The 116,315-nt window shown below is 36.2% G+C and overlaps 6 protein-coding genes across 10 annotated transcripts; 5 read left to right on the top strand and 1 right to left on the bottom strand.

The window, feature by feature from the left end:
• Positions 1-8,019: 8,019 nt before the first annotated feature.
• On the top strand, positions 8,020-14,278 carry LOC130048749 (deleted in malignant brain tumors 1 protein-like). The gene is made up of 4 exons (XM_056145792.1): positions 8,020-8,092; positions 8,196-8,442; positions 11,826-11,992; positions 14,112-14,278. Exons 1-4 carry the CDS (start codon positions 8,020-8,022, stop codon positions 14,114-14,116), a joined length of 492 nt encoding a protein of 163 aa, XP_056001767.1. The 3' UTR covers positions 14,117-14,278.
• Positions 14,279-24,765: 10,487 nt separating this feature from the next.
• LOC125654995 (mediator of DNA damage checkpoint protein 1-like) lies at positions 24,766-44,679 on the top strand. Its single transcript, XM_056145151.1, has 6 exons — positions 24,766-24,837; positions 29,546-29,669; positions 33,439-33,650; positions 35,712-35,850; positions 36,997-38,169; positions 39,809-44,679. Exons 2-6 carry the CDS (start codon positions 29,591-29,593, stop codon positions 41,152-41,154), a joined length of 2,949 nt encoding a protein of 982 aa, XP_056001126.1. The 5' UTR covers positions 24,766-24,837; positions 29,546-29,590; the 3' UTR covers positions 41,155-44,679.
• A 1,420-nt stretch (positions 44,680-46,099) lies between these two features.
• LOC125654828 (ankyrin repeat and BTB/POZ domain-containing protein 1-like) lies at positions 46,100-70,108 on the bottom strand. The gene is made up of 12 exons (XM_056145150.1): positions 69,980-70,108; positions 69,315-69,377; positions 68,787-68,842; positions 68,043-68,187; positions 65,538-65,697; positions 64,894-64,939; positions 64,260-64,376; positions 62,798-62,922; positions 61,319-61,411; positions 59,065-59,226; positions 58,132-58,332; positions 46,100-49,627 (listed from the first exon to the last, which is right to left on the bottom strand). Exons 1-12 carry the CDS (start codon positions 70,033-70,035, stop codon positions 49,421-49,423), a joined length of 1,431 nt encoding a protein of 476 aa, XP_056001125.1. The 5' UTR covers positions 70,036-70,108; the 3' UTR covers positions 46,100-49,420.
• Positions 51,875-58,063, top strand: LOC125654829 (uncharacterized). The gene is made up of 2 exons (XM_048884919.2): positions 51,875-52,175; positions 52,977-58,063. Exon 2 carries the CDS (start codon positions 52,996-52,998, stop codon positions 54,658-54,660), a length of 1,665 nt encoding a protein of 554 aa, XP_048740876.2. The 5' UTR covers positions 51,875-52,175; positions 52,977-52,995; the 3' UTR covers positions 54,661-58,063.
• A 158-nt stretch (positions 70,109-70,266) lies between the features above and the next one.
• On the top strand, positions 70,267-95,288 carry LOC125655392 (uncharacterized). Of its 5 annotated transcripts, XM_048885661.2 has the most exons (11): positions 70,267-70,546; positions 73,345-73,579; positions 74,058-74,201; positions 74,537-74,652; positions 83,972-84,112; positions 86,493-86,625; positions 87,355-87,523; positions 89,611-89,684; positions 90,541-90,638; positions 92,767-92,862; positions 94,416-95,288. In XM_048885661.2, the coding sequence occupies exons 1-11, from the start codon at positions 70,343-70,345 to the stop codon at positions 94,539-94,541; spliced, it is 1,536 nt and encodes a 511-aa protein (XP_048741618.1). In that variant the 5' UTR covers positions 70,267-70,342; the 3' UTR covers positions 94,542-95,288. The 5 variants fall into 5 exon arrangements, 4 of the variants coding, with proteins under 4 accessions (XP_048741618.1, XP_056001123.1, XP_056001124.1 ...); XR_007362728.2 differs by lacking the exons at positions 92,767-92,862; positions 94,416-95,288 and adding an exon at positions 87,668-87,783 and having other exon boundaries at positions 70,281-70,546; positions 90,541-90,600; XM_056145148.1 differs by lacking the exon at positions 94,416-95,288 and having other exon boundaries at positions 70,281-70,546; positions 92,336-92,859.
• Positions 95,289-101,731: 6,443 nt separating this feature from the next.
• Positions 101,732-114,838, top strand: LOC125655895 (3-hydroxyacyl-CoA dehydrogenase type-2-like). Its single transcript, XM_048886426.2, has 5 exons — positions 101,732-101,821; positions 106,024-106,185; positions 111,757-111,921; positions 112,596-112,833; positions 114,425-114,838. The coding sequence occupies exons 1-5, from the start codon at positions 101,798-101,800 to the stop codon at positions 114,610-114,612; spliced, it is 777 nt and encodes a 258-aa protein (XP_048742383.1). The 5' UTR covers positions 101,732-101,797; the 3' UTR covers positions 114,613-114,838.
• The last annotated feature ends 1,477 nt before the right edge of the window (positions 114,839-116,315 follow it).

The raw sequence follows: 116,315 nt of genomic DNA, 5'->3' as shown, positions 1-116,315 counted from the left end.
AGTAGACAATGTTACAGTTCTTAATAAACTTCTGAACTGCTTAGAAAGTTTGTTCACAGTCGTAGTCCGCCATAATATGTTTATTTTCAGACAAATAAGTGTCCCTGAGTCAGGTCAATTCAATTACTATCCCAATGATCTAGTTGATCTTTCTCAAAATAAGTCATAACTAAAAAGTAGTTGTTTGGCGGGCTTGTCATGGTCATTTATTCACAATCTATTATCAAGACAACATAAGATCGATATGGCAAACGACTCCAAGCATTAGAAATACCGCCTTGACCCAAGGGTTCTGGAAATAACAGTGCCCCATGAAGATGGCATTCTATGCACAATTCTGCCAAATGAACCGCAATACATATTTTGTGGGTCATCCGCCAACAAAACTAGGCGGTCAATTTTGCATACCCAACTTCAATATCCATTTTACATTCCACATATAATCATACACAAATCATTTGCAAACATGCGACTTAAGCGTTGGCTGTGACAAAACTTAACTAGCTAATAAGAGAGGGATACAACCTGTCAGTAGAGGACAAAACACCATAGAGCATTTCTTAACAAGTATGTCATTACCAAAGTCTGACAACTGTACACCATCTTTGCTGAAAAGGGATATATGCCTATTTGAAATATCCGGCGGATATTTAATGGAGGCCCCACATGCATACTTTACAACAAATGTAGCAAGAGCTGAATTAATTCTAGTTCTCCAATTTTCTCCATTTTCATTGGAGAGACACAAGGTCCAATTGCGTCATGGTAAAATATGAGACCAAACAACTGTTACCGTCTTTGGCATTAATTGTGAAATATTAACCACAGTAAACTTCATGTACATTTGTAAGCCTTTCAAAGTATCATGTGGGTTGCCAATATTATTGCCACCCAATGAATTACGAGAATTTTTTAAATTTCATTTTTATCCATACCGTTTGAATAGAGGTGTGTGGCCCCACCAATTCCAAAAGAATGAGATTTAAAAATAGATGTGTTTATATCAAGAATTGATAAACATTTATTGAGCATTGCTGAAACTGATATTGAGTCAATGGTTTGGAGTTGAAATGAACAAAGAATTTATTGGGCAAAATTGTCTGTTGTATTGCGAGAAATTTGTGCAGTAATCATGACTAATGTAAACAAAATTAATGACTGGGCATGCTTTGGTACTTTTACTAATGAACCCTTATGCATACTTGGAACTTTTGATAAGGAGGCTAACATGGCTTTCTAACAATAATTATTGAACACAATCCCATTGAAGGTCAACCACTTCACCGACTCTTAGCAAGGCAAAACAAAATGCTAACAAATAGGCAGATTGAAATAATGTTGCCTCATATAATGAATGTGCTACATGTGGCAAGGTATTTATAATATGAAACAATAGCTGCAAGGTTATAATTGCTGCGGCACGGTCCTAGACTGGGGTGGGTGGGGGTGATTGACATTGTTATTCTTGACAGACATACAATTCAAAGAAGGATGTGATCCATTACATTTCACACAAATATGCAAAAATCTACAATTATATTTTTCACATACACCCTGAAAGTTGTAAGAGTAACATTTAAAATGTTTAGGGAAATTCTGATTATTGTTTTGTACCGTGGGTTACATATAAAACAGCCACAGTTCAGCGTCAACAGAGCCCCAACTGAGATTTGAATCAATTGATTTTTTCAACCTAAATTGGATGTCATAATCCCTCCAACCAAAGGAATTGGGTGAACACTCTGCACCTTTTCTAATTGTCGTCATGTAACGAAACAAATTTATAACTTGTGTAGAAAGCTTGGAACAATAAATACAGGTAAAAATTAAATAGGCATGCATCAGTCCACTGTGAAATGGACCTAATTTTTTCATCTTTGTACTTTTGTTTAACCTGAATTAAGCCGTCATGATAAACAATATGATGCTGAATTATCTGAAACTGGCTCTCTGATTAACAATTTGTTTAGAGCAACATACTCATTATTCCAAATTTTGTAATGTCTGAGAGACATGAGACCCAAGCGTTGATACTACACTCTGGGAAGGTGTAGGCATATCCATATCAACCTGATGATTTATACCTGATGTAGTGCTAGCTGCTGGTATATGTAACTGTGGCTCCACTGCCTGCTGGGTGGGTACAGATTGTACAGCAGGGGTTGGGGCATCTGCCATCTCATAAACAGGCTGTAGGGGTACTGAATGTGCTAGCAATTCATGGCTGACCATGTAACTTCTTTCTGAAGCTGAGGTAGCTGGCGAATGACGTGGGAATGATAGAGTCAAAGGACGATGCGGAAGCCTGGGTGGTCACCGTGGTAACTACTGCACTATGATCAAGGGAAGTCCTTGCCAGTGGTCGGGTATATGGGCGCTTCGCCTTAGATGCTCTCGTTTTATTGGCTCTCAACATGGTTCATGAAACAAAAGAAACTGCATCATTTTTTTTAATCATTATTGTCATTTCTTTCACTTTTCCAGTTAAGCACAATATATAATTCATTGCGAATATGATTTACTTCTGTTAACTTCAGTGAATTATTTTTGAAAACTAAAATTTCATCTTTCGTTTTTGACAACATGGCTGACCTACCAGGCTGAGCTGATTTTATTCAAAATAAAATAAAATTCACTAAACTTGAATAAAAAGACTAAATTCTATATTAAACAATTCAATTCAGTTATCCTATGTAACATCCGATTAATTTCACAAGCTCATTTTACCTTTATCCTCGTGATGCTTCAGATCAGTTTTCTTAGTTAAATTTCTGGCACCTTGCAGCTTTCTTGTTCACCAGGAAAAGGAAGTTGCACTTGACCATGCCCAATCGCATAAGTATAAAATAATATAGGGTTATTGAACTTATATTGGTGAATATTGGCACGAGTTGGCTGTCAAAATGCACGAGCTTGCGAGTGCAGTTCAATAACCCTTGTCGACTGCCCTATTTCGGTGACTGACCAGAATCGGTGACCTTTTGTTTACTTGTGTGCGTCGTCATTTCCGGGTGTAGATTGCGTCATCAATATTGCCGTAGTGTTTGCAAACATATATAGAGTAAATGTTCATTTTTTCCCGAAAATGAACTACTAGAAAGAGATTACGCAAAAAATCAACACGAGCACCATAATTTACTTATTACTTTTTCAAGCAAACTTTCAAATCAATATAAAATATACCAAAAGTCGAGAATTCTACACTACGTTATTTGGGTAGAATTTACTTTGCCGGTCCCCGGAAGTTTACGCAATGCGCATGTCACGCGACCCACACCCGGGTTGCTATGCAAAAGTAAACATTTCGACGCCATTTTTTCCCGGTGACTTGCAATAAAAACAGGTTCAGATAATGATATTAAATAGCTTACCTTATAACTAAAAATCATCCACACTGTTATTAAGGGTGTTAGTTACATCTGTGAAAGGTAGACTTTTCTTGATTTTTGGAGGTTTGGGGGCTGCATTTGAAAGTTGTGTTTTTGTGTCCGTTATAAAGTCTGATTTTGCTGATTCTGGATTGTAAGCTTCTTTAACAATTTGGCAGAAAGTGATAAATGGATCGATGGATTCTTTTAGAAATATTTTCCTGACACAATATTGTGCAAAGTAACTGCCATACAGTACTTTCTGAGTTCTGTGAGTTGGCAGAGATTTTTTAAGTGCCCGCCAAGTTGATTCGATCGTGTTTGTGTGGGCACCGGAATTCGGATCCACAAAATTAACGCTGTGGTTCACAGTCAAATAATTGAATCCTTCTTCACTGAGGGAACTATATGCTCTCCAACAATCGCTTATGATAGTTGTGCTCGGCCTTAGATGCTTCTTGATTATTGTCACCAGAGTATCTGCAGTTCTGTCTGCCACGCTGACAAAAAAAACAACCAATTTTTGGTATCCCTCTCAATTCCTCCGAACACCCACACCCCGTTCACGTCTTCCTTTGTGATATTCTCTTTTCCCAAATTTTGATTCACCAATTTCAACAATTTTTCCAGGCTCCCCGATGATGTTACTGCAGTATTTTTCCAAATTATACCAATCTGTTATAGTTTTTTGATAAATTTCCAGTTCATGGATTACGAAATCTTGAGCACATTTATAAACCCCCAAAAATGTGATAAAAATTATTTTTTCCAATGTTAAATTGTGATTTTCAAACCAAGATGACTTTCTAATCGATACTTTCCTGTTGCATTTTTTGTTGCTACATCTCCAAACTTTCGCAGTCCGAATACTCCAAAACCACACGGTTGACAAATCAGTCACGAAGATTCAGAATAAGACCTACTTGTATCAGCCAATTAATTATGCTCTCAAAATTATCGCCTATTTTCACAAGATACTTTAAAGTTTCATTCGCATATTTGTTTACATTGAACACATGTTGAACTGTCAAAGTCGTAAATATTCGCTTTGCGCAGAATCGGCGCGTGCGAAATTAACAACGGGGTGCCATTTTGAAGAATCATGTACATGTAAGGTGAAGATAACGAACAGTGATGAATCTCATAACTCCTATAAGCAAATCAAAATAGATAGTTTGGCAAACACGGACCCCTGGACACACCAGAGGTGGGATCAGGTGCCTAGGAGGAGTAAGCATCCCCTGTTGACCGGTCACACCCGCCGTGAGCCCCATATCCTGATCGGGTAAACGGAGTTATCCGCAGTCAAAATCAGTGTGCCAAGAACGGCTTAACAATCGGTATGAAACACGTCAGACAGCATTTGACCAAATGCGAGGTTGTATTGATGAACTAGATCGTTATAACGACTATAGAATTTGCGAAATGCTGACTTCAATCGAGATTGTTGAAACCCCTGTACCATCCACTTGTTTGTCAGTAGCTTACCTCGATTTAAAAAATGACTATACGCAGAACAAGCTCTTGCATATCGAATCAGTTGAGATATATAAACACCACATGCAGGTGATAATGGAATATTGCTACATAAACATGGGAAGTTGACGATGGAGAAGCTGAAATCATCCCGTTTGTCATACAGTTGAGTTGTCAGTTTGCCGTTAATGTCTACTTTCAATAAAATATCTAAGTATGAAGCAGAAGTGGACGACTCTGTGGTGTCCTTTATTTCGAGCTCGCAGGGATATATCAAATCGACATATGAATGAAAGCTATTAATAATAATAATAATAATGTTCGGCATTTATATAGCGCATTATATAATTTGTAATTACTGTAAGCGCTTTAACAATGTAAAATGTAAAACATGATAAGATTAATCAGAGCATAAAATATAACATCCAATAAAATAAAACAATTTAAACATTACGAGTTTATGCAACAAACCAGCCTTTACTTTAAAAAAGAATATATTACAAAATATGGTTATAAGATTTCATAAAAAGATATGTTTTGAGGTTTGTCTTAAAACTTTTGACAGTGCCACACGAACGGATGTCTATCGGTAAAATGTTCCATAGTGTGGTAGCTGTTACATCAAACCTTCGATCTCCATAGGTCTTTGTACGAACGCGAGGTTTTTCTAGCAATCGTGAATTGCATGAACGCAGAGATCGTTTTGGTTCGTACACAGTGATGAGGTCGCTGATATAGGCCGGTGCCAATCCGTTTGGTGCCTTGTATGTGTGTAGTAAAATCTTGTATTCAACACGGGAATCAACCGGAAGCCAGTGCAAGGACACAAGCACCGGTGATATATGGTCATGCTTCCTGACCCGGGCAACAAGTCGAGCTGCTGAGTTTTGGATTGTCTGTAGCCTGCTCAGATCTGTTTGTGGTAGCCCTTTAAATAGTGCATTTCCATAGTCTAAGCGTGATAACACAAGAGAACATACAAGTGTCTTGCAGGCGTCATCATTGATGAAAGAACGAATCCGTGCAATATTCCGTAGATGATAATAACAAGAACGAGAGATGGAACTAATATGATTTTTCAAAGAAAGTACACTGTTTAAGAAAACACCAAGGTTTCGAACACAGTCCGAGTTGGAAATAATGGTATTTCCAAAAGACAGTTGAAAAGATGGTGAAACGTTCGAATGTTTCGAAGTAAACACTATAAATTCAGTTTTTTCTTCGTTTAATTTCAGCAGGTTGATGTTCATCCAAGATTTTATATCTGCTAAGCATTCCTGTAGCCGCGATGAGATAGCATTCCATGTATCTGTAGGTCTAAACACTAAGTATGCCTGGGTATCGTCAGCATAGCAATGATACATGATATGATGTCTGCGGCAGATTACACCAATCGGTTTTGCAAACATTGCATAAAGTCTTGGTCCCAGAACTGACCCTTGGGGCACTCCATATGGAAGCAGAAAGTCCTTAGACTTTACAATTTCTACAACCACTTTCTGACTACGACCAGTTAAGTAAGATTTGATCCATGTAAGTGCTGCACCAGTAATACCAAATGATACCTCCAGTCGCTTAATGAGAATTTGATGGTCTATAACATCAAAAGCTGCTGAAAGATCTAGCATCACCAAGGCAACACAAGAACCTTTATCCAATGCTGTCACAATATCGTGGTGTACCCTTAGAAGAGCTGTTTCTGTTGAGTGACAAGGACGATATGCAGACTGGGCCACGTCATTTAGGTTGTTTGAATCTATATCGTGCCCTATGAGAGCTGATACCACTCTTTCCAAAATTTTGGAAAGAAATGAAAGGTTTGAGAGAAGTCTGTAGTTCCGTAACGAGTTTGGCTCCAATCCTGCTTTCTTTAATAACGGACGTACAATGGCTTCTTTGAAGGAAGATGGAAATATACATTCATTCAAAGATTTGTTCACTATTTCTGCAAAAATAGGTAGCACAAATTCTAATTGTTAATAGACAAAACGTCATCGGTATATTTAAATGTCGAATTGAAGGCCACAGCGAGAGATTTTTTCTTCTCGCATAGAAGTTTTTGAATAAATTCTGCTTCATGTGAATATAGAAACAGGTCAGCTAACAAAGGAGCACAATTCGTGCCCATGAGAATTCTAACAGACTGTTGGAAGACCTGATCACCAAAGACCACGAAGATATTGTCAATGAGGAACTCTAGCATATTTTTTATTTCAACTTCAGAGTACTTGTGCGTGGAATCAGTGTGGTGTTTAACAAAGTAATTTTTTGAATAACTGATCACTAGATATGAATATTTCAGTTTTCCGTTTTTGTTGAAGAAGCAACTGTCTAAGATGTCAAAAAGTCTAGTCTTTAATTCATCGTGAGGAATGGTCGTGTATAGTGTTGAAAAGTCATAGGTTTTAATGTTATTGATTTGGGGAAAATTCTGCGATTTCAAGTTTACTAAAAGTTCTTTAGAATTTTTTAAAATCCACATTTGATTAACACCACTTCTGGCATATGTAGTCGCACAGTAAGTTTGAAGTTTCTCCTTCACAGCTGTTAATATTTTCGTGAGGAGCAAAGATAGGAACTCGGTAGAGCACTTACCGGATCCAGCGATGTATGTTTGTAAGAGTTTTTATGTAGTTTAGGAATCCAGTATAGGTACGGTAACTCGTATTCATTCGACCCATTGACTGAGATATTGAATGTGTCTAAAACTGAAGCATGGTTTTGAAAAATTTCATCCTTTGAAAGGGCAGTTGGAGTATAAGTATGATTACCAAAAGTGGAATTAATGCCAAGTTCGTTTACATATTATAGGGTTATTGATCGTATTTAAAATTCCAGTTAAAAACTATCGTTTAAAACGAAGTTTTTAACATGAAAACATGTCAAGGAATTCAAATTTTGGGTCAAAACCCTGAAAAAACCCACTTATTTTTCAAATTTGGTTATTTTGATTTTAGTATTTAGTTATTTAATTATATCCCTTTTCACTCAAAATACTCCAAAATAGACGAGAATTAATCAATATTGGCAATCTAAGGTGAAAGTGTGCAATATCAGCATGCATTTCTTAACTGTTCAATATTAAACCCGTCATTAATGCATGAAGCAAACTGATTTTGTGAATGGGGACATAATAATGTATGTACAGTACAAGATTTTGTTTAAGTAAATGAATATGATATCAAATACCGTCTCTGTCAGATTTGGAGGACAGTCGTCTGCCATTTTGGCTTGTTTACGTTGTTACGGTAAGGTCAATTTTGAACGCTTATACTCTAATTGTTTCGGACGCACAATGTTCAATAAATTCTCAGGATTATTGAACGCTAACATTCTCTAGATTTTACGCAGATTTTATATTAGACGAGATATCTATTTATTGGCTCTACAATAATACAAGTTATCGTTCTTGCTATAGTGAAATAACATGTGCTAGTTTAATTTTATTATCTATCCGTTCAGGCATCAGATTAGCAGGTGGTGATTCCAATTCTGGCAGGGTGGAGGTGCGTTTTCTCGGGACCTGGGGAACAGTGTGTGATGATCTTTTCGGAACCGATGAGGCTAAAGTGGTTTGCCGCATGCTTGGCAACAGCTGGTGAGTATCAGAGAAGTGAATCTTGTGAACTACAGTGGCGGATTTATAGGGAGTTGGGGGATTCCGCCCCCTCCCCCCTCTTCGTTTTTGGTTTTTTACGACACCCAAACCTATAAATGATGTGGTGACTATAAATGAAAGGGAAAAGAAACAAGAATTTCAGTCAAAAATACATTAAAATTTACCATTTTAGATCTTTCTTTTTAAAATTTGCCCAAGGGAAGGAACAAGAATTTGAGTCAAAAATGCATTAAAGTGCACCATTTTAAATCAATCTTTTAAAAAAAATTCCCGGGGAAAGAACAAAAATTTCAGTCGAAAATGCATTAAAATGCCCCATATTAAATCAATCTTTTTACAATTTTCCGGACCCGTGGGAGGGGGTTAACTCCCTTCCATGCCCTCCCCCTTCGGCCCTTTGGGCCTCAACGCATCCACCCCCTTCCAAGGTATAGATCCGCCACTGAACTTGTTAATATTAAATATATAGTATGACGCTTCCAATCTGAAAACTCTCTATATAAAATGCATGAACTCAGCATTACAACCGAAACAGCGCAATTCAAATTGCTACAACTCTATATTATTTTGTAAAACTCCGAATGCAATGTACGCTTTAGGTTTCAAAACTATGGAGAGGTATCAATCCACAACATGGGATATCTAAAAACGTAGTTTTCGCATCAAAGTTAACGTGTATAAAATGTTGTAGAATGTGGATGAAATCCCATTCCTCACAATACGAGCCATTGGTTGATTGTTTTACGTCCCGTCGAGATTTTTTCACTCATATTGAGACGTCACTGTAGGTGAAGTACCACAAGTTTATACCTAGACCTATGCTTAGCGCTCAGCATTGAGGGTTTTTTTTAGCGTGCCAACGCCAGCCGCGACACGAATCCCCCGTTTTGAAGGTCATATCACAAAGACCCGTGAATTTCATCTCTAAATGCAAAGAGTTTGGAGAAGGAGTAATCACACGGTGGCGAATATTCAATCCTTCCGCCACAAAATATAGTCCCTATCAAACCCTTTCAAAATTTGAAACAAATTGACACAAACATTTTCATTTGGATAGAGTTCAGTAATAGATGTGTAATATGTTTGTACCAATGAGATCAGTATTGAACCAGTAAATACTTAGTTGTAACATCCTGCGCAGTTGTCAGGGACGGATCCAGGAATTGCTGTTACCGGGGGGGGGGGGGGGGGGGGGGGCGCCACGTTATGAGACAGGGGGTATGGGGGCCGCCTTGAGGCCCACAGTGGGTCATGGTGGGAGCTCAGGGGGCGAAGCCCCCAGAAGTTCATGGATTTTACAGATTTTATAGGGCTTGACCAGGGGTCGAAATTAGCGAGAAATACTCGCAAAATGCGAGTACATGTGAAACATAGCGAGTAAAAATAATGGACACTCGAAAATCTTAGCGAGTGGTGATTTACCAACTATGATCGTATCGTATCCGTTTTATACGGTGATGCGCTATTCGCTTTTCTCAAACTTGCACTCTGAATCATACAAACGCTTACATGAACGACCGATTTCAATAACCGTTTTTATCCGGATTTTTCTTTTATGATTTTTTAAGAAACTCGGAGTCAAACAAATGCTTTAGAGATTGGACATCGCATATCGACATGTGCCACGAGTCCTGTTCACCTATAGGGGTGATTAAATTGAATAATTCCAAGTATGACGTTTTTGTTATTCATTTATCTACAAAAAAATATCGGAATCTATGTTTTACCAAGTCTTCCGGTAGTTATTTTTATCAGAATCATGAGAATGTCATTGTCATATTGAGGTCGGGTTGTAGTGACGACACGGGTGTATTTCTCACCGCGTAGACGATTATCAAAAAAGTCATAGGACTCGTGATCGTGCTGCTTATAAAGCCATGAGTCCTGTATTCGCTTTAAAAAATCACTAGTGACAACCCTGATGTGGCATGAAATTGGAAGACTGGATCTAGACCTGCGGTAAACAAGTCGTGGATTAGACTGTTAGAGGTGCGATAATCAAGAGACCTAGACATTGCACCATATGACTTACGTAACTTAGTGTCTTGTCCAAACGCTGCCTCTTGACCCACTAGGCTCAGTAATGATGGGGAAAATCACTGATTGAAAATATATATATATATAAAAAGAGCACTGCTTCATTATTTTCATTTTAGCTTGTAGGTTTTCATTTTAGCCTGTGGATTTTTTACCCACAGGCTAAAATTAGCCTGTGGTAGAAAAAGTTGATTTCGACCCCTGTTGACATATGTCTCCTATTTAGTCATTTGTACTATTTCCTATAATTTTTTAAAAGGTAAAATCAATAAAATGAAGCAACTTTTAAGGGGTTTTCCAAAAACTTAAGTTCTCCCAATAAAGTAATTCAAGGAAGTAAAAGATTTTGTCAATTATTTCTCCGGGAGTGGAAGAAATTATTCCTTCTTTTTTTTCTAAACAAGATACCACGATTTACCTTAAATTTGAAAATTTTAGGGGGGAGGGGGACGGCTGCACCCCGCCCCGCCCCCTTAAATCTGCCACTGGTTGTGCTCTTGAAAAAGCTTAGAGGCTAACTTCCTTTTAAAAAACCCAAAACGTTTGGTAGGTAATTTTTCATAGAAATCCGAAAAAAAAACTACAATCCACATTTCAACTATACATCAAATGGTGTGACTCTTTATAAATAAAATATTTCATCAAGCCCCTTCCAAATGTTCAGATCTAAATCAAATAGTATTATTTGTTTGAGTAATTGATAAAAAAAAAATTAAACTTTGTTTTAAGATTAAACAAATATGATGTCAACAAGTTGCACCTGTGCATACATCGCACACATACCTTGTGTACAGTGCGCATAATAATCATTACTAGTAATGATACTAATAAAAAAAAATACCTACCCTCTTTCAAAACCCTACCCCATATCATTTTAGAATATGATTAAAAATTGTTCTGTTTTGATCTAACCTTTAAGTATACATTTTGTCAACACCATTATGCTATAAATCATAATTAATACAAGGATAAGATATTTGGATATGTTTCTAACATTGGAAAATTTTTAATTTTTCTTTTATATCCACTAAATCTAAATGACTATTTTCAATTTCACTGACACCCAGGACATCAAAGAGAAATGTCCATTATCTTAACATACTACAAGCCTAAACTTACCCGTACACAAGTACTTTGTACACAATAAACTAGCGTCTTTTTACTGCATTATCAGTATTCTCTTACCTTTTCGTGCAGCTAATGGTATTCGGAAGACCTCGTCTGGGAGGTTTTCGTTCTAAAAATAGTTGGCTGCGACAGAAATAGCTCTGCATCGCACCTTCCGTTAGTACTTCGATGATTTTACTTCTAATTCATTATGACAGGGGAAATGCTGTAGCATACGGTAATGCCCATTTTGGACAAGGATCAGGGCCTATTTTCTATGATGATTTAGGCTGCACTGGAACTGAATCAGACCTCTTCAACTGCCAACACAGTCTACTAGGACATCACGATTGTGGTCATGATGAAGATGCTGGAGTGCACTGTGGTAAGTAGTGGAAGATTAAATTGTTTGTTTTCTCGAGAATCATTCATTCATGCCGGGGCATCACTAGCTGTAGTTGAGGTACCACGAATTTGACCTCTTTGTGGCCAGTAGAGCCTTAACAAAGATGGGGCTGTCTTTATCGTGACAAACTGAAAGTGATTTGTTATTACTCTTTTTTCAATTGACAAAATTTTCAAAATGACATCCTTTTTGGTGAAGATTACTTGAAAACAACAGGGCTCATTTGCTATGTTTCATTAAAAAGCTTATAAAGAATACCACACTTTGAACTTTTCCAGAACAACTGGAGCAATTTCAAACAAACCTGACACATAATTCCTTTGATGAAAAAGATTTTTAAAAACGTTATGCTCCTTTCGAAGAAGAGGGCATGTATTGCTATGAAAAAGAGCCCTTCGCTTGACCATCATCAAACTTCATACATAGAATGACCATGATAATTACATGTATATGCCCCACCCCTATTTATTACTATGATTATATGCCCCCACCCCTATTTATCTTTTATAATTATATGTCCCCACACCTAATATGATTGATTGGAAATTGTTTAACGTCCCTCTCGAGAATATTTCACTCATATTGAGACGTCACCATTGCCGGTGAAGGGCTGCCAAATTTAGGCCTATGTTCGGCGCTTATGGCCATTGAGCAGGGAGGGATCTTTATCGTGCTACTCCTGCTGTGACACGGGCCCTCGGTTTCTGTGGTCTCATCCGAAGGATCGCCCCATTTACCCGGACCGAGGTGGACATAATTCTTCAGGTGAACAATGTGGCCCATGGCTCTCCTTTTATTTTGATATCAAGTGTTGGTGTTTTCTATCGACAACTGAAGGAAGTATATAATTTATTTCTTTTCCTTGTTTTGAATTTGTTGTGTTTTATCGATATGCAAAGGATCCTTTAAAAAGTATAATTAAGTGCACTTTTGTGATCCGCCAGCGAGAATAGTGTTCGAGCACGTTACTTTAAATACAGCCGACAGATTTGATCTTTAGTACTTAGTTTCGTTCTATGCACATTCGGGATCACCACGCAATATTAGTAAATAACAAGTCTTCTTTTTGGTTTTCACGTGTTTTATTGTCGGTGTATAAACTTCAACCTTCCTTTTGTGACGGTTTATTTACTTACCTGTATCGCCGATGAAAATACTCACCGCCGTAAATGCAGATTTTAAAGTATACGAAATCCAAACTGGTGCAAGTGATAGCGGGTTTATCAGTTGACGTACTTGAAGACAGACCCCGCGCGTAAAGGTTTTATTTTTTCGTCATATTAAAAACTGTTATAAAAAAATTATTTATTATCTTCTTCGAAGACAGCAATTACAACTGGAAGAGAAAAAAAATCAACATTTTTTAATTGTATATACAATGTAACATAATACATTTTTCGAGCTTGTCAGAATAACACGAGATGTATATTTAGCGATTGTACGAATATATTACGTTAATCTTTTTAGTTTGGATACCTGATTTCTTATTGGTTCCATGAGTGATTTCGTGATTCAAGGAAATTTATTCTCCTATTCAAGACATTATTTACGTTATGATGCTTTATTGAGTTATTACGTCACTATTTCGCGTTGTTTCGCCATTCTGTTGCGTTACTACGACGCGGTCACACCCGCCGTGAGCGCTATGTCTTGATCAGGTAAACGGAGTAATCCGTAGTCAAAATCGATGAGTAAAGAATGGCCTGATAAATGATACAAACGTACCTATTCCGATGCAATTATTACTTCCCTATGACTGGTAAATAATGGAAATTCAACTGAATATAACGAAGTTTGGTTGTAACGAACTGTTTTTCGCTGGGCTTGGAGGTTCGTTATAACCGTGCTTTACTGTATATAAAGGTTCGCTATTACCGTGTTTTATTGTAAATGAAGGTTCGTTATAATCTGTTTTTATTGTATATGGGCGTTTATTATAACAGTGTTTTATTGTATATAGGTGGGTTTTTCTTTTTATAATCGTATTAAATACTGTAAATGGATGTAATGAACTATTGAAGCGATACTGTATATTTCTTATTGGATCAAATTAATCAGTAGTGATATAGTACTGAATTTATGTAATTTGTTTTAAAAGCATAAGTCCGCCTGAAGAAGACTTCCTTCACGCATCCTACAATACGTCCTGTACATACCTGTACCTGTCTACCTGTATCTGCTCATACAACTTCCTGTACACACCTGTACCGGTCTACCTGTATCTGCATGCTCGTGTTCATTGTCTAATAAATGTGTATCCATGTGTGTGTTGTGTTTTCTTCTTGTCTCAGAATTGTTTTTGTTAAAGACACGTCCAGCAATACAACGTACATAAATGCAAATCACCTAGTTCTTCTCGAAATAAAGACAAGACGATATTAAAATGTAGAATGACACAACCAGCCACCATGCTTTATAGTGCTTACATTTGAAATAAGGTATTTCATCATCACCCCCATGCAAGGAAGAGTATAGCTACCTGTCCATGACATAAGTGAATATCTCCCGGACTCCTCTTTTTCAAGTACGTGAGTGCCTATCAAGTGAAAGGTGAAGATAACGAACAGTGATCAATCTCATAACTCCTATAAAGGTGAAGATAACAAACAGTGATCAATCTCATAATTCCTATAAAGGTGAAGATAACAGTGATCAATCTCATAACTCCTATAAAGGTGAAGATAACGAACAGTGATCAATCTCATAACTCTCATAAAGGTGAAGATAACGAACAGTGATCAATCTCATAACTCCTATAAAGGTGAAGATAACAAACAGTGATCAATCTCATAACTCCTATAAAGGTGAAGATAACAAACAGTGATCAATCTCATAACTCCTACAAGCAATAAAAAAAATAGATAGTTGGGCAAACACGGACCCCTGAGCACACCAGAGGTGGGATCAGGTGCCTAGGAGCAGTAAGCATCCCCTGTTGACCGGTCACACCCGCCGTGAGCCCTATATCCTGATCAGGTAAAAGGGGTTATCCGCATTCAAAATCAATGATCACACAGCTCACATCAATTTTATTGGCAAGATTCGTTGTTCATTACGGAATACATTTAGCCTTTTTCATGAATATGATTCAACCAAGCAGTTGTACCATATCACAATGTATATTTTTAAAATTCTTAAATACACTCACCATTAAATAAGTATTCACATAAGCTTTTTACACATTTTGGCATGAAGTACATTCAATATAACGAAAATAGTTGAATTCGCTGTCTATAACTTTCAGTTTATCTCAGTAAATAAATCATTTAGGGATATAACTTCATTATAAGTGAAATAATAATGGACATTCAATATTTTTAGCATAGTCTGTTAAATAATGATATTGATTCATTTAAAATCACAGGGTCTTGCAAAATGCGCATCAAATACACTAATATGCATTAGTAATTAATTTGGAACAGTTTCAAATTAAGGTTAGCATAATATCTCTTTAGAGAATTCCAAAATTCAGAAAATCAAGTATTTTGATAAAAAGAATAACGATATAAAAAGTTAAAAGCTTAACGTCATCTATTCATATGTAAGAGTTATTTATTTTGCATCGAAAGATCTGTGTCTGTGATGTAATCCATTTCTTATGCGCAAGTAACTTATTTTGGCGAGTGTGTACTTATATATGGTGGGCAGTGTATATACAAATCATTTTTTTTAATTCTTAAAAATATGCAAACTCCTATAAGAATATACAAATCACATTTTAAAATTCTTAAAATTATATAAATCATATTTTAAAATTCTTTTAAAAAATACACATCACATTCTAAAATACAGCTTCGGGCAAAAAGATATGTTCTTGGGTCAAAGAAAACAGCAATCGTTTTCGGACTCAGTCAATAATTGTATACTATTGTCATCTTCAACTCTCAAACACACTTATTAAGAAGTAGGTCTACTGCTTACACAATTCGCAAGTACACTTATTAAACAATACTGATAACACAGTTCTGATAAACGGAAAGGCCTTGGTCAAGAAACATATTACCCTCCTCTCTGCAAATGGATCAAACAACCAAACTATATGAAGGTGAAGACAATAAATAATGTTTATTGTTTTCACTAGGGAAGATGAATTACATCGCTACGGTATGTCCATAGAGGATTTTGTAAACACATTTCCAGTGGAAATGTTAAAATTAAAAGAAAAATGTAATAACAGGATTAAATGTATTAACAATGTAAAAAATGGTTCACAGAATACAACCTTTGTAAAGCAATTAGTGGAGGACATAAAGATTCTCTGGGCAACTAATAAATGTACAGTCTAATAGTTTAACAATATTGAAGTATTGTATACTTTATATGACAAAGAAGAAATACATGTACGAGTTTTCAAGACAATATTCATTTTTCCCTTAGAACGGTGATCGTGATCATAGAACGGTCATCGTGATCATAGAACGGTCATCGTGATCATTTCCATTGTAGTATCAGGTTGCAATATTCATTCTGTTCGTTGAGGAGTTTACCTCTGTATATGTTGATAGTGATTTTAAGTAGATACACAAGATGTCACTTTTTTGTTCACATCGTTTATTTCTAATGCAAGGTAAAGATAATAATAATAATAAAAGTACACTTATATAGCGCCTTATCTAAAAATACTCTAAAGCGCTGTACAACATACTAAAATTTACAATTGATAATTAAAAGAAAAACCATAGAATACACAACGAATAATCCTTACACATATAAGCATGAATGCAACATTATGTCATAATGGATAAAAAGTACAAATCAAGACAATTTAAAGTATAAAATATGATGCAAGCATACAACGTCCTAAATATATGAAAAACAAACAAGTAAAACCACTCAAAGGAATCCAAAACACAAATGTGCCCAAAATTCATTAAATCCAACAGTACATAGCTATTTAAAGGTTATAGGATTGACAGAAAAGATGAGTTTTTAACAGACATTTAAAACATTCAAGATTTTTGGCGTTTCTGAGCTGGCTAGGCAGATTGTTCCAGAGTGTGGATGCAGCCTTGTCGAATCTTCGTTCATCGTAGGTCTTAGTTCTGACTGATGGTACAGTTAATAGATTTGCGGTTTCTGAACGCAGGGCTCTTGTCGGATTGTATGGAATAATGAGTTCCGTTAGATATCCCGGAGCCAGGTTGTGGAGACTTTTAAACACATAAAGGAGAATTTTGTACTGGATACGATAATCAACGGGAAGCCAATGAAGATTGATCAGAACAGGTGTGATATGATCGTGTTTTCTAGTCCGTGTAATTATCCTTGCAGCGGTGTTTTGAATTCGCTGGAGTTTGTTTGTGAATTGTTTGTTGATTCCATACAATAAAGCGTTACCATAGTCCAGCCTCGATGTAACGAGAGAATTCACTAGAATTTTACAAGCATCATCAGTTATAAACGGTCGAATGCTGCCTATCCGACGTAGATGCATGTAACATGATCTTGCAACGGAACTGCATTGTTTTTCCATTGTAAGGGATTTGTCGAGATACATTCCGAGATTTTTCACACTTTCAGTATCACAAATGATGTTTCCATCGAAAGTTATGTTGAAATTATTGTTATCGTATTTGCTTCGTTTTGGGACAAACACCATTAATTCTGTTTTGTCTTGATAACGAACAGTGATCAATCTCATAACTCCTACAAGCAATACAAAATAGATAGTTGGGCATATAAAAATATGATCTAAATGGATGCACATCTACATGGGTCCTTATCTGTCCTACTCTCAATTTCGACAAAAGATGCTAACTCCTGGTAGTATGATCATGGCAGAACTTGATATGAATCTTACAGAGGACCAGTACCAACTCTTCTACAGCGCTCCAGAATAGTACTCAATGTTTTGTTCATCTATATCATTATTCTTTGCCGAAACAGTCGTGATTAGTATTGTGGAATTTTGTGTAGGAATAGGAATTTATAGGATTTTTTATAGGAATTATGAGATTGGTCTTCTCCTTTTTATCTAGTAAATATGAAGTCTATTCAGAAAATTTATCATTATGGAAATTGAAAATGAGTACATTTAAGAAAATGTTGACGTATGTTTATCTTTCTAAAAATGACTGGAAAGAAGAGAAGGGTGGGACAGTAACTAAAATATACTATAAAAAGAGAAAAGAAATCTAAAAAAAAAAAAAAAAAAAAAAAAAAAAATGCATTTTGTATACTTTTCATAAAACATATACAACGAATTAATAATTCGTTACAAATGTCTTTTCACTCAGTGAGTCTATCATATAGGTCGTCTGTTATTATTGTATCCATAGAGCTAAAAAGGTGAAAATAACGAACAGTGATCAATCTCATAACTCCTATATGCAATACAAAATAGAGAGTTGGGCAAACACGGACCCCTAGATACACCAGAGGGCGGGGGAAGGGGGGGATCCAGGTGCCTAGGAGAAGTAAGCATTCCTTCTCGACCGGTCACACTCGCCGTGAGCCCTATATCTTGATCAGGTAAACGGAGTAATTCGTAGTCAAAATCAGTGGAAAGACATAAACACCATATACAGGTGATAATGGAATGTTGCTACTTTAATATGAGAAGCTGACGATGGAGAAGTTGAAGTCACCCCGTTTGTCAAAAAGTTGAGTTGTTAGTTCGCCATTAACATCTATGTTCAATAAAATATCTAAGTTGGAAGCAGATGTGGAAATATATGTTTGATATTGTTTATTCACCAATTTAATAAATTTTCGATGTGAATAAATTTCCTGTCAATCGAAATGTAAATAATAAGCACAGGTTCGACTCAATATACAGGATTCAATACCATGTATTGTCAGGCCGTTCTTTATACACTGATTTTGACTACGGATTACTCTGTTTACCTGATCTCACCTGTATGGACTTTGGCCGTAGCGTTTTTTATAGAATTTATTACGTTGATCCTTGCTTGTCATCTTCACCATTATCGTTACCATAATCATTTTATGTACAAGTTATATATGTTACTGCTGTGTGTCAAATCGACTCTGAAAAATAAATGCAACAATTATAGCGTTTTGTTTTCTAAACGTCATCGAAAAGAGTGAAGATAGCGAATAGTTATAAATCTCAATTCTTATCAAGAGTTGGGCAAACACGGACTCCTCGACAAACCAGAGATGAAATCGGCAGTTAAGGAGGAGTAATCATCCCCTGTCGACCGGTCACATCCGCCTTATATAGGATAGGGCAAACTCTATGAGGTGGAATCATATATCGAAGATCTAAATGTCGAGTTGATGGTGATGGCAAGAATTTTTTTTCTTCTCGTGGGAATTCTGCCTCACAAGCACAAAAAATATTTCAACTATTAAAGGAGCACAATTTGTGTTCATGGGGATTCTGACAGAAATGGGAAGACGCGATCACTAAAGACGGCGAAATTATTGTCAATGAGGAACTCCAGCATCTTTAATTTGATATCGACTTCAGAGTAATGTTTAACAAAGTAAAATTGAACCTATATTAAACCAGAGGTTAAAGAAGTTGTATCTGAGCATTGACCATGCAACATTTACAAACTGTAAATTGAGCAATAATCTGTCTTATTTATATTGGCTACGCAAGGTCACGTGATTCTCGGTCTGCTGTTTTGTCAATCTAATTAAAATCAGACTTCTTAGATCCGCGCCGTATACTCTGCGATTGTGAGCGTATCCTAGGATCTGATTTTAATTAGATTGGCTGTTTTGTTTACGTAATGACGAATATAATGAATTGGTTGGTTGTATATTATTTAAAGTTCCGCTCGAGAATCTTTCACTCATATGGAGACGTCACAATTGCCGGTGAAGGGTTGTAAAATTTAGGCCTATAGATGCTTGGCGCTTACGGCCTTTGAGCAGGGTTACTGAGGACCTTTTCTATCCCGGATCCTCTTGGGACTTCACTGATTTGACTGATAATGAAATACAGAATGAATTACATTATAGATGAAACGCAGGGCAGAAACACGAAAAATGTAATATTGATTATTTATTAGATATTATGTAAAACTATGTTTTCTTTTGAACTAGTAGATACCTTTAAACATGTACGCAATCACACTGCCTTGTTGAAGGTTCAGTCTGTGACTCCGGGCAGCAGATCCGTTCTCGGGTCAAAGGAAACGGCTGTAGTTCTCGGACTCCGACAATAACTGTATAATGTTACAGTAAAAAAAACAACATAACGTCACGATTCAGCACGAACGACCGTGAAATAATTGGGTTGAAATTGTAGTGTTTTAAAGTCCATGCCAATCCACTTTGCAATTACATGTACATGTATCATAACCAATACATTAGGTATCAGGTGCAAACATGCGATATTTTCCGAAAGGCACCGATACTTGTATTATAAATCTTCAGACAGATAATTGAATAGCATAACCCTCACAAACAATTATTGTATGTCACTTCACAAAAAAAAATAAATAAATAAATAAAAAAAAAAAAAAAAGCTACAACAGATTTTTGAAGAGATCATTATTAAATTATTTCTGTGCATTAACTTTTCATAGATAATTTGCAATAAACAGGAGGAAGTCCGTTTACCTCGTAATACAGCATACAATACACCGATGCATATTTTGACAGTATTTACCTTTCTTCATTTGTTTTTTTTTTTCTATGTACAGTGATAAGGTGATGCGGGGTACCACTATTATGTCACGTAGTTCCTTTCTAAATGAAATCAATCAACAACAAAAATTATCTCCATCTATATTAGATTCGCATGGCTGAATTCGTTACAATGTCAGTTTTTGATCTCTGGGTGGCAATTTCGAAGTAACTGTTTGAAGAAATTCATAATCTTAAATGCATTCTTGAGGGGTAAAACCTGGCAAATTTTGAAACTTTGGTTATAGTTTGCTACATTTCCATTTGTATAAAATTCCCAGCGTCTCATTCCTCCTTAAGATCGATGCACTACTTTATATTGACGAAATTATTGTTGAAAAAGATGTTGTCCTTAGTACTGTAAACTGACAAGGACCACGCTGAACACTAAACAGGATTACAATTCAGTTATTTTAATCTAAAGATTCCAGTGACGTAAATTGAAGGTAAAATCATGACGACCTTTCAAAACATTTTTAACATTAATATTCATTACAATTGTTATGATACATGTAATAGCAAAGCGGACTAAGATTCACTTCAAATACTACAGTTTTCACGGTCGTCCGCGCTGAATCGTACCTGTCCTTTTCCTTTGTGACGTCAAATGTTTTTAGACTTCATCAAATCTTATCTTTTCGTGTACATGAATTTCTGAGTGTCACTGCTACAATGGGAAAGGTCAGCAGACTGTGTTCATTACACGATGACAGACGTGTACGTCCAACAAAAAAGTTATTCAACTCCATTTTGTTTGGACAACATAAATTACAGTAAATTAAACGGCCGCGGTGGTCTAGAGATTAGAGCGTTCGCCCCGCATACGGAAGGCCGGGGTTTGAATCCAGGCCGCGACAAACCAAATTCGTTAAAACAGGTGTGACAGTCTCAGCATTGATCATGAATAAATGTCACGAGTCCTCCTTAAGCCCGGATGTTCCATGTCATAATACATGCGGTCACTGCGGCACGCTAAACAACTCTCACTGCTCAATGGCCGTAAGCGCCAAACATAGGCCTGAAGTTGAAGCTCTTCACCGGTGTTGGTGATGTGTCTATTTGAGAGAGACGTTAAACAAGATAAAATCAAGCAAATACAGTAAATCACATTTCCAAAATAGCAAAAGTGCGAATTTGCTAAAAGTGCTGCTTAAAGTGCTAAAGCTGTACTTTCGGAATTGGACAGACTCCCGGTGCATTCTAGCGTGTAAGGAATACCTCCCTGAGGAAAAGTTTGTTTTCTAACATTGCCCCCCCCCCCCCCCCCCCCCCCTTGTAAGTCCATCTGTAAACAAACTAATTACATTAATTAGTTAACAGAATTTTGTGCAATCTCTCTCGCGCTCGGTTATATCTGCATCATGTCCAGACTGTACACACCTACTAAGTGGATGGAGCATTGTCCAGTAAAATGACCGAATCTATAAATTTGCTTTCTGGGTATAGTACACAAATGCATGAATTCAACAAGAGCGAGCGTGCAGAACTATATAGTGGTGTATTTCTGCCACGATCATTCATGTCAACATGCAATATGATTACGATGACAGGCCGGGCGCGTAGCTGGCTATACGCAAATACGCAACTGCGTACACATCATGAGAGGAATGTCGGTCAATCCGGCCCTAAGGTCAATCCGACCCTAGTCGATCCGGCCCCAAGTCATTTCGGCCAAAATGACCGTAGTCAGTCCGTCACCATATACGTTTTATAGATATTTTCTGTTTATGATTTATGTAATGGGGTGGCAAGTACATTTATGTTTTATAAATGATGAAACATTGTTTAATATGATAAATAAAAAATGTATTAATTCATCAAATTTCAGTTAAAGCAATACAAGTTAAATTAATTCAAAATAAAAGATCAAATAGAACAACATAGACAATTTTATTGACAATTAATTCATTATCAAAATTTCATTTGAGTGGCACGTTTGCTATTTATTATTTTCTCATACTTTTGATACTCAAAATTTACATGATGTTATATTTTAAAACAAATGAAATGTGTAGGTATGAGGATTATATTAGTCATACCGATAGGTGTTAGTATTGGTGCAGACTACTGTGATAGTTGAAAGTACCACCAGTTAATTACAGCTTGCATTGCTTTAACATATAACAATTATCACTTACAAATTGAAAAAAGAAGAAGATATAATGAAATACAAATTCTAGAACTCTTAAGTGTCTGCATCCGTAGTGTTCCAAACAGATAACGTACACGTCACGCACAAGTACATGTTACAAACAAATCTTTAATCTAAATCATGGTTATAATCACTACAAACAATATAATTATATTGATGTTTGGATGAAAATTATAGCATTAACTGTAAATAAGAGGACAGTAATAGCTTTATAAACCTTGGGGCCGGATCAACTGGGGACGGAACGACTTGAGGACGAAGAAACGACTAGGGGACGGATTAGTTTTGGGGCCGGATCTCGAACGACCTGTTACCTCATGAGAGAGAGAGAGAGAGAGAGAGAGAGAGAGATTTGCCGTTTATTTGTGCCTCTAAGAACTGCATCATATACATACATACATGCATGCATGCAACATAAATACATACATACATACATACATACATACATATATATATATATATATATACATACATATATATATATATATATATATATATATATATATATATATATATATATATATATATAGTCCCCGTTTGTAATCGAATCAGCATCATAATGTCCATTCAATCAAATTTAGACTTCTACCCTTTTTTTAACATTTCAAATCATTAACATCATATCGAATATCACTTTGATGTACACATCATACATGTACAGTGTACATGTAGTTGACGGGTTATGAAATTGTTTGTTATACCAGTAACACCATGAACATTTACCAGTCAAAACAACGCCAACAAAAATTCGTAAAACGAATCCTCAGTCAGTACACACGGAGAGTTGGCATCATAAAATATTTTAGAAAATAATTTCGTGAATTCTTTGGGGTTTGACATCATGATTGCATCTTGAAATGATGATGTCAGATACTTGTGTTAGTAAGTATACATTTATAAATCTTTAAAAAGGTTAGTAATTTGCAAGTCAACGTAATTATCTTGTTTGTCAAGGCCATACTTTCCCCGCATGTTAATACATACTAAATGATACTTCATCTCACGCATGTAGGGGCAGAAATATGTCACCATACTCAGCAATTAGATTTTCTTCAATGCTATATATATGTTTAATTAACATCAAGATTAATATCATGTAGTTCCGAATGCTTAAAATTGATTAATTCAGATTACGCTCGCCATTGCTTAACTTGCGAGATCAACATAGTAAAAACTTATCAATTAAGTCCAAAATCTCTATCGATTTGAAATTTGTCGGGTTTCTATCAAAGGGACTGACTGACGATTTTACCCAAAATTTTGTTTTTCACTTTTAATGATCAAAATCTACTGTCTAATGTGTTTCAAAGATTTCACAAGAAAATTAAGGTGATACATCATCACAGAATCTCATTTTAGAGAGTTTATTATTTGTTTTGTAAACATTTAGATTGCGGTATGCTATTGTTTACGAAATTTTCAAAAGAAATGGATATCGATCTAAGTATTATTATATTTTTCACATTTCAAGCATTTTTGGGGTGAAATGTGTCATCTAAAAGTTAAAATTTGTTATTATGCAAAATTAAGATGTATTATATTGCAAAATCAATATTTCACTTGTTTGTTTGTTTCCATAAAAAGACTCGAGTCTTTGTTTACATAACACATATTTAAGGCTAAAATATTACTTTTATTCTTGCATTCAGAAGGTCAAAATTTTGACTGTCAACATTAAATGAGCTATATTTCTAATGCTTAACATCAAAAATGAAAAATATTTTTATCAAAAATCGTGAACCAGTCCCTTAAATTGACTGCCCCTGTCGAAGGCCTCTCACGATGACTGGAACAGTTTACCAGCTCTGTCTAATGAGAGAAAACCTTGATTTCTTTGTTGAAAATTATTCAAAATTAAAACACAAAACAGCCCACAAACGCACCGAAAAATAAGAAGAGATAACTACAAGTGAAATAAAACATAATGAAAATTTCACATAAAATCCTGAACCATGAAATAAATTGTGAAAAGAGAAGTTTTAAGTTTATCGCTTACATTCGACTCTCCAGGTGAGATAAAGCGTTTCAAGATGGCGTCGTGTGTTCAAACAAAATCGTTTGTTTTCAGGTAATGTTGTATTTTGTTAGGACTACTCTAACCGTTTTACTTATTTATTAGACATTTCATTTAGAACATAATCATTTTCAGAGAATGTGTTAAATTTGAATTATAATACATGCTTTCAAATCTCTTCAGTTAAGTGATTTGTTTTTATTATCCTGTTTTCTGTTTATGTCTGACATATCGGGAATTTCCGCAGTCCCCTTTTTGTTCTCGATTACAGCATACATATATTTCAGTGATTGATTAAACCTTTTCTAAAAAATATATTTCAGTTTACAAATTTTTATGCCGTTATCCTTTAAAATGGAATTATCCTATCCTTCTGTAGTTTATAAGATCTGTTTGACCACGTCTAGTGTGTGGCAGGATTTATGGCCCACATGTGTGTAGGAAGTAATTGGATAACACAAGGTTTTATTATGTTGTTAATTTGCCTTGTAGTTGTGAACTAGTAATTAAATTATATCTCGTACATGAATCTGTACCTGTGTTTTTTATGAATAACCTAAGAATTAAGTTAATATTCTCAGTGTGTACTATAAGGGTGCGGCTTGTGATTGATTATTGACATTTTCAGCGACCAGATAAGCCAGTAATGCACCTGACTGGAAATTACAGGGTTTGAGATCAGATCCCTGTCTGGTAGAGATTTCAGGGTCCGCGGTCAGATCCCAGTCTGGTAGATTTCAGGGTCCGCGGCTGGATCCCGGTCTGGTAGAAATATCTTGAGTGGGGGTAGTTACCTGTCAAACACTGAGTGATTTTAATGATTTCTCGTGTGGGGCTCATTAAAAGTCGAGCAATGAGTGATTTTAATGATATCTCGAGTGGGGGCTAATTAACAGTCGAGCAATGAGTGATTTTAATGATATCTCGAGTGGGGCTACTTAACAGTCGAGCAATGAGTGATTTTAATGATATCTCGAGTGGGGCTAGTTAACAGTCGAGCAATGAGTGATTTTAATGATATCTCGAGTGGGGCTACTTAAAGTAGACCTATACACGGCCTACGTCACAATCAAATGTAAATGCGGAACCACGCGTCCGTTTTCCGAAATGTGGTATTTTAAAAGATATCAGTTTGATTTTTACATGGCAATATGATTGTCCGATATTGATTCCTTCCAAGGCGTTCTTTTCAGCTGCGGTCAAATTTTGTATTTAAAAAGGGGGGAGCTAAATATGATTCAAGCTTTAGATAAAAATCAGTTGGAGAACAGACAACATTTTGGCGGATGAGGGCGTCCGTGAGATATATTGACTATTCATGTATGTAAAAGTTTTACATTGATCCATGTTCAACATATGGAATTACGCGTGCATCAGAAAGTTGAAGAGACGAATGGGAAAGGGGGGCCAATTCATATTTCCACCAGCATCATGATAATATTATTTCTTTTGTGAGGATCCGTGTTAAAATAGGTCCTCAGTACCCCATGCTTGTCGCAAGAGGAGACTAAATGGGACGGTCCTTCGGATGAGACAACAAAAACAGAGGCCCCGTGTCACAGCAGGTGTGGCATGCTAAAAATCCCTACTCAAAGACCGTCGGCGTCGAGCATAGGCTTAAGTTTTGCAGCCATTCACCGGCAATGGTGACGTCTCCATATGAGTAAAAAATTCTTGAGTGTAATAATTGCTAATTCAAAACTACGCAGCTGTTGACTCCAAATTATCATGAACAAATACATGGTAAGCTTGTGTAAAAATAAAAGTCCACACTTCGCTGCTCCAGTGACCACAGATATCGTAGTTGACTTGTGTTCGCTGCTCCAATGTTGCAGATATTGACGCAAGCTTCAAAGAACGGCTGCACATAATTTGTTTTATTTCAACGAACGTCTGTCATTTTTTCCTCATCCCCTCTCTTTTTTTTCTCAAAATTATTGGGGCGGCATTTGTATAACGCGATTACAGTGTAGTTCCTTATTGAGATTGTATCTGCATAGTTTGGCGTAAGTGGTGTACATGCACGTATATCCAATTTACGTACATGCAAATGATTCCATGATAAAAGATATAACACACATTACACCACATGCATTATCATAATAGCAAACCTATCAAAATTCAGTTTGTTACTTTCGTTTTATATTCACATACCCTCTTCTAGAATGATTTATTTTCAGATAAAATGTAAAAATCTAATTGCAAACCACATGTATCTATAATACTTATAGTTTAACATAGTTCAAATTATTATCCAAGGTTGTAAATATACTCAAATTTCACATGTCGTATGAAAATATGATAATGTATAATTCAAGATTTTGTGGGGGGGGGGGGGGGGGGGGGTTACTTGTTATAGAGCTTATAGCTTTTAAAATGATACGTCAACATATGTTTTTCTTACGCAAATCCTTTTTCTGAGATAATAATCTGTAAATTAGAAACAATTTATTCAAGGTTTAGTCCATAAAAATTGGAGGAAAAGATTAATATTGACATCAAATGGCATTTTCAACAGTATTTCTTTTAACATGTGTGGGCTCACAAAGAGTACATTATGAAAATAGTTATTCAAACTTATTAAAATAAATGATTACATATAATTAAATAATGGGTATATAGTCTATGTTGCTTATTACAGCCCATTTGTTTGGGGAAAATAATGATTATTAAGAAAAATAAGGAGGAGAATACATTTTCATTAATGCTGATTATATGTGGATGGGGTTCTTACTTTTGAGAAGCAATAACAATGAAATTAGCATGTTGACATATATATTTTTCAATGTTTATCTATTACTGGAATATATATCTATCTTATAAAGGCAATTTTTTCATGATTGAGTCCATTTAAGGCAGAGTTAATAGGTCTACCTTAACAGTCGAACAATGAGTGATTTTAATGATATCTCGAGTGGGGCTAGTTAACAGTCGAGCCATGAGTGATTTTAATGATATCTTGAGTAGGGCTTCTTAAAAGTCGAGCAATGAGTGATTTTAGTGATATCTCGAGTGGGCCCGGGCTATAGTTAACAGTTCAGCAATGAGTGATTTAAATGATATCTCGAGTGGGGCTAGTTAACAGTCGAGCCATGAGTGATTTTAATGATATCTCAAGTGGGGCTAGCTTTGGGCAAATTTAATTGCAATAGTGACTGTGTAGTACAGCTGTATTGTATGCATTAGGGCTGTCACAGTTCCAAAAAATTTCGGGTCGGGTCGGTTCTAAAATTTTACTTCGGATTCAGGTATTTTGGTTTGGGTCTATATAACTTATTCTAAAATCAAAAACCTTCTTTGTATTTTGTCACAATAATTACTCGGGGACATGGACTGAGGTTTAGACTCGACATCCATGGTACTAGACACAGCATTGTCATTTCTACTCGTTTCCATTCCATGTTTTCAATGTTTTGTCATTGACGATGTTGCTCCTGTGGTGTATTTTCAATGCGTTTGACATATCTTACATGTACTGTCATTGTTTATAGTTTTGTCCAAAATAACATAATTTGACAATTGATCAAAATACAGCCACCTTTGAGGATTTTGATGACATTTCGTTTCAACGGATTTGTAATAATGATTCTATTTTAAAAACCAAACCCGAACTGAAATACGGTAAAATGGAACCGAACCCGACCCGAACAACACAACCCCCGGTTTTCAATTATTTCGGGTACCTGTTGCAGCCCTAGTATGCATGGAACCTTGAAACAAATGTTTGAGAACATGCGATAGTATAAGCATGTTTGAAATCATGCGGTAGTAAGCATGTTTAATGAAATCATGCGATATAGTAAGCTTGTTTAATGAAATCATGCGATATAGTAAGCTTGTTTAATGAAATCATGCGATATAGTAAGCTTGTTATAATGAAATCATGTGATATAGTAAGCTTGTTATAATGAAATCATGTGATATAGTAAGCTTGTTATAATGAAATCATGTGATATAGTAAGCTTGTTTAATGAAATCATGTGATATAGTAAGCTTGTTTAATGAAATCATGCGATATAGTAAGCTTGTTTAATGAAATCATGCGATATAGTAAGCTTGTTTAATGAAATCATGCGATATAGTAAGCTTGTTTAATGAAATCATGCGATATAGTAAGCTTGTTTAATGAAATCATGCGATATAGTAAGCTTGTTATAATGAAATCATGTGATATAGTAAGCTTGTTATAATGAAATCATGTGAATATAGTAAGCTTGTTATAATGAAATCATGTGATATAGTAAGCTTGTTTAATGAAATCATGCGATATAGTAAGCTTGTTATAATGAAATCATGTGATATAGTAAGCTTGTTATAATGAAATCATGTGATATAGTAAGCTTGTTATAATGAAATCATGTGATATAGTAAGCTTGTTTAATGAAATCATGTGATATAGTAAGCTTGTTTAATGAAATCATGCGATATAGTAAGCTTGTTTAATGAAATCATGCGATATAGTAAGCTTGTTTAATGAAATCATGCGATATAGTAAGCTTGTTTAATGAAATCATGCGATATAGTAAGCTTGTTTAATGAAATCATGCGATATAGTAAGCTTGTTTAATGAAATCATTCGATAGTAAGCTTGTTTAATGAAATCATGTGATATAGTAAGCTTGTTTAATGAAATCATGTGATATAGTAAGCTTGTTTAATGAAATCATGTGATATAGTAAGCTTGTTTAATGAAATCATGCGATATAGTAAGCTTGTTTGAGATGAGTGTAATCAGACATGATATGGTAATGATTCATTTCAGAGATTGAAAGACGACTTAGATACAATGCCGTAATTGAAGAGCAACATGACGACCTTTCTGCTGTTGACCTGTCTTCTGTTGCTATGGCAACCACAGTTTTCTTTACAACAGCGAACACGGAATTGTAAGTATACAAGTTCACTGAATGTCAATTAAATCAGCGTTAATTCAGAATTAAATTCACAGTTCAATTAAATCAGCGTTAATTCTGAATTAAATTCACAGTTCAATTAAATCAGCGTTCAAAATTCTGAATTAAATTTATCATTATATAGTTCAATTAAACCAGCGTTAATTCTGAATTGCATTTATCATATTTCAATTAAATTAGTGTTAATTCTGAATTAAATTTATCATAGTTCAATTAAGTCAGTGTTAATTCTGAATTAAATTTATCATAGTTTAATTAAATCAGCGTTACTGTGAATTTACAGTAAGTGTGAACGACTCAGCTTCTCAAGTTCATTCGAGGTCTCGGATAGTTGGTTTCAAAACAAATCTGTCAATGTTGACGCATCAAGGAAAGAACAATCACTGCGATTGGACCAATATTTAAAGGGGCGGGAATAAAAATAATTTTAGATGGTCACACGTGTCTTTACACTAGCGTGTCATTACATGATCTTTTAGCACGATGGAAGAGACTGCGAAAAGGGAAAACCAATACCAACTAAAACAATGACATTGATTTTAAAATTACATGCCGAGGGTTTATTTTATGGTAAAATCAGTAAGAAATTAGGCGTCGCAAAGGCCACATTATAAAATTGTCAATCATGGGAACTCTTGCACCGAAAATGTCGCCAACGAAGCTCACACCGGATGTACTTTTGTTAATCGAGTATGAAATTAAAAAGAAATCAAGTGTATATTAATAGAGAAATCAGACAAAATTGATTAAGAAGAAATATTTGTACCCCTGACAATGTAACAAAGGTGTCTTTAATTTGTAGAACTGCGAGAAATTTATAGGGAAATTACTTTCAAGAAACTGCAAAGAAAATCCAAGAGAAGCATATTTCGTCTGAACACGGGGACTCGTCACGAAATATGTGTCTTTTTAAAATTTGACATCGTCTATTCTATATTTACAAATAAATGTAAATATAGAATAGAGAGGGTCAATTCGTGACGAGCCCCTGTGGTCTGAACACAAACGAAGTGTTGAAAATTTCTTTGCTACTGATTTTATTGCAATTTAGGCCGAGTCAGTTATATATATATATATATATATATATAGAGAGAGAGAGAGAGAGAGAGAGAGAGAGAGAGAGAGAAACTCTAAACGCTTTGTTGAAATATTTCGACCGGGTTACCGGTCTTCTTCAGTCGTGTTTTTGTGAAGAAGACCGGTAACACGGTTGAAATATTTGAACAAAGTGTTTAGAGTTTTTTCTGTATTTTACTTCCAAAAAAGAGACTTTATATATATATATATATATATCATGTATATATATATATATATATATATATATATTGACGAAGCGAGTGTCGCGTTCGTACAACGGGTAATCGCAATCATGGACATATCATAGGAACTTGAAATTTTATCAATAAAGTTAATAAAATGTACTTGATTGACCATAGCTCAAGGCTTGGTCAATCAAGTACATTTTATTAACTTTATTGATAAAATTTCAAACTCCTATGGACATACAGTTAGGGGTGGACCAGTGATATAGGTTCAAAGGTACGCCAGTATCGCAACATTAACAATCGACCTTTGCTGTGGTTTATTATGACGTTATAGAATGCTAACGAAATGCTGAATTTCTTTAATAATGTGTTACATGTACAGGAGAGGGGTGGTTTGGGGAATTTAGTTTTTGCTAGAATTCACAGAACTTGCCGTTGTTCATTCAATTAACAGTATCTAGTGATGGTTACTTCCGAATTTCTTACGAAAATGTGGGTATATATAACAGTAAAAGACATCAAAGCATGCCATGTGTTGAAAATAAATGTTTTCTCGAAGTAGAATATCTATTGATCTATTACTTAATCTGACAAATTATTTTAGGGGCGAGATCAAATGTTCAATATGTTAGAGAAAACTGAGTTCGCATAGTTCTCACCAAGACACCCCCCCCCCCCCCAACTAAATATGAAGTATGTTGAAACTAATCGATTAACAAGTAAAACAAATGAAAGTGTACATTGAAACTATTAAACGTTTATTAAAATGTATTATTATGTGGTTTTAAAGTCAGTTGTCTTTTTTTCCCACTAACGTGTAATCGATGTCGGATGACAGAAACTTACGAGTTTTTACCCCCTCTTCCCCCTAACTATTTGAATTTAGAAATTTTTCCGACATCGTTCTTTTCCAATGCTTTGCAAGATTTCGAAAATATCCTCTGAGAGATTTATTTTAAAATAACGATTTGGAAACTGCGAATGTGAAAGAGACAACAAAACAAAAGCATTGTTCTTAAACGGACAAAATCGCCTATAGAAACGTACTGAAATTTCTGATCACTTAAAACTGACAAGTATCTACAGGAATTTAAGGGAGTAACCTTTCAATTTTTATTGGGATATAGAGGCAACTGCGGATCCTGCCTTTTCCTGCAGCATTTTCGATCCCGTCCTTTTCTTTTCAATATTCAGCACTATTTGAATTCTAGGATATTGCTATCCTGCCTTTTCTTTACATGTCGGAGCTCACCTTTTTCACCCTGTATTCCCCCTCCCATACCTGCGATAGATTATAAGTGTAACACGGTTATTCCTGTTTAAAAGATAAAATTTATAAGGTATCTGATAAAAGTTATATCTTCTAAAGTTTACGAGATATCTTAATTGTATCTTTTATAAGACATCTTATATTTTGTTCTTTATAAGATATCCCATCACTTTTATACATGCAGATATCTAGTATATATAAGATAAACTTTACAAGACATTTTATTAACGTAATCTCAAATCTCCGTTGTCTCAAACCGATATTGAATCTCACGCTGCGTACGGTGCAATTTACACTGAAATCAAATATTGAAACTTACACTTGTTAGGCACGAGATAATATAATGCCAAATACTTGGGACCGCCTACCTATGATTTAACCGACCTATCAAAAGCGCTCTTTAAAATCACTCGGGGACTTTCCAATGAACTATCTGAAGCACGTCATGTACTTGCCGATATGTCTCGTTCACACTTACTGTAAATCCACAGTAATTCTGAATTAAATCTATCATAGTTTAATTAAATCAGCGTTAATTCTGAATTAAATTTATCACAGTTCAATTAAATCAGTGTTAATTCTGAAAGAAAATCAGTGTTAAATTTGAACTGCATTTATCATAGTTCAAAATATGACTATTTGATGGTGAATGCCACACTACTGGACATCCGCTCAATATCTCGAGAACCCTTTGCTGGACATCCCTCTGTAAACGTAACCTAATACTGAGTTAATTAATTTTATCTTGAGTGGGGCTAGTTACATCAAACTTGGTACACTGGTACATCTTCAGGAGAAGATGACCTCTATTGATTTTGAGGTCACATGGTCAAAGGTCAATGGTTAAACTGGACATAGTGATATATTGTTTCCTATATTTTGAGAATTATTTGCTTGATTGACACCAAACTTAGTACTCTGCTACAGCATAAGGAGTAGATGACCACTATAGTATTGATTTTTAGGTCACATGGTCAATCCACTCCTAACATAGGAAGATATTGTCTGCTCAATATTTCAAATTGGTGATATGTATTACTATCAATTAAATTATGCATGTGTATAACCCTTTTCAATTTTGCACCATGGGGGCCATATTTGTTTTACAAGCATCTCTCTTGTTAAACTATAGGTGTAGATATTTGTGGTGTTAGTCCTAAGTACAAGTGTTTCATTTTTATATTCGTCCAATGCTTCTGTGCTGCAGACCAGCTGGAAGACAATTGTTCCCTTAACCCAGTGTCCATCAGTCTGGATGAGACGGTCATCATTAAGGCCGGAGGAATGGTCAGTCCAAAGCCAATTGGTGTTCAGTGCAAGATAACCGTGATGACCGAGGGCAACGACCTCCAGGTTAATGTCCGATTCATCAATTTCCGGGACTGTTCTGTCACACTGTCTCTCTACGCTTTATCTAATGTAAGTAATATGTCTCTCAATCACATAGTCACTTTATGCTTTATCTAATGTAGGTATAATGTCTCAATCACATACTAGTCACTCTACGCTTTAGTTTAGATCACGGTTATGGAAAACTCAGGTGATCTTTTCTGACTGAAGTTTGTCTGTCATCCGTATATAATCGTCCTTTGTTATACCTTGAGTGCAAACCTCTTCCGGGTTCCCATTGGCATCCAGGTTAGAATAGGTCCTCAGTACCCCTTGCTTGTCATAAGAGGCGATTAAATGGGGCGATCCTTTGGATGAGACACCAAAAACTGATGCCCCGTGTCACAGCAGGTTTATGTGGTATGATTAAGATCCCTCCCTGTTCAAAGGCCGTATGCACCAAGTGTAGGCCTAAATTTTGCAGCCCTTCACTGGCAATGGTGATGTCTCCAGTGAACAATTACTTGAACAGGAAATAAAACATGCTATATACAACCAAACAACATAGGGATTAGTAATAATGTTTGTCATGTGATCGCCTGGGCAAGTCAAAGTTTGGATTCATTTTTATTTTAAGTATATCTAATAATTCTATGCTTCAGTATTTTTGAATATTCACATCCACTTAAGTTTTGACCATAAAAATATCATAGAAATTTGATATAGTGGCGTTGGTGGCCTAGTGGTAAGAAATTCTATATAGTGGCGTCGGTGGCCTAGTGGTAAGAAATTCTATATAGTGGCGTCGGTGGCCTAGTGGTAAGAAATTCTATATAGTGGCGTCAGTGGCCTAGTGGTTAGAAATTCTATATAGTGGCGTCGATGGCCTAGTGGTTAGAAATTCTATATAGTGGCGTCGGTGGCCTATAGTGGTTAGAAATTCGATATTTATACATCCTCATGTGAAAACTCGTGCTTACTTCACAAAGATAGTTTATTTTGATGAGAAAGTTAAATGTTCAATTATTATTTATTATTTTTCGAAAAACTGTCTATTCCACTTAATTGAACTACCTGTATATTTCTGTAGATGTACACATGTGTACAATGTTTATTTCTGTAGATGTACAATATATATTTCTGTAGATGTACAATGTTTATTTCTGTAGATGTACACATATGTACAATGTTTATTTCTGTAATGTACACACATGTACAATGTATATTTCTGTAGATGTACAATGTTTATTTCTGTAGATGTACACATATGCACAATGTATATTTCTGTAGATGTACAATGTATATTTCTGTAGATGTACAATGTATATTTCTGTAGATGTACACATATGTACAATGTATATTTCTGTAGATGTACAATGTATATTTCTGTAGATATACACATATATACAATGTTTATTTCTGTAGATGTACAATGTTTATTTCTGTAAATGTACAATGTATATTTCTGTAGATGTACAATGTATATTTCTGTAGATGTACACGTGTACAATGTATGTTTCTGTAGATGTACACATATGCACAATGTTTATTTCTGTAGATGTACAATGTATATTTCTGTAGATGTACACATATGTACAATGTATATTTCTGTAGATGTACACATATGCACAATGTATATTTTTGTAGATGTACAATGTATATTTCTGTAGATGTACACATATGTACAATGTATATTTCTGTAAATGTACACATATATGTACAATGTATATTTCTGTAAATGTACACATATATGTACAATGTATATTTCTTTAGATGTACATATATGTACAATGTTTATTTCTGTAGATGTACACTTATATGTACAATGTATATTTCTGTAAATGTACACATATATGTACAATGTATATTTCTGTAGATGTACACATATGCACAATGTTTATTTTTGTAGATGTACAATGTATATTTCTGTAGATGTACAATGTTTATTTCTGTAGATGTACATATATGTACAATGTTTATTTCTGTAGATGTACATATATGTACAATGTTTATTTCTGTAGATTAGACATATGTACAATGTTTATTTCTGTAGATGTACAATGTATATTTCTGTAGATGTACACATATGTACAATGTATATTTCTGTAGATGTACACATATGTACAATGTTTATTTCTTTGTATATTTCAGCATATTTACACATGTGACAACTATCCATCATCGTCAGTAACACTACCGATTTACGGGACCCAGGTGATCGTTGATCTGAAGAAAACTAATCCCACAGCCTTACAGTACTCCTTTGAGATCTCCATCACCCCGAAACAAAGTAAGTCCTAATGTCAAAGACCTCCATCACCCAAAACAAAGTAAGTCAGAGATCTCCATCACCCGAAACAAAGTAAGTCAGAGATCTCCATCAACCAAAACAAAATAAGTCAGAGATCTCCATCACCGGAAACAAAGTAAGTCAGAGATCTCCATCACCCAAAACAAAATAAGTCAGAGATCTCCATCACCCGAAACAAAGTAAGTCAGAGATCTCCATCACTCAAAACATAGTAAGTCAGAGATCTCCATCACCCAAAACAAAGTAAGTCAAAGATCTCCATCACCCAACACAAAGTAAGTCCTAATGTCAAAGATCTCCATCACCCAACACAAAGTAAGTCCTAATGTCAGAGATCTCCATCACCCGAAAGAAAGTAAGTCAGAGATCTCCATCACTCAAAACAAAGTAAGTCAGAGATTTCCATCAACCAAAACAAAGTAAGTCAGAGATCTCCATCACTCAAAACAAAGTAAGTCGGAGATCTCCATCACTCAAAACAAAGTAAGTCGGAGATCTCCATCACTCAAAACAAAGTAAGTCCTAATGTCAGAGATCTCCATCACCCGAAACAAAGTAAGTCAGAGATCTTCATCACTCAAAACAAAGTAAGTCGGAGATCTCCATCACTCAAAACAAAGTAAGTCGGAGATCTCCATCACTCAAAACAAAGTAAGTCCTACTGTCAGAGATCCCCATTACCCGAAACAAAGTAAGTCCTACTGTCAGAGATCTCCATCACTCAAAACAAAGTAAGTCCTAATGTCAGAGATCTCCATCACCCAAAACAAAATAAGTCCTAATGTCAAAAGATTATTAGTTAATGAGGTTTGCAACAAAGTTTAGGTTTGCATTGTCATTCAGAACTCCAAAGTGAAAGGATTAATCTTTATAATGAGGATCAATGTTTATAATGATGACAAAATAAAAAAGGAATGAGTGTGCGAGTTGCTCTCCTCTACGTACAGTGCACATGAATGATCAAGTTTTTCACAGTTTGACTTTCATTGCCAGAGTTTTGTATGTTATTAATCAATGTCTTTATTTTTAATCGTCCCCAAACTGCACTAATTACTAAATTCTATATATAGTCACTGTGCCTGTTAGCTTTGTTCTAGATCATTTTCGATATCTTTCTATTTCCAGAGCCTATTTCACCAGATTCCACTGAGTCTCAGCCGGTAGCAGCCGGACTTGTGGCGGGCGTTGTAGGCGGTATTTTTTTCTTTCTGGTTGTCGGGGCAATCGTCATTGCCTGCTGTTACAGACGTGCACAGAAACTCCAACGTTTGGCCATGTACAGCAGCTCCAACAACAAGGTACCGTTAGAAACCTTGGAAGGTCAGATTGGGATTTCAAATAATTATGAGTCGTCACCCAGAGCGAAGACGAAGCTTCTGTCCCCGGAAAGGGAGATGTCGGTGGACGGGAGCGTTGAGAGTGGAGGTGGGAGGCGGCCGCAGACGCTCGACGTTAGATCCCGGGGACAGGTGGCCAGAAGTGACCACACCGAGTCGAGTAACTCCAGCCGGTCACAAAAGAATGTCGCGTACGAACACGAGGAGGAAGATCCCTACGATGTGATGGATGGAGACCCCAAGCCACCGAAATCTCCGTTCCTTAGTGCACTACAGGGGAATGTGAAATTTCAGAAGTCGAGACAAGAGAACGAGAGAGATGCCGAAGACCGGAGAAATCGTTTATCCGGTTCTTCATTTGGAAACCAGACACCAGGAGAATCAAATTCTTCCTTAGACAGTCGGGGAAAAGCGCCATCTGCTGACAATCGGGGGAAACCACTTCCAATGGTGCCCAGTAATAAAGAGTTGACTCTTGCTGAAAAACGCAAGAAAATGGAGAGTTTCCGGAGAGCAACCAGGCCCGAGTCTTTCACGTCGGATGAGTTGGATCGAAGTGGGGACGACACAGATAATTTGAACCAAAGTCGTGGGGCCAGCGGAAGCGACAGTCAGTCATCAAAGGAGGGAGCACCAGCCAAAGGCAGAGAAGCACCAGTTAACAGTAAACCAAACACGCAGCACACACTGTGTCCGAACAGAGGGCAGGAGAAAATGAAAAATAAAAACAACAAGGGCAAGGCTGTGCGGGAGTTACAGAAGGCCCCAGACAGCCCTCGGTCAATACGCAGTGAAGGTCGGTTCCAAAAGACGGAAGACGGTCTGAGAGGAAGTAAGCGGTCAAATAGATCACCGAAACCGACAACAAAAGGATTCGGACATCGCAGAAACAGGAGCACGGATTCTCGACCAACCACTCCAACCAGCATGATGAGAGATGACGATGAGGAGTCTATCAGGCGTGAGTGATGAAGATTATTACAAATCTGTTAATGTTTCTCTATCAGGCATGAGTGATGAAGATTCTAAAAACAAAATCTGTTAATGTTTCTCTATCAGGCGTGAGTGAGGAAGATTCTAAAAACAAAATCTGTTAATGTTTCTCTATCAGGCGTGAGTGAGGAAGATTCTAAAAACAAAATCTGTTAATGTTTCTCTGTCAGGCATGAGTGATGAAGATTATTACAAAATCTGTTAATGTTTCTCTATCAGGCATGAGTGATGAAGATTCTAAAAACAGAATCTGTTAATGTTTCTGAATCAGGCGTGAGTGTTGAGGATTAATACATTAATCAGAGTGTTAATGTTTCTCTGTTAAAGTCGTGCTATAAGAATACTTGATCAGAAATTGGAGACACTATTGTGTATACAGTACGTCTTACCATTCTGTCTGCCCACCCCTGTTGTTATATCTGGATAGACAGACAGATGGGACGGATTTGTTCATCCATCTGTCAATCCTTCCATTCAACAGTTTTTGTGACATGACATTTGTTAACCTGCTGATAATCAGTTTAAAAGTGGGTGACTGTCAATGATTGACATCACGTCAAGGTCAAGGTCATACTATGGGGCCCCTGAGGTTTCTTGTTTTAAAGTACTTTCCCCATCAATAGTAGTGTAGTATTAATACTTTATGGAGATGAGGAGGTTATAAAGACCCAATTTTAAGTTAACACCCCCAAAGTTTACCTGTATGGGGATCAATGGTAAGCCGCCTGTCAATCAAACATTTAACAATGGATCTTGGGTGGAGTGACACCTGCAGAGACTGTGGTCTGTAAGTACTCAAGAGATGTGTTTAGATAACAATAATGGCCAAAAATTACCAGCATTCTTTAGATCTTGAGAAAGCCCAATATACCAGAGTTTTGATAGCATTGGCCTGTCCACAATTAAAGGGGGGGGGGGGTCTAGACTGTGTGTCAGCTCATTATACACACTCCACAGATGGTTATTGCCAGTGTATATCAAATATACATAGCACCCTGATCTTTAGGCCAGGTAGATTCCAGGTAGATAAGAATGACCATAGATTAGCTCCACCCACATCCAATGATCCATGAAGAAACTTTAAGGTATTATTTTTGGGCTCTTTAATTTCTGTAGAATTTATGTTCATACCAATATTGCACGAATTCAAAATCTCAAGAAAATACGTCAAAATATGACTATTCTATGTACAGAAATTATATCCACAAAATTACTTCCAAACAAAACTGTAAAATCCCAACAATCCACAAAATTGTAAAATCTCAACAATCTACGAAATTGTAAAATCTCAACAATTCACGAAATTACCTAACAAAACTGTAAAATCTCAACAATCCACGAAATTACTTCCTAACAAAACTGTAAAATTCCAATAATCCACGAAATTATTTCCTAACAAAACTGTAAAATCCCAACAATCCACGAAATTACTTCCTAACAAAATTGTAAAATTTTAGCTATTTACAAATGCTTTGAACTTATTCTTCATGATTTAGAAATGGTTTACAGATATAATGAGAAATGTAAAAAGGAAAATTATTTCTGATCATTTGTAGGGTAGACTCGCTGTTTAAATAAAATGGTTTCACGTACTCCTTATCTTGCAGCCCTCCAGAGGACCACCTCCCGTCAGTCATTATATGCCTCCCGCTCATCTCTGTACAGTCGACGACGGAGAAGGGGATCGTTTACCGAGTCCGTAGTCTCGGGGTCCACCTTTGCTCATGACGACATTGACTATTACCGAAGATCGAGAGGACATTCCCAAGTAGATTACGACGACGATTACGACGACGGTTACGTGGAGCCGATATCGCGTCGTGATAACAGTAGGATGTTTAAATCGCTGGGAGACTTAAATTCTAGTGGTAGGCGGGGCGAAAAAGCAACTCGAGCAACACAGACATTAAGAGAGACAGCAACACAGACCGGAGAGGACCAGTCCGTGGTGGTGCACTCCAAGAGGGTGGTGCAGAGAAAGCGCCGCTCAAAAAGCCTGTCTGCAACAGGAACACAAACGACCAACAGAAAACATAGAAGTCGCAGTAAATCTCGTGCCGATGACTCGGACACTGGTGATGAACTGAAAAATAACAAGCGTGAAAAGTCAAAGAGTCGGGAATCACTTAAGGAGACCTCGGACAAACCAAAGCCCAAACCCAAACCAAAGCCGCGGAAATCCCATTCCACAGCCCAGTCTGAAACGGAGGCACCTGTCAAATCTCAGAGGAAAAAATCAAAATCACAGGGGAAATCTGAAAAAGAGGAGGAGGCAGCGCAAGAAATGCCTGCCCCACCCCCAGGGATGGTGATGTATCCCATGGGACCACAGGGACAGCCTTATGTGGTTCCGTACGGTCTTCCACCAGGGTACACAACCTTGCCCCACCAACCTCCACCTCCTGGTGTGGTGTCTGCCCAGGGTCCCTATGTTGTGAATGGTCAGAGTGCTTACACCGTGGCACCACCTCAGCATGGAATGCCATCTGTAGGTCAACTACCACCACAGACGGCGCCTCAGGCTGGTCCTAGAAAATCAAACTGGGACATGTTATGTGAGTTGACAGACAAACAGAATAGTGGGGAGGCCCTGGAGACTGGGTCTGTAGCGAGCTCTGTGTTTACAAACAATGTCCCCACACATCAGGTGGTGTACCCGGGGGGCACGGTAACCCAGAATGGGCACCACCTGGGAGCTCACATAGTCATGTTACCACCTCAGCAGGGTCATCCTGTGCATCCGTTTGTGTCACCCCCTGGGCCACAGACTGCCTCGGGGGTACCCCTTGTTGTCAACCCTCCTTCCTCAGGCCCAATCGCTCAGCCTAGTCCGTCGGTTGGCAGTGAGCTATCCCATAATTCCTCCTGGGACGTACTGATGCGGCTATCGGAACAGCAAAACCAGCTTCAGCAGGCGCAGCACAACGCTGCAGGGAATGAGAGTGTCGTATAACTGTCATAGCAACTGTAGTGGTATCCATAGCAACAGAGGTGTTCCCACATCTAATCATTTGATATAAAAATGGGTCAGATATTTGTGCTTTAGGCAGGTTCATGTTGTAAACCTGATCTTCGTTTGTGCTAACACAAATTAATTAATGAACAAATTGAAGATTGACACAGTACACTGGCAAATGTGACTCGCATGAATTTCATGCGAATCGCTGTCCATGTGAAATTCACGTGAGACACATTTGCCTGTGCATATGTATATATATTTTGTGTGGGAAGATGTTGTCCATGTAGTAAATGATGTCGGAGAAGGCGTTGTAGGGTAGATTGTATATAATTCCTTTAGTTGTTACCTTACTTATTAATTTTGTGCATTTTATTTCTTATGCTTCATTTTACATTCACGACTTATCTAGAGCAGCACATTTACATCCTACTTCTGAAATAACCGCTTTCCTACACATTTTTTATGGACATCAGTCTGCTATCATTGTACATATATCATTCTACGTCCATGCATCATGTAGCAGTAATTCGTACCTGCATCGTGTAGCGGTAATTCGTACCTATATCATATATATATATAAACTTTGACTTGGAAATTGTGAATTTCATTTTCTGAAGACACAGAAACCGGACAGGGATTTCTTGTACAGTTTCAAAATTTTATAATGTAACTGAGCAATTATAATGTATCATTATAATCTATCATATTTAATTTATCACTTTTTATATACATATATTGTTTATCATATGCAAAATGACATGCATACAGTGTTGAAATTTGATTTCTGAATGGGCAATGAAAGATACGTCATCATTCACATGTAAAGAAATTCTGTTTACTCTCTGCTGCTCGGATTCAGAGGAATGGTATTTTTTCTTGCACTATGTAAAATTACATTATATGAATCCCTAGTACACGTGTAAAGAAGTGTGGCTGTTACTATATACCGTAAATCTGGTTAATTTTGCGAGCCGATCAAATTTGCAATTTTAAAAATAGTGTTCGTAAAAATGAGATCTTCTGTATGTTGTCCTTTTAATTAGTGACAAATATAAATTGCCGTTAAAAGCTTAATTATTGATATATTTAAGAATTAGACCCAATTCTGAAAAAGAAATCTATCGAAAAAAAATTCCCGAGTTTTGGGTATGGCCATCACTCTCTCACCATGTGTTCAGCAATCTGTTGATCAGATATCGGGTGCATCTAAATATTTTAAGATTTTTATAAAGTTTGAGGTGAGATATAGTACACAGTATAGGGACATTCTAATTCCAAGTCTAGTGAAATATCCATCATTGACGTTCTAATTCCGAGTCTAGTGAAATATCCATCATTGACGTTCTAATTCCGAGTCGAGTGAAATATCCATCATTGACGTTCTAATTCCGTCAGTCTAGTGAAATATCCATCATTGACGTTCTAATTCCGTCAGTCTAGTGAAATATCCATCATTGACGTTCTAATTCCGAGTCTAGTGAAATATCCATCATTGACGTTCTAATTCCGAGTCTAGTGAAATATCCATCATTGACGTTCTAATTCCGAGTCTAGTGAAATATCCATCATCGACATCCTAATTCCGAGTCTAGTGAAATATCCATCATCGACCTTCTAATTCCGAGTCTAGTGAAATGGATAATTTGCTCTAAGGACAATTAAGTTAACATCAATTAATTGTTTACTTCCAGTATTTTTCTGTTTTAGGAGATAAAATAAGTGCCACTTTAAATCTTGTGCTTCATTATTAATGTGCTGTAGGTGAGTTTTTAGAGTAAATTCGGCCACTTTCCCTGTGAATTTTAACTTATTGTGAATTTCTCTATAAACATTATTACAGAATGATTTAGATTTACATGAAATATACATAGTTCACTAAAGTGCTACAAGAATGCCATACATCTTATTCACACTTTTTGGTGTGGTGTTTTGTTAGCTATAATCTAGAAACTTCCAAGCTTTAATGCACATGCAATGTTGTACTTGAGATATTCTCGTTCAGATGTGATGTTCAAGTGTTTTATAAATTGAATTCATGGTGTATCAATTATTTTCAAATAAATTAATGGTTAGATTTGTAATAAGTAGAATTAATAGGATTGTTAGATCTGGTGCATTTAAAGTATGGGTTTTAGAAAACAATATGTACATGTATTACTTACAAGTAGCTGTATTTTGAGAGGCAAATTCTTAGGGGAGGCCATTAAAAAATATGAGATATTGGTGGACTCTACAAGTGAACTCTAATTATATAATTACTTTTTGAAATTATTGTGAGTTTGAGGTTTGTTTGATTGCCCTTATTAGCTTACTTGAGTTCTAAGCTTGTAGCTCACTTGAACTGTAAGCCTAGCTTACCTGAGTTCTAAGCTTGTAGCTCACTTGAACTGTAAGTTTAGCTTACCTGAGTTCTAAGCTTTCTTATAGCTAACTTGAACTGTAAGCTTAGCTTACCGGAGCTCTTAAGCTTATATCTCATTTGAACTGTAGGTTTAGCTCACCTTAGCTGTAAGCTTTAGTAAGCTTTCATGGTCACCCATTGTGTTTTTCTGTTTCATTCACTCACCATTGTGTTGAATGCTAAAAGGTGTGTTTGAAAGCAAAACATCAAATTTTTGTTTTATGCTTATTGGATTTCCTGATGGAAGTATGATTTTTGTTGCACAAAACCATGGATTCCATTTTTTTTGTTTTTTTGTTGTTTTGTTTTTTGATCACTACAAAACTTGCGTCTGTAAGGGAAGACAACTTTTCAATAAATACAAACTTCATTAGGTCATGTTGCAGTTGCAGTATTCCAATATTCTATTTATAGTACAGAGCTACATGTATGTATCAAGATGCGGGATCGTCTTGTAGAATCTATTTCATATATTATTTTTCTTTTTTATTTATGTTTAAGATTTTTTAAAATTACTTGCATTCCAATTTGTGTAAAAGATAAACTCTCTCGGGGGACCCATGCATTCCTTGGAAGTGAAAATATTTTTGAACAAAGGTTGTTTAACAGATAAAATACATGCCTCTTTACTTTATTTTTTTAGATCATTAGTTATTACAAGCTTTATTATATCACTTTATTTTATGATCGTATAATTCCCAGCTCTCTGATTGGCTGAAGTCCAACAAACTAGAAACGTATGACTTTACATTCACCCTGGCGCCCTCGAGGTAAATGTAATTAATATTTGATTTTTCCAACATGAGGCCAGAAGTCATTGGGAATTTTAAAATTTATACAAAGGGTTATTATTTTAGTGGTTGTCCAATGAAAACTTGTGTCTATCTCTTTCGACTACATGTATGTCTTTGATTGGCAACATAGCTCAGTCTTTTCCATCAAGTCGAGATAAAACGGAAAAGGCCGAGTGACGTTCTGATACTAGGTCTTGCAGACAAACCAGGTCAGGCAAAATTTAAAGAGGAAAATCAACACTGATTGTGTTGTCTTTGTCACTTTCGTTGAATGTTTTGAATAAAATGAAGATGAGTTTTGAATCATTCGATCATATTATAAAACAATTATTGTCAATTAATAATGTTTAATATTGACATTATAATGTTTAATATTGAATGTATACATTATAATGTTTAATATTGAATGTATACATTATAATGTTTAATATTGAATGTATACATTATAATGTTTAATATTGAATGTATACATTATAATGTTTAATATTGAATGTATACATTATAATGTGACTGATGGTGCCATATAAACTTGTGAGAGATTTTTTGTATCGGGGGGGGGGGGGGGGGGGGGGGGGGGGGGGGGGGGGGGATTTCTGAACCGGGGAAACTGTAAGTGACTCTAATGTTCCTCCTATTTATATACTGTAAAGCAACTTTTATTTGCAACTACGTTATTTCGCGGTTCATCTGTGGGAAACTTGTTCGTGGGGAGTAATTTTCACGATAGAGCGTTTTTCATTACAGATGACAAAACATTCAAGATCTGGTTCGTGACGAGAAATATTTGCGACGATGGGGTTCTTGCTAATCTCGCAAAACTTTCTCGCAGGCGAATAAAAGTTGGTTTACAGGATGAAAGAAAAAAATGCTGAGCTAAAATTTCCTGGTTTCACACTATGTCAGTATAGATGCTGGTGGTATTTTCTATACATATATTGACTGAAATTTGATTCCTTGTGTACTAAATGTGCAATTGAATACGTTTTAGTATTGTTTGATGAAATCAGTGACATTTAATGTACCTAGTTGTGCAATTCAATTGTGGTGATCATATGTTAATTTTTCCATCATATTGAAATTCTGTTTGATTTTATGAATCAAATGTTTTAGTATTAACATTTTTATTTTGTACATGTATTTTCAGTAAATGAATAATTTGCCTTTTTACACAATAAAATGATAATATGGATGTAACATGTGTTGATTTGTATTGTATGAAGAGCATTGAGAATGTTTGTGTGGACTCGGTGAATTACACATATTTCATGATGGAAAACTCGAGAGTTTCGGTCTAGAAAATCTGCCTTTATTATACCCCACGCAACAGTTGCTTAAGGTATAATGTTTTTGACCCGTCTGTCAGTCCGTCAGTCCCTTTCTTGTCAGCGCAACTCCTCTGAGACCTTTCAACAGAATTTCGTGAAACTTTGTAGTTAATAAGGACACACTGTGTATAGATGTGCATATTCCCAAGAAATTCTGATTCAATAATTTTTCTTTTGAGTTATGCCCTTCTTGAACTTGGAATTTCGAGCCCGTCTGTCCTGTTCTTGTCAGCGTGATAATCTTCATTTTGAAATAACAGAAAATAAGCCGTATAAAAAAAAGTGGTGGAGAGGACAGGTTACATTTGGGATGTTTGACTTAAACTGGACTCCATACATTGACACCCCCCCCCCTCTCTCTCTCTCTTTGGTTTTAGATAACTGATAAATGTTCTAGATGAATTAATAAATAATAATTATATCATCAATAGAAGTTTTATTGACATACAATATCCATAACAAAAGACATTCATGTTATTCTTATGAATGGTAGAAGTGCCATATGAATTTCATGGGAGGTACATTTTATATATATCCCAAACATAGATATGGCAAGGTTAATAACATCAGAAAATTGCTGATTTACAGGATCACACAAGAAAACAAACAGTTACGTAACCAATAGCTCACCATGTGATGAAAAAAAACACAAGAAAACAAACATTTCAATAACTGGCTATGCAAAACCAGATCAATAGCACTTTGTTAACAGTTCTACGTGGAGATTGATAAATAGCACTTTGTTAACAGTACATTCCCTAGGAATATCTCGGGAGAGTTTTAAATAACACTTTGTTAACTGTATACATTCCCTTAGCTGCAGAACTGTAGCTCTCTGAAAAAATATTTTGACTCTGTTATGTCAAAATATTTTTTCAGAGAGCTACAGTTCTGCAGCTAACATTCCCTAGGAATATCTCTGGAGAGTGTCACTAAAATTAGATACCCGCTCCTCAACAAAATCCTATAAACCCTATGTAATAACATGAAAAAAAATATATATTTTCACAAAGAAATTAATTACTAAATCATTCCAGTCAAACATTTTCTGGTTTGTGGATTGCAACACAGGGTTATAGTTATTAAGATTACCACCCCCCACCCCCACACACAAACACGTTTTAGATAGAATGTGTACCCGAAATAATGCATCATGTATTTGTTTCACATTGCAAATTTTATTAATCTTTATCAATTCATTTGACAAATTAGACAGACCCATTATTTCAAATTACATGGGGGAAATGGGGTATTGGGTTACAATGATGAAATCCTCTAAGTATTCTATGATTTTTATTTTTTTTGATTTTGAAATTTCTTTTTGCAAGACAATCTGAGAAGAGAAAAGTGGGGATCCCCCTACCTATAGGCCTATATGAGCTAGTAAGGAGATTTCATCTAAGAAGTGAAGAACAGGGCCGCCCCCACCTATAGGCCTATGAGCTATAGTTAGGAAATTTCATAACACTTGATAATTCAATCACATCAATAAATCTTTACAAAAATCAGTATATGCACCCAGGGGTGCATGAGCCGAGTTGCATGGGATACATTGTAAAGTCAGGAATGATGTGGCATATTTATAATTGTGAATATTCGGATTTAAACTTTTAGAGTTATCATGCAGATCCAGATATTTCTAAAATTTTCAATCTTTTTTCAGGACTGTAACCTTGACCTTTTTTCTCAAAAATCAATAGGGGGTCTTCCTAACCTGCTATTCAACAATATAACCAAGTTTCATTTGATTCAGTTTTAAACTTTTCGAGTTACTGTCCAGAAACCATATTTGTCTGAAGTTTTCATCTATTTTCGGTCACTGTGACCTTGACCTTTGACCTTTTTTCTCCAAATTCTATAAGGGCCTTACTTTGCTGGTATCCAACAATATATACAAGTTTCATTTGATTCAAACAAAATTTTTTCGAGTTAACCAAATTTTTCTGAAATTTTCATTCTATTTTCGGTCACTGTGACCTTGACCTTTGACCATTTTTCTCCAAAAATTATAGGGATCTTCCTTACCTGGTACCCAACAATATAACAAAGTTTCATTTGATTAGATTCTAAACTTTTCGAGTTATCATCCGGAAACCAATTGTTGACGCCCGCCCGCCTGCATCACCAAACCAATAGCCGAGTTCAACTTCGTTGCAACTCGGCTAAAAATCACTGTATATATATATAAACCTCCCATATCAAAAATTAATAACAACACATCAGAAATCTATCCCTAAAACAAGCATATAGCTCAGCTGACCCAAATATCTGAACAAAAATTAATAACGTACAACACACCAGAAATCTACCCCCAAAACAAGCATAGCTCAGCTGATCCGAATATCAAAACAATATTAACAAACAAGTAACAATTCCTATAACATGACATCATACAATTTCTCATAGATATTACACTGTACGTAATGTTCTTAATACACACAAGGAAATAAGAACAGGATTAAAGTCACCATAAATAAATACAATATTTCTTATCGATATTACACTGTACGTAATGTTCTTAATACACACAAGGAAATAAGAACAGGATTAAAGTAACCATGAATAAATACAATATTTCTTATTGATTACATGAAAATATCGTTAATACGCACAAAAGGAAATCAGAACAGGATTGAAGTAACCAATATAACACAATTTCTTATCGATTATATGAAAATATTGTTAATACGCACACAAGGAAATCAGAACAGGATTAAAGTCGCCATAACACAATTTCTTATCGATATTACATAATATTCTTTTAAATACACACACAAGGAAATGATAAGGAGTTATAGTGTGTTAGTAAGATCATGAACGCGTTACACATCGTGGGTACAGTAGTAGTTGTTCACCGGTACAACAGGGGTCTGAAAAAATACAGGTTCTATTTTGTGTCAGACCATCAAAAATCACGCTGTAGAGAGGTATGAAAGTCTAAAAACAGTTAAATATTCGCTGTAGAGAGGTATGAAAGTCTACAAGCTATTAAATATTCGCTGTAGAGAGGTACATGTATGAAAGTCTTCAAACAGTTAACTATTCGCTGTAGAGAGGTATGATAGTCTTCAAACAGTTAACTATATTCGCTGTAGAGAGGTATGAAAGTCTACAAACAGTTAACTATTCGCTGTAGAGAGGTATAAAAGTCTACAAGCTGTTAAATATTCGCTGTAGAGAGGTAAACTCCTAATAAGACAAACGTGAAAGTCTACAAGCACTTAAAAGAATTCATCACACGAGTCCAGGAAAAGAAGAGAAAAATAAAACAGCTGTTTAAAAATTCTTCAACATTTGTTTCTTCATTAGAAATTATTATAAAAGAGTTTTCCCAATATGACAAAAATTGTCGACATTTTTTCCCAGTTCAAAAGGAGGGAAAATAGTTTAAAACAAAAAAAATATATCATGTAACGTGAAATTGAAAACGGTAACCCCACTCCCCCAAAATCACGAATGTATTAACAAACCAAAAGTTCATAAAGCTATGCAAAACTAACCATCCGTTTTAAAACTATTATATTTTGTTTTCCCCATGTTGAGTGATGAGACGCACTGCATGTTCAGACTTATACAGTTAGTTTATAACACATCAAATCATTCATGCTTGAGAGTTAGTTTTATAACACATCACATCATTCATGCTTGACATTTTTATATGTAGTTTTATATTACACATGATATCATTCATGCTTCACATTTAGTTTCCTATTACACACCAAATCATTCATGACTGACATTTATCCATCCAGATTTAAATTCTCCAGCATTCTGTCCACCAGGCGAAGTCGTTCGTTGGCCTCCTCCATTTCGCTATACGTCTGGACAAAGTTAGTAATGTGAAAGCGGATGTCGTCGATGATTCCGATGGAGTCTGTTTCCTGCCGGCCCTTTATATCTGATGCGTCTTCCATCACCAGCTGACAAAAATCTTCTCTGTCAACCATCTACATATGAAATAAAACAATATCTAAATATAACCTCTATGTCAACCATCTAAATAAAATAATTTAAAACAAGAATATATAAATATAGCCTCTCTGTCAACTATCTACAGAAAATAAAACAAGAATATCTAAATATAACTTCTCTGTCAACCATCTACAGAAAATAAAACAACATCTAAATACAGTATAACCTATGTCAATCATCTACAGAAAATAATAAAAAAAAGAAGACCTAAATATACATTTTATGCACTCTAGGAAGAAAACTGAATGATGTATATATAGTTCTTTGCTGACGCATTAAAAAAAACATCAAACCACAAAGTCCTTTTCACAGTATTGGTAGATGTGTCCTTGCTTATCTAATGGCAATTGTTCAGGAATTCAAGAATATCTACTGCATACTTAGTAATGAATACTGCATGTTTTAAAGCTTGAAGAAGAGCTGCCATTTTTAACCAAATTGACTAAACATCTTTGCATTAAAAAAAAAATGTCACATCACAAATTTGCACATCTTAAAATCTTTTCTATGATTTGTTATTTTGCTGATGATATGGAGATGATTGCAGAAGCATCACTGTCAATATAATTTACTTGTTTACATTTTATTTACAATATTTTTCCAGATGCTAGGATTCCTCATTGACAATGCCTACTCAGTATGTAGTCTTTAGAGTCTGCCGGAATTCCCATAGGCACAAATTGTGCTCCTTAAATAGTTGATCTATTTTTGTATTCTATAAAGCAGCAATTATTATCTTTCAGCTTTTCCACTGTCAAAGTCTTGCATTTATGTAGCAATTAATATTCCATCAACACCTGCATATGGTGTTTATGTCTATCAATTAACTGATTCAAGAGAATCTTCTGCATATGATCAATTTTTTAACCAAAGCAGAATACTGATAAATAACTTGAGGCTAAAAGCATTTCACCAATTTTTTTTAATTCAGACAGCATTTTGCAAAGTCTATGGTGATATGATTATAAAACAATCAAATTCACAAATGCAACCTGGTGTCATCAGGTCAAATGCTGTCCGATGTGTTTCATACCAATTGCTAGGCTGTTCATTGAATACTGATTTTAACTGTGGATTATCTGATCAAGATATAGGGCATTCGGTGGGTGTGATTAGTCAACAGGGTATGCTTACCATATAACATTTTTTGCGTATCACAAAATTTGCGAAAATACCCCAAAACACTGTTATCTTCCATTTGTTTGCGATTCTCCTAATATGTAGTTTTGAATTAATTGACACTTGAAAGGTTTCAGTTTTGTACAGAACAGCTAGACGTTACTGTTAGGTGTGTTACAACTCAACAAGTTCACAGGTGTGTGTACACAGTGACACACCTGGCCACCTGTTTAAGATAGTTAGCACTACCCCCGCGGTGGCGAGTTTCTACTCACTGACTTATTCTTATCTTGTAAATTTAATTGTTTGCGATTCAAAAATACTCCAAAAGAAAGCGAAAATTGGATCATCGCGGAAAAAACCCCCATTATATTTACTTCCCCTAGAAGTACCTGATCTCACTTCTGATGTTTTTAGGGGTCTGCAGGGTTATATCCAGCATTTAGATGTTACTACCCATTTTATATTTAAGGGAAATTTTTGAGAATGCAGTCATGGTCTTCCAGGGGATGGGGGACATCCATGGAATATAATATCCACAGATTATTACAGCCATATGATTAAAGTGATTGATTACTCATTTTATCTATATTGTAAGATTATGACAATTACAGAAAATTACTTATAAGATATAAAAATGATTTTTGTTGAAAATTCTCATACAATTTTGTGAAGTTTCTACTAATGAAGGGGATTTTTTATCTGTGGAAGGAAAAATACCCATTTGTTGCCAAAGGGGAAGAGGTTACCCTTTTACCGTTAGTAAAAACAACCTAGATAAAACTCTGGTCTGCGTTTACCCACTTGTCTATTTTGTTTTCTTTGTAGAAGTTATATAATGACTGTTCTTTATCTTCACATTATCAATTTTGTATTCTTTGTAGGAGTTTTCTTCATACATACCTTTAAATGACACAATATCTAGATATGATAAAATGTCCTTAAATTTCATGCATTTACCAATGTATATTTCTTGCCATTAGACCTCGTGTAAATAGTTTTCCTCATAAGTCTTTTTTTTTAAAAAATGGTTTCATAAAACACTTTTTGAATAAAAAAACTTTACATAAACCTTCATTTTCATTCTAAACAACTAACTTTTCCTGATATTCTCATGCACTTGTCAGCACACATAATGAATAATTCTGAACTTGTGCAGGGACTTTACACATTGAAATTTTTCTTATCTGAGTTTAAGGTTAAACATTTATCAGAGTACTGCAGACACCAAGGCTTTGTTGCTATGGCATGGTTACAATGTATTAATCAAAACACCATATCAGCAGTGCTCATGCAGCTAGCTGGTTCCACCACGGAAAGACAACAGTTCCAGCCTAATCAATGGATTTCTTGTTCAGATCAGCTGGTTCCACCACGGAAAGACAACACTCCCACACATAAAAGGTAAATCAATCAGACTATTATTTCATTCACCATTAACATTGATCAGATGTAATTAAAAAAAACAGTACTAAGGGTTTTTGATTTATGATCACAATAAGTGTATATCCTTAAATTTCTCCAAGAGTTAGGTCGTGGGTTCGAATCTGGCCTAGCTAAAACAGAGCTGAATTATAGATTCTTCTACGAGAGTTAGGTCTTGGGTTCAAATCCTAGCTAAAACAGAGCTGAATTATAGATTACTCCATGAGAGGTAGGCCATCACCTGGATTCGAATCGTTAGCTTCAACAAAACTGGATCATTTAAAGATCTTTAATTAGAAGATAATGACTGTTTTCATACAATGCATAAGTTGTTAAAGTTTTTCTCTACAACTTATTAATGACCAAGGTTTCAGGGGTTGGCATGACAACTATTCACTTCATTGACCCGAGCCCATAGAATTAGGTCAAAATTCAAGACACTTCATTTAAGGCTAGATACGTCTCAATATAATTGAAATGTTCCTGCTGGGATGTTAACCCATAACCATTCAATTTATCAGCATGCCCTTATATATAAAGAATGCAGGATCTTGGGTAATTTTGGCATGCTGGGAATGTTCACTTCTTTGACGGATGAGGAAAATTTCGCCTAATATAAATTAAAAGCACCAACACTTCTATTGATATAAATGATGCACTTGTTAGAAATGATTGCACCAAAAAACATAAAGCGTTATGATTTCAAACTTTTTAAAGAAATTTTTGCTCAATATTCCTGATGCCGATTTTATGGTATAATTTGATTTGAACTATTTACAGTTCCATCCTCTGAGAAGACATGCCCATGGCCACGCCCACATCCTGGGCACAGGAGGTCATCACCTGTGACCTTTGTGTCAATCCTACCCAGCAGTTCTGTAACAGTTGTCAAGTCAGCTTGTGTGTGGAATGTGTTAGTAAACATGTGGAAAATTTCAAGTTCCAAACGCATGACATTGTTCCTTTCACAAAGAGGAAAATAAAGCTTGTGTTTTCTGATTGTAAAATTCATATCAACGAAAGATGTGAGGCCCACTGCCAAAAGTGTAATGTTCCAGTTTGCCTGAAATGCATACTTGGTCCCCATAATGGACACAAATATGGAGATATGTCTGATATTTTAAACAAAAAGAAAAGATGCATTAGAAGAGACACCCAGGAGATAGAATCCAGCATTATTCCACGGTACAAGAAGAAAAATGAAGAAGCAGGAAAAAAAATATCCATCGCAGTAACCAAATTTGATGAACTGGACAAAGAAAAAGAAAAGCACAGAAAATCCTGGCACCAAGAAGTAGACACCATTTTCAATAATCTCGGTTCTTTGATGAATTCCATGAAAGAGAATCTCCTGGCTGCTCTAAACTCTCAACAATCCAAAATAAAAAATCAAATTCCAGACATGACCCAAACAGTTCAACAAAACAAAGAAATTCTGAAGTCAAACAATGTGTCTGCAGTCACTAACTACAAATCTAAACTCAAGGAATACAGAAACATGCCTACTGATATTGATGTCAAACTGCCATCACTCAAAACCAACACAGTCCAAGGGAGAGAACTCAGCCTGGAATTAGGAGAATACAAGGCTAGCCTGACACAGACAACACAGTCCAGTCTGACAGAGGAAGTCTCCTATTTATCTTTAGAAAAGCTGTTAAAGCAAGCAAAATCAATTACAACCATTCCTACTGGACTTGATCCTCTATACAATGTTGCCTGTGTGGGAGTGGATGAAGCCTGGGTTAGTGGTAAAGATAAAACCATAAGATGTGTTGACATACACGGGTCTGTAATATGGGATTTTGCCACAAGTCAAGACTGGCCAAATGACATCACTGTAACCAAACAGGAAGAACTGGTATACAGTGATTATAACAATAGAACTGTGAACATTATCAGACACAGGAGAACAGAGACACTGATAACCACACCACGGGGCTGGCATCCAGACAAACTATGCTGTACTAAGTCAGGCAACATCCTGATCAGTATGGTTACTACTGATTTTAGCCAACATAAAATTGTCCGTTATCAGGAACACACAGTGAAGCAGGAAATAGATAGAGATGAAGATGGAGAACCAATCTATAAAGGAGGAAAATATGCACTGTGTGTGGTGGAGAACAACAATGGAGACATCTGTGCCTCTGATGCCAATGCTGACACCGTAGTCGTGGTGAACAAGTCAGGAAGAGTCCGATCCCGATACGATGGTACACCAGCCAGGAGGAAGAAGTCATTTAATCCTAGACACATAGCAACAGACTCCATGAGTCAGATCATTGTGGCAGATAAAAAAAATGCCTGTCTACACATCCTGGATCAGAACGGACAGTTCCTGAGATGTGTTGACAATTGTGGACTAAATACACCTGTGGGACTGAGTGTGGACAGTGAGGGGAGGTTGTGGGTAGGGTTAGCTCTATCAGGAGAAGTGAAAGTGATTCAGTACATAAAATAAACACATGATATCACATACAGACATCAGATAATGACAGAGTTCACACAGTGCTCTTGATATAACAAAAAATATTTACAGCTTACTCCGGATATATTGAAATTCAGGGGAACAATCTTTTTCTTTCAATATTAATAACAGAAGTTCAAAAATAAGCGAAATTGGAAATGTCCACCATATAGAAGCTACATTTAATTTGCATCTCAATCCTGATTACGAAAGGAGAAATATTAATTTAATACATTACACAGGAAGTAGAAACACTTTCTATAGTCATCTGGTCCACAAAATAGATGCTTTCAGAAGGAGTCCCAAAATCTGGCATTCAACTAAGGAATATATAAGCAAATCCAAACTACATTTAATTTGATCAAAAATTGCTTTGTGTTGTATGGCAGGAGCGTGAAGTTGGCATAAAATTGCCAAAAAATGCAAAAATCAATGAAATTTTCATAAATTCAGGGGGTTTTCCTTTCAGAAAACATACAGCCCATGCGTCGAGCAAATTTATATTCAAACACATTTTTCATCTTCTCTTAATACACAATACATGTATATATTAATTTCATTTTGCTCAACGGATGGGCATACCTTTTCCTAAGCAATAATCTGGATGAAATTACAAAAACTCTTATTCATGACGTAATAATGCTATAAAATAAGAAATAACTTTGATTTAAGTTCAGATAGTATACTTGGCATGTATTTAACTTACTCAAAACACAGATCAAGCTTGATTTAAGACACATTTAAATCGGAGAATTTTTTTGGGCCTTTATAGATATGTACACAATCGTTCCTTGTTCTTTAAAACATTTGAATAATCGGTCCACTTAAGATTTTTAAAATATGTTAAGTTTCATTATAACTTTTGTTTCATATTTAGCTGATCAGCAATTAATGTTCCAATTTCAGTGTCTACAAAAATTATGTACATGTTTTGTTTTTTAATTTACAAATATAATTTTGAGGTTGATTGTACGTCACTGGAATGTCTAAATTTTTGTTCTCGCTCTCGTTGCCAATATTTCCCTTTCGGTATAAGTTTCTACTGTAATATCGGTGAGTGACATGTTGTCTATAAAGTCAATGTCGTCCACGTCAAACTTTATTTTGAGAATTTATTGTGAAGCCAGCCCTGAAAAAACTATTTTCAACGCCTTGTGATAGCGGTAAGCTGTTTGAATTTTTAAATACGGTTAATCCTACTGCAGTTACTAATTTGCATCTTGTATCGAATTTGAGTTTTCCTTTCATGTGGGGAGGTCATTTTACTAATGATCCTGTCCATAAGCTTTCAAAGAGTGATTATACTCTACTATATTTATCCGTGTGAAACAAATTATCTGACACCTTAATATCTACCTACCTGTGTAATGATGAGGCCACCGGCCTTGACAAGACTACCACCAAAAATGACTTCAATATAGCCGTTATAAAAACAATACCTTCTCAATTCGGTGGACTAATAATTGGTTTCAAACTAGGCAATATTTCAATATAAGCTATTTCAATTTAACCGTCATTTTAATCCAAAGAAAATAAGGGACTGAGATTGGGGACTTTGTTTTGCTTCAAAATAAGTGATATTTCTAAATAAGCGGCTTCCAATATAAGTGGAGTAAGCTGTAGGTTACAGTGCAATTATTGAAAATTGGCATCAGATAACAATATACAACAGGTGTGATCAGTCAACAAGGGATGCTTACTCCTCCTAGACACCTGATCCCACCTCTGTCTGTCTGTGTTTGACCTGTTCTTAATTTATAGGATTTATGAGAATGGCCACTGGCCACAGTCCTATAACAACTTTTTTGTTGGATGGCAACATTTTAGATCACCTTGATGTCTGTCCATTTGTCTCTAAACCTTAAACATTTTTTACTTCTACTCCAAAACCACTGAGCCAATTTCAACCAAACTTGCTGTTGAGCATCATTGGGTAAAGAGGATTCAAAATTGTTCAAATGAAGGGTCACACCTGTCTCAAAGAGGAGAAAATATGGTGGTGTCATTCAAAAATCATCTCAAAAACCACTGGACTAGAAAAGACAAAATTTATGTGATTGAAAGCTCTCTTCAAGATTGTTCAAATCATTAATAATGGTCCCAAGGGTGTAGGAGAAGAAAGTTTTAAATGGGAATATTTCAGAACAGAGGGGCCTCAATCAGTCTTACATGTATTGATATGCAAGCATCCTGAGGTGTTGCTTGGGTTTGTTCAAATCATGGCCATGTGGGGTTGGGGGTGGGGTGGAAGGGGGCACAATAGGGGAACACAGTTTTATATAGTATAGGGAAAAAACTTTAATTCTAAAAAAAAAATCTTGTTCTCATGATTGGCAAGGTTGAGCTATAAGCTCAAGTGAACTTTTATGATCACCTGTTGTTGGGGTTTATAATTTTATTCCCCTGGGGGTAGGTTTGGGCCACAATACTGATTCAAATCAATGCCCTGGGGGTAGGTTTGGGCCACAATACTGATTCAAATCAATGCCCTGGGGGTAGGTTTGGGCCACAATACTGATTCAAATCAATGCCCTGGGGGTAGGTTTGGGCCACAATACTGATTCAAATCAATGCCCTGGGGGTAGGTTTGGGCCACAATACTGATTCAAATCAATGCCCTGGGGGTAGGTTTGGGCCACAATACTGATTCAAATCAATGCCCTGGGGGTAGGTTTGGGCCACAATACTGATTCAAATCAATGCCCTGGGGGTAGGTTTGGGCCACAATACTGATTCAAATCAATGCCCTGGGGGTAGGTTTGGGCCACAATACTGATTCAAATCAATGCCCTGGGGGTAGGTTTGGGCCACAATACTGATTCAAATCAATGTCCTGGGCCACAATACTGATTCAAAGTTTTACTTTTAGTGGGGGGGAGGGGGGGAGGGGGAATTGAGAACTGTTTTTGTTTTTTTAAGAATTATAGACCATTGACATAAGGTGTGGCTAAAATTGGGGAGTCCGACATAATTTTATATGATGCAGGAGTATAGGGGAATATAAGGCATCTCTATGTTATGTGAACTTGGTTAAGTCATGACCTCATTTGGCTTAGGTGGGGTCATATGGGTTAGAATTTTTTTGTTGGAATAAATCTTTTTTAAAATAATTTTCTTTTAAAGAACTGAACGACGAAGTTGACTAAGGTGAGCATTGTGGCCCATGGGCCTCTTATCTATAACAGCAATAAACTTTCTTGTATTCAAATGTGAAAAGTAGAGAGGAACTTTCCCCAATTTATCTGAGATTCTAAGAGTTTACAATGACATGCAGTGTCTACCGATGAAAAGTGAAGTTCTTTTTTTTATCTTGTAGATACAATGTACATGTATCCAGCATTATGAGAAATATTCAAGATGAAATAAAGATCAGAATATCATTTGTTTGATCAGACAAGTCGAGTTACACCTTCATTTGTCCTGTCACAATAAAAAGTAAGAAAGTACACCATGCGTCTTACTCACATTTTCCAGATTATTAGCGATGAACTCCGCACACTGGTCCTCAAGTCGCGCTTGATTGAACAGGCGGGCGGATCTTAGGATCTGGAGGACATTGTTAGAGTTGATGAATTTACTGATACAGGTTGCACACTGTCTCTTTAAGCCTTGCAACATGTAAAGATCTGCGTACCACAGCACTTCGTAGACAGTGTCCTCAGAAAGCTGAAAATAGCACGAAACAAAGTTATTGTACATATAGACAGTGTCCCCAGAAAGCTGAAAATAGCACAGAACAAAGTTATTGTACATATAGATAGTGTCCCCAGAAAGCTGAAAATAGCACGTAACAAAGTTATTGTACATAGACGGCGTCCCCAGAAAGCTGAAAATAGCACGGAAAAAAGTTATTGTACATAGACAGTGACCTCTGACAGCTGAAAATAGCACAGAACAAAGTTATTGTACATAGACAGTGTCCCCAGAAAGCTGAAAATAGCACAGCTAGAACAAAGTTATTGTACATAGACAGTGTCCCCAGAAAGCTGAAAATAGCACAGAATAAAGTTATTGTACATAGACGGTGTCCCCAGAAAGCTGAAAATAGCACAGAACAAAGTTATTGTACATAGACAGTGTCCCCTAAAAGCTGAAAATAACACAGAACAAAGTTATTGTACATAGACAGTGTCCCTAGAAAGCTGAAAATAGCACGGAAAAAAGTTATTGTACATAGACGGTGTCCCCAGAAAGCTGAAAATAGCACGGAAAAAAGTTATTGTACATAGACGGTGTCCCCAGAAAGCTGAAAATAGCACAGAATAAAGTTATTGTACATAGACGGTGACCTCAGTAACAATAAGATGTACTGTGTTTACCTCGCATGAATCCTTATAGATTTAGTACATATATCATTATTCATTGTAAAAATAACAAGCACTCTGTCACTGCGTTTACCTCGCACGAATCCTGATAGATGTAGTACATAATCTGAGTAAAAATATCACAAGTAATGTCGTTTAGAGTCACTTGCGGGATGTTGTTCTCTGAAACCTGGCTCTCCCCGAAGTGGTCGATCAACAAGGCCTTAAAATAGTCACTTCTTCCACAGAAGAATACCTACAAAGGGAGAGAACAAACTGTCATTACCTCATAATGGCATCACACATTTATGACTGACAATTGGTTTGGCATGGTCCTTTTCACCTCCATAAATCAATGTAATGGGAGGATCTATGTCAATGCAGGTCTATTCCTTATCAATATATAATTATCACAGTGATCACTAAAATTAAAGTCGTTCTATTCCTCATCAATTTATAATTATCACAGTGATCACAGAAATTATAGTAGTTCCTGTACAAAAGATGTAATCCAGAAAATAAGGAGTAGTAAATATATGCTGTATGAAATTTTGAGTATAAATTCTCAATACAGGTATCTTATTAGAATACGTCAAGTAAAAAATAGTTGTTTGCCCCCACCTTGTGACAGAGAAATTACGGGACCGATTGTCTGAAGGCTGCCCCCACCTAATGACTGAGAAATTACGGGACCGATTGTCTGAAAGCTGCCCTCACCTAATGACAAGAAATTACAGGACCGATTGTTTGAAGGCCACCCCCACCTAGTGACAGAGAAATTACGTGACCGATTGTTTGAAGGCCGTCCCTACCTAGTGACAGGGAAATTATGGGACCGATTGTTTGAAGGCCACCCCCACCTACTGACAAAGAAATTACGGGACCGATTGTTTGAAGGCCGCCCCCACCTAGTGACAGAGAAATTACGGGACCGATTGTTTGAAGGCCAACCCCACCTAGTGACAGAGAAATTACGGGACTGATTGTCTGAAGGCCACCCCCACTTTGTGACAGAGAAATTACGGGACCGATTGTTTGAAGGCCACCCCCACCTTGTGACAGAGAAATTACGGGAACGATTGTCTGAAGGCCTCCCCCACTTTGTGAAACACGTGCCCCTCACCTTGTGACAGTGAAACACGTGCCCCTTCACCTTGTGACAGTGAAACACGTGCCCCTCACCTAGTGACAGTGAAATATGTGCCCCTCACCTTTGACAGTGAAACACGTGCTCCTCACCTAGTGACAGTGAAACACGTGCCCCTCACCTTGTGACAGTGAAACACGTGCCCCTTCACCTTGTGACAGTGAAACACGTGCCCCTCACCTTGTGACAGAGAAACACGTGCCCCTCACCTAGTGACAGAGAAACACGTGCCCCTTCACCTTGTGACAGAGAAACACGTGCCCCTTCACCTTGTGACAGTGAAACACGTGCCCCTTCACCTTGTGACAGTGAAACACGTGCCCCTCACCTTGTGACAGTGAAACATGTGCCCCTCACCTTGTGACAGTGAAACACGTGCCCCTCACCTTGTGACAGTGAAACACGTGCCCCTTCACCTTGTGACAGTGAAACACGTGCCCCTTCACCTTGTGACAGTGAAACACGTGCCCCTCACCTAGTGACAGTGAAACACGTGCCCCTTCACCTTGTGACAGTGAAACACGTGCCCCTCACCTAGTGACAGTGAAACATGTGCCCCTTCACCTTGTGACAGTGAAACACGTGCCCCTTCACCTTGTGACAGTGAAACACGTGCCCCTCACCTAGTGACAGTGAAACACGTGCCCTCACCTTGTGACAGTGAAACATGTGCCCCTCACCTAGTGACAGTGAAACATGTGCCCCTTCACCTTGTGACAGTGAAACACGTGCCCCTTCACCTTGTGACAGTGAAACACGTGCCCCTCACCTAGTGACAGTGAAACACGTGCCCCTCACCTTGTGACAGTGAAACATGTGCCCCTCACCTTGTGATAGAGAAACACGTGCCCTCACCTTGTGACAGTGAAACATGTGCCCCTCACCTTGTGATAGAGAAACACGTGACCCTCACCTTGTGACAGTGAAACACGTGCCCTCACCTTGTGACAGAGAAACACGTGCCCCTCACCTTGTGACAGTGAAACACGTGCCCCTCACCTTGTGACAGAGAAACACGTGCCCCTCACCTAGTGACAGTGAAACACGTGCCCCTCACCTTGTGACAGTGAAACACATGCCCCTCACCTTGTGACAGTGAAACACGTGCCCCTCACCTTGTGACAGAGAAACACGTGCCCCTCACCTTGTGACAGAGAAACACGTGCCCTCACCTTGTGACAGAGAAACACGTGCCCCTCACCTTGTGACAGTGAAACAGGTGCCCCTCCACACAGAAACAGATGTCAGGGTAACAGGACGCATACTCTGGCTCAAACGGAAGTTCTCCCTGGATCTGAAATAAAATGACAAACATAAAAGAGTGGTGGATCTAAAACCTCACAATAGAATTATAAACATAATAGAGTGGTGGATCTGAAATTTTACAATAGAATAATAAATATAATAAAGTGGTGGATCTGAAATCTCACAATAGAATTATAAACATAAAAAAAAAGTGGTGGATCTGAAATCTCACAATAGAATTATAAACAAAATAAAGTGGTGGATCTGAAATCTCACAATAGAATTATAAACAAAATAGAGTGGTGGATCTGAAATCTCACAATAGAATGATAAACAAAATAGAGTGGTGGATCTGAAATCTCACAATAGATTATAAACAAAATAGAGTGGTGGATCTGAAATCTCACAATAGAATTATAAACATAATAGAGTGGTGGATCCAGAATCTCACAATACCATAACTGTGTCAATCTTCATTCAATTCATATGTTTTTAAAAACAAAAAAACAAAACAAAAAAAACATACATGTTCAAACTAGAACTGTCCTAATGGGACTAATACCCCCCGCGGGGCATATAAGATGATGGGAAATATTTAATGCAAGCACATTGGATATTTTCACATTATCTACAGGGCAATCAATGTGAATGCAGAAGTGTATATTCTACAGTACAGCAGTACATGAAATATCAAAAATATGCTTAATATAAACAATGAATACTATTTGGCACATTTTAGGCTGTATGATTGCAAATCCCTGGTCAACTCTTCTAGTCTTTAGTTTATATTCACTTGTGCGTAACTTCTATAACTGTTAAAATATTTCATTGAAAATAGGAGATGCATATCTACATAATATATAGAAAATGTGCATAAAGTTTGAATGAAATATGTCCAGCGGTATTATAAATAAACTTCGGACAAATTGCGTCTACGGACAAACAGACTGACAGACGGACGGACAGACGGACAAAGTGATTCCAGTATACCCCCCCCAAACTTCGTTTGCGGCGGATATAATAATGATATCACTTGTATTGTTCCTCCTATATAATAAGTGTTTATACTACAAATGTTTTGATCATTTTAACTACTCTCCTACCATCTGTCTGAATAAACCTTTTGAGCCGGTCAATCAACTTTTGGATGCACAGTTGATTCCCTCCAATGGGGACACTATTAAGATAAACAGCTGCTCTCAGGACATTTCTTGAATTCTTTCCAGATAATGAAGGGCGTAGGAGGATGGTAATCTTCTCTGACTCGGAAAATTTGGTCACAATGCGTGCCATGTGAGTGGTAGAATTATCGTGGAAAAGTTGGAGATACCAGGGTCGATAACTCCCGAGGCACCTAACACTTACAAAGGTAGATAACTCCTAAGGCACCTAACACTTACAAAGGTAGATAACTCCCGAGGCACCTAACACTTACAAAGGTAGATAACTCCTGAGGAAGGGCAAGGTCAGCCAGTCGTCCAAGGTCAAACTGAAGGTCAAAGGAATCCTCAGATCGTTCGATGAGAATATTCGTAATATTAACTCCTGGCTTCTGCATCTCTGTACAAAAACAAAATGCATGCATCAGAGAAAAAATGTACATATACCTACATGTACCTATAATTATGAATATAAAACACTCAGGGTAGACAATATATTTTTAATAGTACATTGATATGCAGGACCTGTCACTTGCTCCTAGTGTACGTGCTGGGAGGACCAAAGCATTCCCGTCTCTAAAAGTCTGTAAAGACAGTTTGATGTTCTCGAGTCAAGAAGAAATCTAATTTCGAGAAATGATACATTTTTCTTGTATGAATCGTAGCGTCTATGTGCTCGAGTCAGGTAGAAATTGAATTGGAGAAATAAAGTATTCTGCCTGTATGAATCATAAGCCTGGGTCCTGAATTGCAGAATTCTGGTAGAGATAAATTCTTGATTTTTATGACTAGGGAAAAAGTTTGTTTGCCAGAGGTTCTGGAGTAAAGATAAATATTTTAGTATATTGCATCTCATTCTTGAGACTTTTGTTCTGCACCCCTCAGTCCTCAAAAGGGGGAGGGGGAGGGGGGGAAAGGCTACACAGCATTTTTTAAGTTTTGTTCCTCATACTTTACTGATGTTACACACTAAATTTGATAAAAGTTGGTCCTGAAAAATCCAACATTAAGAAAAGTTCAAATGCACAATAGACCCCAGAATGCATGACAACAAACAAATGTATGGTAAATGGTCAACTGAGTGACTTGGGCACGCAATAAGGTAGTCGTAAATATCAGCAACTACCAGAAAAATTAGAGAACTAGATTTTCATGAGTTCCTAATCTCATAAATTTGGCAAAAAGTCAGATCCTATGATGGGATATTTGTACTGTGTGCATTTAAACTTTCAATGTGACCATTTACAAAATCACACAATAGCAATCTCTGTCAACATTCTGCAATGTCTAAGATGAGCAGCTAAGTTTATGCCTTACCAAATGAGCTCTGTCAACATTCTGCAATGTCTAAGACGAGTAGCTACGTTTATGCCTTACCAAATGAGCTCTGTCAACATTCTGCAATGTCTAAGACGAGTAGCTAAGTTTATGCCTTACCAAATGAGCTCTGTCAACATTCTGCTATGTCTAAGACGAGTAGCTACGTTTATGCCTTACCAAATGAGCTCTGTCAACATTCTGCAATGTCTAAGATGAGCAGCTAAGTTTATGCCTTACCAAATGAGCTCTGTCAACATTCTGCAATGTCTAAGACGAGTAGCTACGTTTATGCCTTACCAAATGAGCTCTGTCAACATTCTGCAATGTCTAAGACGAGTAGCTAAGTTTATGCCTTACCGAATGAGCTCTGTCAACATTCTGCTATGTCTAAGACGAGTAGCTACGTTTATGCCTTACCAAATGAGCTCTGCTTATTGTAAGCCTCTTCTATGGCTTTGATTAAGTCGTTTAATTGACACTGCCTTGCTAGCCTCTTGCAGTCTTCTATACAGTCGATATGAGTTTCTAAACGACCTGGTAAAAATAATCAAACAGATTTCAATATTTCAACATGAGTTCAATATCACATACCAATTAAATATGATATTGGGTAGTAGTAAGTCAGTCTTATTTACCTGTTCAGGTGTATGTATTTACCTGTTCAGGTGTACGTATTTACCTGTGTAGCTGTATTTATTTACCTGTTCAGGTGTATGTATTTACCTGTTCAGGTGTACGTATTTACCTGTGTAGCTGTATTTATATACCTGTTCAGGTGTATGTATTTACCTGTTCAGGTGTATGCATTTACCTGTATTTACCTGTCCAGGTGTATGTATTTACCTGTTCAGGTGTATGCATTTACCTGTTCAGGTGTATGTATTTACCTGTTCAGGTGTATGTATTTACCTGTTCAGGTGTATGCATTTACCTGTATTTACCTGTTCAGGTGTATGTATTTACCTGTTCAGGTGTATATATTTACCTGTTCAGGTGTATGTATTTACCTGTTCAGGTGTATGTGTTTACCTGCTCAGGTGTATGTGTTTACCTGTGTAGATGTATTGTAGAAGAGATCTAAAGGCCCAAGGAAATACCTAAAGATAAAACAAACATGTCATTGTAATCCGAGATTCTCCACACTCTCAATGAGAACAAGACATTTTGTAAAACACAAAATCACTCTGCCCCCAACCACCGCAGTGGCCGAAAGGTTAGAGCGTTCGCCCTGCATGCGGAATGCCCGGGGTTCGAATCCCGGCCACGACAGACTTAAGTCTGACGTTAAAACAGGTAGTGACAGTTCCATCGCCAAATGCTCGGCATCAGGTGTGAATGTCACAGGTTCTCGGACATGACCTTAAAAACGGATGACCCGTGTCACAGTAGGTGTGTCACACTAAAGAACCCTTACTGCTCAATGGCCGTAAGCGCCGAGCATAGGCCAAAATTTGAAGCCATTCACCGGTCTTGGTGACGTCTCCATATGAGTGAAATATTCTCAAGCGAGACGTTAGGCAAGATACAATCAATCAATCACTCTGCCCCCCATGTTAACTTTAAAAAAAATGAAAAGTTCTTGTCATAAAAACAATTACATGGGAAACAAATGTACAAACCCACAAGTCATGAGAAGAAGATAAAACCAGCACTTACTTAAGTAACAGCATCACCATACATTTCTATATAGCTCACCAGTTTATGCTTTATGACAATATCCGTCCTGTTCTTCCACCGAGTTCGGAACGACTCCGCAAAATACTGACACCTAACACTGAGGATACCGCGGTGGGCGGGGAACCTCTCCCCGTGGACGTGAAATATGACATCTTCATGCATACCCATCTCTAGAAGTCTGTAAACAACACAGTAGTAGTGTGACTATCAGGTGATCAAGAGAGTACTAGTGTGACTATGAGGTGATTAGGACAGTACTAGTGTGACTATCAGGTGATTAGGAATACTAGTGTGACTATGCTGTGATTAAGAGAGTACTGGTGTGACTATGAGGTGATTAGGACAGTACTAGTGTGACTATGAGGTGATTAGGAGTACTAGTGTGACTATGCTGTGATTAGGAGAGTACTGGTGTGACTATGAGGTGATTAGGAGAGTACTAGTGTGACTATGAGGTGATTAGGAGAGTACCAATGTGACTATGAGGTGATTAAGACAGTATTAGTGTGACTATGAGGTGATTAGGACAGTACTGAGGTGATTAGGACAGTACTAGTGTGACTATGAGGTGATTAGGACAGTACTAGTGTGACTATGAGGTAATTAGGACAGTACTAGTGTGACTATGTGGTGATTAGGACAGTACTAGTGTGACTATGAGGTGATTAGGAGAGTACTAGTGTGACTATGAGGTGATTAGGACAGTACTAGTGTGACTATGAGGTGATTAGGAGAGTACTAGTGTGACTATGAGGTGATTAGGAGAGTACTAGTGTGACTATGAGGTGATTAGGAGAGTACTAGTGTGACTATGAGGTGAGTACTGGTGTGACTATGAGGTGATTAGGAGAGTACTAGTGTGACTATGAGGTGATTAGGAGAGTACTAGTGTGACTATGAGGTGATTAGGAGAGTACTAGTGTGACTATGAGGTGATTAGAAGAGTACTGGTGTGATTATGAGGTGATAAGGAGAGTACCAATGTGACTATGAGGTGATTAAGACAGTATTAGTGTGACTATGAGGTGATTAGGAGAGTACTAGTGTGACTATGCGGTGATTAGGAGAGTACTAGTGTGACTATGAGGTGATTAGGAGAGTTCTGGTGTGACTATGAGGTGATTAGGAGATTACTAGTGTGACTATGAGGTGATAAGGAGTACTAGTGTGACTATGAGGTGATTAGGACAGTACTAGTGTGACTATGCGGTGATTAGGAGAGTACTAGTGTGACTATGAGGTGATTAGGAGAGTACTAGTGTGATTATGAGGTGATTAGGACAGTACTAGTGTGACTATGAGGTGATTAGGAGAGTACTAGTGTGACTATGAGGTGAGTACTGGTGTGACTATGAGGTGATTAGGACAGTACTAGTGTGACTATGAGGTGATTAGGAGAGTACTAGGTTAACTATGAGGTGATTAGGAGAGTACTAGTGTGACTATGAGGTGATTAGGAGAGGACTAGTGTGACTATGAGGTGATTAGGACAATACAAGTGTGACTATGAGGTGATTAGGAGAGGACTATTATATATATAAAAATTCTGAACACTTTGTAGAAATATTTTGACCGTGTTAACGGTCTTCTTCAGTCGTAAATATATAGATATAGATCTCTAAAGTGCGATGGTTGCTCCAATGTGCGATGCTCTGTGCCAAAGTGCGATGGTTTGTTAACGTTACGGACACCAAAATGCGATGGTCACGGCAAAGTCTGATGGAGCGTGGTTCAGGAACGTTTTTGACGTCACGCCATTGTGACATCATTCTTAACATCTTTCAAAATAAAACCCAAGAAATGCAACGTTAGTTTGCCCCAACGAAGGTACATTCTGCTGCAGTGCTGACACCAATGTCTTCGGGATGTATTGGAAGAAGGCACGGGTGATTAAGATTGTCATGGACGACAGTAACAGCAAGGTTTACTTTGTTGAGGATTGTGAGAACGGCAAAGTACATTTGTTGTAATAATAATAATAATAATAATAAGACCTTTATTTAACCAGGATTACATATTTAGCGATAACGCTAGTTTTCAATATGGTCCTGCAAATTGTTGTCAAACTCTCTACTTCGCCCAAACATCTTTTGATTAATGATCATTTATTACTGGTGATGTACACGTAATAAATTCCTAGGGGTATGCTATAATGCAAAACATTCTATACAATTTCGCGTTGGAAAATTTTGTATTTAATAATACGACAACTAAATGGAAATGAAATAAGTTCTTATTCTTATTTTTTGTGCATGGATTATGCACTGATATTTTGGTGAAACAACACATGGATGGTACAGTCTGTACCAAAACACTGTCGTTTACAAACCAACAGACTTCGGCGTATTAGTATGTACCATTGGATTTTGTCATACTATGGCGCATTCGTCTCACACCATCACACTTTGGCATGTCAGACCATCGGGATTTGGTGCAGACCATCGCACGTTGGAGTCCTTCATATATATATACATACAGCAATATATTATGATTTATCTCCATTTTTGAATCTTTTTTTCTGACCTGCGTAAAAATTCCTCGTAGAGATCTCGGCGTAGAGTCTTGGAGGACACCATGTTGAATGATTTGAGAAGATTCCTGATTTCGTTGTTCAGTGCACCATACAAACAGCGTTCCCCATCAAATGTGTTGGCCTCACATCGCGCTCCTAAAAAATCCAGCAGTGCAAGTACGAGGTCATTAAAAAGATACATCTTTAAAATAATGTACCCTCGACCTTTGTCAAGGTCAATTGTATGATATATATATATATATATATATATATATGACCTTGATCAGTTACATAGATCTAATTATAATCTTTCAGTTCACTACCTATAAAGTCTCCATTTTGTAGTGTACTATTTTGTATGATAGTTAAAGAAGTTTAAAGTCCCAGTCAGACAGAGACAATACCCCCCTCCCCCCCCCTTCCACCTCAAATCTTGACAACAGTCAAACGAATGAATACAGGCATACGATTATAGATTGATGAATACAAGCATACGATTATAGATTGATGAATACAGGCATACGATTATAGATTGATGAATACAGGCATACGATTATAGATTGATGGATACAGGCATACGATTATAGATTGATGAATACAGGCATATGATTATAGATTGATGAATACAGGCATACGATTATAGATTGATGAATACAGGCATACGATTATAGATTGATGAATACAGGCATACGATTATAGATTATAAATTGATGCAGAGATCTTGTTTCAGTGTTTCTGAAATGTTTGACACGTACCATTTTCTAGTAAGTACTGAACAACATCCTTGTGACCGCACAGACAGGCGTAGTATCTGAAACATACGAAATAATGAGGCCAAAAATATAAATCATTACGTTTTTGCTAACATTCAAGTCAAAGTTATGGTACATCGATAGCAAAAAAGTTTTTTTCTCAAGCTTTATTTACAAAAGAAGAATTCTGATCACAATCTCTATACCGAACAAGTGGGAGGAGTAAGCATCCCATTATTCTTTAATTTAAATTGAATGTACCATTTCTGTAGACAAGGGGAGATAATCAGGTATTTACTGAGAAAATGTACCATTTCTGTAGACAAGGGGAGATAATCACGTATTTATACAGTAAATATACAGCTTCTGTACACAAGGGGAGATAATCACGTATCTATACAGTAAATACACAGCTTCTGCAGACAAGGGGAGATAATCACATATTTATACAGTAAACACCCAGCTTCTGTCGACAAGGGGAGATAATCACGTATTTATACAGTAAATATACAGCTTCTGACATTCACTTACAAAGGCGTACTGTCCCATTTATCTCGGACATTAAGCTCCAATTCCTTTTGTTCAATCAAGTACCTGTCAATAAGAGAACACGTAAATGTGAATATCATATTTAGCAATAACAAATACGACTGACATTGAGAATGACATAAAGGTGACCGATGACAATACGACTGACACCGAGAATGACGTAAAGGTGACCAATGACAATAAGACTGACACCGAGAATGACGTAAAGGTGACCAATGACAATAAGACTGACACCGAGAATGACGTAAAGGTGACCAATGACAATAAGACTGACACCGAGAATGACGTAAAGGTGACCAATGACAATAAGACTGACACCGAGAATGACGTAAAGGTGACCAATGACAATAAGACTGACACCGAGAATGATGTAAAGGTGACCAATGACAATAAGACTGACACCGAGAATGACGTAAAGGTGACCAATGACAATTATAAGACTGACGCTGCGGATGATGTAAAGGTGACCAATGACAATAAGACTGACGCTGAGGATGACGTAAAGGTGAATAATGACAATACGACTGACGCTGAGGATGAATAAGTCCATGGAAGCAGACGAGATCGAAAAGAAGAACATAGAAACTTATTAATCAAATTATGGTAGTGTTCACGAAAGCTCCATATACAAAAATCAAGTCTCTTACTTCAATTTCGATAGATCGCCCCGTCTGCAACTCATAAACAACTCGTGTGTGTCCATCTTTGTTTACAAATACACTATCCGCCTTTAGAATCTGCGTCTGTTAGTTTGTTTACAAAAATATCGAGGCCGCTTGTACCAGCAAAAATAAACTAGATTTCATTTCAATATTCCACTGTATCATTATCCCCAAAAGAGATTGTATTCTTTTAAATTTATTGAAAAAAGTCTGTAAAGGATTTAAAGAGAGAAATGTGAGCTAAGTGCTAGAATTTATAAAACAAATACTTTACTAGCCCCTTATATCAACAATCATTATGGCTTGGCTGAGGATGAAACGTGAGCTGGATTTTGAACTTTGGCGGTGATGTCGTGTGTTGTCATGCTTGTTGCTGCAGTCATTTCAGTTCCTGTGATCGCACTGATCATAAACAGGGCGAGGAAACTCAGAAAACCCCAAAACAAGAAAGTGATCTCAGTGTTTACAAGGTATCCCAGCCCCGGGGTGACGAAGACTCGTCTAATACCGTGTCTGGGAGAGGAAGCTGCGGCATATGCACAGCGTAGAATGGTATCTTTGTAATTTTGGTTATAAAACGCTACACGTGCATTCAAACAGAGTTCTGATAATTGTTCTCAATATGAGAAAGCATAACGGACAAGTCCAAGAAGTAGAGTTGCCACCTGGCCACTGTCGGGGGTGGATCCCGTGACTCGCCCGCCCCCGTTCACTTGTTGTATTGTCATAGAAGTATGTCTTAAAGTCCTATGATACATACGTCCTATTTTGTCAGCACTTGGTAGTTTCAGGGGGTTTTGTCCACTAGAACCCCACTAGGTCTTTGTCTTGGACCCATTAAGGGTGGTTCAGGACACCCCCTCCACAAAATACCCCTCCCCCTCCAAATTCAGAACCTTTGTGTCCAGAGCACATGCTTTGTATCTTTTCTGGTAGAAAGGTTTTATGAAAGGTGCATTCAGTTCAAATCTACTGGAAAATGAAAGCAAGATTTTTGTACGGTATTAATTTTCCAACTTGATATGAAATTTATACAGGTAAACTTCGGTATCGAGAACACCGATATGTCGAATACCACGGATGTCTCAAAGTGAGTCGACGGTCCCGGCCAGTTTTACTATATTCATGATTTTAAAAAACTGGTATCTTGAACACAGAAATTAAACTTTGAATACCTGGTTTATCTTCCAAGTAGATTTACTGTCCCAAGTGCTAAAAACACATCCTTTCACACCTGAAGTACACATTCATCCCATTAATATGCTAATTTTACGGTCTGTTGGACATTTCTGTTAGTTTTAGCACAGGCTTCTTGGAACCATTGCCGATATTCACGTCTTAAATTATTAGCCCCAAGCTGTTGATTTGGGAGCTTTATCTAATTATGCAGATTGTGTGTTTGGAGGTGAGAATGAAATGCACACTTATACGTAAGATGATGCGATAATTAAACAAGCAGCTTGGGGACGATTAATGAAATAGGAATTTGATTTTGTCGTAATACACATTTACACATGCTATTACAAGTCGAAGTGATATAGAAATGAAGAATTAAACAATAAAATACCTCATTTTTAAGTATAAATATCAGTACCAAAATTAAAAATCTTCAGTATCTGATAAGCAATCTACATGTGACAAAGGACCCGGTATCCAACCCGGGGGATAGTAGGATTATCTGGCAGTGGTATAAAAAGGGAATCTTTAATTTCATACAATCGAAAAAAGTTCCAGGCAGAAGTTGAAAAAGACACAGAATCGAAGATAGCGATATTTCCTGTTGCCGTGTTCGTCATTATTACAGTGATCGGTTAACATTTACAAAGCGTAACACAAATCCAGGTATCAGAAATACTGAACCGCACGTGATAACTGATTATCGCTATATCAAGGTAACTCCATACTCGCAGTTTTATCCGATACAAATTCAAAAAAATGTATTTATTTCCATTCATTAGAGTTAAAACTAACAAATTATCAAATAAAATACATAGGTCATCACACTTTTTAAGATACGAGACGTTCATAAACAGAATCATATATCACCGTCACAAAATTGCAATTTTTCTTAAACAGCATTATCAAAATTTCATACAAACAGGTTATGACGATATAGTAGCATTCATAACAGTTTCATGAAACTGTATCTTCACAAAAATATACAAAATGTCTGTATAAAATAAAGGAAATCTATCGCATAATAGACTTGATAAAGAAATCAATACAATCAGAGTTATTGCCCTTGGATTCAATATTTTGAAACATATCATTGATTATTCATCTGTAACTTACACTTCTAAAATAGTTTATTTTTAACAAGATTTTTTACAATAACTATTGGAAAAGATTCCAACAAAATTTATGTTCCTATCATGCATAAATTTAAATAAATTATTGATTTTGCAAAATCTGATGACATCACAGGAGGGTGGAATTACTTTAAACAAATGAAATTCGTAAAATGTAAGTGTTACAGTATCAAATAAAGTAATAGATATACATGTACAATATACATGCAAATGCAAACATATTAAAAAAAATCCCCAACTTCAAACTAAAACTCGAGATACCAAAGTTTACCTATACTTACTAATCTGCTACTTCCTGATGGAACATGGATGGGAGAAAAGTGACAGTTAGGTGGAGATAATGTAGGATGGACAAAATGCAACAGGGATCTGAGAAAATGTGGTTAGTGAGAAAAGTAGTGGTGAAGGAGAAAATGTGGTGGTTAGGGAGAAAATGCAATGATTATGGAGAAAATGTGGTGATTTTTTATATTTTCGAATTTCCCCTTATTGGGAGAGGGGGGGGGGCAAAAATAAAGACAAGGAGAGATGTGGCTCTAGGAGATATGCAGGTGTATCAGTGTTAGGATTACACAATAATAGGATGAGCGGTGATTGTATCACAGTTTGACAGTGATTTCATTATTACAGACTAAGTGATGGTATCAGAGTCTGACAGTGATTTCATTATTACAGACTAAGTGATTGTATCACAGTTTGACAGTGATTTCATTATTACACTTGTACAGACTAAGTGATTGTATCAGAGTCTGACAGTGATTTCATTATTACAGACTAAGTGATTGTATCAGAGTCTGACTGTGATTTCATTATTACAGACTAAGTGATTGTATCAGAGTCTGACTGTGATTTCATTATTACAGACTAAGTGATTGTATCAGAGTCTGACAGTGATTTCATTATTACAGACTAAGTGATTGTATCAGAGTCTGACAGTGATTTCATTATTACAGACTAAGTGATTGTATCAGAGTCTGACAGGGATTTCATTATTACAGACTAAGTGATTGTATTGCTTCAGACTGACAGTCATCTTTGTAGACGGAACACATTTTGGAACGGATAAGGGCATACTGTAACAAGCGCAGAGACACGGATCTCGCTGTATGGTACAACGGCTCTTCTGAGGACAAGATGAGATTTTGGCTGACTCCTAAAGTAGGGGGATATAACTTTTTGTACTTCAACCAACAGCCACCAGGTGGCCTCGGAGAAAAGTTAAGGGAGGCAACTCTGTCTGGATTCAGAGGAAACCGAGAGTATGTGGTCATTGTAGGTAAGGGGAGATAAATCTATTTATAGCATGTAAATCATTATTGAACTGTGAACATGGTATTTTCAAAGATTCAACAGGAAAATAATAATTCTGAATCAGAACTTTTTTGTATACAGACACTTGCCTTTGAAATCTTTTATGAATATAAAGAACTTTTTTGTATACAATCACTTGCCTTAGAAATCTTTTATGAATATAAAGAACTTTTTTTGTAGACAGACACTTGCCTTAGAAATCTTTTATGAATATAAAGAACTTTTTTGTAGACAGACACTTGCCTTAGAATTTTTGTCATGAATATACATCTGTATACCTGTCCTTCAGTACAAAGTGCATGTAACAAATAACACCCCCCCCCCTCAATCTTTTCTTGTGTAATTACAGGCTCAGACATTCCCTGACTTACACCTGATTTTTGTGTTTAATTACAGGCTTGGACATTCCCGGACTTACACCTTATTTTTGTGTTTAATTACAGGCTCTGATATTCCCGGACTTACATCTGATGTGATGGAGGAAGCATTTGAGACTTTGGAGGGCGGGGCGGACATGGTACTGGGCCAGGCTGAGGATGGGGGATACTATTTAGTGGGCTTCTCCAAAAAAGCTGCCCATAAAATAGGTACAGTATTCATGTGGTGGGCTTCCTAAATAAAGTTGCCCATAAAATATGAACAGTGTTTATGTAATGGGCTTGAATGATCTCTAAAACAGCTGCCCATAAAATTGGGACAATGTTCATGTAGTGGGCTTCTCCAAAACTGCTGCACACTAATTAGGTACAGTATTGAATTTGTGGGCTTCTCCCATTTCACAATTGTTTATGTTTTATTGTCATGGAGATAAATGAAAGATCTGCATGGTCCATGCATGTTAATTTTGTCCCCATATTTTAACATTTTCGGAGATTAGATGTGAGGGACCGGTTGTTTGAACGGTGTGATTGTAACATTGTAGGTGAAGTGTTTGAGGGAATGGACTGGGGGACAGACCAAGTCTTCGTGCAGCAGTGTGAGAAAGCGAAACAGTTGGACCTCAATCTTTTGATTCTGGACACAAAGCTCTCTGATGTGGTAAGGGAAAGCTGAAACGTTGATGTAAAAAGTCCATTTATTTGATGTGATTTGGGTTACAACCATATGCATAAAATACAAAAATAGTTACCATACTGTTTAATGTAATCCCTCTGGGTTTTTTTTTTTACCATAAAATAAGTTAACTTTGAAATAGATTTATGTAACAATATTCATGAAAGATGTATTTGTTGTGAATTAAAAAAGTGCTTGAAGCATTGGACTCAGTTGCATAAATATTAGTTACTGAAGCTGACAGTTAAGGTTAACTGATAGTTAACTTAAACTGATAATTAATTTAAACTGATAGTTAACTTAAACTTACAGTCAACTTCAGCTGACAGTTAACTTAAACTGACAGTTAACTTAAACTGATAGTTAACTTTAACTGATAGTTAACTTAAACTGACAGTTAACTTAAACTTACAGTAAACTTTAAGTCACAGTTAACTTAAACTGATAATTAACTTAAACTTGCAGTTAACTTCAGCTGACAATTAACTTAAACTGATAATTAACTTAAACTTACAGTTATCTTAGACTGATAATTAATTTAAAGTGATCATAAACATGAATTGATAGTGACCTTGAATTGACAGTTAACATAAACTAATAATAAACTTGAATTGATAGTGACCTTGAATTGACAGTTAACGTAAATTAATAATAAACTTGAATTGATAGTGACCTTGAATTGACAGTTAACGTAAATTAATAATAAACTTGAATTGATAGTGACCTTGAATTGACAGTTAACGTAAACTAATAATAAACTTGAATTGATAGTGACCTTGAATTGACAGTTAACGTAAATTAATAATAAACTTGAATTGATAGTGACCTTGAATTGACAGTTAACGTAAACTAATAATAAACTTGAATTGATAGTGACCTTGAATTGACAGTTAACGTAAACTAATAATAAACTTGAATTGATAGTGACCTTGAATTGACAGTTAACATAAACTAATAATAAACTTGAATTGATAGTGACCTTGAATTGACAGTTAACTTAAACCGACAGTTGTCTTCCTGTTATATTTTACATTCATATAACTTTTTAAAGTAGATGTTAATTAACAATTTGGTTATATGAAGCTGTATTCGGGACTGGATGTTACCTAGCACCGTGATGTATTGTAAGAATAAAGTCCTGTTAACTAGCACCATGATGTATTGTAAGAATAGAGTCCTGTTAACTAGAGCACCATGATGTATTGTAAGAATAGAGTCATGTTAACTAGAGCACCATGATGTATTGTAAGAATAGAGTAATGTTAACTAGAGCACCATGATGTATTGTAAGAATAGAGTCCTGTTAATTAGAGCACCATGATGTATTGTAAGAATAGAGTCCTGTTAACAGAGCTGTTTACTTGTACGGATTGTCCGTATTTTCCACAGATTTTAAAGTCAAACTACGCTCTACGGATTCACATTAAGAATCTACGATTTTCCACGAATCTTGGGGAAAAAATCAGTTTCCGATTGGTATGATAAAAAACACCTTGTCAATTGAATTAACTGGTTCCCCGCTGATTAGTCCGAGTAGAGAAGCGAGGTCAATAGGGAACCAGTTTAGTCAATTAAAGTTGCCATTGTGTAAAGCGCACCATTGATACTGATTTATGTCAAACTTTTAAAAAAGCATGGATGGCGAATGTCAGATTGACGACAATGCAAACGAAACATCCAAACCCATTCAGAGGTTCAAAACAAGAGAAAAAATATATGCCCTAATTTTAAGGATTCATACAGAGTGCATTGGCCATGCCTCCAACAACCGAAGAAAGAACACATGTTTTGTAGTGTGTGCAACATGGACTTCAGCTGCGGTCACGGAAACATAAATGACTGCTACAGACAAGTTCAGAGTAAACAACTTAAAGACCTATCGAAGCTGAAAGTGTCTGATAAGTCAAAGACAAGATTCGTGGATATTTCTAACATTAATTCAATATGGAGTATTTATTTTTGTTCCATATTTTATCAAGTTCAAATTGTTTTGAAATTAAGGGATAAATGGTATGGATGTAGGGAATATAATCTAAACGAAATTTATTGAACAAAGAGCAAGGTCAAAATTATTACAACCGGCAAACTTGAAGGAGATAACCTCGTGGACTCTATAAAAAATTATTTTATCAAAATGCTGTGGTATTTTATAAAATATGACAAATTTAAAGAATGATGGAAAACCATGATAATTACACATTGCAAAATACAAAAGCAACAGTAAACAGCAACATCCTATCTATATGACAACAAGGAGTTGTTCATATAAAAAAGGGTTTAACAACCCGCGTAGCATTTTTAGCTATATTCAACTTTTATACTGACAAAAGTGCTCAAAATACTGACAACTTGGTTCTGGAATACTGACATCAGTTGGACGGGGTAAACAGGTCTGTGTTAACTAGCACCATGATGTATTGTAAGAATAGAGCCCTGTTAACTAGAGCACCATGATGTATTGTAAGAATAGAGTCATGTTAACTACAGCACCATGATGTATTGTAAGAATAGAGTCATGTTAACTAGAGCACCATGATGTATTGTAAGAATAGAGTCATGTTAATTAGAGCACCATGATGTATTGTAAGAATAGAGTCCTGTTAACTAGCACCATGATGTATTGTAAGAATAGAGTCCTGTGAACTAGAGCACCATGATGTATTGTAAGAATAGAGTCCTGTGAACTAGCACCATGATGTATTGTAAGAATAGAGTCCTGTGAACTAGCACCATGATGTATTGTAAGAATAGAGTCCTGTGAACTAGAGCACCATGATGTATTGTAAGATGCACCAGAAGTTGATTTCTTTCTAGTCTGTCAAATTGTTCTAGACTTGTATGTGTAAATGTCAATTTGTCCACCTTCAACTCACAAAGGACACAAAACCAGAGACCTCATCTTTGATGCACTTAAAGAACTAGGTCCCAAAGCCTTATTGTTGATAAAATTAAAGGTCAGATAAAATTGAAGGACAAACTTCTTATCATGGGACTTAGTTAGGAATTCATGTTTTAGATATCTACAAAATGTAGTTAGGGCTGCAAGATTTAGAAATGCTTGTTTTAGATATCTGTAGTTAGGGCTGCAGGATTTAGAAATTCATGTTTTAGATATCTAGTTAGGGCTGCAGGATTTAGAAATTCATGTTTTAGATATCTAGTTATACCCCCCGCAACAAGTTGTGAGGGGGGTATACTGGAATCGGGTTGTCCGTCTGTCTGTCCGTCCGTCTGTAGACGCAATGGTTTCCGGACTCTAAAGCATTATCCTTTCCACCTACCGTCACCATATCATATATATGGACTACCCATGGGATGAAGATGTTCCCTATCGATTTTGGGGTCAAAAGGTCAAAGGTCAAGCGCACTGGACATCGAAGTAGCAATATGGTTTCCGGGCTCTAAAGCATTATCCCTACCACCTACCGTCACCATATCATACATATGGACTACCCATGGGATGAAGATGTTCCCTATCGATTTTGGGGTCAAAAGGTCAAAGGTCAAGCGCACTGGACATCGAAGTAGCAATATGGTTTCCGGGCTCTAAAGCATTATCCCTACCACCTACCGTCGCCATATCATACATATGGACTACCCATGGGATGAAGATGTTCCCTATCGATTTTGGGGTCAAAAGGTCAAAGGTCAAGCGCACTGGACATCGAAGTAGCAATATGGTTTCCGGGCTCTAAAGCGTTATCCTTTCCACCTACAGTCACCATATCATACATATGGACTACCCATGGGATGAAGATGTTCCCTATCGATTTTGGGGTCAAAAGGTCAAAGGTCATGCGCACTGGACATCGAAGTAGCAATATGGTTTCCGGGCTCTAAAGCGTTATCCTTTCCACCTACAGTCACCATATCATACATATGGACTACCCATGGGATGAAGATGTTCCCTATCGATTTTGAGGTCAAAAGGTCAAGCACACTGAACATCGAAGTAGCAATATGGTTTCCGGGCTCTAAAGTGCTATCCTTGCCACCTACAGTCACCATATCTTACATATGGACTACCCATGGGATGAAGATGTTACCTATCGATTTTGGGGTCAAAAGGTCAAAGGTCATGCGCACTGGACATCGAAGTAGCAATATGGTTCGGTTTGTCATGCCATTTGTTTTTTACACTCAGAAAAGAGGTAGTTTATACCTATTACCAACACCCTTTGGGAGATTGGGGTAAGTGGGGGGTATTCTTAGTGAGCATTGCTCACAGTACCTCTTGTTAGGGCTGCAGGATTTAGAAATTCGTGTTATAGATATCTGTAATTAGGGCTGTAGGATTTAGAAATTCATGTTATAGATATCTGTAGTTAGGGCTGTAGGATTTAGAAATTCATGTTTTAGATAACTAGTTAGGGCTGTAGGATTTAGAAATTCATGTTTTAGATATCTAGTTAGGGCTGCAGGATTTAGAAATTCGTGTTATAAATATCGGTAGTTAGGGCTGTAGGATTTAGAAATTCGTGTTTTAGATATCTAGTTAGGGCTGTAGGATTTAGAAATTCATGTTTTAGATATCTAGTTAGGGCTGTAGGATTTAGAAATTCATGTTTTAGATATCTAGTTAGGGCTGCAGGATTTAGAAATTCATGGTATAGATATCGGTAGTTAGGGCTGCAGGATTTAGAAATTCATGTTTTAGATATCTAGTTAGGGCTGTAGGATTTAGAAATTCATGTTTTAGATATCTAGTTAGGGCTGTAGGATTTAGAAATTCGTGTTTTAGATATCTGTAGTTAGGGCTGTAGGATTTAGAAATTCGTGTTTTAGATATCTGTAGTTAGGGCTGTAGGATTTAGAAATTCGTGTTTTAGATATCTGTAGTTAGGGCTGTAGGATTTAGAAATTCGTGTTTTAGATATCTGTAGTTAGGGCTGTAGGATTTAGAAATTCGTGTTTTAGATATCTAGTTAGGGCTGTAGGATTTAGAAATTCGTGTTTTGGATATCTGTAATTAGGGCTGTAGGATTTAGAAATTCGTGTTTTAGATATCTAGTTAGGGCTGTAGGATTTAGAAATTCGTGTTTTAGATATCTGTAGTTAGGGCTGCAGGATTTAGAAATTCGTGTTATAAATATCTGTAGTTAGGGGTGTAGGATTTAGAAATTTGTGTTTTAAATAACTAGTTAGGGCTGTAGGATTTAGAAATTCATGTTTTAGATATCTAGTTAGGGCTGTAGGATTTAGAAATTCGTGTTTTAGATATCTGTAGTTAGGGCTGTAGGATTTAGAAATTCGTGTTTTAGATATCTAGTTAGGGCTGTAGGATTTAAAAATTCGTGTTTTGGATATCTGTAATTAGGGCTGTAGGATTTAGAAATTCGTGTTATAGATATCTGTAGTTAGGGCTGTAGGATTTAGAAATTCATGTTATAGATATCTAATTAGGGCTGCAGGATTTAGAAATTCGTGTTTTAGATATCTAGTTAGGGCTGCAGGATTTAGAAATTCATGTTATAGATATCTAATTAGGGCTTCAGGATTTAGAAATTCGTGTTTTAGATATCTAGTTAGGGCTGTAGGATTTAGAAATTCGTGTTATAGATATCTGTAGTTAGGGCTGTAGGATTTAGAAATTCGTGTTATAGATATCTGTAGTTAGGGGTGTAGGATTTAGAAATTCATGTTTTAGATATCTAGTTAGGGCTGTAGGATTTAGAAATTCGTGTTTTAGATATATGTAGTTAGGGCTGTAGGATTTAGAAATTCGTGTTTTAGATATCTAGTTAGGGCTGTAGGATTTAGAAATTCGTGTTTTAGATATCTAGTTAGGGCTGTAGGATTTAGAAATTCGTGTTTTAGATATCTAGTTAGGGCTTCAGGATTTAGAAATTCATGTTTTAGATATCTAGTTAGGGCTGTAGGATTTAGAAATTCGTGTTATAGATATCTGTAGTTAGGAGTGTAGGATTTAGAAATTTGTGTTTTAGATATCTAGTTAGGGCTGTAGGATTTAGAAATTCGTGTTTTAGATATCTGTAGTTAGGGCTGTAGGATTTAGAAATTCGTGTTTTAGATATCTAGTTAGGGCTGTAGGATTTAGAAATTCATGTTTTAGATATCTGTAGTTAGGGCTGCAGGATTTAGAAATTCGTGTTATAAATATCTAGTTAGGGCTGCAGGATTTAGAAATTCATGTTATAGATATCTAGTTAGGGCTGCAGGATTTAGAAATTCATGTTATAGATATCTAGTTAGGGCTGTAGGATTTAGAAATTCATGTTTTATATATCTAGTTAGGGCTGCAGGATTTAGAAATTCATGGTATAGATATCGGTAGTTAGGGCTGTAGGATTTAGAAATTCATGTTTTAGATATCTAGTTAGGGCTGCAGGATTTAGAAATTCGTGTTATAAATATCGGTAGTTAGGGCTGTAGGATTTAGAAATTCGTGTTTTAGATATCTAGTTAGGGCTGTAGGATTTAGAAATTCATGTTTTAGATATCTAGTTAGGGCTGTAGGATTTAGAAATTCATGTTTTAGATATCTAGTTAGGGCTGCAGGATTTAGAAATTCATGGTATAGATATCGGTAGTTAGGGCTGCAGGATTTAGAAATTCATGTTTTAGATATCTAGTTAGGGCTGTAGGATTTAGAAATTCATGTTTTAGATATCTAGTTAGGGCTGTAGGATTTAGAAATTCGTGTTTTAGATATCTGTAGTTAGGGCTGTAGGATTTAGAAATTCGTGTTTTAGATATCTGTAGCTAGGGCTGTAGGATTTAGAAATTCGTGTTTTAGATATCTGTAGTTAGGGCTGTAGGATTTAGAAATTCGTGTTTTAGATATCTGTAGTTAGGGCTGTAGGATTTAGAAATTCGTGTTTTAGATATCTAGTTAGGGCTGTAGGATTTAGAAATTCGTGTTTTGGATATCTGTAATTAGGGCTGTAGGATTTAGAAATTCGTGTTTTAGATATCTGTAGTTAGGGCTGTAGGATTTAGAAATTCGTGTTTTAGATATCTGTAGTTAGGGCTGTAGGATTTAGAAATTCGTGTTTTAGATATCTAGTTAGGGCTGTAGGATTTAGAAATTCGTGTTTTGGATATCTGTAATTAGGGCTGTAGGATTTAGAAATTCGTGTTTTAGATATCTAGTTAGGGCTGTAGGATTTAGAAATTCATGTTTTAGATATCTGTAGTTAGGGCTGCAGGATTTAGAAATTCGTGTTATAAATATCTGTAGTTAGGGGTGTAGGATTTAGAAATTTGTGTTTTAAATAACTAGTTAGGGCTGTAGGATTTAGAAATTCATGTTTTAGATATCTAGTTAGGGCTGTAGGATTTAGAAATTCGTGTTTTAGATATCTGTAGTTAGGGCTGTAGGATTTAGAAATTCGTGTTTTAGATATCTAGTTAGGGCTGTAGGATTTAAAAATTCGTGTTTTGGATATCTGTAATTAGGGCTGTAGGATTTAGAAATTCGTGTTATAGATATCTGTAGTTAGGGCTGTAGGATTTAGAAATTCATGTTATAGATATCTAATTAGGGCTGCAGGATTTAGAAATTCGTGTTTTAGATATCTAGTTAGGGCTGCAGGATTTAGAAATTCATGTTATAGATATCTAATTAGGGCTGCAGGATTTAGAAATTCGTGTTTTAGATATCTAGTTAGGGCTGTAGGATTTAGAAATTCATGTTTTAGATATCTGTAGTTAGGGCTGCAGGATTTAGAAATTCGTGTTATAAATATCTGTAGTTAGGGGTGTAGGATTTAGAAATTTGTGTTTTAAATAACTAGTTAGGGCTGTAGGATTTAGAAATTCATGTTTTAGATATCTAGTTAGGGCTGCAGGATTTAGAAATTCGTGTTATAGATATCTGTAGTTAGGGGTGTAGGATTTAGAAATTTGTGTTTTAAATAACTAGTTAGGGCTGTAGGATTTACAAATTCGTGTTTTAGATATCTGTAGTTAGGGCTGTAGGATTTAGAAATTCGTGTTTTAGATATCTAGTTAGGGCTGTAGGATTTAGAAATTCGTGTTTTGGATATCTGTAATTAGGGCTGTAGGATTTAGAAATTTGTGTTTTAGATATCTAGTTAGGGCTGTAGGATTTAGAAATTCATGTTTTAGATATCTGTAGTTAGGGCTGCAGGATTTAGAAATTTATGTTTTAGATATCTAGTTAGGGCTGCAGGATTTAGAAATTCGTGTTATAAATATCTAGTTAGGGCTTCAGGATTTAGAAATTCATGTTATAGATATCTAGTTAGGGCTGCAGGATTTAGAAATTCATGTTTTAGATATCTAGTTAGGGCTGTAGGATTTAGAAATTCATGTTTTAGATATCTAGTTAGGGCTTCAGGATTTAGAAATTCATGTTTTAGATATCTAGTTAGGGCTGTAGGATTTAGAAATTCGTGTTATAGATATCTGTAATTAGGGCTGTAGGATTTAGAAATTCATGTTATAGATATCTGTAGTTAGGGCTGTAGGATTTAGAAATTCATGTTTTAGATATCTAGTTAGGGCTGCAGGATTTAGAAATTCATGTTATAGATATCTAATTAGGGCTGCAGGATTTAGAAATTCGTGTTATAGATATCTAGTTAGGGCTGTAGGATTTAGAAATTCATGTTTTAGATATCTAGTTAGGGCTTCAGGATTTAGAAATTCATGTTTTAGATATCTAGTTAGGGCTACAGGATTTAGAAATTCGTGTTATAGATATCTAGTTAGGGCTGTAGGATTTAGAAATTCATGTTATAGATATCTAATTAGGGCTGCAGGATTTAGAAATTCGTGTTTTAGATATTTAGTTAGGGCTGTAGGATTTAGAAATTCGTGTTTTAGATATTTAGTTAGGGCTGTAGGATTTAGAAATTCATGTTTTATATATCTAGTTAGGGCTGCAGGATTTAGAAATTCATGTTTTAGATATCTAGTTAGGGCTGCAGGATTTAGAAATTCATGTTTTACAGACATCTATAGTTAAGAGTGGTTACTTGTAAAACTCAGAACTATTTTTAGAAGTTGATGGAAAATGACGACATCTCCAGACTCGTGTGTTATCATTAGACCGTTGATGCTAGCAATAAACAACATTTACTATCTACATTGTCTGCAGTCGTTGATGCTAGCAATAAACAACATTTACTATCTACATTGTCTTGAGTCGTTGATGCTATCAATAAACAACATTTACTATCTTCATTGGCTACAGTCGTTGTATTAGTGCAAGGAAAATTGTTATCTAAATCATTGGGTTCAGAATTCTCAAGGCCCACATCCAGATCTAACTGATTTGTAAGAATTGTTTGTCAGAAGGTTACTGCATGCTTTCCAGGATACAAAAGAAGACCTGCCTGTTTTAGAGAACGCTCTACGACTCAGCCGCCGCGAGCTAACAGACAGGAACTGGAGTGTTATTATACCCACGATGAACGAGGAGGATACAATAGCTGACACGCTGCAAACTGTGTACAAGGTAAGTTAACACGATAGAATGGAGAAAGAAAACAGAATCAGATGAGAGGTGGAGGAGATAGCTGACACACTGCAAACTGTGTGCAAGGTAAGTTAACACGATAGAATGGAGAAAGAAAACAGAATCAGATGAGGGGTGGAGGAGATAGAATTAGATGATATAGAAAACAGAATCAGATGAGGGATGGAGGAGATAGAATGAGATGATAGAGGAAATAGAATCAGATGAGTGATGAAGGAGTTAGAATTAGATGATAGAGGAAACAGAATCAGATGAGTGATGGAGGAGATAGAATTAGATGATATAGGAAACAGAATCAGATGAGAGGTGGAGGAGATATAATTAGATGATAGAGGAAACAGAATCAGATGAGTGATGGAGGAGATAGAATTAGATGATATAGGAAACAGAATCAGATGAGAGGTGGAGGAGATAGAATTAGATGATAGAGGAAACAGAATCAGATGAGTGATGGAGGAGATAGAATTAGATGATAGAGAAAACAGAATCAGATGAGGGGTGGAGGAGATGGAATTAGATGATAGAGAAAACAGAATCAGATGAGGGGTGGAGGAGATGGAATTAGATGATATAGGAAACAGAATCAGATGAGTGATGGAGGACATAGAATTAGATGATAGAGAAAACAGAATCAGATGAGGGATGAAGGAGATAGAATGAGATGATAGAGGAAACAGAATCAGATGAGTGATGGAGGAGATAGAATGAGATGATAGAGAAAACAGAATCAGATGAGTGATGAAGGAGTTAGAATTAGATGTTAGAGAAAACAGAATCAGATGAGGGATGGAAGAGATATAATTAGATGATAGAGAAAACAGAATCAGATGAGGGGTGGAGGAGATAGAATTAGATGATATAGGAAACAGAATCAGATGAGTGATGGAGGACATAGAATTAGATGATAGAGAAAACAGAATCAGATGAGTGATGGAGGAGATAGAATTAGATGATAGAGTAAACAGAATCAGATGAGTGATGGAGGAAATAGAATTAGATGATAGAGGAAACAGAGTCAGATGAGAGGTTTAGGAGATAGAATTAGATGATAGAGGAAACAGAATCAGATTAGGGGTGGAGGAGATAGCTGACACACTGCAAACTGTGTACAAGGTAAGTTAACACGATAGAATGGAGAAAGAAAACAGAATCAGATGAGGGGTGGAGGAGATAGAATTAGATGATAGAGAAAACAGAATATTCAGATGAGGGGTAGAGGAGATAGAATTAGATGATAGAGGAAACAGAATCAGATGAGGGATGGAGGAGATAGAATTAGATGATATAGGAAACAGAATCAGATGAGAGGTGGAGGAGATAGAATTAGATGATAGAGGAAACAGAATCAGATGAGTAATGGAGGAGATAGAATTAGATGATAGAGAAAACAGAATCAGATGAGGGATGGAGGAGATAGAATTAGATGATAGAGGAAACAGAATCAGATGAGGGGTGGAGGAGATAGCTGACACACTGCAAACTGTGTACAAGTTAAGTTAACACGATAGAATGGACAAAGAAAACAGAATCAGGTGAGGGATGGAGGAGATAGAATTAGATGATAGAGGAAACAGAATCAGATGAGGGGTAGAGGAGATAGAATTAGATGATAGAGGAAACAGCATCAGATGAGGGATGGAGGAGATAGAATTAGATGATAGAGGAAACAAAATCAGATGAGGGGTGGAGGAGATAGAATTAGATGATAGAGGAAACAAAATCAGATGAGGGGTGGAGGAGATAGAATGAGATGATAGAGAAAACAGAATATTCAGATGAGGGGTGATTGAATGCTGTAAGGAATGAAAATGGATGGATGGATGGAAGAATGAATAGATGGATACATGTTTAAATGATTGAGAGTAGAAGGTATGAATTGTATGAAAGAAGAATTTAAGGTATGATAAATGAATGAGAGAAGAAGGTATGATAAATGAATGAGAGAAGAAGGTATGATAAATGAATGAGAGAAGAATGTATGATAAATGAGTGAGAGAAGAAGGTATGATAAATGAATGAGAGAAGAAGGTATGATAAATGAGTGAGAGAAGAAGGTATGATAAATGATTGAGAGAAGAAGGTATCATAAATGAGTGAAAGAAGATGGTATAATAAATGAGTGAGAGAAGAAGGTATGATAAATGAGTGAGAGAAGATGATATGATAAATGAGTGAGAGAAGAAGGTATGATAAATGAGTGAGTGGATAGATGGAAGAATTAATGAGAAGATGGAGTGATGAATACAGGATTTGCCGTGAAAAATGGATGGAAGGAGAGAAGAATAAATGAATAGACAGAAGAGTAATTTATAGATAAAAACACTACAATTAGAGAGTGGGTCTGTGTAATTTTTTCTAGAACTGCAGCAGCGAGACAAAGATTCAGGAGATAATTGTCAGTGATGGCGGAAGTAAAGACAACACTGTTCAAAAGGTCAAGGACTTCTCTCTCAAGGTCAACATTCCTGTCAAGGTCATTCACAGTCAGCCAGGTACGTGTTACCTTGAAGGATTTTAAATCTTTTTTTTTCCCTATTCCTGTAATGGCTATGATTTCAGAAAAACTATAAACCATATACGTTAGAAGAATATTAGTGAGCCAGCTGAAAGAGCTTCGACTTGTATTGCAATCTCTTAACAACTGCTACATATATCTGTTATAATCACAGAAGTCCCTAATCCAAATGGCGGAGATCTCGCAGAGTCACATCTTGATCTCAGATTACGAACTTAATGTAGACTATCTCAATGTCATCCTAGTCTTGCTGTCCCTACACAAAGCAGTGCACCACATTAGTCTAATTAATGTATAACAAAATGTAGTTATAAATATATATATTTGCCTATTTTTATCTACATTCAGTCGTAAAATACTACATGTTTGTCCATAGTTTGATTAGATCCCATCCACCCCCAAACAATGGATTGGGTTGATTGAACGCACCGTTCATATCAAATGTACATGTGCCTGTGCTCACTCTAACAATTCCGTCAACTGACATTTATCTGATGAAATTCCTTGCGTAATATTATTTCCCACATAAGTCTTTGAAATGATATCATAATTGGTTTCAAAAATGTTTAGATATAGATGTTATAAATTGAATTTATTACTAATTATTGATAAAACTCAATTTTGCAAGAAATAAAGTCTTCGTGGATATCAGAGATCTCGGTGACACAAATCGATTTCTGATGTGAGTATTTCTCTCCTGTGGCAGGACGGGGATTCCAGCAGAAATCTGCGGCAGAGGCAGCTACGGGTGACTTCCTGTTGTTCCTTCACAGCGATACTCGCCTACCACGCAACTTTGATATTTCTGCGGAGTCATGTCTCAAAACACCAGGGAATGTAGCGGGGTCCTTTACTTGGAGTGTGGATACTCAGAGGTCTGTTTGTCCATCTGTCTGTCTGTCTGTTTGTCTGTCTGTCTGTCTGTTTGTCTGTCTGTCTGTTTGTCCGTCTGTCTGTTTGTCTGTCTGCTTGTCTGTCATAGTATTTTGTCATCAACGTGTGATATTTCATTCTTGTAGGACCATCTACAACGTGAATACCACGGTTACAGTGAACACGCTTATAATGAATCTACACCCTGAATACCACGGTTATAGTGAACACGCTTATAATGAATCTACACCATGAATTTACAGTAAAACACACTTATAGTGAACACGCTTATAATGAATTCACACTTACAGTACAACACGGTTACAGTGAACACACTTATAATGAATTCACACTTACAGTAAAACACAGTTACAGCGAACACACTTATAATGAATTCACACTTACAGTAAAACACAGTTACAGTGAACACACTTATAATGAATTCACACTTACAGTAAAACACACTTATAGTGAACACGCTTAGAATGAATTCACACTTACAGTACAACACGATTACAGTGAACACACTTATAATGAATTCACACTTACAGTAAAACACAGTTACAGCGAATACACTTATAATGAATTCACACTTACAGTAAAACACAGTTACAGTGAACACACTTATAATGAATTCACACTTACAGTAAAACATGGTTATAGTGAACACACTTATAATGAATTCACACTTACAGTAAGACAAAGTTGTAGTGAACACGCTTATAATGATTCACACTTACAGTAAAACACGGTTACAGTGAAACACACTTACAGTAAAACACAGTTATAGTGAACACACTTATAACAAATTCACATTTACAGTAAGACAAAGTTATAGTGAACACACTTATAATGAATTCACACTTACAGTAATGCATGGTTATAGTGAACACTCTTACAATGAATTCACACTTACAATAAAACACAGTTACAGTAAACATACTTATAATGAATTCACACTTACAGTAGAACACGGTTAAAGTGAACACACATATAATGAATTCACACTTACAGTAGATCACGGTTAAAGTGAACACACATATAATGAATTCACACTTACAGTAGAACACGGTTAAAGTGAACACACATATAATGAATTCACACTTACAGTAAAACATGGTTATAGTGAACATGCTTATAATGAATTCACACTTACAATAAAACACAGTTACAGTGAACACACTTATAATGAATTCACACTTACAGTCAAACACGGTTATAGTGAACTCACTTAGAATTAATTCACACTTACAGTAAAACACAGTTATAGTGAACACACTTAGAATGAATTCACACTGACAGTAAAACAGAGTTACAGTGAACACACTTATAATGAATTACATTAAGCATGCTTATAATGAAGTCACACTTTCAGTAAAACATGGTTACAGTGAACACACTTATAATGAATTCACACTTAGGCCAATTCAACTTAATTAGTAGATTATCATCCAGGGTCACCAAAAAGTATGGGGCGGGTGGGAGGATTTTATTTGTTTTACTTTTTTAGAAAAATATTAAAGACAAATGATTTTTTTTCAACAGAAGTGCATCATTTAATGCCAGATGGATATCAATCTATGCTATTTTCACAGACAAATTCCAGGTTAAGCTTTTATTTCAAACAGAAATATACCAAACTTCTTTAAGATTTATGCCTTTAAGAACGCGAGAAATTAAGAAAACCATTTGGATCTATTTTCTTCACGTAGCTTTTCACGTTGCTATATCGGAAATGTAAACAAGACGTATAAATACCTGAGTCGGACATGAACATTTTCCGGAAATCGCAAGTTTCGCAAAATAAAAAAATTCGGGCAGGCCAATTTTTGAGAGTCGGGCGGGGATGATAATCTATCAATTAAGTTGAATTGGCCTTACAGTAAAACACAGTTACAGTGAACATGCTTATAATGAATTCACACTTCACACTTACAGTAAAACACAGTTATAGTGAACACACTTGTAATGAGTTGACTTCAAACATAAGTATCATCACAGATATAGATGTTGAGAAAGAACAGAAATCATGTCATTTGTGAATTTTGCCATAAACATTCAAACAATCATCCTCTTTATTTAATTGCAGTGATGACAGCTGGTTTTTCAAACTTCAGATGAAAATCGTGACATACTTCACCAACAAACGGATACAGATGTTTGGTAAGTAGTGTATGATTTATTTTCATTGCTTAATGTGCAGAATTATAGTAAAAGACTGTCTGATTAATTATATCTTCCATTATAATGAATGGCTATCTAATTACTTGCTACAATAATCTATGTTTAATTACCTATTATGATTAATTACTGTTTAATCATGTATTATAATTACTTATTATTTCATTACCTCTTTACAATGGTTGGTTGGTTATATATTGTTCAACGTCCCGCTCAAGAATTTTTCACTCACATGGAGACGTTCCTCTTTATAGTGAATTACTGTCTCTGACTTTTGAGCGATTGTTTATGATTGGCATTTAAAAAGCAATTTCTCAGTCATGTTTTATTTTTGTAGAATATCTGTCAGGTTTTATTGCTGTAGAATATCTCAGTCATGTTTTATTTCTGTAGAATATCTCAGTCATGTTTTATTTTGCTGTTGAATATCTCAGTCATATTTTATTTCTGTAGAATATCTCAGTCAGATTTTATTGCTGTAGAATATCTCAGTCAGATTTTATTGCTGTAGAATATCTCAGTCATGTTTTATTTTGCTGTTGAATATCTCAGTCATATTTTATTTCTGTAGAATATCTCAGTCAGATTTTATTGCTGTAGAATATCTCAGTCAGATTTTATTGCTGTAGAATATCTCAGTCATGTTTTATTTTGCTGTTGAATATCTCAGTCATGTTTTATTTCTGTACAATATCTCAGTCATGTTTTATTTCTGTACAATTTCTCAGTCATATTCTATTTCTGTACAATATCTCAGTCATATTTTGTTTCTGTAGAATATCTCAGTCATGTTTTATTTTGCTGTAGAATATGTCATTCATGTTTTATTTTGCTGTAGAGTATCCATTTGGAGACAATGCTATATTCACCAGTCGCCATGTTTACGAGAAGATCGGAGGAATTAAGGAAGTGTATCTGTTGGAGGATGTTCTGATGGTAAATCGTAAAATAAACACGTAGATAAATCGTAGAATTCTTTATAATAAACACGTAAAAGTTCTCACGATAAATTGTAGAATTCTGTATAATAAACACGTAAAAGTTCTCACGATAAATCGTAGAATTCTGTATAATAAACTAGTAAAAGTTCTCACGATAAATCGTAGAATTCTGTATAATAAACAAGTAAAAGTTCTCATGATATATCGTAGAATTCTGTATAATAAACAAGTAAAAGTTCTCACGATAAATCGTAGAATTCTGTATAAATAACACGTAAAAGTTCTCACGATAAATCGTAGAATTGTGTATAATAAACACGTAAAAGTTCTCACGATAAATCGTATAATTCTGTATAATAAACACGTAAAAGTTCTCACGATAAATCGTAGAATTCTGTATAATAAACAAGTAAAAGTTCTCATGATATATCGTAGAATTCTGTATAATAAACAAGTAAAAGTTCTCACGATAAATCGTAGAATTCTGTATAATAAACTAGTAAAAGTTCTCACGATATATCGTAGAATTCTGTATAATAAACAAGTAAAAGTTCTCACGATATATCGTAGAATTCTTTATAAAAATAAGTAAAAGTTATCACGATAAATCGTAGAATTCTATATAATGAATAAGTAAAAGTTCTCACAATAAATCGTAGAATTCTGTATAATCAATAAGTAAAAGTTCTCACGATATATCGTAGAATTCTGTATAATGAATAAGTAAAAGTTCTCACAATAAATCATAGAATTCTGTATAATAAATAAGTAAAAGTTATCACGATAAATTGTAGAATTCTGTATAATGAATAAGTAAAAGTTCTCACAATACATCGTAGAATTCTGTATAATAGATAAGTAAAAGTTATCACGATAAATCGTAGAATTCTGTATAATAAACAAGTAAAAGTTCTCACGATATATCGTAAAATTCTTTATAATAAATAAGTAAAAGTTCTCACGATAAATCGTAGAATTCTATATAATGAATAAGTAAAAGTTCTCACAATAAATCGTAGAATTCTGTATAATAGATAAGTAAAAGTTCTCACGATATATCGTAGAATTCTGTATAATAAACAAGTAAAAGTTCTTGCGGCATAAGTCGTAAAGCTATATAATTATAATTATGCAATAAATCTTCCAATAGTAAATCGTAAAAGTTGAGATTCGTACAATGAAGAAATTATAATTGTTTCAATGGGAAATCATGAAACTATAAGTAAGCAATAAATGTGACGGTTGTGGTTTGTATTATCAAACTGCACAAGTCTAACAAAACTTGTATTTCACATGTATTTGTACTCAGTGATTGAAAATGCCAATAATGACCTTGACAGAGAGAAACTAAAAGAGGCAGGGCATGTTAAAGTGAGAAACTAAAAGTGGGGCATGTTAAAGTGAGGCGGGGCATGTTAAAGAGAGAAGCTAAAAGAGGCAGAGATTGTTAAAGTGAGGCGGGGCATGTTAAAGTGAGGTGGGTTATGTTAGAGAAACTAAAAGAGGTGGGACATGTTAAAGTGAGGCGAGGCATGTTAAAGAGAGAAGCTAAAAGAGGCGGGGCATGTTATAGTGAGAAACCAAATCCTTTGGCAATGTCCAGCGATTCGGAAGATATTACCTATTCTATTAAGATATTGTCTTAATATCTTATTTCATCCATAGAGCCCTTTACCCTAAAATTACTTGGAGTCTTCTACCCTAAAATCACTCGGAGCCTTCTACCCTAAAATCACCCGGAGCCTTCAACCCTAAAATCACTTGGAGCCTTCTACCCTGAAATCACCCGGAGCCTTCTACCCTGAAATCACCCGGAGCTTCTACCCTAAGAAAAATTTCATTGTCACATGCTATTCAATGTAACATGGCTGGTATCAATAATTCAACACAATTATATAAAGCTGTTTATTATCCATCAAGATTGAATGTTGTTCAATTTGAGATGGTGTGTTGGTCGCCCGATCAAAACCATGGATTTCTTTCGAGGTTACTGGTGCGTCACTCGCTTTAAATTCCTCGTTGCTGATGAGAGACGTCAATATCAGCTGCACAGCGTATCTGGTAATCGTCATGAAATAAATAAAGTTTGATGCTTGATCATTGACATTTCTGTTTACCTACAGGTAGAAGAACTATGGAAGGTGGGCCACGTAGGAATAGCCCAAGGTGAGCCGGCTGTTACCAGCGCTCGTCGTTGGAGAAAAGGGGGTGCCTTCAGGGTCAGTTGAGTGTTTATGTGAGAAAGATTTGATTAGCATGATTACACACATACACACCTGTACCCACACACACACCTATACCCACACACAAACACACCTGTACACAAACACTCCTGTACACAAACACACCTGTACACAAACACACCTGTACCCACACACACCTTTACCCCCACACACACACACCTATACCCACACACAAACACACCTGTACACAAACACTCCTGTACACAAACACACCTGTACCCACACACACACACCTATACCCACACACAAACACTCCTGTACACAAACACTCCTGTACACAAACACACCTGTACACAAACACACCTGTACCCACACACAAACACACCTATACCCACACACAAACACACACACTTTGAATAGAGTTAAGCACTGTCAAAGCCAAAAGTTATTACAAAATAATCATATTTAATCCCCACATATCTAACTTTATGGTATGTGTTTTTGATGCCCCAATAATTGGAGATTGGGGGGCATATAGTTTTTGGTCTGTCCCTCTGTTTGTCCACAAAATCTTTTACCTTGGCCATAACTTTTGATAGCTTAGTGCTAGGGCTTTCACATTTTACGTGTGTATATTATATTCCTTGTGACAAGACCATTTTTTGGTATCAAAATTTCTTCACTGTCATATGAGGGCATCATGCCTAAGAAGGATATCAATTGTGAAATTTATTACCTTACCACCTCTAGGACCTCATGCCATGATGGATGGGGCCAAATATGCTAAAAAGGCCATATTTTTTAAAACTCTTCTTCTCTACTCCCACACGTGGTAGAAGAACCAAATGCATAGATACGATGTACATGAAGCCCTCTACTAAAATTACCCAGGGGCCCAGGCCCTACGGCAGGGTCAACATGACCATATAGTGAACATGTATTAAATCTTAGAAAAGCATCTTCTCTACACCCATATATATTTGAGAAATACTAAATGCATGATTATAATGTTCATGAAGCTCTCTACTAAATTGTGAAATTCATGACTCCTGGGTCAGGGGTTCAAGCCCTTGGGCAGGGCCAATATGGCCACACTAAACTTTATTTTTCCTTCTCTACTTTCACATTCATGGGAGGTGAACTAAATGCATGGTAATGATGTCTGTAATGTCCTCTCCTTAAACTGTGAATTTCCCGACCCATGGGTCAGGGGTTCAGGTGGTGGTTGGGGGGGGGGGATGTCAAAATGATTTATATGCTTCAAACTTTCAGTTTTTTCTTCTTCTGTAAATGAATAGATATTGTATTCATAGTATGAAAGATCATAAACATGTGCACAAAGGACTCCATATTGAAGCTTATCCCTGCATGGGCTTTGATACTCAGGTGACTGTTAAGACCCATGGGCCTCTTGTTGTTCTTTTGTTGTTGGGGGGTTTTTTTCTTGCGGTTTTTTTTTTTTTTTTTTTTTTTTTTGGCCAATGTATTAATTTCAAATTTTGCAAAATTAATTTTTATAAACATGCAAAATATCACTAATAACACAAATAGACTTAATGTTGCAATGAAGATTATTTTGTATTTGGTAGATCTCAGGATTGAACCGCATAATTCTGACAGCCCATTACCTTGGTGTCTCCACGGAAACGCTTGCTCTGTGGTATTATGGAGACAAACTTCGATCTGTCATGGCTGCTAACAAAAAGAAATCCTGAAAGAGGGGTGACCTAGGGAACAGGATGACCTAGAAGAGAAAATGACCTTGGAGAGAGTTTTATACCAGTGGATCAAGCAAAATGGGAATTACCCAGAATTTATAAAAAAAAAAATTATTGTACAGACTGATTTGTGTTCCTACAGAAAATGTGTCAATCACTTTCACAAGAAAGTGTTTTTTCCTGTAGAAATACTTGATTATGTTATTTAACATTATACATATATTAACAGTGCGGGTTAGATATGAAGCTTTATTCAACCAAGGAAAACAGCCTACCAAGGCAATGCGCCCAAGGTTCCAATGCTTAAAGCATTCAAGCAGATCAACAGACATTTGCAATAACAAGTGAATTTTAGACTGTGATATCCTGATTTAACAATGACATTCAACTTAACATTTAGTCTTTCTGGTTTTATTGTGTTCAGCATTAAGGGGGTTCCGCAGGACACATGGATAGTGCTACAAGTGGAGGGGTTCCGCAGGACACGTGGATAGTGCTACAAGTAGAGGGGTTCCGCAGGACACATGGATAGTGCTACAAGTAGAGGGGTTCTGCAGGACACATAGATAATGCTACAAGTAGAGGGGTTCCGCAGGACACATGGATTCGTTAAAATTGCACTTTCAAAATCTTTCTTCTTCTTTAAGAACAAAAATGTTACTTCATAGATCATGTGACTTTGTTGTCTTGGTGATTAACAATGAAAATTGTTAAAAAATGATAAATACACAATATGAAAATGAATTCTAGTTTTGTGTTAATGTGGGATATTGTGTCTGTCGAATTTATTACATGGGACGTTGTGTGTGTATAATTTATTACATGGGACATTGTGTCTGTTGAATTTGTCACATGGGATGTTGTTACAAGTATTTCATTGGAATCTATGGAGACTAAAAAAATACAGCTGATATGAACAATGTACAGAATGAAGGCCACACACAATGAAGTGTAGAGATAAACATTACTAATGTCAGGGGACGCGAGTTACCTCCCCTGTCCATGTTCGATAGTTACACACAATGAAGTGTAGAGATAAACATTACTAATGTCAGGGGACATGAGTTACCTCCCCTGTCCATGTTCGATAGTCACACACAATGAAGTGTAGGGATAAACATTACTAATGTCAGGGGACGCGAGTTACCTCTCCTGTCTATGTTGGTAAGTCACACAATATTGTATATTCTACCAGTAATACAATAGTACAAGTAATGTATTCATGGCACTAGTGAGAATCTGAATGTGGAATAAATTTTTTCTAGGATTCGGATTTCTTTTATTGTACATCACGTGGCTGTATACAGAGCGAGTTCCGTTTTCCGTTCCACGTTTTTCCAACACCCGTATACAGAGCTAGTTTTGTCCTGTCCTATTTTCACCTTTATACATGTTAAGCATCAGACACAGATGAGATGGGAGAAAAAATATTTCCTCCCATTCTTAGATTTACCCATTGACAACGAGTGCGAGGGGAAAAAAAGGGGGGGGGGGGGTATTTTCTGGTTATGATCGCACCACAATCACAAGTACTTCAGTTTCTGGGGGAAATGATGAACTATCTATACACAACCAGAAAAATCTAATTTTCTAAAAATGTGTGGGAAATGATTACTGTGGGAAAGTGTGTGTATCTTTCTACCAAGAGATTTGTATGAAAATATATTTCCTTTTAAAAATATATTGATAAAACATACTCTTCCCATAGACTTCAATGTAAAATTCTAGGTGAAATAAATAAAGTCAATAAACAAAAGTTTGAAAATTTCTATGGTGGATTATTTTTATTTGATGAACCCTTCAAAATAATACCATGGTTTCAAAAATCCTACCATCCATTTACTAGAAATGAAATATGGTCATTATATACATTGAATTGACTGAAAGATAAAGAGTGGGGTCAAATTATTCACATTGGGATCAAAGACACATTTAATATCTCAGTCAATGGCGGATGAATATGAGCTACTGTACCTATACTGGATTCCTAAACTTCACAAAAACCTTTGCGAAGAAAGATACATTGCTAAATTGAGTAAATGTTCTACCAAGCCCCTATCTTTGCTCGACCTCACGAAAACATTAACAGCAGTGAAGTAGAAACTTAATTCAAACATACTGTGCGACTACATATGTCGGAAGTGGTGTAAATCAAATGTGGATTCTAAAAAATTATAAAGAACTTATAGTAAATATGAAATCGCGAAACTTTTCTCGAATCAACATCTAAACACATTACTTTCAAGACTTTACACAACCATTCTTCACAATGAATTAAAGACTAGATTTCTTGACATCATAAGCTGTTACTTCTTCAATAAAAGTTGGTAAAAGGAAATATTCATATCTAGTGAGCAATCATCCAAAATATTACTTTGTTAAACACCACTCTGATTCCACGCACAATTACTCTGAAGTTGAAATGAAAAATATGCTTGAGTTCCTCATTGACAATATCTACATAGTCTTTGGTGATCAGGTCTTCCAACAGTCTGTTGAAATCCCCATGGGCACAAATTGTGCTCCTTTGTTAGCAGACCTGTAATTATATTTTATGAAGCAGAATTTATTCAAAAGCTTCTACATGAGAAGAAAACATATTTTTCTGTGGCATTCAACTTGACATTTACATATAACAGCGATGTGTTACTGCGGAATCAGTAGAATTCGTGGTGGCTCAATTTTCGTGGAATTCGTGGGTACCCCTCACCCACGAATTTACATCCTCAACGAATAAAGACAACTAGTATACAAGAATCTTACAAATATATAAATCCACGAAATTACGTCCCCACGAACCCGTAAAAATTCAGCAATCCACGAAAATTGGCCCCCACGAATTTAAATGATTCTACAGTATCTATTATACAGAGATACGAGCTAAATTGTTGAAAGAACTGAAATCTCATATAAAAATATAAACTTAATTGATATTAATGCTAAACTTCAAATATTGCTTAATACTAACTCTTTGAAAATCCTGAAATTGTCTTCCATCATTCATTTTTAATTATCTTAACCTTATAGGAAATCCCTTATATGATAAAATGCTAACTACCAAAAACTACTTTTTTACTATCAGCATTATCATAAACTTGTTTACCATTGAGAATATAATGACAAAGTTTGAGTACACATGCAAGTTTGTATATGTAACTATGTACATATTATATCCACCATTATTGTCATTACAGACACAAGTTTGTAAGCAATATCACTAGTGTCATACGTATGTAACACTATTGCTATATGCAGCCAGGTCATTACTATCATCATTATAATTGTTTTACACATGGGCAATAATCATTATACTTGTTGAACTTGAATTATTAACAATAATAATTTTCATTCAGATGTCGATTTGATATATCATTGTGAACCCCGACATAAAAGATACCTGCACAGAGTCTTCCACATCTGTTTTGTACTTAGGTGTTTTATTGGAAATGGACAGCAAACTAAACAATTCAACTTTATGACAAACTGAAACATCATTACTGCGTCATCCCGATTTCAGCTTCCCCATCGCCACCTTCCATATTTATACAGCAATATTCCATTATCACCTGCATATGGTGTTGATATCTCTCAACTGATTCGATATGCAAGAGCTTGTTCTAGTTAGCTGCGTACGATCAGTTTAAATTGAGGCAAGCTACTGACAAGCAAGTTGATTATTATTATTATTATACAAAATTTATAAAGCACTATAAATATAATATAAAATTACTCTAAAGAGCTGTACATACATGTAAAACACTTATGGACATAAGAGCATAGAACTTAATACTTAATAAATACTAGAGCTTAAAATGCAAGTTAAAAAACGCTTAAGAACATAGATTACTTATACTATATAGTAACTTTAAAAGGACTGGTAATGCTTACATGTAAAATTGCTGTATTGTCCATTGTAATAAGGTCAATTTAAAAATGAGCAATTTTGATTAAACACTAAGAAGAATCTGGATAAGCAATGGTAAAAAGGTAAGTTTTTAATAACTTTTTAAAACGACTAAAATTGACCCCTCAGATCTCGGGTCTTGGGGTAGATTGTCCCACAGTGTAGCACTCACCACGTCAAACCGTCTGTGCCCATATGTCGTAGTATGTGCACGTGACTGCACCAGAAACATCAGTTTTCTGATCGCAGGGATCTACTAGGTGCATTGAAAAATTTGACCAGTTCTTGTAAATATAATGGCGATGTTCCATTTAAAGCTTTAAGGTGGGTCCTTAGTCCTGGATTTTTGGGGTTTAGGTAGCATTTTTTTTTTTTTTGGAATCAATAAATTAACATTCAGAGTAATGAGAAAAGGCAAAATAGTTAAGGATTTCCATATTAATTTTCATTACAGACACTACTGAAGTAATGTACCCCTATGTAGATTTTTATGAAATTCATTGGAAACAGTTATCTGTTGTTATTTTAAAATAAAAACAAAAAAATAATAATTTAAATTGCATTTATTTATCAGGAAACATGTCAATAACTAAATCACATGTCATTTTCAATCTGTTCATCAAGTTTTAGTACAATAAGTGCAAAATTATTGAATTAGCCTTATTCTCCAAAATGTTAAAAAACAAACAAATATGGACACAATTTCCTTATAGCATGGTTTACATATCATTTTTTCTGTTTATATTAGTAGATGTACATATGTTATATTTATTTATGGGAAAAAATCCATACCTTTCCTTAATAATTTCAAATCTATAGCTTCCAGAGTATGTATACCCCCATAAAAAACGTAAGTCTGGCACCATACAGCTGAGCTATTCAAAACCACTCATGGATTAAAATTGTATGTAATTTCATGAAAAGACACAGATAACAATTCCTTGTCACCTTGGTAAAATGTTTGTGAAAAATATAGGAAATATATTGCATAATGAACTTGATAAATAATTTAATGAAAACAGAGTTATTGTCCTTGGATTCAACATTTTGAAACACATCATTGACTATTCAAATATAACTAAGACTTTTGAAATATTTTATGATCCTGGCGGCGGTGTTTTGAATCCTTTGGAGTCTAGTCAAGGAACTGGTACTTATACCGTACAGTAAGGCATTGCCATAATCCAGCTGAGAGGTCACAAGTGAACATATAAGGCTCTTACAAGCACTCTCTGATTTGAACGGTCAAATTCGGTCAATATTACGTAGTAATGGGGTTTCAACAGTCTCGTTTAATTTAAAGTCAGCATTTTGCAAATTCTATGGCCATTATAATGATCTAGTTTGCCAATACAACCTATCATTGGGTCAAATTCTCTCGGATGTGTTACATATCAATTGTTGGGTCATTCTTGGCACACTGATTTTGACTACGGATAATTCCGTTTACCTGATCAGGATATAGGGCTCATGACGGGTGACTGACTGGAACGTCAACAGGGGATGCTTACTCCTCTTAGGCGCCTGATTCCACCTCTGGTACATCCAGGGGTCCATGTTTGCCCAACTCTTAATTTTGTATTCCTTGTATGAGATTGATCACTGTTTGTTTCCTTCAGAAGTGAAAGTTAAACAGAAACTACCGCATTTTATATTAGTTTTCATTGGTTTTGTATTAATTGGTGATTGTTTATTTTTTGTTTAATAAATATGTTATGAAGGCTTTCATTGGTCAAGTTTTAGCCTGCATCATCTTGAAAACGGGCGAGATGTATAGCGGATGCTCAACCCACGAGATTATTGAGAAACCCTTACCAATTTATTCATGAGCTTGATATCAGGGGACCATAAAGTTAGGAATATTCATTAAGCATGTGACTTTAAACAGTTAATATATATACTGTGTACATTTAATTATGGTGGCTGATTTGTGCCACTGTACAATTTGTCGTCTTTTCGTTATTTCGAGGCGAAAAGACGACAAAGTGATAATTATATCGACTTTTCGCCCCGAAATAACGAAAAGACAACAGAACGAAAAGACGACAAGATGTAGGTGAAAAGACGACAAAAAACAACAACAAAAAAACAAAAAACCGCAAGTTATTTCAAGGCGAAAAGTAGCTAATTATCGTTTTGTCGTCTTTTTGCCTTGAGAAGATGACAAGACAACAAAACGCCAAGCGAAAAGACGACAAATTAGGTCACTATAATTTGCGGGTTTTATTTGTCGTCTCTTCGCTTACATTTTGTCGACTTTTTGTTCTGTCGTCTTTTCGCCTTGAAAAGACGACAAGATGACGAATTGTAAAGTGGCACAAATCAGCCACCATATTTAATAGTGTGAAAGGTAAAGCATCAAACTTTTCCCAAACCAACTGCATCAAACTTTAAAACTTTAATTTACATCACCATTCCTCACAATAAATCAACGACTAGGCTTTTTGACATCATAAGCATTTGTTTTGTCAATAAAATCGGAACTCGGAAACATTGTATGATTTGTATCATATGATCCGTCATCCAAAACACTATTTATTTTGTTGACCATTCAGGTCCTCAGTCTAGCACAAGTACTCAGAAGTTGAAAAGATGGTTTAGTTCCTCATTGACAATATCTTTATAGTATCAGGTCTTCCTACAGCAGGGGCCTCCGTGGCAGAGTGGTTAGAGAATCGCGTTCAAAATCACATGGCCTCTCACCACTGGTCGGCGTGGATTCGAATTCCGCTCGCACTGGTAAGTGCGAAAGTTTCCCAGTTTACTTTCAGAAGGTCGATTGTCTCTTCCTAGGTACATTGTATCTGGGTTCTCTCTTACACCAATAAAAACTGGGCACCACCAGATAACTGAAAAATTGTTGAGTGGTGAAAAACAGCAAAACAATCAATCCTACAGCATGATGGAATTATCATGGGCACAGATTGTGCTCCTTTGTTGGATGACATGTTTTTATATTCTAATGAGGCATAATTTATTTAAAAGCTTCTACACAATAAGAAAAAAAAAATCTCTGGCTGTGGCCTTCCAACATTTAAACATATATCAACAACGTCTTATAGAACTATAATAATCATTTTTTTCATGTGTCAATTCTTCAATCCTATATATCCTAGTGCAAATTCAACCTGCCATTAGGTCCAGTTATCCATATTTTGAATCATAATGAAATAACAAGTCCCCTTTAGTGTGTAAAATACAAATATTTTTTATTATCAACTGAACAGAAAAAAAAAATAAAAAAAAAAAAAAAAATGCAAAGCTTCTGCTTATACGCCTACTTTTATCCAAACCCTCCTGCATAAGACCTCTTCAATGTACGACTTGTCTAAATCATCTGGGAGGAGGCATGTCGAAGTTCACATCGTTGAAGGTGAATATATTGCTAGATATTTCTTTGTTCTTTGATTGTCAGTCGGATTCTCAACCCTTTACATGACTAATACATCAGAATCGCGTGCACTCTTAGATTAATGCTGGACATTGTAACCTACAGGCAATTACGACTTGTAACTCGAAAATCCTCGAAATGTCACGCCGGTAGCAATCTACAGTTGCGTGACAAAATTTAGTTCCCAGAAAAAAAATTCCCGCTTGTATTTCATGTAAAATCAGGCCTGTGGGTTATGATAAATTGTTGAGCACGTTTTTCAAACTCAAACTTGAACTCCGTGCTGTAAATCGTACTCTTACTCAAAAGTGAAGGTTATAAAACTTTTATAAAATTATTTTCTTACTCAAATGGGGTACATTCTCGAGATTTTTCGAGTATGCTTTGAGCTTGCGCAGAGTTGTACTCAAAACAAACATAGCAGATTTTGAGCATGAGTACAGTAAAAGTTTTATAACCTCCAGGCCATCTTTTTTCTTCTTCAAAAGTTTCTCATCTAGCCAATTTTCCTATAATTGTTATGAAATATAAACCATTGATCAATCTCATTCTTAATCTGAGATTCCTCGGACTCTTACCCCAACTTTTATGTTGTGACAATGGCGGGGGAGAGTCGGATCGAACTCCATATTGAAAAGTGGGAATTCAGCAACACAATGATAAAGGATAGGATAGATTATAAGATAAAAATTTGTCATACTATTCTGTTGATATATGGCCTAGATAAGCTTCAGTACTAATTATAAAATTGAAACTCCCACCATCTACAGAGGCTGCCATGACGTGGAACTCCTCTGTATCGAAGACCACAAAAATCAATAATTTTGACGTTACACCGTCTGTTCCGGTTTTGATGAGATTATAAGATGTGATATGGTAGATTTTACTAATAAATAGGTTGATGCTTCCTGTCAAGCTGTTAATTGCACTAATCCGAAGGGGAGATGTGATTTTTTTTAATTTCGAAATTCCTGACCCAACCAAGTCATCTGAAAAGAAAAAACTATGTAAACTGTGGATCCATCATTTGCACAATGACAAGTTGAGGTGCGGGACATTTGTATGAAGAAACGTCAAGCTGATAAAAATCAGATCCTCGATCCACTCCTCTTTCTTCATCTTGTCGCTACACGATTAACCGGGACCCTTGAGATTGGGAAAATTAGCATCATTTTGAACAAAATTGGGAAACTTACAGAATCAGAATGCATAGAATTTTCCCTCACATCATGTTAATTAAGACAATAAGTAACTGTCGAAACATCGTATCGATGCGCTTGCATTTCGATTTTGATTTCTGATCATTTTTTTTCCTGTAATACTTCGCATTGCATTGTGCGACATTTTTTTTCATCAGTTCGTACGCGATTTCATACTGGTCACGTTTTCCTTGCGAGAACACAAAACACGCTGTAGCATGTACATAATGTAATACCTAAATTCTTAAAAGTTAAATTAATGGTTTAGAACATGTTCAGGCCAATACCTATTTTTCAGTCAAAACTCAGCGTAATGTTTTATATTAGCTCTGTTAAACGAATTCTCCTAGTACAATTTGCTGTATCATCAGGACCGCTCAAACGCTTCAAATAAAACACATCTCGGTCATTTAGACGCCGAGAAGATAAACACAATATGCCAAAAAGATAAACACGGATACAGCATTTTGAGTTTTGGTTTGTTTGTTTTTTTTTATTTGTTTTTTTTTTCCCGAGTTCGAGGGTTGGTCGAGTTGGGAATTTTTTACTTATAAATTGGGAAAAAAGGGCACTTTCTTGGATTGGGAATGGGGCCGAATATCGGACCCAATTCAGGTAGATTGACGGCCCTGAACGACAAGATGAAAGAGAAGCGGATCGAGGATCTGATTTTAATCAGATTGAGAATATGTTAGAATTTTTTTTTAAATATTGAAATTTAGAGACATTGATATAAGTCAAAGCTAAGTAATGACAATTTATAGGACACTTCGGTCAGTGAAATAGATACAATGTAGTATGTGTTTTTCTGTTTACAGTGGTCAGTCTTGTAACAATAGGAGACTTTGGTCAGTGAAATAGATATATAGTACATACAGTGGTCAGTCTTGCAACAATAGGAGTGTCTGGTCAGTGAAATAGATGTATAGTACATGATGTGTTTTTATGCCCCCGAGATCGAAGATTGGGGGGCATATATTGTTTTTGTCCTGTCTGTCATTCTGTAATCCTGTCATTCTGTCTGAAACTTTAACCTTGCTAATAACTTTTGAACAGTAAGTGATAGAGCTTTGATATTTCACATGAGTATTCCTTGTGACAAGACCTTTCCGTGGGTACCAACATTTTTGACCCCGTGACCTTGACCTTGGAGTTTGGCCTACTTTTTGAAAACTTTAACCTTGCTAATAACTTTTGAACAATAAGTGATAGAGCTTTGATATTTCACATGAGTATTCCTTGTGACAAGACCTTTCCGTTGGTATTGAACCTTTTGACCTTGACATTTGACTTACTTTTTATTATTTTTTTTACTTTGGTCGTAACTTCTAAATGGTAAATATTAGAGCTTTCATATTGTACATGAGGATTTCTTTTGACAAGATCTTTCTACTGGTACCAAGATATTTGCCCTTGTGACCTTGGCCATCTTCGGAATTGGCCATTATCGGGGGCATTTCTGTTTCACAAACACATCTTGTTCTGTTTACAGGGGTCACAGGGCTCACACTGGACCAAAATTTTGTGTCGCAACCTGGCGCGCGTGCATCGACTCATACTGTGTACTGTAGATCTATATTTCATGTATATTATTCAAGAGGGCATATACAATATATCATATATATGTCTCTGATTATTCTTAGAACGTAGCCTTGTTCAGCTTTTATCATAAATCACTATTATTATATTGTGAAAATTGCATTTCAACAGATTGCTTATCAGTCAGTCTAGATGACATTGCAGCACAATCATGGTTTTATTTCTAAATATTGTTTTTGGCTAAGTTGATTCAATTCTATTTCATACCAGAAAAAAATTAGGAGTATTTCATAGCCTATAACTGGCTACATTGAATAAAGACAATAAATGAATTTCTATATGTTTATTAATCATGTTAGTAGTGTAAATGACATATAATACTCATCATTAACATTAAATTTGCAGTCTATAAAAAGTCACTGATGACAAAGTTATTGAAGATTAATTACTGTAATTACATATCACATCATCATAGTTTCACAACATCACATTCTTCAAAGAATTTACTGAAGAATCTTGTTTTGATCTTGAAATCCAGAATGACATCATGTTGTGGAGAAGGCAACTTAGGAAGTCTGAAATAAATTTTAAATGGCTTAAGATGATGTGAAGTCAAAAGATGACAACATAGCAATTTCAGAAAAACCTACAATTTTGCGTTTCCTCATGGCCATTTTCCATATAGATCAAACCAAAGACCTAAAGAATTATGCAATTTTCCCAACATTCTCCCATTTATAAACTATACTACCGTCAAATGGATTAGAAAATGTACAATGTAGCTGAACATTCAATAGTTTAATTTTCTAGATGAAATTGTTTTTGTACTGTGATGAACCGACAAATTAAATTTTATATGTTTTTATTGACACGGAAGTATCTTCCATTAACTAGCTTGTGTGCATAATCACACACTTTTTATTCCTCCCAGTCTAAAACAGGTAGCTCCCCAGTAAGCTACACAGAATACTTTATTTCTATTTTCATTACGATATTTAGACAACTCGCACGTGTAAAGTTCATTTCACACACCTGCAAACGGAGTATCAACCTTTTGTCTTGTGTGAACTGCTAAATAAACAAGACACCCCTAAGTCTATTGTTCCCATGCGACTGAAAATCAAGATGGCACCGCGATTTCTAAAATACGAAATGTCCGTGTCGCATTTCTGGAATTTCTGTCGCATGTTTTTCTGAAAAATCGCAAAATGAGATGGGCAGCGCAAGCCCTGGGTCAGTCTTGTAACATTAGGAGTGTCCGGTCAGTGAAATAGATATATAGTACATACAGTGGTCAGTCTTCTAACAATAGGAGTGTCTGGTCAGTGAAATAGATGTATAGTACATGATGTGTTTTTCTGTGTACAGTGGTAAATCTTGTAACAATAGGAGTGTCTGGTCAGTGAAATAGATATATATATAACACACAATGTTTTTTGTTTACAGGGCTTGGTCAGTCTGGTGACGGGAGGGGCCTCCGGTCTGGGTCGTGCGACGGTGGAGAGGTTTGCACAGCAGGGGTCACGTGTCATTCTGTGCGACCTTCCGTCCTCTGATGGGGGGAATGTAGCTAAGCAGCTTCAGAACTGCACCTTCCTCCCCGCCGACGTAAGTGTGCTCAGTCACCATAATAACAGTGAATGTCAGATAATGATTAAAGGTCAATGTCAGAATATAATTAACAGTTAATATCAGAAAATATCTAACAGTTATAGGGACTGGTTCACGTTTTTCGAAAATAATATTTTTCATTTTTGATTTTAAAAATTAAAAATATAACTCATTTAAAGTTGACAACCAAAATTTGGACCTTCTGAATGCAAGGATAAGAGCAATATTTTAGATTTAGTTCTGCGTTATGTAAACAAAGGCTAGAGTCTTTTTATGTAAACAAACAAACCAGTGAAATGTTAATTTTGTAATTTAAAGCATCTTCATTTTGTACATTCTCAAATTTCAACTTTTAATTGACACATTTTAGCTCAAGTATACTTGAGATGTGATGTGTTATAAACTCATCCATTTATTTTGAAAACTTCTTATACAATAACACACCTCAATCTTCGTTTTATTATTATTATTATATTCATTATAAAGCACAAAATTACCTATAGTTTCTATGCGCTGTACAATGTTTGTGCTAATAATCATTGATAATATACTAATAAAAGACCTGCAAGAGCTATAAAGAAAATGATAAAACAATAGAAAGAATTAAAATAAAACATGGTAGTAAAATGAAGTGGTTGACTTTGAGTTGACAAGATACAATTGGCATACAGGTATTCGTATGCTGGATCAAAATTCAGTTTGCAAGAGCTTGCACATGGAATCCTTGATATTACACTGAATTTTACATTCACAGGGCATATTCACGCTTGAAAAAGAGTGTTTTTAGGTTCTTGCGGAATGCTCCATGTGCTTCAAGCTCTCAAAGTTCCAGTGGCAGTTTATTCCACAATTTTGCACCTAGTGTTTTTATGGCTCTTATACCGTATTTGTTTGACGACTTCTTCACTACCAGTTGCCATTGGTCGGATGATGATCTCAAGGTCCTATGTGGCTGGTAAGCAGGACATAGCTCTCTCATGTATGCTGGTGCTGAGAAAGAGTGTAGTTATTTATGTATGGTTGTCAGCACTTTAAACACAACATGTTGATTTACCGGCAGCCAGTGTAGTTGTTGAAGTACTGGCGAAATATGTTGTCTGTAGCATGTTCTTGTGAGACAACGTGCAGCGTTGTTCTGAGCCACTTGTAGTCGGTGCATTGGGCTATCGGTCATGCCAAGCAGGAGGGCATTGTGATAGTCAAGGTGGGATATGACTGTTGCATTGATGATCTTCGCACACGCTTCCTGGGTGAGATGGTGTTTCACCTTGGATATTCTCCTCATGTTGAAGTACATCTTTCTTACCACGGAGTTGACTTGTATTTCCATTGATAAGGTGGTGTCCAGGGCAGCACTGAGGTTTTCAACAGTAGACTTAGGTGTCAATATTACCTCACCAATCTTCAGACGGATATCCTTCACAAGGCACTGGTTGTGGGCACTAGCATCCGCCATAATCTCAGTTTTGCCATCATTTAGTTCAAGTTTGTTCACAGTCATCCAGGTTCGGACACTTGCTATGCATTTCTCCATAATGTTGACTTGATAGGCCCACTTGGCAGTGTTTTTTTTTTACACTCAAATGGCTGTAAAGTTGAGTGTCATCTGCGAACCCATGATGGTTTATGGCATATTGATTAATAACTCTGAGTGGGAGAAGGTACACCAGGAAGAGAAGGGGGCCGAGAACAGACCCTTGGGGCACTCCGGTGGACAGTGGTACATCTGAGGACACACTGGTGTTGATCTTCACCGCTTGGATGCGGCCATTCAAGTAAGACTATACCCAACGGAGTGCTGTGTCTGTCAATCCAGCAAGAGGGTATGATCGATGGTATCAAATGCCGCACTTAGGTCAAGAAAGACAAGGAGCATAGTGTCGCCTTCATCCAGTACTGCTTCTACGTGTGCTTTTATTTGCAGGATGGTTGTCTCAGTGCTGGTACCGGTTATTAACCAATACCGGTTTTAAGAACAAATAAACTCTGTATCACAGTGATTTTTTACAAGGGTCCTGTGGCTTTCAAATTGGGAAATATTGTCGACATTTCAGTCAAATTGGGAACAATCAAATTTATTGTAAATATGTTTTAAAATCATATCAAACATAATATTATCTTCATTTTACACTTTTAATTTTCTTTAACCTTCTAAAATTTTCAACTATTCTATCCAAATCATCATTCCCATAAGTCTTTGTTAAGTCGTATGTATATAATTCACAGCGAATATGTATTTTTTTTCAAATACATTTTTCTTTTAGAATTTTATTATTGGGGAAAATGCAAGCTAATTTGGGAAAAAATTGACAAATTTTAGGAGAGGAAAGGGCCGAAATTCGGATCCAAAATGGGCCTTAAAAATCACTGTATCATGAGCTTCAGTCATGATATATAACCTTAGTTTTTTAGCTCACCTGAACCGAAGGTTCAAGTGAGCTATTCTGATCACATTTTGTCCGGCGTCCGTCTGTCTGTCTGTCCATCTGTCAGTCTGTCCGTAAACTTTTCACGTTTTCGACTTCTTCTCCAGAACCACTGGGCCAATTTCAACCTAACTTGGCCAAAAGCATCCTTGGGTGAAGGGCTTTCAAGTTTGTTCAAATGAAGGGCCATGTCCCTTTCAAAGGGGAGATAATCACAAAAATGCAAAAATAGGGTGGGGTCATTTAAAAATCTTCTTCTCAAGAACCACTGAGTCAGAAAAGCTGATTTTTACATGAAAACTTTCTGACATAGTGCAGATTCAAGTTTGTTCAAATCATGGCCCCCGGGGGTAGGATGGGGCCACAAGGGGGGATCAAAGTTTGACATACAAATATATAGGGAAAATCTTTTTCTCAAGAACCAGAGTCAGAAAAGCTGATTTTTACATGAAAACTTTCTGACATAGTGCAGATTCAAGTTTGTTCAAATCATGGCCCCCGGGGGTAGGATGGGGCCACAAGGGGGGATCAAAGTTTTACATACAAATATATATAGGAAAAAGCTTTAAAAATCTTCTTCTCAAGAACCACTAAGCCAGAAAAGCTGAGATTTACATGAAAGCTTCCTGACATAATGCAGATTCAAGTTTGTTCAAATCATGGGCGCCTGGGGTTGGATAGGGCCACAATAGGGGATCAAAGTTTTACATACAAATATATAGGAAAAATCTTTAAAAATCTTCTTCTCAAGAACCACTAAGCCAGAAAAGCTGATTTTTGCATGAAAACTTTCTGACATAGTGCAGATTCAAGTTTGTTCAAGTCATGGCTCCCGGGGATAAGATGGGGCCCCAAGGGGTGGATCAAAGTTTTACACACAAATATATAGGGAAAAACTTTAAAAATCTTCTTCTTAAGAACCACTAAGCCAGAAAAGCTGAGATTTACATGAAAGCTTCCTGACATAATGCAGATTCAAGTTTGTTCAAATCATGGGCCCCGGGGGTTGGATGGGGCCACAATAGGGGATCAAAGTTTTACATACAAATATATAGGAAAAATCTTTAAAAATCTTCTTCTCAAGAACCACTGAGTCAGAAAAGCTGATTTTTAACTGAAAACTTCCTGACATAGTGCAGATTCAGGTTTGTTCAAATCATGGCCCCCGGGGATAGGATGGGGCCCCAAGGGGGGATCAAAGTTTTGCACACAAATATATAGGGAAAAACTTTAAAAATCTTCTTCTCAAGAACCACTGAGCCAGAAAAGCTGAGATTTACATGAAAGCTTCCTGACATAATGCAAATTCAGGTTTGTTCAAATCATGGCCCCCGGGGGTTGGATGGGGCCACAATAGGGGATCAAAGTTTTACATACAAATATATAGGAAAAATCTTTAAAAATCTTCTTCTCAAGAACCACTGAGCCAGAAAAGCTGAGATTTACATGAAAGCTTCCTGACATAATGCAGATTGAAGTTTATTCAAATCATGGGCGCCTGAGGTTGGATAGGGCCACAATAGGGGATCAAAGTTTTACATACAAATATATAGGAAAAATCTTTAAAAATCTTCTTCTCAAGAACCACTAAGCCAGAAAAGCTGATTTTTACATGAAAACTTTCTGACATAGTGCAGATTCAAGTTTGTTCAAATCATGGCCCCCGGGGATAAGATGGGGCCCCAAGGAGGGATCAAAGTTTTACACACAAATATATAGGGAAAATCTTTAAAAATCTTCTTCCCAAGAACCACTGAGCCAGAAAACCTGAGATTTATATGAAAGCTTCCTGATATAGTACAGATTCTAAATTGTTAAAATCATGGCCCCCGGGGGTCGGATGGGGCCACAATAGGGGGTCAAAGTTTTTTTGGTTTTTTTTGTTTGTTTTTTTTTCGTTTTTTTTTTTTTTTTTTTTGATATAGTGCAGATTCAAGTTTGTTCAAATCATGGCCCCCGGGGATTGGATGGAACCTCAAGGGGGGATCAAAGTTTTACATACAAATATATAGGGAAAATCGTTAAAAATCTTCTTCTCAAGAACCATTGGACCAAAGAAGTTCACATGAAAGCTTTCTGACATAGTGTAAATTCAAGTTTGCAAAAACCATGGCCTCCAGGGGTAGGTTTGGGGCCATAATAGGGACTACAGTTTTACATGCAAATAGATATGGAAAATCTTCTGATATGGACCAAGGTGACTCAGGTGAGCGATGTGGCCCATGGGCCTCTTGTTTGTGAAACCTTTTAAACGTATTAGGCTGTAGAGTTTGATTATTCAAAGTAAAAAAAAATAATTGGGGGGACATTGATTTTTTAAGGCCCAATTTGGGTCCGAATTTTGGCCCTTTCCCCTCCTAAAAATTGTCAATTTTTTCCCAATTTAGCTTGCATTTTTCCCAATGATAAAATTATGAAAGAAATATGTATTTGAAAAATATAAACATTCTATGTGAATTATTTACATACGACTTAACAAAGAGTTATGGAAATTATGATTTGGATAGAATAGTTGAAAATTTTAGAAGGTAAAAGAAAATTAGATGTGTAAAATAAAGATAATATAATGTTTGATATAAATTTAAAACTTATTTACTATAAAATCAATTTTCCCAATTTGATTGAAATGTCGACAATTTTCCCAATTCGAAAGCCACAGGACCCTTGTGAAAAATGTAGAAAAATCACTGGGGGAAATCGTGCCCAAGACTTGTTGCAAACCTTTCAAGTTTGTAAAACTACGTGAACAGCACTGTCTTTGAACATAAAACGCATTTCAATATAATAATAATTTTAAATATTAAGTCGATAAATTCCACACTATTGCACATATATGTGGGGATCCCCCCTCCCCCCTTATGCGCACCTATCAAATTTTTAAGATAATGAGAATCATATAACAATCCCCTTGTAGCAATTACATGTTTCAGAAGAGAAATTAGAAGAATATTTTTAATATTGTACATAATCCTAGTTTTAACACAATGATGAAATATTTCAGCATTCCCATTTAAAGTTTATTATTGAAATAAATTGCAACAAATTTAGTCCCTCTCGATCCACTGTTGTTGTAAGGATACATTAAGTATATAAATGTTAAGATTTATTCACAAAAATGTTGAATCATTTCCGCTTTTTCAAGATTACGTCGGAGAAAGAGGTGAAGGACGTCTTAAAATCGACGTTGGAGGAATATAAAAGTCTGGACGTTCTCGTCAACTGTGCTGGGATAGGCGTCGCCAGGAAAACATACAACATTCACAAAAATAAGCCACACCCACTGGAAGAGTTCGAGAGAGTCCTGTTGGTAGGTTTTAATGATGTAGTTTGTAGAGAAGGAATTTGAGAGAGCTCTGTTGGTAGGTTGTAATGATGTAGTTTGTAGAGAAGGAATTTGAGAGAGCTCTGTTGGTAGGTTTTAATGATGTAGTTTGTAGAGAAGGAATTTGAGAGAGCTCTGTTGGTAGGTTTTAATGATGTAGTTTGTAGAGAAGGAATTTGAGAGAGTCCTATTGGTAGTTTGGAGTGATGTAGTTTGTATATAACAGATGCTGACATTAGGAGTTTAAACTGATCAGATTCTATAAGATTTATCATGTATCACTGTGCAAAGACATATGAGAAAAATATCTTAATATAAAGTTTGTTTTCATCTCATTCAAAACAAATTTGTTTCCACAGATTGGATGTTTCCTGAAATCAGATCATGTGTATTTGTATCAATGATTAATTCACAGGCTGTAATTATTCCTTTTGTTTGATAATTTGTTTACATGTTGATTAGATTTATGTATGGGGTATATTTCTATAAAATTTACTATGTCTGAAATTTATAAATTTATGAATACTTGAACACTGTCCTAGGGGAACACATTTGGTACATTTAACATGATAAATTTATGAATACTTGAACACTGTTGTAGGTGAACACACTGGTACATTTAACATGATAAATTTATGAATACTTGAACACTGTTGTAGGTGAACACACTCGGTACGTTTAACGTGATCAGACAGGCAGTAATAATGATGGCACAGAACGAACCGAACGAGGACCAGGCCCGAGGCGTGATCGTCAATACTTCCAGTGTGGCAGCCTTTGACGGACAGATGGGTCAGGTGGCATACTCCGCTAGTAAGGCGGCCATTGCGGGGATGACGTTACCTCTGGCTCGAGACCTTGGAGAATTCGGGATACGAGTCTGTACAATCTGTCCTGGTACGAACCTCTGTTTAGTCGGGGAGATGTCTTCAATACCTTTTTCCCGCTGCCACACATTATAACATTCTACTGAAAGTTAGGCCATAAATAATTAATTATTTGGTTCTCAGGCCCTCCCATGACTATTCAAATGGTACCGCATGGCTAATTCCTTAAAAAAAACATTCCCAATGCTGCTTTGTGTTATTCCAGAAAAATTTTGTTTTGGATTCTAATTTTAGAATTTTTAATACTTAGTCTCAGAAATGTTTGAAAGGCAACACTGTAAAGGGAAAAGAGTACCAATTCATTTCCCATAGTCCTCAATACTAACCTTTGGCCCTCTTACTAATTAACTATATTAATTTCAAACATTAATGACTGCAAACATTTCAATGTTCATTCCAAGTGTTGATAAAAAACGACAAAAATTATATAGGGTCCCGTGCCTTTTATAGGCCATATTTGTACTTTTTTACAACACATAGCAATCTGCAGTAAATTACACCCTTCATTTTAAGCACACCTCTACCATGGTAATTTCCTCAGTCATTTCTCGATTTTGTGCAATAATTTTTCTTCCTGACAATTAATTTAAACCTCTTTCAATTCCAAAACGGGCAGGTTCTACAATCGTTTCTCTGTGTTGTCCCTTTAGATACATGCACGGGCAGGTTATACAACTATTCTTCCACTGAATATCGTTCTCAGGTTTTTGGATGTGTGTAGAATATCAAAATTGTACTCGGCAATAACAAAGAGTATCTGTTGAATCTCTTCACACGAGCTAGTTGACGTCACTGGAGCACCGGGGATATCGTCTTTATTGGATAAGATTTTTCGCGAAATCTAACTCACAAGTCTTGCATTGAAGTGCTGTATTTTAGTTTTGGATGTTTTCCACAAATCTGTTTATGGTCTGTAAACTTTTTAAATTTTTGGCATCTTCTCCAAACTTGATAAAAAGCATCCTTGGATGTAGGGCTTTCAAGTTTGTTCAAATGAAGGGCCATGTCCCCTTCAAAGGGGAGATCATCACAAAAATGCAAAAATAGGGTGAGGTCATTTAAAAATCTTCCTTTCAAGAACCATTGGGCCAGAAAAGCTCAGATTCAAACAAACACTTCCTGACATAGTGCAGATTTAAGTTTGTGGGTAAGGTGTGGCCCCTATTGGGGATCAAAGTTTTACATACAAATATATAGGGAAAATGTTAAAACATTTTCTTCTCAAGAACCACTGGGTCAGAAAAGTTTACGTTTACATGAAAGCTTCCTGACATAGTGAAGATTCAAGTTTGTAAAAATTATGGCCCCAGGGGTATGTTGGGGCCACAATATGGCTATTGATCATAGTTTTACATGCGAATATTTGGGGAAATCTTTAGAAATGGGCCTAGGTGACTCAGCGATGTGACCCACGGACCTCTTATTCAGACAAAGTATTTAATCTAAACCTCTTGTTTTCTTTTATCAATAGGAGTTTTCAACACTCCGCTGTTTGCATTACTTAATTTTTACCTCTTGTTTTCTTTTATCAATAGGAGTTTTCAAAACTCCGCTGGTAGCATTACTAATAATATAAACCTCTTGTTTGCTTTTATCAATAGGAGTTTTCAACACTCCGCTGTTAGCAGCTTTACCTAAGAAGGCCATTGATGCTCTGTCAGCATCGGTTGTGTTTCCAAAGCGACTTGGAAATCCTGATGAATTCGCTCAAATGTGTCAGACAATCATAGAAAACCCTTACCTCAATGGAGAAGTCATTCGATTGGATGGTGCCCTGAGAATGGTGTAACAATCTTCAGTTTGTGATGTCAAGGCTGTGATTGGACAAACCTTATGTCATGTGATGTGTCATGTGATGTACTAGTATTATGAGCAAAACTGTGTAGACTTCCTGTTTACATTCATAAATTGACATGCTGAGTGAGAGAGATTCTTATTTTATTTACCGAGAGAATGATCTATTGAAATTGAAGTGACATTATTTCATTATTAAAATCTTTTTGAGTAAACATCAACATGTGTCAAAATTTGTTTTTGTTCCCCCCCCCCCCCCCCCTATGTGGCAATTATATTGATAAGAAATTATCAGTGATAGTGAGAAAATATGGGTCATCTACTTTCTAGGTGCAACTATTGTACCAAGTTTGGTAAGTGTCAAGTAAAAGGTCCTCTAGATATTGAGCAAGCAGTATCTTATGTCCAGAGAAGTTTGACCATTGACATTTATATCAAATTGATATCAATAGGAGACATCTACATCTTATGTAGAACTAATGAATCCAGTTTGATGTCTGCCACGCTAAGCGTTCCCGAGATGTTGAGCGGGCAATATTTTACTAAGTGCAGTTTAACCTTGACCTTAACTATTGAAAAACCAATAGGGGTCATCTTATCAGAACTCGGTGTACCAAGTTTTATGTCTTTCAAACAAATGGTTCTTAAGACTTTGAGCAGACAACATTTTTACCATGTCCAGTTTGACCCCTGACCTTTTTATCTCAAAATCAATACGGGTCATCTGCTCCTTGGGTAAACCAGTGTACCAAATTGGATGTCTGTCAAGCTAGCAGTCCCAAGATCCTTCGCAGATAATATTTTGCTATGTCCAGCTTGACCTTGTGACCTCACAATCGATGGGGGTCATTCACTCTCTAGGTGCAACAACTGTACCAAGTTTGGTAACTGTCAAGCAAAGGATTCTTTAGATACTGAGAGAAGAAAACTTGATGGACAGTCCGACGGACAGATGCAAAACAACTATTTTCTGTGGTAACGAGGGGGTTATTTATATTCGGTCTTTTCTATTAGGGGATAGAAAAGACTAAATATAAATAACCCCTTCGTTTCCACAGAAATTACAAAACAATATACTCTTTTTCAAGAGGGGGAGGGGGGGGGGGCATAAAAACACTTAGACATGGGGTGTGGTGGGGTTCTGTATTGCTTCAAGGAAAAATGTATAGATGTTAGACTGTGCATTATGCTCAATAGACAGGAAGTATTATGATACAGCGATGTCTGTCTGTCTGCCAGTCCGTTCAGGATTTTCTATGTCTATTTTCATTTCTCTGTCACATATCAAGCTGAGACTTGCTATGTCGCTTCTTTGTGGGAGAGTCTATATCATATTGTAAATTTTGCCCCTTTATTTGAAAAAAAAAATGTATTATGGAGGGTACATAATTTGTCTGACGAGCTTCTATAATTTTCAAGTGAGGACTTTCTGGTTTTACAGAGTGTTTATATGGGTATTGAAGTTGTGCATGTGGCAGGAATTTGATAATCTTTTTTTTTTTTGTGGAGAAAACTACACGATGAACTTGTCCATTTTGAGGAAATCGGGTGTGTGCAATTACCATTGGCCGACGCCCTAGGCTACCGATTGTAGAGCTCGGGCAAGCAAATGTCAATGTTGTGTTTGGTGTCTTACATCCTGTCCGCAACATTTCCTTAATATTGAGACGTCACCAGCTGTAGATGATGTACCACAAA

This window comes from Ostrea edulis, chromosome 7 (genome assembly GCF_947568905.1).
Source record: "Ostrea edulis chromosome 7, xbOstEdul1.1, whole genome shotgun sequence".
In the NCBI taxonomy this organism is placed as follows: Eukaryota; Metazoa; Mollusca; class Bivalvia; order Ostreida; family Ostreidae; genus Ostrea; species Ostrea edulis.
The sequence above is the reverse complement of the archived record's forward strand: the minus strand, read 5'-3'. Positions and strand labels throughout refer to the sequence as shown.

Coding starts and splice junctions, on each gene's coding strand:
- LOC130048749 (XM_056145792.1), top strand. CDS start 8,020: ATGATATCAAATACCGTCTCTGTCAGATTTGGAGGACAGTCGTCTGCC. Junction 8,093..8,195: donor GGCTTGTTTACGTTGTTACG/GTAAGGTCAATT, acceptor GATTTTACGCAG/ATTTTATATTAGACGAGATA. Junction 8,443..11,825: donor CGCATGCTTGGCAACAGCTG/GTGAGTATCAGA, acceptor TCATTATGACAG/GGGAAATGCTGTAGCATACG.
- LOC125654995 (XM_056145151.1), top strand. CDS start 29,591: ATGACGACCTTTCTGCTGTTGACCTGTCTTCTGTTGCTATGGCAACCA. Junction 33,651..35,711: donor CTCTCTACGCTTTATCTAAT/GTAAGTAATATG, acceptor TGTATATTTCAG/CATATTTACACATGTGACAA. Junction 38,170..39,808: donor CGATGAGGAGTCTATCAGGC/GTGAGTGATGAA, acceptor CTTATCTTGCAG/CCCTCCAGAGGACCACCTCC.
- LOC125654829 (XM_048884919.2), top strand. CDS start 52,996: ATGCCCATGGCCACGCCCACATCCTGGGCACAGGAGGTCATCACCTGT.
- LOC125654828 (XM_056145150.1), bottom strand. CDS start 70,035: ATGGACACACACGAGTTGTTTATGAGTTGCAGACGGGGCGATCTATCG. Junction 65,698..68,042: donor TACGAGGAATTTTTACGCAG/GTCAGAAAAAAA, acceptor TGTTGTTTACAG/ACTTCTAGAGATGGGTATGC. Junction 58,333..59,064: donor TCTATCAGGATTCGTGCGAG/GTAAACGCAGTG, acceptor TGCTATTTTCAG/CTTTCTGAGGACACTGTCTA.
- LOC125655392 (XM_048885661.2), top strand. CDS start 70,343: ATGTCGTGTGTTGTCATGCTTGTTGCTGCAGTCATTTCAGTTCCTGTG. Junction 84,113..86,492: donor CGCTGCAAACTGTGTACAAG/GTAAGTTAACAC, acceptor AATTTTTTCTAG/AACTGCAGCAGCGAGACAAA. Junction 87,524..89,610: donor TGGAGTGTGGATACTCAGAG/GTCTGTTTGTCC, acceptor ATTTAATTGCAG/TGATGACAGCTGGTTTTTCA.
- LOC125655895 (XM_048886426.2), top strand. CDS start 101,798: ATGTCGAAGTTCACATCGTTGAAG. Junction 101,822..106,023: donor CGAAGTTCACATCGTTGAAG/GTGAATATATTG, acceptor TTTTGTTTACAG/GGCTTGGTCAGTCTGGTGAC. Junction 112,834..114,424: donor AGTCTGTACAATCTGTCCTG/GTACGAACCTCT, acceptor TTTTATCAATAG/GAGTTTTCAACACTCCGCTG.